The 144,179-nt window shown below is 41.1% G+C and overlaps 1 protein-coding gene across 1 annotated transcript; it reads right to left on the minus strand.

Annotated features, from left to right (window-relative positions):
- Positions 1–7,154: 7,154 nt before the first annotated feature.
- On the minus strand, positions 7,155–116,795 carry LOC124264814 (sodium- and chloride-dependent glycine transporter 2-like). The gene is made up of 8 exons (XM_046699602.1): positions 116,688–116,795; positions 76,496–76,735; positions 60,635–60,766; positions 52,514–52,654; positions 48,567–48,741; positions 47,763–47,895; positions 40,361–40,495; positions 7,155–7,313 (listed from the first exon to the last, which is right to left on the minus strand). The coding sequence occupies exons 2-8, from the start codon at positions 76,707–76,709 to the stop codon at positions 7,155–7,157; spliced, it is 1,089 nt and encodes a 362-aa protein (XP_046555558.1). The 5' UTR covers positions 76,710–76,735; positions 116,688–116,795.
- Positions 116,796–144,179: the final 27,384 nt, after the last annotated feature.

The raw sequence follows: 144,179 nt of genomic DNA on the forward strand, positions 1-144,179 counted from the left end.
TATTCATTACACGCTTCTTATAATTTTTCTATGCAATAGATGGATTTTACAAGTTCATGAAAAGACAAGAAATACATAATTTTAGAATAATAAAACATTTTGTCACCACACTTCTCTTCTCCCAAAATGGCGGCAGTGGTGATGCTTGGTTCTATTTAAACTTTGAGAAAATGTGTGTTTGCCGATTTATTCGATTTATACCTGACTGAAATGAGTGTACAAGTGTGACAAAGGAAAATGCAGCACAATAAAAAGTCTTGAATATGTCTAACAATCATAAATACCAGTTAACTTGGATTGCAGACGGGTTACCCATAGCTTCCCCATCGAATGATCGTCCTCCTTCACCTTACCACCAACTGGAGCAACTTCGCAAGTCATCAAGAACCAAAGTTACCAGAATGCAAGGGTCTTCCCGGTTTGCTCAGCTTGATACTATTATCAGACGAGTCTTCCTGGGCCTCACCATGTCCAGATCTATCAACAAGGCGATGATATCAGACTTCAAAGATCCACAGTCCGACAAAGAACGTATGCTTTTGTCCATGGTCAACGAGGAGAAGTACCAGGAGTCTATCTCCGACCAGATCTGCTCAGCATCGGCGGGACTCACCTTACTACGTAGACAAGGAAGTATTGGCCAAAGTGGGACCTTCTGGAAGACCCATTCATCACACGAATCTTAAGGAATAGATATACCATCCAGTGAACACGACGCCACCGCTCCACTCTACCTCCCGCAGATACATTACGCAGAAACCCTACACCCCAAGCTCACAGATGCGATGGAGTCACTTCTATCCAAAGAAGCAATAAACGTCAAGAGGCACTCGACCCAGGGTTCTGCTCCCCAATTTTCTTGGTTCCCCAAAACAATTTATCAGAAAAGTCCAGACTAATATGAAGAAGTTCAACAATGATTACATATTGAGGACAGAGAGGTTCAAAATTCTCCACCTTCTACTGCTGAAGCAGATAAGACAGGACAACTTTCTGACAAGCATGGATTTAAGGGATGCATATCTGCATATGCCAATCAACCCAGGGTCCAGGAAGTATCTACGATTCCTGTTCAACCATCAAAAATACCAGTGGAGGGTTCTACAGTTTGGCAATTTCAAGGCCCGTGCTTATTCACATGGGTAACCAAGCTCCACCGTGAGCTTCCTGCACAACAGGGTAGTTTGATGCACCTTTTCCCTAGACAATGGCATTAAATCACTTCAACAAGCCGTTATACTCAAACGGCAGTTGAATTACATGCTACGATTGCTGCCCAACGTCATCCCAATCACTCACGAAGATGGGCAGACTGCAGCTACGACCCATCCAGAGGTTTCTAGCCTGACTGCTGGTCCAGCAGGACTTCAGACCACAACTACCACATCACCTACTACAGTATCTCCAGTGGTGGGCGAGGAAATCAAAGGTTTGTGCAAGGACCTTCTGGGCGTGCCAAGCTTCAACCTGCATCTGTACGTAGATGCGTCTCTACAGTATTGGGGAGCACCTCGACACAGATGTAACCTCAGGGCTGTGGTCTCCAGAAGAGAACTACTTCACATCAATCACCGAGGTTAGGCAGTTATCAGAGCCATTAGCCACTGGGCCCCTCGACTGTCCAATCAGTCATTGAAGACCAGGACAGCTAACTCACCGAGCTAGCAGGCAATCTGACTCTAAAACTTCCAGATTGGTCAAACCTCCTCACTTATCCTCACATGAATCAGAAGCACCAAAATCTGAGTGTCTTCGATCTGCACGCATGGAGAATATGAAGAAGAACTTGATCAGGCGCGGCTGTTCCAGCAGAGCAGAAGTCTCCCGGTCTCTATGCAGATCTACCAGAAGCCTGTATGATGATAAGTCGAAGAGTCTTGACCAATTTGACAGAAGTAAGGGGATTCCAGCAGATATACAACCTCAAAACTTCAAAGAATCTCAAGACTGGGGGCAATCTTGGAGGTGATGCAGGCAGAGGTCAGGGCCCTGATGGAGTCAGCGGTGAGGTTGGTGTCAAGGGGGGTTTCTAATTCAGAGATGCAAACATAACTAAACATGACTTGCTCATCTTCTTCTTCTTTGATCAACCATACATGTGTTGATTGTATAAACATGACTTGCTCATCTTCTTCTTTGATCAACCATACATGTGTTGATTGTATAAACATGACTTGCTCATCTTCTTCTTTGATCCACGATACATGTGTTGATTGTATAAACATGACTTGCTCATCTTCTTCTTTGATCAACCATACATGTGTTGATTGTATAAACATGACTTGCTCATCTTCTTCTTTGATCAACCATACATGTGTTGATTGTATAAACATGACTTGCTCATCTTCTTCTTTGATCAACCATACATGTGTTGATTGTATAAACATGACTTGCTCATCTTCTTCTTTGATCAACCATACATGTGTTGATTGTATAAACATGACTTGCTCATCTTCTTCTTTGATCAACCATACATGTTTTGAGTGTATAAACATGACTTGCTCATCTTCTTCTTTGATCAACCATACATGTGTTGATTGTATAAACATGACTTGCTCATCTTCTTCTTTGATCAACCATACATGTTTTGAGTGTATAAACATGACTTGCTCATCTTCTTCTTTGATCAACCATACATGTTTTGATCGTATAAACATGACTTGCTCATCTTCTTCTTTGATCAACCATACATGTTTTGAGTGTATAAACATGACTTGCTCATCTTCTTCTTTGATCAACCATACATGTTTTGAGTGTATAAACATGACTTGCTCATCTTCTTCTTTGATCAACCATACATGTGTTGATTGTATAAACATGACTTGCTCATCTTCTTCTTTGATCAACCATACATGTTTTGAGTGTATAAACATGACTTGCTCATCTTCTTCTTTGATCAACCATACATGTGTTGATTGTATAAACATGACTTGCTCATCTTCTTCTTTGATCAACCATACATGTGTTGATTGTATAAACATGACTTGCTCATCTTCTTCTTTGATCAACCATACATGTGTTGATTGTATAAACATGACTTGCTCATCTTCTTCTTTGATCAACCATACATGTTTTGAGTGTATAAACATGACTTGCTCATCTTCTTCTTTGATCAACCATACATGTTTTGAGTGTATAAACATGACTTGCTCATCTTCTTCTTTGATCAACCATACATGTTTTGAGTGTATAAACATGACTTGCTCATCTTCTTCTTTGATCAACCATACATGTGTTGATTGTATAAACATGACTTGCTCATCTTCTTCTTTGATCAACCATACATGTGTTGATTGTATAAACATGACTTGCTCATCTTCTTCTTTGATCAACCATACATGTGTTGATTGTATAAACATGACTTGCTCATCTTCTTCTTTGATCAACCATACATGTGTTGATTGTATAAACATGACTTGCTCATCTTCTTCTTTGATCAACCATACATGTTTTGAGTGTATAAACATGACTTGCTCATCTTCTTCTTTGATCAACCATACATGTGTTGATTGTATAAACATGACTTGCTCATCTTCTTCTTTGATCAACCATACATGTTTTGATTGTATAAACGTGACTTGCTCATCTTCTTCTTTGATCAACCATACATGTTTTGAGTGTATAAACATGACTTGCTCATCTTCTTCTTTGATCAACCATACATGTGTTGATTGTATAAACATGACTTGCTCATCTTCTTCTTTGATCAACCATACATGTTTTGAGTGTATAAACATGACTTGCTCATCTTCTTCTTTGATCAACCATACATGTTTTGAGTGTATAAACATAAGATGTTCATCTCATCTTATTCTGTTTTTGCAATGTTGTATACTAGTATATAGAAACCTCTGCAAGTTTCACACTCTCTCATTCATTAACAATGACCAATGTTTTTTTTCCTAGTTTTATTAATCTAGCTTCCACCTACCCCGTTGGTGACATTGGCTACAGCTAGAAGCCGACGTAAAACCCTAAATCATCATCATCATCATCATCATCATCATCATCATCACACTCAGCGGTTTCAGAATGGACCGAAGAAGATAATGCCCCAGTCACATCCCAAAATTTACCAGTTCATCAAGGAAATCAAGAAGATTGAGACAGCAGATAAACGGTCTAGATGACAGACAGCTTTTGGTGGTGCGGTGAAACGTCGTGCATGTATTGACAGGGACAGAGATGCACGAATTGAGAGACTAAAGCTACAACTGGCAACTGGACGAAAAACTGTGATGCAGTTTCTAGATGCAGTTGGACATTTAGTGAAATTACAGTAATTGTTCTGTGACTGATGATAATGTATCACTGATGATGGTGGTGTTGGTGATTAACTTATGTGACTGATCATTGTGATGATATTGGTATTTTAACTTGTTGAATATATGACCTGTTTAGAGAATAACCAACAAGGTACGAGTGATTACGGGAAATATGCCTGAGTTGCCTTGGCGAGGCACTGAACATTATTTTAACGAGGGCATATTTCCCGTAATCACTCGTACCGAGTTGGTTATTCTATTTATTACCCATAATGTAATTTAAAAAGAAGAACCACAAATTAAAAACCACCCGGAGACAGACTCTAAACAGCTGATTCATATTCATGCACGTATTAAACCTAACTTCTCCAGTGGTAATAACATAACTACGCTATGGAAAATAGTACCTCGTAAAATCGCTTTAAAATACAACAAAAATATTATGTCTGGAATAATTAATTAACATTTGTTGATATGATAAAAATTATCTTTTAAATATATCATTGAACATAATAACAGCTAAATATTTCTTTGATCAATCAATGTGACTGAACATCATTCATTCACGACTGACGTGTGTCTAGTGACGGGTGACGTGTGTCTAGTGACGGGTGACGTGTGTCTAGTGACGGGTGACGTGTGTCTAGTGACAACTGACGTGTGTCTAGTGACGGCTGACGTGTGTCTAGTGACGGGTGACGGTGTAGTGTTGAAATACACTTTGGCAAAAACCTGTCAATTTTTGGGAAAGTCAACAGTTAAGTGTTGGAAAATCTAAAAGACAACCATCCCACGAATACATCTAGAAAAAAATTTCTGTCAAGAAACTCAACAAGTTTGAAGATAAAACAACATTTTGTTGTGTGGAAGGCATGTTACAGTCACGTCATTGGTGCCAGTAGAGTACAACAGTTCCCAGTAGGATAACTCTAGTTGGAATCCGACTCAATGGGAAGAATACGCCTCTTTGGAGCAGATTGTCGACTGACAGAGGAGTCATTCGGAGATGTTGAAGTGGAATACACCACAATAAATTTGACCTAAGAATAGTGTTTGTACATAATGAAGAATTACGGCATGCGACAAAGACTGTGACGTCATAGCAGCAGCCTGAGACAGAGGATGAGTGGACAGAGCAGTGGAGTTACAAGGGTTTGAAACCAATTTATTGATGGACTGGTGTTCTTTCTCATTAATTGAAGAGTAACTGTTTATTCATTGAACAATTTTGTGCCACGAAATTTGCATGATTTGATGTGCTGGTACACCATTGTCAGAGAGGGTCTGGATGAGACGTTTTCGGGCCTTGATCGGGGGTTAGCCTAATGGCGGCCATGTTTGTTTACAAACAATGCAAACGATTGTGTGTTTTTTTAGGGTTTTTTATTTTAAAAAGACTACAATTTATAACGCAATTTTATTGAAAAATAATAATGTCTAATAAAAAGAGTATTCATATCATTTAACCTCGGAATGTTGAGTACAGCACGTTCTAATTATCAATGAAACGGTAAAAGTTGTCAATGAACTTTGATCATGAAAAGTAGTTCCATCAACCAAACATATTTCTTCTCTGCTTAGCTGACCAATCAACGTTGAGAATGACTGAAAAGCACATGTGCGATTATCACAAAAATAATCACCTGTGTATCCTAGCCCGTATGGGTAATAATAAAGTATAAATCATCATTGCAAGAGTTTATTTTCATTCATGGAAGAATACCTCATTAGTGGAAGAGTCTACTTTTCTAAAGGTATAACAGCATTTATGTGATGTGCAGTCAACCCTAAATTTGATTTGATAAGGGTGTAGGCGAAATGAGGTCAGGCCGTGCCAAGAGGATTGATTAGTGTATTGGATTATGGGTCCTTGATTGAACTGCTAATACCCATGTCGGTCTAGACAGTGTTAATTACAGGAAAAATTGCTTTGTTGGGACCGGAAATTGTGCTGGAATACGGAATAGACAGGTGCCGGATTAGACAATGTTGTAATGATCATAATATCGTTGTAAAATGGCAGGGCCAAAATTTTCTGCCGGTTTTGACAGTGTGCTGGATTAGATAGGTGCCGGTGTTGGCAGGTTTAACTGTAGTTAGCATCTTTCTGTTAATATATTTGATGACGAAAATATCGTCAATTATGTCCCGTATCTTCCATTGTTACGGGGTAGGTTTATGTTTCAATCTCCTAGTGAAACAACTAGGGAAAGCGTTCAGATCCACATGAATGATGTTAATGACAGGGTTTGTCATTCTGATATTTAGCCTCTGTATTTTTGTTAATATGAAAAGCCATTTATTATCTCAACTATTCTTGTGCATAATGAGGAAATAAAGGAAATGAGGATAATAATAATAAATGAGGAACTGATAAAGTTCAGTTCATTGTTTTTTTAACTGTGGGTGTGCTTGTAAAATTGTCGACTCTCAGTGAATAATATAGAATAATATATATTCCTTATCTTGAGTTACTTTGGCACATATCATTTGTAAAACAAAATAAACAGATCCATCATTGTGCATACTTTTTTCACAGTATGTTGTCGCAATTAATTGTCTGAATTTGCAAAACAACATGAAAACATTACCATACCAATATTATTCAGAAATGTTTATGATTATAATAAACATGGGGAATCAAATGATCTGAATACAAACATACCCACCAATATACTGCTCAATACAATGAATTAGACACAGTATTTTACTAAACTGAGTATATAAAAATACACAGTATGATCAGTATACTTTACATTACCATATTCTTATATTTCAAGAAGAAGTTTTTAGACAGATGTACATTTCACTATTTGTGATTTTCATCTTGAATACTGTAGTTTATATGGCTTGAAGCCAGTATCAGAGTATACATTTGCTATATATTTATTATGGGAGGGAAAATGATTGAACTGATTGAACCGGCTGTGATCTGAGCGTGGCGGAAACACCCGAGAGCCCCTGCACATGCAGCAGTCGAGCAAGACCCAGTCTCTCACCGGCCGGCGGGACAGTGAGTGCATCATGGCCGAGAGCTTCACCCAGTGGCTACAAAGTAAGGGTTTTAATAATAAGACAATCGACATTCTGCTGTATGAAGAGTTTGACTCACCACAAAAACTCGGGCAACTTACTGCTACAGATATTTCAGAACTCGGCCTCAAAATGGCACAGAGAAAACTTTTAGAAAGACTTGTTGACGAAACCAAATATCAAAATCTGCAAAACCCTGTGGTCGCGGACCATGCAACTACCAGTTCCCTAGCTGCTAACACAGAGCAGATATCGCTACTAGACGCCCTTAGCTCTGTCCTGCTCACAGACCTGCTCCACACACAGCAAGATACCGGTTTGGCTACTCGGGACGTGTGAACATCAGGTGAGAAGCCACTGTTCATAGCAGACTTTGTGACTAGACCAAAAACTGTAAATTGTGAAAACAAAGAAACTGTAAATCTACCAGAAGCTTCTCAGCTCATTGTAAGGAAAGGAAATTCAAAACTAAAGCCTGAAGAACTTTCAGTGCCCCAGTGGATATTTTCTAATGCTAGAATTCTATCCAAACTTCTCAACGAGAGTAAACTGGACTCACAGGGGTTAATCGAATATTTAAGAGAATACAGAGTGCGTTGGAGACTATCTTCAGAGTCACACAGTGTCTTCAGTCATGATGTTCGACCACATGCATAGGAAAGCACAGGCAGAGAAACACAGTAGATGGTCTGATATCAACTTTCACGCAGTCTTCTACTACCTGGATAAAAGGGATCACAGGGATAAACAAGAGTCATCAGAAGATGACATATCCCCCCGGCCCCCACATCTTTGAAAGAACAAATCATCTGACAGTTACTTAAAGTCCAGCTTGATTTTAGACTAAGTGCAAATCGTTTCCATGGAAATCATGAAAAAATAAATGACAAAAATCTGCAAATAGCAAAAGGCACCACTTTGGGATCTGCCTCACATATCTGCCAAGTTTTGCTGAAAGATATTAAGAAGTTTTCGCGTTGTGCTCCGGAAACAAAACCCATCCCTTCCTTTTTGAGACTAAGTTCGAATCATTTCCATGGAAACCGAGAAAATAATAAATCACAAATATCTGCAAATAGCAAAAGGCACCACTTCAAGATCTGCCTCACATATCTGCCAAGTTTTGCTGAAAGATATAGAGAGGTTTTTGAGTTGTGCTCCGGAAACGAAGCCCACCCCTCACTTTTGGGATTAAGTCCGAATCGTTTCCATGGAAACCGGGAAAAATAAAAATGCCAAAAATCTGCAAATAGCAAAAGGCACAACTTTAGGATCTCTTTGATACATCTACCAAGTTTTGTTGAAAAATATTATACGGTTTTTGAGTTGTGCTCCGGAAACGAAAGCAATCCTTACTTTTTGAGACTAAGTCCAAAATGTTTCCATGGAAACCAAGAAAAATAAAAATGCCAAAAATCTGCAAATAGCAAAAGGCACCACTTAAGGTTCTGTTTCATTCATCTACCATGTTTTGTTGAAAAATATTGAACGGTTCCTGAGTTATGCTCCGGAAACGAAGCCCACCCCTCACTTTTGGGACTAAGTCCGAATCGTTTCCATGGAAACCGGGAAAAATTAAAATGCCCAAAATCTGCAAATAGCAAAAGGCAAGACTTAAGGTTCTGTTTGATATATCTACCAAGTCTTGTTGAAAAATATTGAACGGTTCTTGAGTTATGCTCCGGAAACGAAGCCCACCCCTCACTTTTGGGACTAAGTCCGAATCGTTTCCATGGAAACCGGGAAAAATAAAAATGCCAAAAATCTGCAAATAGCAAAAGGCACAACTTTAGGATCTGTTTGATATATCTACCAAGTTTTGTTGAAAAATATTGAATGGTTCTTGAGTTATGCTCCGGAAACGAAAGCAATCCTTACTTTTTGAGACTAAGTTCAAAATGTTTTTATGGAAACCGGGAAAAATAAAAATGCCAAAAATCGGCAAATAGCAAAAGGCACCACTTAAGGTTCTGTTTCATAGATCTACCAAGTTTTGTTGAAAAATATTGAACAGTTCCTGAGTTATGCTCCGGAAACGAAGCCCACCCCTCACTTTTGGGACTAAGTCCGAATCGTTTCCATGGAAACCGGGAAAAATAAAAATGCCAAAAACTGTGAATAGCAAAAGGCACCACTCTAGGATCTGTTTGATATATCTACCAAGTTTTGTTGAAAAATACTGAACGGTTTTTGAGTTATGCTCCGGAAACGAAGCCCACCCTTCTTTAAGACTAAGTCCAAAACGTTTCCATGGAAACCGAGAAAAATAAAAATGACAATAATCTGTAAATAGCAAAAGGCACCACCTTAGGTTATGTTTGACATATCTACCAATTTTGGTTGAAAAATATCAAACGGTCTTTGAGTTATGCTCCGGAAACAAAATGATTACGGACGGACGGACGGATGGACGGACAGACGGACGAGGCGACGACTATATCCCACTGCATTACATGCCGGTGGGATAAAAAGTAACCAGATTGTCATCTCACAATAGGAGCTCTAACCCAAATGACACCATATGCCTAAACTTTCAAAACCCAAATGGTTGCCGATTCCCACGGTGTAAGTATGCCCATGTGTGTATCCAGCGCCCGTGGTCCTCACCCCCAGTGGAGACACCCGGCCCCCCAGGTGCCAGCCCCAGTCTCAACAACACTGGGCCCAGTACAACAAGCAGTTGCGGGAAACTCCTACAGCCACAACCAGCCACGTCACATGTGAGTTTCTATCCTAACCCTCTTACAGAGTACCTTCATGTATGGCAACAGGAATTAGCAGATGATTACAATAAACACCTTATTTTAGATGGAATCGCCAGTGGTTTCAGGATAACAAATAAAAGTGCTGTCTTGGAAAACGTAATATGCCAAACTCAAAATCAGCTTCCGACAATCATGTTAAAATTGAAAAGAAAATCATGAATGAAGAGGCGTTACATTAAAACTAACATTAAACCAACAGTAGTAGAGGGAATGATTGTACGGGACCAGGTCCAACAAAAGCCTCTGCAAAGCCTTATTCCCCAAATAAGGCTTTGGTCGGACCCTTAGCTCTTGCTACCATTACCCCTACTATAGAAAAGTTTGGGACGCTAGCGGGATACGAACTCCCGCGGTTGAAGTGTGTGGGATTGCGTATAACGTGCCGCTATGACATAGAAAGATAGAAAGGTTCTAAAAAGTAGTAAAATGTCCCGGCAGCCACAATTCCCCAAGGGTGAAATCGAAAGATGATGTTGCGCTTCCTCCCCTTGGGAATTGTGCCGGCTGCCTTTCTCTCACCATGAGAGTGCCCCTCTCAGCTAAGTGCTTTCAGCGACCCAACTGATATGATCTTGATTCCTTACCAAACACCTCACATCACACAAAGTTGCAAGGAATCTCCTGAGGCAACGGCGGGATACGAACCCACATGTATAGCTCGCGCCAAATTATACATAATGGGCCGCACCACTCAACCGATTGAGCTACCGGGGACATAGCTGAATCATCTCGGTTTAACGGGTCTATCCTGAACTAGCACTTTCCTGATCACGTGACACTGTGCGGTAACACTGTGCCGCACGGTACGATCAATAATTCTTCTCTTACAAACCCTCTGCCCGCCCATCCCTCAAGTAGTACAAGTTAGGCTCGCCTGCTTTAATGTCCACTTTATCTATGTTGTAAGTTTTGACTGACCATATAGGATCGGTGGCTCGCTACGGCTATCACCCTCGTGTTCCCCGGCTGGTATAGATACCTCACTAGGACCCTGTCTGGTATCTGTTTCTCCTTCCCACGCAAAGGAGCGCCGACTGTGCAACTATTGATTTTAGTTTGATAGCGTCTGCCGCTTTTTACCGGTGAGACGGGTGACTTCATGGTTGATTGCCGACACCACCTTAGGTAACCTCGCGGACCCATTCAGTCGATCGCTTCCCCGGGTGGCCATCTCTCGATACTGATGTCCGAATAAGCCAGCCAAAGTCCTATTAAATCTCTCAACTATGGCTTGGCTCGCGATGGGCTCCGCCCGTGCCATGCCTGACCTTTGTATCGCGGTTTGGCTAGCAGTTGTGACACGGCACCCATGAACTCCCCGCCCTGGGTCAACTTGCAGCTCTGTTGGCCACGCCAGCGGACTGGCGTTTGTATATACGCTCAATCCTCTGGCTACCTGGACCGAATCTTTCGTGGTCAAGGGTTTGGCTTCCTTGTAGCGACTGGCTACATCCACGACTGTTAAGGCATACTTGTACCTTTTATCGTGGGGTAGGAACAGTAGGTCTGCCTGGTGAACGCCTATTAGGTATGTAAATACCGAACTTCCTTCTAGGCACGAGCGTGGTGGTGGCAAATAGATCTGCCACAGGGCTTGTTTTTCAAGCCACGCTTTGGCTTCCTCCAGCGGTACTCGCGCCATTTTAGCCAGCTTATCTACAGCGCTTAGCTCCTTTCCAGTACCCACGCGGGCTATAGTAAATAGCCTCAAACTTTTCTGGTTCCGTGACATGTCTTGGTTCAATTTTTCATGCCCGTACGCTGGCGCGTGTTTATCCCATCAATAGCTATCCAACGCTTAGTATCCATAGGCTTACAGGGACGCCTTTGTTTATAGTCAGTCCAGTATATCCTATGGCCATCACTTCTAAGTGTGTTCATTTTATGTCTAAAGGTGCGGTCTTGAACAGGGCTTCCTTTGAATCTGGCGTGTTTGATGTGTTGTTTAACCACGCACTTCTTAACACCCTTAGCCTTCCGGATCTCACTATTGTCGGCTTTCAGTATGGAGTACATCTTAGGCCTCAACCCTATGTATTTCGGCTATGGGCGTGCCAGCACACTCGCCCTCTTCATCTTACCTAGGACCTTTTTATTCACCGTGCTGTGTATGGTATGGTCCTTGGGGTAGTTGCTGGTGTCGCATAAATCGAGGTGTTTTTTCATGTCCTCGTTACACGCCCTCGGTTCGAATCTCCATCAGCAGGGAATCCGTGTCAGTGTACAGCACTTCACACCTGTCATCGTACTGTTTCTTAAGCTCGTTGTAGTAAAAGTCGCACATCAGGTGTTTGGATAAATCGAGGATGCTCATCCCCACGTAAACAGGCCGGTTGAATTTTTATGTGGCTTTTCTTCATGTGTAGGGCAACTAGGTCATCGGTGAATATCTTGCTACGGTTGAATGCCGGACTGGCTATCAGTCTCCTGAGCTTGTCTTCCTCATTCGACCGAACCAGCTTCACGGTCACGCCGTTTCCTCAGGTTCTCCATAGTCTTACCAAAACAATCGAAGTTGTTCATGAGCTTGTAGAGGTTTTTCTCAAAGTCACTGGTGGCAAGCTTTCGGAGGTCTGTGTTCATTCTGATGTAGGGTTCCATCCATGGGCTCTGGTCGAACATGAGCACCCTATGTATTTTGGTCAGCCTCATACCCAGCGACAGGTACAGCTGTAGGTTGCGATAGTGAACGATGTACTTGGTCTTATTCATTAAGTTAGGCACGAAGTTTTTCAACGTTCTGCCACCCGCCCACCTAACAAGTTATGTTGGTACTCAGACATCCAGTCTGGGTTAACCCTCATACGCTCGGGGCCAGGGGTAGCTGTTGTGTGATGTGTGTAATACCTTGGGGTATTCTAAGTCAACCTCGAGGATATAACCTTTGTTTGAATCTGGTGCGATGCTCATAACATCGACCTCCTGTGGCACCCATTCGAATCCCCCTGTGGGTAGATACTGGCTCATAGCCCAGCCGCACACAGGTTGTTGGCGCCGAGGTAGAGAATGTGATTGGTTGGCTTGCTAGGGTCGTGAACCCTTCACGTATTGATTATTTGCTTTTCGCTGCATCGCTTGGTTGCCATGGAGATCCCGCCGCAAGCCTTTCTCAATGAATAGGTGCATGTCATAATCTGTAAGCAATTCCAACTTAACTCCGGTCTTTTAAGCAAGGCATCCCACGACAGACCTGGGCTGGTGTAATACCACGCGGGTCGAAGTTTATACTGCTTGAAACATGTCCGCCTAAACGCCTCAAACACGCCGGCTAACAGCAGTACATCTGTCCTCAAGTACAGGTCGTGATAATCCCCAGGTTCTTACAACCCAGTTTATTCCATACGTTAATCGCGCGGCGCAGTAATCGCCTTGGGATATTTCCGAGTCGGTCAGATTGCTGTAAAATTCTCTGATGGGAGGTAGTCTGGTCTCGGGCGAACTTGGGCCAACTATCCATGTACTCATAGGGGTACACACCCTTCCTCATAAGCAGGGGTCTAGTCTCGGCGTCTGTGTATCGGTCGGTGATAGGGAAGGTATCGCTGGTCTTAACCAGACTGTCTAATGAAGACAATAGAAATTGTACTGAATCTATAAACCTAAGGCAGTTTAAGCTGAAGGAGATGTATCTCTCCATGTTGTTGGGGATGCACGTTATATTACCATCGATTTTCGCGATGGCCTGCATGATCAAATGAGAGTCGTACCCTCTCAAGTTGTGAAAGACAACGGGATGTTTATTATCTTAGGGTTGATTCTAAGCTTGAGGTTACACGCTGTGAGCGGCGCTCTATACTTACCGGTTAATGACAGTGATCTCTCAACGGAATCACCATTCAGTGGTGAGTCGCACACGTGACAATTAGTGCTACAGGCGTGAGCTAGTCGGTCGGCTCGGGTCATACGCATGGGAGCGACTCTATACAGTGCATTCCTAATAATTTTTCTTCCTCCTGCAAACACTTTAGAAACCTTTCAGCCGCTGGCCGGGGCCCCTGTACACTACCCGAGCTTTCGCTTTCCGGCCACAACGGCGGACGACCACGTATCCAAACCCACAGGCTTCATGCTCCTGTGTTTTGAGTGTGGTTGGGGTATCCCCAACAACCTTAATAGGTTTGACCAAGGCTTCAAAGTCGGCGATATGATATAAGGCACAGACATTTGGTTCTTGTGGTTGTCGAATTTTAGGATATTGTCACCTTCCTTGGGCATGTCGACTCGTATGGCCGTCTGCCCCACACCTTGGCAATCCTCCCGGTGGGATTCTAATAAATCAGCTCGACTGAAACCCGTAGGCATCGCGACACAAAAGTGTTTTTCCCAACGTGTTTCGACTGGTCGCGGCAACAACCGGCTGAGATGTTTTATCCACGTGTAGTGATACTTTTCACCTCGCTGGATCATGAATATATTGATAACTTGGTGGGGTTCCCCAGTTGGGGTTTCCCCAACGATGGGCTGACCCTGTGTACTATTGTTGTGTTACCTTCGTGCCCAAAGACATTTATAGCTAGATTATTCTGTTTTTCTACTTTAGTGATCTGGGATATGGGGTTGGTTCATCTATACCATCCCAGTTGAGCCCATCATCTTGGGGATAGCTAGAAAGCCTGTCTGAATGAGTGTCAGCTGGAAACAAGGCTGACCTGATAGCTACCCTCAGGCAATCGCCTCCTCTATTCTTGACGTTTACCATGGCCTGTTTTTCCTATAGTAGGGGGCAAGTCTAGGTATGACCCGCTCTGAACGGCATCGAAGTTAGCTATGTCTAGATAGACATTATCGATTTTATCTACAGCCCACCCGACCCCAAGTGTGTGTAGCGTTCTAGGTATTCCCGTGATTCGCTGAAAACTGGTATCGATCGATGCGTCTATGGTCTCTGTATGCGTGACAACCTCTTGCCTACCTCTGAAGTAAGGCTGAACGCACTCAGTGACCCCTCCCCAACTTGCTTATCGAAAGTGACATTTTAACTGTGATCTGAAACTTGATGCTTCCCAGACTGGTTAGTTCCTGATTTATTTTATCAGCTATCAGTGGCTTAATATCTGTAATGTCTATGTTCCTATCAACATGCATGCGCCAGCCTCTTAAATAATTACCTACAGCGCGCTCAGTGGGTATGAACTGTAGGTCAATAGCTCTATTCTGCCGTAACAGTTCTACAAGCTGTGGTTTTGTCATACGGGAATACCCACCTAACCCCAAATCACGAACTTCAGCTTTCAATTGTTTTACAGTGGGAGGTTTTGCTACGGGGGCATGTGATAACAATGCGATTAACCCGGCTCTCCCCAGGTTTGAATAACCCGTGAACCCGATCTGTTTTGCTTGAGCTTTTAATTGTTTTACCGTGGGAGGGGCTTGTATGTTAAGTAATCTCAACAATGCTCACAAGTGTAGAGTGTTGCGCCGGCTGGTTGCACCTCAACTGAGCTCTCACATATTGTTCGATTTCATGAGAAAGAGACAAGCTTCAAAGCACATATATGGCAGAGTTGTGTATGAAGATGTTGTGATCACATTGGTGAAAAACAGTTTTTCGAAATATCAACTTTAAGGTAGTTTATTTGTGAAAAAACACACAAAGTTTACAGGCATGACTGGATTTGTGCTATTAACTCAGTCCAAGCTGATTGATCAGTACACACACAGTGTATTGTTCAAGTCAGGCCCAAGCAGCCATCACTGATTGGAGAACAATAGCCATACCTGGATCATCAAGCCTACAGATTATTTCTCAATGGAGCACTTTCTTAGACTGTGTTTGTGTCTACTTTTCATGACATTAATAACATATTTTCCATCACTATGTTTATCTCTCAACAAAGGTAGATCAAATAAAGTTTCAGCAGAAACTTTCCACACTCTGACGAGCCTGAACATCTGCAGTGTGAAGAAAAACACAGGGGTCGGAGAAGCAGAGAAGAATAACAGATGTGTGAACGGGAAAGATAAGATTTTCTCAAACTCTCAAACTTCTAGTATCGCCAGTACTTACAAAACACATGACTTTAATATGTGTTTGATAAATGCCAGATCTGCAAAAACTACCGACCCAACCAATGACAAGGCCATCGCACTCAGAAATCTGGTGCTGGACAACAAACTGGATATTTTAGCAATTACAGAGACATGGCTACGCGATGATGATTCTGATAATCTCGCAGTTGGTAAACTCACCCCTCCAGGGTACAAGTTTGTTCAAGTATCAAGGAAACACAAGCGTGGAGGCGGCGTTGGTATCGATCTACAATGATAAACTTGTTGGTCGCAAACTGAAAGCTGCCAATCTCCATACATGTACTTCATTTGAACTTATACCATTACAATTTACATGTGACAACCAATGTTTCAACATCATTGTGTTGTACAGACCGCCAAAACCTGGTACTTTCTTTGATGACTTTAGTGCACTTCTTGATTCTCTGACGACAACACCGGTAAGCTCTTAATATGTGGGGACTTTAATTACCACATTGACAAGACAAATGACAGAGATGCACAGAAGCTGCTCAATATTCTGGAAGCTCATGGCCTAACTCAAGTCATACATGAGCCAACTCACGTTCAGGGACATATTCTAGACCTGGTGATTGTGCGTGAGAATGAACTGAAGGTCAGTAACGTAAGATTTGATCATTCTGTAAGATCTGATCACTACAGTGTCTTGTTCAATGTCAACATCTCAGTTGAAAGACGAACCAGAAAGAAAATCTCATTTCGCAAGTGGAAGGACATTGATCTTCAAGAGTTTCAGCTAGATATGACAACAGCTATTTCTAGCTCTTCAGATCTCACCGCCAGTGAATATGTTACTCTGTATGACACTCAGCTCAGGAAACTTGCTGACCATCATGCTCCATTGAAGTCCTGTACTGTAACTCTTCATCCAGAATCACCCTGGTATAATGACGACATTCGATCAGCTAAACGCTTGAGGCGAAAACTCGAGAAACAGTTTAGACACACCAAGTTAGCCATTCATAAGCAGATGCATGACAACCAGAGACATCATGTTGACTCTCTTATGGAGACAGCCAAGTCAAGCTATTACAAAGCTGCACTGCAGGATGTGGATGGACAGAAGGAAGTGTTCAGGATAGCTAACAGGCTTCTGTTTAAGGATAATTCCCTGACTCTGCCATCTCATTCATCCCTTGATCAATTAGTTGACAAGTTCTCAGACTTCTTTTCTCAGAAGATTTCCACAATCAGAGACTCACTTTCACATGATGACCTTCCACACATTGAGCCCCAATCAATAGCTGCTTTTCCATGCCTATCCCATTTCCAACCAGCAACAGAAGCAGAGATTGTGAAACTTGTTTCTAAGTCACCGAATTTAAGTCATGTATTCTTGACCCTATACCTACATGGCTTCTCAAGAACTCTCTAGATACCTTTGCCCCTATATTGACCTCTGTTGTCAATAAATCTCTCCAGGAAGGTATGATGCCGGATACATTGAAAAATGGAGTTGTCACTCCACTCCTGAAAAAGAAAGGTTTAGATCAAGAGCTTTTAAAAATTATCGGCCAGTCACAAATTTACCATTCACCTCAAAATTGATTGAGCGTGTGGTCACAACAAGACTCAAGGAACACATGACCTTAAATGGGTGTTTCAAGTCATGCAATCAGCATACCGAATTTCCACTCCACGAAACCGCGACTCGTTAAAGTGCACAATGACATACTGAGAGCCGTGAGACAAAGATGGTGCTGCAGTATTGGTTCTACTTGATTTGAGTAGTGCCTTCGATACTATCGACCATACTATTCTGATGCATACACTTGAGACCAGGATGGGTATTAGAGGAACTGCTCTTCAGTGGTTTGAGTCCTACATAGCAGGTAGACATCAGTCGGTGATCATTGATGGTCACATCTCCAGTCCTAAGGATCTTGCTTGGCGCGGCCTCAGGGATCGGTTCTTGGACCTCTACTTTTCACTATTTATACTTCTCCTCTAGGTGATATCGTCAGATCCTTCAACCTTGGACTGCATTTATATGCTGACGACACTCAAATTTACATATCATTCAAACCCTTACTTTCCTCATCAGCTGTGTCTTCATTTCTCACCATTGAAGAGTGTGTTAGCTGCATCAAAATCTGGATGTCGTCACACTACCTCAAACTGAATGATGATAAAACTGAACTCATAGTTTTCCACCCTAAGCCGCCTCCAACCCAGTATCTCTCTTCCTAAATTCAGCATCGGTCAGTGTGAGATTCAGCCAAACCATGAGGTGCGAAACTTGGGAGTTATTTTTGATTCTTCACTGTCCATGGAGCCACACATCAATAACATCTGTCGAAGGGGCGTACTACCACATTCGTAACATCGGCATGATTCGACGATACCTGGACGCCAAGACTACAGCATCTCTTGTTCAGGCATATGTAACATCTCGTCTTGACTACTGTAATGCGCTTCTTGCTGGCCTCCCAAACAATCTTATACACAAGCTTCAGAAGGTGCAGAATACTGCAGCCAGAGTGGTCTCTCTGTCAAAGAAATCGGACCACATTACTCCTGTTCTTCACTCACTTCATTGGCTTCCCGTCCACTACCGCGATAAAATATAAAACTCTACTCCTTGTTTTTAAAAGTTTACATGGTCTAGCTCCTCAGTACCTCTGTGATCTGTTCCACCGTTATACTGCTGTACGTTCTCTCCGATCAAATGACCAGTGTCTTTTGACAATTCCTGTGACTAGGACAAAACATATGGTGACAGGTCACTTGAGATGGCTGGGCCTCATCTCTGAACAATCTTCCATCTCACCTCAGAACACAACCAGATTTAGCTGTTTTTAAATCAAATCTGAAGACATGTCTCTTTGGTGAAGCATTTGAACTATATGTGATATCTTGACCATCTTAGAGCCAGAGCCTTTGAGCCGATTTCACGGATATTGGCTATATAAAGTATTTGTATGTATGTATGTATGTAGTACCCCTGAGCGCATTTTCTACCACAGTGTGGGTTTATTCAGTGGTTCATGTTTAGCACTTATTGTTTACCATTGTTAATAAGTAGTATTCTTTACCCAGCTGCAGTTCACGGTCCATTTGCCCTTGGATGACATCGTGGAATGTTTGAGTGGTTGCAACCGTTTACGGCATGGTTTTCTCGCGCCTCGAGTTGTTCGGCATGGTTTTCCTGAGTTCTTCGTTAATGTAATGATTTGGAGGCGTTTTTTAGCGTACTCAGCCTGTGCTGTTTGTAATTTCTCAATAGCGAGATCGTGCCGCTTCCTTTCTTCCTGTATTTCAGCCGCGTGTGACTCTCGTAGTTTCGAGAAGAGGAAATTACTCCCGGAAAATGCTAGGGCATTTACTAACGCCCCACCAACCATCATGGCAATCGTAGCCATCCTATATTTACTTCATAATATTTTCAGGTAGTATCCCTTGTTTTACTAGGATGTCTTTTGTAGCCATCGCCATACCAAGGTTCATTATGAGCATACCCATATCCTGCAGGTTGAAATCTAGCTTGATAGTCGGTTGTTTAAGCACCATTTTAGTCAACCGAGCGTATCCTACGGCTAGACTGGCGACCACTGTGGCGTGGTATGCGTCGTTGACGAACGTTTTCCCCTCAGACATTATGTATATGATATAAAAATATTAAATTATAACATGATATGCGGGTTGACCTCTAATTGTGGGGGAGGGTTTCCCTCCCTGGGATCCCTCCCTGTGATTCCTGCGTGTATATAACCACGCGAGATAGCCACGGCAGCAGTTGCGCATACATACAACTAACAAGAGTCGCCCGGTGAGTCACCCTGATAATTTTATGTTGGTTACACCACCGTTTTTACCGGCAGCTACTCTCTTAGGATTCTTCTGCCTGGTTACTGTGGGAGGGTCACCTCCCTGGAGGTTTCCTCCAGTTGTTGTGAAGGGGTCTCCTCCTGAAGGGGTCTCCTCCCTGGGGTCCCCTCCTTGGGGTCTCCTGTGCAGCATCCATCTATACTATTATTATTATTTTTCCTCTCAAATTGACAATGCTTTGCTGTAATAATCGCCGCCGTCACTGGGGCTAACAACATACCATATTTGTGGTACAGCTCGCAGCTAATAGAGCTCAAGGCGTGTTCGATAAAGGGTCTTTCTCGAGGTCTTCCCACAGGTAAAGGCGTTCCTGGGGATGGGAAGAAAGTATGACGCAGTACCAGTGTATATCTGGGTCATAGCCGATCCTATTGTTTTTGTCATTTCTGCACCTAGTCTAGCCTCGTATCTAGCTAGCGTACAGTTTATCGATTTCTTCGGCTGACATTTTGTGAATTTTATCTGGAGTGTACTCCCCAAAGTAATGTTTGGCTTTGCCGCCAACAGCCAACGCCACCAGTTTCTCTCGCTTATCATCGTCCACCTGTGGTGCTTGGGGTACCAACAATTGTTCGAGCAGTTCATCACACTCCATCTTATAATGTAACAAGTAAGTTTTAGTTTTAACAATATAATACCCGATGCAGGCAAAACACAGGGAAATGAAGGTTAAGTTGCACACGACAAACACTTCAAATACCATAGCTATAACTAAATGCTAAGTATTTATACTAAGCATTGCTAAGCTTTGCTTAGCTTTGCTAAGCATTGCTAAGCATTGCTAAGCTAAAACACCCTATAGGCTACTGGTTGATCGGTCTTGAGCACGAGCTTAGCGTGTTTAGTTTCAGCGAGCTGTTTCTTCACCCGTTCCCGTTCTAATTTACTCATCACATCGTTCTCTCTCAAACACTCCTCGAACGAATCCCTGTCCTTGCAGTGAAATAAGGCCACCCATCGCGTCTGCTCCCTTAGGTCTTTCAACACCGAGTTGAACTTCTGCGTCAGTACCCAGACGCTGTGATTTGCGTGTCGGCCAGAGAAGGCCAGGTACGATAGCATGTCTCTCTTTTTTGTTATCTCACGATTAGAGCTGCAGTCATCCAGTATGAACAGCGTAGACTCCCCTTTAAATTTCATATGGTAAGCTTTCAACCAGTCCTGCAGACGTGGTCCCGGGTCGACTCTGTGTACGTCCGGGTCCGTCATCACCCAAGGTCTTTCCGTAATGCGTTTTATTCATGCTCAGAGTAGGGCACATGATAACGATGTGTGGTCGAACACATCCCTGTAGTACCCTCCAACATATCCAACACCAAAAACGGTCTTCCCACAGCCAGTCGCGGGCCCGCAACACTATGGCGCAGTGTGGGTCGCGGGGCAAATCAGTAGATGGCTTGCACGAATCTCCCATTGTCTATATTAAGTTGCGCGTCCATAATAACGTACAGATATAATTTCAACTTGCCAGCGGGTTGAGCCTTCTTGGTAATCTGGATAGTAATCCCTTCGCTGCCATTGTCTATGCGTCCGCTACCGATGCAGTTTATCGTCATCCGTGGATCGCATGTCCAACCACAGGGCGTACTTGGTGGCCAGGTATTCACCGATTTGCACGGAGGATAGGTCCAGGTCCTTGGTTATGTATGGGTGTTGTTTGATGACTGGTAGCTTTTTTATCTCATCCCACTGCTGGTATGGCCTCATACCATGACTGAACAGCTGGTTGGGCACGCCCTCTATGGTCACTTCCACCTTTTCAATCTCGGGGTTGAAAAACTTCTCGCTGTCCCTCCGGAACGGCTCGTAATCCTCCACGGGGACGACCAGGATGCCTTTCATCGATCGCGCCGGCACGTTCAGGTTGATATTCCACACAGTGTCGCTCTTATCTCGCACGACTGATCTATGCCTCAGTATGCGGTCGTACAGGATGGCCATCTTCCCAGAGTACTGGCTTCGAACCTGCCTGGCCAGCTCCGGGCTAGTGACCATGTCGAACTCCAGAGAGATGTTGTCTATGGCGTAACTGGCCTCATCACCGTTCGTGTACGCACTACTTTGCTGTAGTCGTTAACGTTAGCTTCGTATTCAAGCCTATCACCCAGCGGCCTGGTAAAACGGGCGTGTCCCGTGAGCAACTTCGAAGTCGGCGGCACGCAGAACCGGTTCCCGTACGCTTGAGCGATGGCCTTTTCACCGTCCGTGATCTTGGATAACTGGTCTGCGCGTGAAGGCATACCCAATCGCATAACCGGTCGATTTGCTGATACCCTGGTACACGTCATTGACGCGTTCTCCTCGCTTTTCCAGAGATCCCCGTAGCAGTGAAACACGTCGCTGTCGTCGATGCTCAGCACCTCGTTACCGCTGATCTTGATGGTGGTTTTCTTGATAATGGCTCGACCTACGTTCCGCACTAGCTCACGCGTTTGTCGTTGTCGGAGGTCAACGTGATGTTGAACGCCAGTCGAACCGTGCCTGGTACAATGAGGTCATTCTCGCCAAGGTTTGGGAATCTAACCAGCAGCGTTTGGTTCTGGTCTATCTTGCTGGGATTGTTGGTGATGGTCACCGACTGGCGACGGCTCTGGCCTAGAGGCTCTCTTGATCTTCTGAAAGGATCTAGTTTTCTACCGTACATTGTTATATAAATGAAATATATAAGTTTTAATACTAAATAATGGCTGAAGGCGGTCATGAAGACATACCTATGGATAATATGTGGGATAATACCCAGGCATTCGAGGATGATGAAACCTCATTCTCGCAAGGCAACGAACTTCGTGCAGCAGGCCGTCAACGGGTTTTATGATGGTTTAAAAGGGGATAAAATTACATTAGAGCCGTTGGGAAGAGACTATTCCAAGTTTTTGTTGATGGTAATGGCACGCTCGCGACTGAGGGGTCGCCGAGATCGATCTAATGAATAAGCGACGAGAGAACCGCTTTGCCTTATCAACACTCGGCAGTCGCCATGGGGGGTGACTTTATCCGCGATGAACTAGGCTTCATAGATTACGGGCGACGGCCTAAAGCCCTTCCCCTTCAAGATCTGCAAGACATCAGGGGCAATACATCGGATCAAGATATGACTGATAACATTGAAAGCTGTTGGCCACATACCATAACAAACCCTTACCCGGGTTCGAATTTACCTTCGGGAACTACGGGGCTGGACAAGGCCATGCAAACCATTCGCGGACATCTCGTGAACAACACGGCCAAACTGGAATGAAATAGGCGACCACATCGCCCATGAAAAGGTCAAACTCGGTGAAGCGGAGGGCGAGTCTCTGAAAGCCACCATCGAGGAGAATATAAAATTTGGAAGATGAAAGAAAGACCCGCTGGAAACAGCATCCTCCTTCCGAGACCAGCCGATCCCAGGTCAGCCGCGTAACGGGAAACCATTGATCGAGTCCTCTACCAGGACACCACGCTAGCTGACAGGATTCGGATCCTGTTCCGGGAGCAAGGGATCACCATCGCCAGCATTCTGACCGCATTGGGGTTCATCATATCAACCCTGGTAGTGTCATTGAGTGGGGGTACCCCCACACCGGCGGTGGTGGCACACCACCAAGTGGTGGGGTGTCAAAGCCTGGATAAAAACTTCGGGAGGCCCTGGCTAAACTGGCTGGTAAGGCTGCGAAGCCCTGCCTGGCATCCTGGGTAGCATCGTCTCGTGGTTGTTGGGCTCTGGCTAAAACTGCCACGTGGCTCAGTCAAAACCTGTGGGCAGCCATCGTCGCCGTGGTGGGTCTGGTGTAACGTGAAGCGGCTAAGGAATTTTTAACCAAATAAGTCCCAAAGCTACCCCGCCAACCACCAGGGCTGTTTTACGATCGATGTGCTGTGAACCCACAGTGGGTGACCCCACAGGGGGTGTGTGTTGAATCCTAGGCTCCAGGTGGCGCTACTATACCCGTTTCACCGGTCGTGGGTGGTGGGGACGTGGGGACGTTAACATCGAGGTTGACGCCCAACTTTTGGCCCGCCGTGGCTATGACTATTTCGTTGTTGTAGCCCACCACTTTTTTCACTCTCAGTTGCATATCGCTCGGAGCCATGTACAACCCCACGTCGAAGACGTAGTCGACTTTCGACCTGGCATATTCCAACACGTCTTGGTAGCGTTTGATGGCACTCGGGAGATCAACTGGAGCATTGATAGCATCCTCAACGTTGACAACGAACTGTTTCTGAGCGCCGTAAGCAGTCCCTTACCAAGGATATTGAACGCGTTTGCGCCTGGCGCCAACTAACAGCCCACACGTGCGTTCGAATAGAGTCGTTTAACCTGATTACCCCAGCACGAGTAAACCCTTTCGATGTGTCCAGCATGAACTTTTTCCAGTCATCCGCTGCCCCCTGCTCAAACCTCCAGACTCTGTAATCCTTACTGTTGTCGAAAGCCATGTAACGGTCATCCCACTCGTTGGTTGTGAGGTGATGATACGACTCGTAATCCCATTCTTTCAACTTCGCTGGCTTCCACGAGGGCATATTGTGAACGATGGGGATACCCAACCCATGGTTCGGTCCGGCAAACGCCAATCCGTCTTCGCGGTTTAGTTCAATTCGTTGCAAATACGTTAAGTAGGCCCGTCTATCATTATTGGTTGTTTACTACATTCCACGCCTTTTCCTGTGGGAGCCGGGGCTGATCTCTTTGAGGATACGCCTGACCTGGTAGTACACGTGAAACGTGAACACAGACTGACTCAGCGGACCACGCCGAGTGTCGGTCAATGTCACACCACACCCCGTAGAAGCACCACCACGGCGAAGTTGAGTTGATTCTGCCAGAACTGCATCGGGTTTGTTGAACCAAGCGTGAACTACCTTAGCGTTAGTCACCGAAAACTTATACTTATCAAACACATCTATGAACTGGGCGTTGAAATACAACCCGCAGCGCAATAACGATCTTCATGTGGGGAAATCTACGTCCAGTTTAGGGTAAAACACTCCAGGGGAGTACATTTTAAAACTATTATATAATGAGCATATATACTCTAACATGTACATAACACTTCCAGGAATACTTCCAGGAAGCGGTGAGGCCGTTCAGCTGACGACGCGATCGATAACACGTCGGGTCAACTCGAAGTAGCACTGTGCGATATAACCTACCTACCGCGATGGACTAACATCAACGCTAGCAACAATAAACTGTTCGTAGGTGGTGCTCGCAACCAGATAACTGCCGGCTACTACAGCGTGTGTTCTAAGGTTTAGCGGCGAGGTCTTCAAACCCCTAGGAGCCGAACTCAAGATGAACGACTCAAACGGCACAGTGGTGTTAATCAACAACGGAGAAACTCCTTGAGACTTGGCCGACCATTGGCGAGGACACTTTCGGTATGCAGCCTGATGAGATAAAACCAACGACTACCACCACAGGCACTAAGTTACCCGACCTAGTACCCGTATCGAGCTGTGCATTCATCTCAGCCAGGTTAGCACAACTGACAACATTCAAGGGGTCACCCTTCCACTATACTGAGAGCTGTACCGGTGAAAACGGAGAAATACAACGACGGTAGAACTGAATCGCTTTCACCTCGGCAGTATAAGAGGTTAACCCAGGGCAACATCCCTGAGCTGATAATATCGGTGTTAGATATAAATCATAATCCCGTGAATATAGGATACCTTAGCATAACGCTGCACATAAAATGACCAGCACAAGGTCCCGGAATGAAGTTGAAAAATGCATCAATGTGGGGATCTCCGACCTCGGGGACACACGCGGATTCGACGACTCGGAGTAGATGGTAAATTGTGCGCCTTGCAACTGAAAAACAGCATTTACAAACGCGTTGAAGTCCCCCCGGTGGTACTAGCAACCTAAGTGATATAGTAGATACCACAAGAGCCGCAGTCAACACTAAGTACACCCTTGTCAACACCGGTGATAATTGGATAATATACCCATCGCTCGAGGCAAACTGTTCGACTTAACCGATGTTGAGAGCAACGGACGGCTATCACCAAAATAAGCCATATACACTCGTCTTCACCGATGATGATAAGTGGGTGTTGTTACCCGATAAAGCCGACTGGTTTCTCAATATTAGGCTCGGCTCCCCCACGTGTTCACGGATAATAAAGACAACCACCTAAACAAAGTCGCGGAACAACGGAACCCTGCTCGTGGGCTTACGTCCCGACTCAGAGACGAAGCGTAGTCATCAGCCCACTCGCCAGTATGGCAGCCCACATGCTATCGGGTAAACCGGGATGCAAAACGTGGTATTGCAGTTGGTGTCTGAATTGGCGTGGTCAAGATCCTAGAGAGTCTACCGCTTAACTCAACACTGGTCATCCAAGTCTACCTAGGGGAACCATCGCGAATGATGTCGAAATCGTGAAGGGGTCAAACTCCGTGGGGAAACAACAACAGTATCACGTTTGCAACGTTTACGCATGCGGGTGGGTGTCGACTCCAAAACCAGTCTGCAGGGTGTCACCGTGGATCGTGGAAGACACGATATCACTAACCAAGATCTTCCTACCCGACAACATACACTTCATGGGGTGAAGTGCACCCTGAACTATTATCAGAAAACCAGTTGGAAACTATATCGTAATAGTATTATAGCAATGTCTTGGCTTCATCCCAACACTACACTTAACGATCTAGGGGACACGGAGGGATTCGATCAGCCTGGTGAGGAAGGCACCTTATACATCCTACACTTGAAAGACAACGTGTATAGGAGGGTGTCGTTATCAGATTTTAAAGAGCCTGAATGGTTACTAAACTTAACTCTCACCGCACCTTATATCTCCCTGAAACAAAATAATACTATCTCCGAGATTAGGAACAACGGCATGATTATAGGATCATTCGCTCCGAATCTAGTGTACAAGTCGCATTCAATACCAGACCACTCGGGCAACATGTTAGCTTCCAGTGGGAAGGTGAAGACAGAGATCAAATTACTCAAGACCAAGAAGTCTTTAGAAATGTCGCTGAAAACTACACAATTATCATAGACGCCTATCTCGACATAGACCGTCGCCTGGTAAGTATCTTTACATTATAGATGATATGGTGATACATTGGGAAGACAGGTGTAATAACCAACGTTGTAACATTATTAAGGTACAGGGACACAGACCTTTAGCAAGCCTTGATGGGGTTCGCCTCCTTAATGGAAGTAGAGCTAAGACCCCGCTTTTACACGACGCTAATCTAAGTGTTATCAGCCTTAAGTACATTAATCGAAGGTTAAATAAAACCCAATTAAAATATATTATAGGACTGAGCTATACCCCTAAACTAATACCAGCAAACTACTAGTTGGAAACTATATCATAATAGTATACCCGGATCGGCTATTAACTGAAACCCAATTAAAATATCTTTTGTAATATATATTATAGGCACACAGGATGGGGCTGTACCCAGTCGTAGAGGAAGTAGCGAAGACCCTGGAAACCGTGAGATCGGTTCCGCTTTGAGGCAGTTATGCGATGTAAAACGCCAACTAGAACAAGACCGCGACAAGCCGGAAAGCACTATATAAGAAGTACCATAGAGCTTTCAATGCCGTGGACGGACTGATACTACCCTTATGGTAGCCAGCATGGGCCTAGGGGTGGCAGGTGTTGGGTTGTTAGCTACCATCGTGGCCGCACCTATAGTGATAGGGCTCGAAATAACAGCTGGGGTGACAGGGGTGTTGGGGTGGTGCTTAAGCTTGTATCCCGCAGACTGCATCGTGAAAGCATTGAAGCATAATGAGATCGGGTTCTAGCTGAAGCAAAGCTTAACACCATAAGCGATCTTATTTCCACCGCACTCACTGACAGTAAGATCTCAGAGGAGGAGTTTCGTTTAGTCCTCTCTGAACTCGCAAAAATATCATAGAATGAAACAAGAGATTCGGATCCAAGTCTCGTAAGTCTGCTATAAGCGAGGGACGAAAAAAGTACATAGAACAAGGGGTGAAAAAAGCCCAGCAAGCCTTTATTACGAACACCAAAGAGATCATAGGCGATTCACATTAAACTGTTTCGTCGAGGTAAACATGGCATAGTGGCACAATGATGCAATCCCAGGATACCAACATACTTCAATCATGTCACCGGTAGCTCAGTGGCGCGTACATGTGGAGTTCGTATCCCGCTAGCGTCCCAAACTTTTTTATAGTAGGGGTAATGGTAGCAAGAGCTAAGGGTCCGACCAAAGCCTTATTTGGGGAATAAGGCTTTGCAGAGGCTTTTGTTGGACCTGGTCCCGTACAATCATTCCCTCTACTACTCCAACGATTGTGAGTAGTCTAGCGGCAGTGCCTAAGGTGAAGACGATGTACGCGTTATATATGACTGTAGTCGACCCTACGGGATGTCTGTAAATGAACATGTGACTAAAAAGTCTATAGCTTATGACAGTATCGATAAATCATTCTTACATGTTTGATACAAGACTTCCTTTTGGTTCTGCAAGAAGGCCTGAAATATTCCAGCACATATCGTCTAGTATTACAAGAATGATGAAACGGAGAGGCTTTGATGTCGTTATAGTATATTTGGACGACTTTGCCATTATTAGCACAACTGAAATGCTTTGTCAAGATGCCCTTAACTGCCTTACAAATCTCATAGAAAAACTTGGTCTTAAATCATCTAAACCAATTATGTAGCCCCAACTCCCAAAATGACATTTCTAGGCATAGATATCGACAGTCTGACTGGAATGCTTTCTCTTCCAAAGGACAAACTTTCAGAATGAACAGATTGTCTAAATCCCTTTGTGATACCGAAGAAAGCCAAAAAAGGTCCAGTTCCAAAAGTTGATTGGTAAACTTAATTGGGCATGCCGTGCTGTACATGGTGAACGAACGTTTCTAAGACAAATGATAGACTTGTGTAATTCTGTCAAGCATAAACATCACTATGTAAGCTTTAATGCGGAGGCGAAAGCGGATAACAGATGGTGGTGTAATTTCTGTAAGACGTTTAATGGAACTACCTTTGCCCTAAAAGGTGAAGTTGTACCCTATCAGGAATTAGCTACTGATGCATGCAGCGACGGCAAAAATTTATTATGGTCGCCGTATATGGTACCAGTGAGAGTTCTGGTGAAACCCCTTCTAAATGGCATGCTGTTCGTTGTGAGGAATTTGTTCAGCAAAGAGTCCGAAGTCACAAGAAGATAATTACAATTACGTGTACGTCAACATCAAAACACACCTCAGACACTTCCACAAATGGCCATTGCATGGCAGGAAGAGTGGGGAGGAATTCCGCAAGAGTGACTTCGTTGACTTATCCAGTCTGAGCCGCGATGGTGCCGAGCAGTAATTGCTGCCAATGGTGGCCATACAAAGTACTGACTTTGACACCATCTTATGTACTCAAGTAAACAGAAACACAACAGTGAAGGCTGCTGTTGTGTTGGCCAACTCTTCACCTATACACCTGTGAATTTTCACCTTTTTACCACTGAAATTACATGAAATAATAGCTCTTAAACAAACGCAAAATATTCTTAAAAAAATGGGTTATGCGTTTCATTTTTTGAAGAGTGTATTACCATGGCTCCAGATAAGGGCCGTATCGGCATGTACGGAAATAAAATAAGCACGATACGGTAGGAAATAATTTCGAAAACGTAGCAGATACGCACCACAGCAATGGTGTACTTTTATTGTTTTCCAGTACTCCTATATTGAAAAAATAAGGAGTACGTACTCCGGATCATGAAAAATTATCCGGAGCCCTGTATTACAATAGACATGCTTACTCTGGACTAAATCTTAATGAGCCTAAACTGAAGTGTTTGCTTTATATAATAAATCAAACCAATTTATTCAACAGTGTAGACATAGATTTTGTCTAACAGACGAGTCCTTATTACCTTAGGCAAGGATTTATCTAGAAACATCTTTTGAACTAAGTGTCGCAACTTATACCTTTTTGAATAGTATGTCTGTGAAATGAGTTTTGATTACTTTAAACTTGGGTTTCTTTCTCTAAGCTATTACTGATCATGATGAAACTGATATTCTATATTATTGTTATATTTTCCTAATATCTGAATCCTAATATAACGCTTGTAGAGGAAATAATTAATACCTATTTTTGCATGAATTATTACTCCATGATACACTGATCATTTGGAGCATGATAACCTTGGTAATATTACAATAGATCTGATGCGTGTCATTAATGATAACTAGACATCAGCAATTATAGCAGTTAACTAGTTTGATTAAATGTTGATATGGACTCTTTTTGCTTTACTTTATTACACCTTGCAGCTGTGCATACATACAGTGTACAGTGTTCAACATACAGTGTACAGTGTTCAACATACAGTGTTCAACATACAGTGTACAGTGTTCAACATACAGTGTACAGTGTTCAACATACAGTGTACTGTGTTCAGCATACAGTGTACAGTGTTCAACATACAGTGTACAGTGTTCAACATTCAGGGTACAGTGTTCAACATACAGTGTACAGTGTTCAACATACAGTGTAGTGTTCAACATACAGTGTTCAACATACAGTGTACAGTGTTCAACATACAGTGTACAGTGTTCAATATACAGTGTACAGTGTTCAACATACAGTGTAGTGTTCAACATACAGTGTACAGTGTTCAACATACAGTGGTCAACATACAGTGTACAGTGTTCAACATACAGTGTACAGTGTTCAACATACAGTGTACAGTGTTCAACATACAGTGTAGTGTTCAACATACAGTGTTCAACATACAGTGTACAGTGTTCAACATACAGTGTACAGTGTTCAATATACAGTGTACAGTGTACAACATACAGTGTACAGTGTTCAACATACAGTGTAGTGTTCAACATACAGTGTTCAACATACAGTGTACAGTGTTCAACATACAGTGTACAGTGTTCAATATACAGTGTAGTGTTCAACATACAGTGTAGTGTTCAACATACAGTGTACAGTGTTCAACATACAGTGTAGTGTTCAACATACAGTGTACAGTGTTCAACATACAGTGTACAGTGTTCAACATACAGTGTTCAACATACAGTGTACAGTGTTCAACATACAGTGTACAGTGTTCAACATACAGTGTACAACATACAGTGTACAGTGTTCAACATACAGTGTACAGTGTTCAACATACAGTGTACAGTGTTCAACATACAGTGTAGTGTTCAACATACAGTGTTCAACATACAGTGTACAGTGTTCAACATACAGTGTACAGTGTTCAACATACAGTGTACAGTGTTCAACATACAGTGTACAGTGTTCAACATACAGTGTACAGTGTTCAACATACAGTGTACAGTGTTCAACATACAGTGTTCAACATACAGTGTAGTGTTAAACATACAGTGTACAACATACAGTGTTCAACATACAGTGTACAGTGTTCAACATACAGTGTACAGTGTTCAACATACAGTGTACAACATACAGTGTAGTGTTCAACATACAGTGTACAGTGTTCAACATACAGTGTTCAACATACAGTGTACAGTGTTCAACATACAGTGTACAGTGTTCAACATACAGTGTACAACATACAGTGTACAGTGTTCAACATACAGTGTACAGTGTTCAACATACAGTGTACAGTGTTCAACATACAGTGTACAGTGTTCAACATACAGTGTTCAACATACAGTGTACAGTGTTCAACATACAGTGTACAGTGTTCAACATACAGTGTACAGTGTTCAACATACAGTGTACAGTGTTCAACATACAGTGTACAGTGTTCAACATACAGTGTTCAACATACAGTGTACAGTGTTCAACATAGTGTTCAACTTACAGTGTACAGTGTTCAACATACAGTGTTCAACATACAGTGTACTGTGTTCAACATACAGTGTTCAACATACAGTGATTTTGCTTCGAATTTCGGAGAATGTGCTCTGAATTTGTTGACTAGTTCACTATTGTGATTCTTTTGAAAAAAATTAAAATATCATCATCTCGAAATTGTGTCTTTTCATAGATATTTGGGTATTGTGTTAACAACCAAAAGCACTAACTTCTGTTGGTGCACAACAGTAAAAAGGCTATTATGACATATATATAATATACACATATCAAAAGAAAGTTGGGAATATACCAAATCAAGATTTATTAAAGAACGAATAAACTTTTGTGTTTTGTACTCTTTTAACCATTACATATGAAAGACTTGTGGTTAGTCTTAAGCGAAACACCAAAGTCATTGTTAAAAAACTTGTGGTTAATCAATACTGAGCGATTTAAGGTTGCCAAAAAGTCGTCAGCTTCACTCTCGCCCGCCAACGAAACCACAGAGAGGTTACAAAACCATGCACAGATTTCCACCGGACACCGCAGTTCATGCTAAATGGGTTTGTGAGTGCGAAGCAAGCGTTGTGGAAGCCTGGAACGATATCTTACTTGTGTTCAGATCATTTCACAGAAGTTACAAAAATCAAAACTACTTACTAGTTGTTGCAAAATATGTATATGATTGATGACCAAAAGGATTTTGCATGACACAACTTGAAACACAACGATTTCTTCCTCGGAAGCGAGGTTGTGGTCGAAGTCACAATAATATTGTAAGTTGTAATAAATTGACACCCACCTTGCCTCCAAGAGAAAAATTGTTATGTTAAATCCTATTGGCCATCAATCAAATAAATATTTTACTACCAGTAGGAAGTAGTTTTGATTTGGTAACTCGGTGAAAACAAACCTAAACAGCATTTATTCTCAGACTGGCAGATGTTCGCGACAGGGCGCCACCATTTAAAAAAATTGTGACGTCACGGGCCAAAGTCTGTTTGAGAATCAATGAGATAATGGTTAGTTTTCATCAAGTTAGAAAATCAAAACTACTTTCTATTGTATATAAGGGGAATAACTCTTGTTAAAGATAAATTTCATATATTGCTTGCATGTGAGCATTACTCAGCCATAAGAAATATGTATCTTAAACAATTATATATCATAAGTATATGTACTTTACTAAGAAAGTGTAATCCCAAATATAACATATGTTAAATTATATATCAAGCCTCACACTGTAATATCGGATCAATGCTCATGTTGTTGATCACTGGGTTGTATGGTCCAGACTCAATTGTTTACAGACCACCACTTCAGGGGATTCGAAACCACTCCTGGGAGTGTGTGTGTATGTAAGTGTTTCACTTTTATGAGTGGGCTTTTTCAGAACAAGCAGAAACACACTCATACACACACAGTTATTAATATTTCATAATGTGTACATTTTCCTATTACATAATCAACTTCTTGGTAGCATCATGCAGATGTTGCCATACCATGACTATTGTTATAATGTTTAATATCAATGCCTATTGCACCACCAAAATGGAAGAATAGATATGGATATTTTATTGAAATGATACATGCCAAATGAATACAAATAATATAGTCTTCTTTATTATGATTTTGAAAGCACATACATTTTTAAAAATACATGGTTGAATTAATCAGAGATGTGTTTATCACATGTATTAGACCTATTTATTATTAATTATATAATGTGGTAACAACCATTTTCTAGTTATTATTAGTGGGCATTCAGTTTATTTCCAGCATACAACAGGAGAAAACACAACCAAATCATCGAATTATACATCATCAAATTTGCTAAATTAAGATATATATATTCAATCATTGTGGTCATCCATGTTTTATTTGTACGATTATTTAGTGACAATATCGAGCTGACATGAAATATCAACACACATGTCGGTGTTGAAAAAGGGGTGTGTGTGTCATTGTGTACATTACGCCCATGTAACGACGATTTTTGTGTCTTAAATAACGGTTTCGTATACTAAAAGTAACTGTGGGCATTGTTCTGGTGACGTATACTTTGCCATAGTATCGATGAAAATGCTGTGAAAAAATTCTGGGTGTTGCCAGGCTGTTTGTTTTAGAGTTATACGGCCCTGTTACCACTTAAACAAACAAAGCTGCAAACACGGCAGAGTAAACAAATAAAAGTTGAATAGACTATCAATGTCGCAATAGTATGTGTCGCAATAGACTATCACTATCACAATAGTACGTCGTAATAAACAATCACTATCACAATAGTATGTCGCAATAGACTATCACTATCACAATAGTATGTCGCAATAGACTATCACTATCACAATAGTATGTCGCAATAGACTATCACTATCGCAATAGTATGTCGAAATAGACTATCACTATCGCAATAGTATGTCGAAATAGACTATCACTATCACAATAGTATGTGTCGCAATAGACTATCACTATCACAATAGTACGTCGCAATAAACAATCACTATCACAATAGTATGTCGCAATAGACTATCACTATCACAATAGTATGTCGCAATAGACTATCACTATCACAATAGTATGTTGCAATAGACTATCACTATCGCAATAGTATGTTGAAATAGACTATCACTATCACAATAGTATGTCGCAATAGACTATCACTATCACAATAGTATGTTGAAATAGACTATCACTATCACAATAGTATGTTGCAATAGACTATCACTATCACAATAGTATGTCGAAATAGACTATCACTATCGCAATAGTATGTCGAAATAGACTATCACTATCACAATAGTTTGTCGCAGTAAACTATCACTATCGCAATAGTATGTTGCAATAGACTATCGCTATCACAATAGTATGTCGCAATAGACTATCACTATCGCAATAGTTTGTTGCAATAGACTATCACTATCGCAATAGTTTGTTGCAATAGACTATCACTATCGCAATAGTTTGTCGCAATAGACTATCACTATCGCAATAGTATGTTGCAATAGACTATCACTATCACAATAGTATGTCGCAATAGACTATCACTATCGCAATAGTTTGTTGCAATAGACTATCGCAATCACAATAGTATGTCGCAATAAACAATCACTATCACAATAGTATGTTGAAATAGACTATCACTATCACAATAGTTTGTCGCAATAGTATGTCGCAATAGACTATCACTATCGCAATAGTTTGTTGCAATAGACTATCACTATCACAATAGTATGTCGCAATAGACTATCACTATCGCAATAGTTTGTTGCAATAGACTATCGCAATAGTATGTCGCAAAAGACTATCACTATCACAATAGTATGTTGCAATAGACTATCACTATCACAATAGTATGTCGCAATAGACTATCGCAATAGTATGTCGCAATAGACTATCGCAATAGTATGTCGCAATAGACTATCACTATCACAATAGTATGTTGCAATAGACTATCACTATCACAATAGTTTGTGTCGCAATAGACTATCACTATCACAATAGTATGTTGCAATAGACTATCACTATCACAATAGTATGTTGCAATAGACTATCACTATCACAATAGTATGTTGCAATAGACTATCACTATCACAATAGTATGTCGCAATAGACTATCACTATCACAATAGTATGTTGCAATAGACATACTATCACAATCACTATCACAATAGTATGTTGCAATAGACTATCACTATCACAATAGTATGTTGTAATAGACTATCACTATCACAATAGTATTTTGCAATAGACTATCACTATCACAATAGTTTGTCGCAGTAGACTATCACTATCGCAATAGTATTTTGCAATAGACTATCACTATCACAATAGTATGTTGCAATAGACTATCACTATCGCAATAGTTTGTTGCAATAGACTATCACAATAATAGTGTGTGCAATAGACTATCACTATCACAATAGTATGTCGCAATAATAGACTATCACTATCACAATAGTTTGTTGCAATAGACTATCACTATCACAATAGTATGTTGCAATAGACTATCACTATCACAATAGTATGTTGCAATAGACTATCACTATCACAATAGTATGTCGCAATAGACTATCACTATCACAATAGTATGTTGCAATAGACTATCACTATCGCAATAGTATGTCGCAATAGACTATCACTATCACAATAGTTTGTTGCAGAATAGACTATCGCAATAGTATGTCGCAATAGACTATCACTATCACAATAGTATGTTGCAATAGACTATCACTATCGCAATAGTTTCTTGCAATAGACTATCACAATAGTTTGTCGCAATAGTTTGTCGCAATAGACTATCACTATCACAATAGTATGTCGCAATAGACTATCACTATCACAATAGTATGTCGCAATAGACTATCACTATCACAATAGTATGTGTCGCAATAGACTATCACTATCGCAATAGTTTGTTGCAATAGACTATCACTATCACAATAGTTTGTTGCAATAGACTATCACTATCACAATAGTATGTTGCAATAGACTATCACTATCGCAATAGTTTGTTGCAATAGACTATCGCAATAGTATGTCGCAATAGACTATCACTATCACAATAGTATGTTGCAATAGACTATCACTATCACAATAGTATGTTGCAATAGACTATCACTATCACAATAGTTTGTTGCAATAGACTATCACTATCACAATAGTTTGTTGCAATAGACTATCACTATCACAATAGTTTGTTGCAATAGACTATCACTATCACAATAGTTTGTTGCAATAGACTATCACTATCGCAATAGTTTGTTGCAATAGACTATCACAATAGTATGTCGCAATAGACTATCACTATCACAATAGTATGTTGCAATAGACTATCACTATCACAATAGTTTGTTGCAATAGACTATCAATATCACAATAGTTTGTCGCAATAGACTATCACTATCACAATAGTTTGTTGCAATAGACTATCACTATCACAATAGTTTGTTGCAATAGACTATCACTGCATAATAGACTAATAGACTATCACAATAGTATGTTGCAATAGACTATCACTATCACAATAGTATGTTGCAATAGACTATCACTATCACAATAGTATGTTGCAATAGACTATCATATCACAATAGTATGTATCACTATCACAATAGTTTGTTGCAATAGACTATCACTATCACAATAGTTTGTTGCAATAGACTATCACTATCACAATAGTTTGTTGCAATAGACTATCACTATCACAATAGTATGTTGCAATAGACTATCACTATCACAATAGTATGTTGCAATAGACTATCACTATCACAATAGTTTGTTGCAATAGACTATCACAATAGTTGCTGTCGCAATAGTATGTCGCAATAGACTATCACTATCACAATAGTATGTTGCAATAGACTATCACTATCGCAATAGTTTGTTGCAATAGACTATCACAATAGTTTGTCGCAATAGTTTGTCGCAATAGACTATCACTATCACAATAGTATGTCGCAATAGACTATCACTATCACAATAGTATGTCGCAATAGACTATCAGTATCGCAATAGTATGTGTCGCAATAGACTATCACTATCGCAATACTGTGATATAAATATACCTTGTCAGGTAATTATACACTGTGTGAGGTATATAAATAACACTGTGTGAGGTACATAAACACTGTGTGAGGTTAATAAATACTGTGTGAGGTAAAGAAACACTGTGAGAGGTAAATAAACACTGTGTGAGGTAAATATACACCATGTGAGGTAAATATACACTGTCAGGTAAATAAACACTGTGTGAGGTAAACAAACACTGTGTGAGGCAAAGAAACACTGTGTGAGGTAAATAAACACTGAGGTAACTATACACTGTGTCAGGTAAATAAACACTGTCATGTAAATAAATGCTTTGTCAGGTAAATAAACACTGTGTGGTGTACATAACACTGTGTGAGGTAAATAGACAAAGTGTAAGATAAATAAACACTCTGTGAGATACATAACACTGTGTGAGGCACATAAATACTGTGTGATGTAAATAAACACTGTGAAATAAATAGACACTGAGGTAAATAGACACTGTGTCAGATACATAAAACTGTGTGGTACATATACACACTGTGTGCAGTAAATAAACACTGTGTGAAGTAAATAGACACTGCAGAGGTAAAAAGTGTGGTACATATAGACACTGTGTCAGGTTTATAAATACTTTGTAAGAAAAAACACTGTGTCAGATATATAAACACTGTTAAAGATTTATGTAAACACTGTTTCAGGTATACAGACACTATGTCAGATATATACTCACGTCAGATTTATAACATTGTGTCAAACGAACAAACACCGTCAGTTACATGAACACTGTGTATGTGTGTGTAAATAGTGTCAGATACATGTAAACATGTAAACAGTGTGAGATATATGTAAACTGTGTCAGATACATGTAAACAGTGTCAAGATACATGTAAACAGTGTCAGATACATGTAAACAGTGTCAGAGACATGTAAACAGTGTCAGATACATGTAAACAGTGTCAGATACATGTAAACAGTGTCAAGATACATGTAAACAGTGTCAGATACATGTAAACAGTGTCAGAGACATGTAAACAGTGTCAGATACATGTAAACAGTGTCAGAGACATGTAAACAGTGTCAGATACATGTAAACAGTGTCAGATACATGTAATCAGTGTCAGATACATGTAAACAGTGTCAGATACATGTAAACAGTGTCAGCGTCAGACACATGTAAACAGTGTCAGAGACATGTAAACAGTGTCAGAGACATGTAAACAGTGTCAGAGACATATAAACAGTGTCAGATACATGTAATCAGTGTCAGATACATGTAAACAGTGTCAGATACATGTAAACAGTGTCAGCGTCAGACACATGTAAACAGTGTCAGAGACATGTAAACAGTGTCAGATACATGTAAACAGAGTCAGATACATGTAAACAGAGTCAGATACATGTAAACAGTGTCAAGATACATGTAAACAGTGTCAGAGACATGGAAACAGTGTCAGATACATGGAAACAGCACCACATACTGAAGTCAGTGTGCTTGGCTACAATATATAATATACTCAGCAGCAAAAAAACGTCAGTACGATTCAAAATTACATAGGCACTGTAATCAAATCATTACAGAAATGGACATAATAAGCGGATCAAAACCATTTTTGGTGTACAGTATCTTGACACATCAATGAATTACGAGAACGTTTGCAGTCCATTCAGACCCTTGACTCTAGTGTGACCACCATGAGTGGCAATAACTGCAGCACAGCTTCTATGCATGTAGTGCACCAGTTGATTGAATGCATGGAGTGCACCAGTTGATTGATGAAGGCCATTGGCACCTGGAACCACACTCTGAGAAAGGCCTGGCGCAATAAATCAGCTGTGTTCGGCCTTGGTATGACATTATTCAGTCTCCTCTGAATTTCATCCCAAAGATGTTAATTGGGTTTAAATCAGGACTGAGGGCTGGCCACTGCAAAATGTTGACACCGTTTTGCTGTAGGAAGTCCTGTGTAGCTCTGGGGCCCGGGCGTTATCATGCTGGGAAATGTTGTTCCGGTGACGTGCGAAATGTGGTATGACGTGGGGTCTGAGAGCTTGGTCGATGTAGCACACCGCTGTGATGCTGCCTCCTCTCCCTGGACCAAGGTTTTGGAACACCACAGGACCCACTCTCTGGTTCCGCCCCATACCATGATGCTTGCACCTCCCAATGAGTCTCTTTCCATAACACATTGGTCTGAGTAATGCTGGCAACATTGTCAACATATTCTTGTTCTGCCATCTGCAGTTGATACGCAGTACCGACTCTCATCTCGGAACAGAACAGTTCTCCATTGCCTGTATTGCCAGTTTTGGTGTTGTGGGGCAAACTGCAGACGTTCACTCCGATGACGAGGGGTGAGGATAGGTCTACGGTAAGGTCTGCGGCAATGGAGGTTCCCGCTGTTAAGACGTCGGCGTACTATATCAGTACTGATTGGTTTTCCGTGAGTTCCCACTGTCTGGCGTGCTGTTTCGGATGCCTGCACGAAGGGATTCTGTACATGCTGTCACACAACATGGCGGTCTTGCCGGCTTGTGGTCACCCTTGGTCTGCCAGTACGCGGACGATCATTTGTGGTGTTGGTGGCCCGGAAATGTTGCTGCAGCCTGTAGATGGTCCGAAAATTTGACCTGGAAGTGATTGGCAACGGCTTGTGCAGTGTGGCCAGCTTCAAGTCTTCCTAGTGCCTGGTTCCTCTGAGCTGTCGTGAGTCGCGGCATCCTGCTGACGTTGTAATGTGAATGTTTCAACCAGGTTTTGGGGTGCATTTTATAGGGCTGGTCCTTGTGAACAGCACGTGCAGCATGAGTGCATGAAAAACACGGAGAACATCGTACCATCTCCGAGATCAGGTTGCGTTTTTGAGACCATTTCCTGGGTTCAATTCTGAGTTTGGGAAGGAATGTCTTTGCTCAGGTAAAGTTGGAGATGTTGTCAAAAATATACAATCAAAACATTAAATGAGTTTACAGTTATCCGTTGCTGCGAAGGAAAATTCCAAACTGATGTTTCTTTTGCTGCTTAGTATACATCTCTATATATATACTGTATCACCTAGTATACATCTCTATATATACTGTATCACCTAGTATACATCTCTATATCTCTATATATACTGTATCACCCACTTTGGCACTCTTGAGCAGCTCCCACTTTGGTGTGACGTAGTACAGGATGCCGTCTACAGAGCCCTCCAGAGTCAGCCCTCGGATCAGAAGGATCAGCAGCACAACGTACGGGAAGAATGCAGTAAAGTAAACTGCCTGTAACATAACAGAAGAATGTAGTAAAGTAAACTGCCTGTAACATAACAGAAGAATGTAATAAAGAAAACTGCCTGTAACATAACAGAAGAATGTAGTAAAGTAAACTGCCTGTAACATAACAGAAGAATGTAGTAAAGTAAACTGCCTGTAACATAACAGAAGAATGTAGTAAAGTAAACTGCCTGTAACATAACAGAAGAATGTAGTAAAGTAAACTGCCTGTAACATAACAGAAGAATGTAGTAAAGTAAACTGCCTGTAACATAACAGAAGAATGCAGTAAAGTAAACTGCCTGTAACATAACAGAAGAATGCAGTAAAGTAAACTGCCTGTAACATAACAGAAGAATGCAGTAAAGTAAACTGCCTGTAACATAACAGAAGAATGTAGTAAAGTAAACTGCCTGTAACATAACAGAAGAATGTAGTAAAGTAAACTGCCTGTAACATAACAGAAGAATGTAGTAAAGAAAACTGCCTGTAACATAACAGAAGAATGTAGTAAAGAAAACTGCCTGTAACATAACAGAAGAATGTAGTAAAGTAAACTGCCTGTAACATAACAGAAGAATGTAGTAAAGTAAACTGCCTGTAACATAACAGAAGAATGTAGTAAAGTAAACTGCCTGTAACATAACAGAAGAATGTAGTAAAGTAAACTGCCTGTAACATAACAGAAGAATGTAGTAAAGTAAACTGCCTGTAACATAACAGAAGAATGTAGTAAAGTAAACTGCCTGTAACATAACAGAAGAATGCAGTAAAGTAAACTGCCTGTAACATAACAGAAGAATGAAGTAAAGAAAACTGTCTGTCACATAACATTGCCAGGAAAACGGAGGAATGCAGTTAAGAAAACTTTCTGTCACATAACATTGCCAGGAAAACGGAGGAATGCAGTGAAGACAACTTTCTGTCACATAACATTGCCAGGAAAACGGAGGAATGCAGTAAAGAAAACTTTCTGTCACATAACATTGCCAGGAAACGGAGGAATGCAGTTAAGAAAACTTTCTGTCACATAACATTGCCAGGAAAACGGAGGAATGCAGTGAAGACAACTTTCTGTCACATAACATTGCCAGGAAACGGAGGAATGCAGTAAAGTGGGCTTTCTGTCACATAACATTGCCAGGAAACGGAGGAATGCAGTAAAGTGGGCTGCCTGTCACATAACATTTCCAGGAAAACGGAGGAGTGCAGTGAAGTGGGCTGTCTGTCACATAACATTGCCAGGAAACGGAGGAGTGCAGTGAAGTGGGCTGTCTGTCACATAACATTGCCAGGAAACGGAGGAGTGCAGTGAAGTGGGCTGTCCGTCACATAACATTGCCAGGAAACGGAGGAGTGCAGTGAAGTGCCAGGTGAAGCAGTGAAGTGGGCTGTCTGTCACATAACATTGCCAGGAAATGGAGGAGTGCAGTGAAGTGGGCTGTCTATCACATAACATTGCCAGGAAACGGAGGAATGCAGTGAAGTGGGCTGTCTGTCACACAGCATTGCCAGGAAACGGAGGAGTGCACTAAAGTGGGCTGCCTATCACATAACATTGCCAGGAAACCGAGGAGTGCAGTGAAGTGGGCTGTCTGTCACATAACATTGCCAGGAAACGGAGGAATGCAGTGAAGTGGGCTGTCTGTCACATAACATTGCCAGGAAAACGGAGGAGTGCAGTGAAGTGGGCTGTCTGTCACATAACATTGCCAGGAAACGGAGGAATGCACTAAAGTGGGCTGCTTATCACATAGCATTGCCAGGAAACAGAGGAGTGCACTAAAGTGGGCTGCCTATCACATAAAATTGCCAGGAAACGGAGGAGTGCACTAAAGTGGGCTGCCTGTCACATAACATTGCCAGGAAACGGAGGAGTGCACTAAAGTGGGATGCCTATCACATAACATTGCCAGGAAACGGAGGAGTGCACTAAAGCGGCTGCCTGTAAGATAGCATTGCCAGGAAACGGAGGAGTGCACTAAAGTGGGCTGCCTATCACACAGCATTGCCAGGAAACGGAGGAGTGCACTAAAGTGGGCTGCCTATCACATAACATTGCCAGGAAACGGAGGAGTGCACTAAAGTGGGCTGCCTATCACATAACATTGCCAGGAAACGGAGGAGTGCACTAAAGTGGGCTGCCTATCACATAACATTGCCAGGAAACGGAGGAGTGCACTAAAGTGGGCTGCCTATCACATAGCATTGCCAGGAAACGGAGGAGTGCACTAAAGTGGGCTGCCTATCACATAGCATTGCCAGGAAACGGAGGAGTGCACTAAAGTGGGCTGCCTGTCACATAACATTGCCAGGAAACTGAGGAATGCACTAAAGTGGCTGCCTGTAAGATAGCATTGCCAGGAAACGGAGGAGTGCACTAAAGTGGGCTGCCTATCACATAACATTGCCAGGAAACGGAGGAGTGCACTAAAGTGGGCTGCCTATCACATAACATTGCCAGGAAACTGAGGAATGCACTAAAGTGGGCTGCCTATCACATAGCATTGCCAGGAAACGGAGGAGTGCACTAAAGTGGGCTGCCTATCACATAGCATTGCCAGGAAACAGAGGAGTGCACTAAAGTGGGCTGCCTATCACATAACATTGCCAGGAAACTGAGGAGTGCACTAAAGTGGGCTGCCTATCACATAGCATTGCCAGGAAACGGAGGAGTGCACTAAAGTGGGCTGCCTATCACATAACATTGCCAGGAAACCGAGGAGTGCACTAAAGTGGGCTGCCTGTCACATAACATTGCCAGGAAACTGAGGAATGCACTAAAGTGGCTGCCTGTAAGATAGCATTGCCAGGAAATGGAGGAGTGCACTAAAGTGGGCTGCCTGTCACATAACATTGCCAGGAAACGGAGGAGTGCACTAAAGTGGGCTGCCTGTCACATAACATTGCCAGGAAACCGAGGAATGCACTAAAGTGGGCTGCCTGTCACATAACATTGCCAGGAAACGGAGGAGTGCACTAAAGTGGGCTGCCTGTCACATAACATTGCCAGGAAACGGAGGAGTGCACTAAAGTGGGCTGCCTGTCACATAACATTGCCAGGAAAGGGGGGAGTGCACTAAAGTGGCTGCCTGTCACATAACATTGCCAGGAAACAGAAGAACCCTGTGAAATAAAACCATATCCGTTAATATGTTACCTATATTGTCTTTGTCAAAGGGTTACTAAAATACCTGCTTGCTTGAACGGCTGTGCATGCAAATGCAGCATTGGTGACAAACCACAGACTCCCCTACATAAAAGCTATAGGGCCCGTAAGTAGGTCACGGCACTTCGCGAGAGATTACGTAGTTTAGAACTTCCGGTGACAAACAACGTTTTTCGGCAATGGCGATAACACTGTTACATGGGGTATGTCGTGGATAATCATACTCGACACTCGCTGTGTGAATCAGAAACCTATGCCATGTATGCCACTATGGACTGCTAAAGCACTATGACAATGCTGCATGAATAGCACGTGAATATTTGCCAAACAGATGCAGAGTTGTCACAGCGTCGTCTTCAGGCTGGCCCATTCATTAGTCGAGGTAAGTTTGTTACATGGATTTCTTTGTTTTCATTTAAAGGCTGGTATTGTTTAAGCATGGCACGCACAGTAAGGGTGGAATTGACATGTGTGCAGATTGGTGAATCGTTTGATTGCCTTTGATATCTTACAGTGGGATTTTATTGTCCCCCAGAGAGGGGACCTAATAAAATATGGCAGGCAGGTATCCGGTATAATGCATGTGTACCAAAAAACTGTGTTAACATATAAAGTATCTTGCAGTTGGAATTATCCAGAAGATAACTTAATGGGCAATGAAAATCCAGGTGTAATTCTAAAAAAATAAATGCAGTGAATTAAATAATAATTTAATAGCGCGTAAACAATTATGATTATATCCACACTTTGATTGATACCAATAGCTCTGAATAGGTGTCTCTCACAAATGTATTCTGTAATATGAGCTTGATTAATATATTATTACAACCCCATTAAGCATTTGGTTATGGTGCAGCATGTTCAGTTAAACATAACGTCCACATGCTTAATTTAGCAATAATATCTTGATGTCAACATTGTAAGGAACTGTTTACATTTTATTAAGTATATCATACTTGGTCTCACGTGTGTTATGTATTTTTTTCAGTTGGAACAGATGCACATCTTTAAGAGGAGAAAGAAGGAGGAAAAGATTTCTTTATCACCACAATTACCATTGACATCAAGAGCAACACAAACTGAAACAGATCTTCAGATTTCTTTTAACATCTGGTGGTCAAGCAATATACATTGCAAATGAAGAAACAGCAAGTCATTGAAGTGTTGTATATACAGTTATAAAACATATTAAAGCCCTACACATAATCCTTTGGACACTTGCTGGAACAGGAAATGCTTGTAACCAGCAAGGTGTTGTGGAAAGTCTTGTGACATCTTGGGACTCTCAGATAATTCAGTGAGAATTTAGATGAGTGATCATGAAAGAACATTTGTATTCCAGTTCATACTGTTACAGTATTTTTCCAGGTTTGGCATCTGAGAAATCCAAAGAATATTTGATATGTTATGAGTAATTATGCCTTTGGAATAAAATTGCAGAATAGTTCTAAAACTTGTTTATTGTTTTTTAAGTGTGGATAAAGCAAACACAAATTGAATGGTTTGGAAGATTTCTGCTTTTAGCCATGATATTGATTTGACAGAAAATATACAACGATGGATGTAGGAGATTAGATTTTCAGTGTATATAGCAAAGGTTTCCAAGTGAGAGAGTTGGGTTTTAGCAATATTCCAGCAACATCATGCTGGGGAGAGCAGCAATGGGCTTCACATGTTGCACACATGTGGGGAATCAAACCCGGGCCTTCAGTGTGACAAGTGGCAACAGTTTAACCACTAGGTTACCCTACTACTCCAGTTTCGATGAAAAAACATGCTTACCAATGAAAAGTTAAACTTAATCAATGGCATAGGCATGTGATTCTACAGGACATGGAATTTTGTTGAAATATGAAATTCTTTGTTATTATTTGCTGTAAGATTACAACACTCGTTCATAGCACAATAACCAGTACACATCATTCTTTTCCATTATTTTAAAACATGTTGGTCTAACTGTATAGTTGAAAATATGGAATGCCAGTTACCAACCTTGGCCTCATTGGCAGAATATTTGGAATATATAAGTTACTAAAAATGGGTGAAAAACACTATATTTCATGACAAGTAATCATACTCATGCTGCTATCAGCCAGTGTCTGCAGAATCTACAGTCAATGCACATTTAGTTTCCCCATGTATTGATCAGTATATTTTACAATACAGGAAATGTCTTTGAGTGATTACTCCATATTTTGAGTGTACTTGGTCTTGCATTTTTGTCAATTGTGACTTGAAGGTGCTGTGTGCTGCTTCATATTTTGCTTACAGCATAGCAGAACCTCACCCCTGCATAACCAAGAACTAAGTAAGACTCATGTACTTTAGATCATAGTACATAGTTCACTCACTCCAAGACATCTAGTACAAAGTATAATAAATATTGTCCAACAACCAGTTTTTATATATCACCTCTAAAATAATGTTTACATAATTTGATAAATAATTGTTTCATGATGAATATTCATATGGCTGAGGGTTTTCACATTTTGTTTTGAATATCTGACAGTAGTAACCGATATAATTGTAACCATGCCAGCAAGGTTATTTTGTCGAGCTGTTGATTGATTTGTGACACTATGACTTCTTGTGTGAATAAAAACGTCACCATAAATGGGAAAGTTCATATATTTATAAAAGAAATTATAATGTTACAAGACCTGCTATTTATTCCAGGCATTGGGAAAGACAGGGGTTATTTTGCACATTAGAACAAAAATGCCCCATTGACATTTTGAAGTTTACTATTGATACAAGGGCAGTGGCCCATTCTAAATTCAGAAAATGGCTAATAATCCTGAAATTGTCGAAGGTCTCCATCCCAATCCCTGTATTCAATATATCATTATCAGTAGATTTACAGCATGGCAAAGAAACAATTTGACACATGCAGATCCCTGTCATCTATCCAAAGTAAAATTTATAAAGTATTTTCTTTCACATTTGCAAAACAACAAACAATTTATTTCTTGTATCTTTGAGTCATTCTGTCACCTGAACTTGCATACAGTCATCCCTTGGACTTGGAAGAGAGTAAAATTATTAAGCCTACCAACTAGTTTACATAGTGCTTACATTAGTACCTCAAGTATCTATACACATGCATTTTACATTGCATAAAGCCAATTATCTCTATTGAATATTTTGTAACTATTCCAAATTAAAAACTATTTTTTACATATCAATATTGATATTTGTTAGGAACTATTTGACAAATATAAATATATTGAATATGTAAAAAATAGTTTTTGATTTGGAATAGTTACAAAATATTGCTGCAGCATAGCAAATGTATTTAGAAAATAAATAACAAATTAAACAAACAAAAATATTCTAATTTGGAATTACATACTTTTATTGAAAAGGGAAATGACAGAGTCAGTGTGGCCAAATATGAATAGAACATCAACTTGATAAAGTTGGCAACACATGGCTGTTTTATGAATAGCAGTATATTAATTAATAGTTTTATTAATTCAATATAAATACAGATTACTCAAATGCATTTTACGTTAACCATGTCATTGATTCACGAAATATATGTTTTGTGACCAGCACTGTCCGGGATACTGAACACGTTTAGTGATAGAACTGCACTGGTTGTCAAAAATATATTATAGCTAAAGAAAGGTACTCATATGGTTTCGAATTGACTCATGGTTGTCGGTTGTCAGTAAGGAACCGATAATCCTTGAAGGAATAATAATTTTTCGATCTTATCGTCCCCAAATGATCCAATTATTACGACTGTCACCAGCTGTGACAGCCAAGCATGGTAGTACACTTGGTCCGGTCTAGTAAGGTCATATTAGGCGGTCGCGCAATTTGGCACCACAACTGGTTCTTGCGTATTCGCTTGTCACCGGAAATCTAGTAGCGGAAGTAGCGCCTCGCAAGACTTACGGGCCCTATAGTCCTATAGATAACAGTGAAACATTCGTAAGAATACTGTTCAATTTTCTTATCCACTTTCAGTAGTATACACCTTCACTTACTTATATTGAAAAACTGTCACCTCTAATATTGTCAAATGGGTCACATTTCATATTGTTATCTTAGACCCATCCCTTTGAGCTACCATGGTAACAGGTGTTATGGGCTCACCTTGCCAGATGTCTTGATTCCCTTGGCGAGACAGATGGCGACAAGCACCCAGGCCAGCAAGAGACATAGAGCCAGCTGCCATCTCACCATGCCCATCTCGTGCACACCCTCACTGATGTCAAGAACCTCGTTACTGAAACACAAACACCCAGGTACCCATTGTCTGATGTCATTTCACCATGCCCATCTCGTGCACACCCTCACTGATGTCAAGAACCTCATTACTGAAACACAACCACCCAGGTACCCCTTGTCTGATGTCATCTCACTAGGCCCATCTCGTGCACACCCTCACTGATGTCAAGAACCTCGTTACTGAAACACAACCACCCAGGTAACCCATTGTCTGATGTCATCTCACTAGGCCCATCTCGTGCACACCCTCACTGATGTCAAGAACCTCGTTACTGAAACACAACCACCCAGGTAACCCATTGTCTGATGTCATCTCACTAGGCCCATCTCGTGCACACCCTCACTGATGTCAAGAACCTCGTTACTGAAACACAACCACCCAGGTAACCCATTGTATGATGTCATCTCACCATGCCCATCTCGTGCACACCCTCAGTGATGTCAAGAACCTCGTTACTGAAACACAAACACCCAGGAACCCCTTGTCTGATGTCATCTCACTAGGCCCATCTCGTGCACACCCTCAGTGATGTCAAGAACCTCGTTACTGAAACACAACCACCCAGGTACCCCTTGTCTGATGTCATCTCACCATGCCCATCTCATGCACACCCTCACTGATGTCAAGAACTGTTACACCCATGTGTGAACCACTGTAATGATACTCACTGAAAGTATTCGTTACTGGGAGACTTGTTGTCTGGCAACTTGGTATGATTGGTGATGTTGATGATAGTATTGTACATTTGTTGGCCAACCCCCTGAACTGTGTAACACGTTGAGTTGTACCAAGTCCCGTTCTGAGCAGTACAGTTGGTGATAAGGTTACGGCTCTCAAAGCACACTGGAAATATAAAAACATACCTCATTTGAACAGTTACAATCAACACATCCTGCTCACTTGACCAGAAACGATCAACACATCCTGCTCACTTGACCAGTAAAAACCATCACATCCTGCTCACTTGACCAGTAACAAACAGCACATCCTGCTCACTTGACCAGTAAAAAACATCACATCCTGCTCACTTGACCAATGACAAACAGCACATCCAGATCACTTGACCAGTAAAAAACATCACATCCTGCTCACTTGACCAGTAACAAACAGCACATCCTGCTCACTTGACCAGTAAAAAACATCACATCCTGCTCACTTGACCAATGACAAACAGCACATCCAGATCACTTGACCAGTAAAAAACATCACATCCTGCTCACTTGACCAGTAACAAACAGCACATCCTGCTCACTTGACCAGAAACGATCAACACATCCTGCTCACTTGACCAGTAAAAAACAGCACATCCTGCTCACTTGACCAGTAACAAACAGCACATCCTGCTCACTTGACCAAAAACAATCAACACATCCTACTCACTTGACCAGTAACAAACAGCACATCCTGCTCACTCCGCCAGTAACAAACAGTGCATCCTGATCACTTGGCCAGTAACAAACAGCACATCCTGCTCACTTGACCAATGACAAACAGCACATCCTGATCACTTGGCCAGTAACAAACAGCACATCCTGCTCACTTGACCAAAAACAAACAGCACATCCTGCTCACTTGACCAAAAACAATCAACACATCCTACTCACTTGACCAGTAACAAACAGCACATCCTGCCTACTTGAACAGTAACAAACAGCACATCCTGCTCACTTGGCCAGTAACAATCAGCGTATCCTGCTCACTTGACCAGTGACAAACAGCACATCCTGCTCACTTGGCCAGTAACAATCAGCGTATCCTGCTCACTTGACCAGTGACAAACAGCACATCCTGCTCACTTGGCCAGTACCAAACAGCACATCCTGCTCACTTGACCAGAAACAAACAGCACACCCTGCTCACTTGGCCAGTAACAAACAGCACATCCTGCTCACTTGACCAGTGACAAACAGCACATCCTGCTCACTTGACCAGAAACAAACAGCACATCCTGCTCACTTGACCAGAAACAAACAGCACATCCTGCTCACTTGGCCAGTAACAAACAGCGCATCCTGCTCACTTGACCAGTGACAAACAGCACATCCTGCTCACTTGACCAGAAACAAACAGCACATCCTGCTCACTTGGCCAGTAACAAACAGCACATCCTGCTCACTTGGCCAGTAACAAACAGCGCATCCTGCTCACTTGACCAGAAACAAACAGCACATCCTGCTCACTTGGCCAGTAACAAACAGCGCATCCTGCTCACTTGACCAGTGACAAACAGCACATCCTGCTCACTTGACCAGAAACAAACAGCACATCCTGCTCACTTGACCAGAAACAAACAGCACATCCTGCTCACTTGAACAGTAACAAACAGCACATCCTGCTCACTTGACCAGTAACAAACAGCGCATCCTGCTCACTTGACCAGTGACAAACAGCACATCCTGCTCACTTGACCAGAAAGAAACAGCACATCCTGCTCACTTGAGCAGTAAAAAACAGCATATCCTGCTCACTTGACAAGAACCAAACACAACATACTAAACTGTGGAGCACCATTCTGTGTTGCTTGCAGTGTATGAATTAAGTCACTGGCCAGGAGGGCTAGATAAGTGAACATGTTGCTACAATGCTAGCCCACATCATTCTTCACAAGCCCTGCAAACTATCAATATCAAAATGCACATTGGTCAGAACTGGTGTGATGTTTGGTAACTGAAGCTGGTAAGTTATTGTCGCCCCTTGGAAACAAGATAAATCAAACAAACACAAAAACTAAGGTTTTCACGAAACTTTTGCAGACAGACTTTTAACACCTTAATAACTGACTTCATCATATTCATGTGCATTAAATAAAGGACAAATTATTTGAGATTTTCAGCAAGCCAGTCGGGATAGCTTTAACAATATATTACTGGCACGGTTCACAATGAGCTAGCATTTGGCTAGCGGGCCAGTAGCTATTTCGAACGCTGGTTGCTTGTAGTAGGATGTGTTTGGGCATTTCTACTTCATTTCAGTGTATGCATTTGTCATGTTAGTTTTGTATATTTTGTTATGAGGATGTGTTTGTGTTAATTATGCCACATTAATTAACTGTATCATTGCCACTATATTTGACATGTACATTCAGACAGGAGGAATGGAGATATTGAGATACTGTTATGAGGATGTATTTGTTATATAAAATGTCACATTGATTGACTTTGGGTTGTTATGGGTCAACAGATTAAAGCACTGAGTGTGGACGAGAACTCACACCTTAAACTTAGGCTATGTATTTTCACCTGTTAACAGTGGACCAGTTACCGCCCCATTGTTTTGCTTCCAGTTGGACTGAGGAAGCTGTGAGTAATGTCTAGATGGACGTAGTGTGGCATGGTTTTTGTTAGAATTCACTGAAACTATATATAATAGGTATATAAGGGATGGTTGCTGAGATGTATGGGCCTACTACTTCGGATTTACGCTCATCTTTCTGCTAACATCAACATTTCAAGACCAACCGTTTCGACTGGCCTCGTCTACATTGAACTTTCAACAACTGTCAACAATCTTCAGTCAGTACATATGCTTTTACTGGGTATATCAATACTTTGGTGAGTTAATATTTAGATTTGTGATCCAATAGTATTGTATTAGAAATCTGTACTGTCATTCAATGTAATCTTGTTTATTCAATATACAATTGAACATTAATGACTCATCCATGTTTTATTTTGCTGGTTTAAAGGGGACTCACAAGCCTTTTAAGTAATTTCTAAACCGTAACAATTTTACGTAGGTGGGTATTTACTATTGTCACAATTTGTGTGATCTGTTTGTAATTTGGCTATCACTCTTTCAATATTTTTAGATTAATGTCTTTTTTAATGTTTTTAGTTTAGAATTTCAATTTCGGTAAATACTTTCCTACTTTTGGAAGATGTTTTGCTTTTATTGTCGCCAAACATACCGACACGTGCAGGTATCCATATGAACTCTATGCTACTGCCTAAGGCGTGTAGATACTGAGTGCTTTTTAGCATCTCATTGTTTAGTTTAAGTTGTGGGGTTTTTTTTGTGCCATTGTTTATATTCCTTGGAGTGAGTCTGTTAGAATAAAAATTTAATTGTGTTGTTTGATGAGCTGGTCCTATTGATTGGTTGTCTAGGAGTCTGCCTCGAGGGTTGTGATGTGCATGTGCGGTTACCAGTATCGATAAATAATGAAAACAACTGGAAGGAGCCAACTGTTCATGAGGTGGAACAAAATATACATGACTCATTAAGAGGAACACTTTTTTCGGATAGACAACTTCTTTATTGCAACAGATGGGACATTTGGGTGTAGATCCTAACACCGTTATCAAGCAAATGATACACAACACTAGTAAGGCCACTATACAAGGGGATCATGGGGGCATATATCAACTCACTCAGCTACCTCCAATCACCACAGTAGCTCAAGCTGAGTTAGGCCCCCTACAAGGGAATCATGGGGGCATATATCAACTCACTCAGCTACCTCCAATCACCACAGTAGCTCAACCTGAGTTAGGCCACTATACAAGGGAATCATGGGGGCATATATCAACTCACTCAGCTACCTCTAATCACCACAGTAGCTCAACCTGAGTTAGGCCACTATACAAGGGAATCATGGGGGCACATATCAACTCACATGGTGAGCTCCAATCACCACAGTAGCTCCAGGGCAGCTGAGCAGCGAAGGAAGCAAACAGGTAGTACAGCGTCCATGCGATGATCATGTTGTAATACATGGCGATCAGAACTGACACTATGAACATCGCCCAGCCTACACCTGGAAAAAGAATATAAAAACAGTTTAGCTTAGCACAACAAATATGGATCAACGGACCCTGTCCAGTATCCAACATCTTACATTTTGTGATGATTGTCTTGAGATCGGGGCCTGAGAACTATTTACACTGAGTTCATACAGTAACTGCTACTCTGTTGTTATTGTTGTTGCTGTTGTTATTGTTGTTGTTGCTGTTGTTATTGTTGTTGCTGTTGTTATTGTTGTTGCTGTTGTTATTGTTGTTGTTGTTGCTGTTGTTATTGTTGTTGCTGTTGTTATTGTTGTTGCTGTTGTTATTGCTTCACAGGCCAGAAAAGATATGAAAAGATTACAGGCCACAAAATCCAGCCAAGTCTGTTACTATATATAGTAGAGATTGAATGGACACTCAAAACAACAAGTACTCTGAGAACAGAAAGTGGTCAAATGAACCACATGTTATATTTGGGATTGCACTTTCTCAGTAAAGTACAGATTCCAGTACTTTTGATGGGTTGAGTCTCAGCCGCATTGGCTGAGTGGGTTAGATGGCTGACTTTGTGTGCTGTCAATTAGGTGCCTGACTCTGAGAGTGAGGGTGCGAATCCCGAATGGGACTCAGCCGAACAAAAGAACTAGAATCTGTACTTTACTGTGAAAGCGTAATTAGGGGATAATTGTGCTGTGTTTAATGAATTGGGGACGTATACCGTTGGTTATATAGCCGCAAATTTAGTTAGATCTGCAACACGTAGGCGGAGCCAATATAACGTTAAATTTGCGGCTATATAACCACTGGTATATGTCCCGAATTCGTCAAACACAGTACAGTTATCCCCATACTAATTCAACTCGTTTTACGCTGTTTTTACGCTAAAGAAATTCATTATTCAAATGAGGTCAAAGTTCCTCTAGGTCAAAGGTTAATCATATCACTCCTTGAACTTACGCCAGAAAAAGTAGTTCCATTTTCAAACTTCGACACGTTTATTAGGTGCACCCTGACTAAATTTGATAAGAATGAATAAATCAAAGTGTTATAAATGGACGGAATTATCATGAAACCGTCCTCTAGTTATCAGAAATGAGCTGCCCGCTGATTCCTCAACAAAGGGCCATTATCAGTTCTGTTGTCAAATGACGTCTCAGCAGGTGACTTCACACTCCATAATTGTTTCATGATCTAACGGTGTTGGGTCAACAGCCCGTTTCGAGTAAGTTGTTTGAACTTACAATTGCATTTATGATACTGTTTTGTCTTTTTTTACACAAATTCAATCCATTTAAGCGGAATTGGGGGCTTAATTGACCTGGGGCTTCTGCAAATGACAATGCCCTAAAAAACAGCGTTACCACAATAGTGTAGGGATACATTGAAAGATTTATGTGAATCGGTTTCCAAATTGCGACTGTATATGCTGATTATACGGTCAGAAATTTATAGCACTGACCAATCAGAACTCGTGTTACATACTAAGTTGAATTAGAATTCCAAATATAACATTTGTGGTACAGCAAGTACTTTACTGTCCTGCAGACTCCGTCCCAGAACACTAGAGGCACTGTCACTGTCCTGCAGACTTCGTCCCAGAACACTAGAGGCACTGTCACTGTCCTGTAAGGTACTACCACATGGACAAACACCTGTGCTTCCACACCATTAACACCTATGTTTCCACATCGATAAACACCTATGTTTCCACATCAATAACACCTATGTTTCCACATCATTAACACCTATGTTTCCACATCGATAAACACCTATGTTTCCACATCAATAACACCTATGTTTCCACATCATTAACACCTATGTTTCCACATCATTAACACCTATGTTTCCACATCATTAACACCTATGTTTCCACACCATTAACACCTATGTTTCCACACCTATGTTTCCACATCATTAACACCTATGTTTCCACATCATTAACACCTATGTTTCCACATCATTAACACCTATGTTTCCACATCGATAACACCTATGTTTCCACATCGATAAACACCTATGTTTCCACATCAATAACACCTATGTTTCCACATCATTAACACCTATGTTTCCACATCAATAACACCTATGTTTCCACATCATTAACACCTATGTTTCCACATCATTAACACCTATGTTTCCACATCAATAACACCTATGTTTCCACATCATTAACACCTATGTTTCCACATCATTAACACCTATGTTTCCACATCGATAAACACCTATGTTTCCACATCATCTATGTTTCCACATAACACCTAACATCATTAACACCTATGTTTCCACATCATTAACACCTATGTTTCCACATTGTTAACACCTATGTTTCCACACCATTAACACCTATGTTTCCACACCTATGTTTCCACATCATTAACACCTATGTTTCCACATCATTAACACCTATGTTTCCACATCATTAACACCTATGTTTCCACATCAATAACACCTATGTTTCCACATCGATAAACACCTATGTTTCCACATCATTAACACCTATGTTTCCACATCATTAACACCTATGTTTCCACATCATTAACACCTATGTTTCCACATTGTTAACACCTATGTTTCCACATCATTAACACCTATGTTTCCACATCATTAACACCTATGTTTCCACATCATTAACACCTATGTTTCCACATCATTAACACCTATGTTTCCACATCATTAACACCTATGTTTCCACATCATTAACACCTATGTTTCCACATCATTAACACCTATGTTTCATTAACACCTATGTTTCCACATCATTAACACCTATGTTTCCACATCGATAAACACCTATGTTTCCACATCATTAACACCTATGTTTCCACATCATTAACACCTATGTTTCCACATCATTAACACCTATGTTTCCACATCATTAACACCTATGTTTCCACATCATTAACACCTATGTTTCCACATCATTAACACCTATGTTTCCACGTCACTAATACATATGTTTTGGTGTACTGCCTATAAAGGAAGACCTACTTCCGGTGACAGATGATTGGTTGACTACAACAGATCATCCAATGGAAGAACAGAACTATCTAAGTGTGGAGACAGAAGATTGGTTGACTATGACAGATTGCCCAAAGGAAGTACAGAACTATCTTAGTGTGGAGACAGATGATTGGTTGACTATGATAGATTGCCCAAAGGAAGTACAGAACTATCTTAGTGTGGAGACATATGATTGGTTGACTATGACAGATTGCCCAAAGGAAGTACAGAACTATCTTAGTGTGGAGACAGATGATTGGTTGACTATGATAGATTGCCCAAAGGAAGTACAGAACTATCTAAGTGTGGAGACATATGATTGGTTGACTATGACAGATTGCCCAAAGGAAGTACAGAACTATCTTAGTGTGGAGACAGATGATTGGTTGACTATGATAGATTGCGCAAAGGAAGTACAGAACTATCTTAGTGTGGAGACATATGATTGGTTGACTATGACAGATTGCCCAAAGGAAGTACAGAACTATCTTAGTGTGGAGACAGATGATTGGTTGACTATGATAGATTGCCCAAAGGAAGTACAGAACTATCTAAGTGTGGAGACATATGATTGGTTGACTATGACAGATTGCCCAAAGGAAGTACAGAACTATCTTAGTGTGGAGACAGATGATTGGTTGACTATGATAGATTGGCCAAAGGAAGTACTGAACTATCTTAGTGTGGAGACAGATGATTGGTTGACTATGATAGATTGGCCAAAGGAAGTACTGAACTATCTTAGTGTGGAGACAGATGATTGGTTGACTATGATAGATTGCCCAAAGGAAGTACAGAACTATCTTAGTGTGGAGACAGATGATTGGTTGACTATGATAGATTGGCCAAAGGAAGTACTGAACTATCTTAGTGTGGAGACAGATGATTGGTTGACTATGATAGATTGGCCAAAGGAAGTACTGAGCTATCTTAGTGTGGAGACAGATGATTGGTTGACTATGATAGATTGCCAAAAGGAAGTACTGAACTATCTTAGTGTGGAGACAGATGATTGGTTGACTATGATAGATTGCCAAAAGGAAGTACAGAACTATCTTAGTGTAGAGACAGATGATTGGTTGACTACAATAGAGTGCCCAAAGGAAGTACAGAACTATCTTAGTGTGGAGACAGATGAATGGTTGACTATGATAGATTGCCCAAAGGAACTACAGAACTATCTAAGTGTGGAGACATATGATTGGTTGACTATGACAGATTGCCCAAAGGAAGTACAGAACTATCTTAGTGTAGAGACAGATGATTGGTTGACTACAATAGATTGCCCAAAGGAAGTACAGAACTATCTTAGTGTGGAGACAGATGATTGGTTGACTATGACAGATTGCCCAAAGGAACTACAGAACTATCTAAGTGTGGAGACATATGATTGGTTGACTATGACAGATTGCCCAAAGGAAGTACAGAACTATCTTAGTGTGGAGACAGATGATTGGTTGACTATGATAGATTGGCCAAAGGAAGTACTGAACTATCTTAGTGTGGAGACAGATGATTGGTTGACTATGATAGATTGGCCAAAGGAAGTACTGAGCTATCTTAGTGTGGAGACAGATGATTGGTTGACTATGACAGATTGCCAAAAGGAAGTACAGAACTATCTTAGTGTAGAGACAGATGATTGGTTGACTACAATAGATTGCCCAAAGGAAGTACAGAACTATCTTAGTGTGGAGACAGATGAATGGTTGACTATGATAGAATGCCCAAAGGAAGTACAGAACTATCTTAGTGTGGAGACAGATGATTGGTTGACTATGACAGATTGCCCAAAGGAACTACAGAACTATCTAAGTGTGGAGACATATGATTGGTTGACTACAATAGATTGCCCAAAGGAAGTACAGAACTATCTTAGTGTAGAGACAGATGATTGGTTGACTACAATAGATTGCCCAAAGGAAGTACAGAACTATCTTAGTGTGGAGACATATGATTGGTTGACTACAATAGATTGCCCAATGGAAGTACAGAACTATCTTAGTGAAGAGACAGATGATTGGTTGACTACAATAGATTGCCCAAAGGAAGTACAGAACTATCTTAGTGTAGAGACAGATGATTGGTTGACTACAATAGATTGCCCAATGGAAGTACAGAACTATCTTAGTGAAGAGACAGATGATTGGTTGACTACAATAGATTGCCCAATGGAAGTACAGAACTATCTTAGTGAAGAGACAGATGATTGGTTGACTACAATAGATTGCCCAATGGAAGTACATAACTATCTTAGTGTGGAGACATATGATTGGTTGACTACAATAGATTGCCCAATGGAAGTACAGAACTACCTCTGTGCGGAGACAGATGATTGGTTGACTATGACAGATTGCCCAAAGGAACTACAGAACTATCTTAGTGTGGAGATTGATTGATTGACTATGACAGATTGCCCAAAGGAAGTACTGAGCTATCTTAGTGTGGAGACAGATGATTGGTTGACTATGACAGATTGCCAAAAGGAAGTACAGAACTATCTTAGTGTGGAGATTGATTGATTGACTATGACAGATTGCCCAAAGGAAGTACTGAGCTATCTTAGTGTGGAGACAGATGATTGGTTGACTATGACAGATTGCCCAAAGGAAGTACTGAGCTATCTTAGTGTGGAGACAGATGATTGGTTGACTATGATAGATTGCCCAAAGGAAGTACTGAGCTATCTTAGTGTGGAGACAGATGATTGGTTGACTATGACAGATTGCCAAAAGGAAGTACAAAACTATCTTAGTGTGGAGATTGATAGGTTGACTACAATAGATTGCCCAAAGGAAGTACTGAGCTATCTTAGTGTAGAGACAGAAGATTGGTTGACTATGACAGATTGCCCAAAGGAAGTACAGAACTATCTTAGTGTGGAGACAGATGATTGGCTGAATATGACAGATTGCCCAAAGGAAGTACTGAGCTATCTTAGTGTGGAGACAGATGATTGGTTGACTATGATAGATTGCCCAAAGGAAGTACTGAGCTATCTTAGTGTGGAGACAGATGATTGGTTGACTATGACAGATTGCCAAAAGGAAGTACAAAACTATCTTAGTGTGGAGATTGATAGGTTGACTACAATAGATTGCCCAAAGGAAGTACTGAGCTATCTTAGTGTAGAGACAGAAGATTGGTTGACTATGACAGATTGCCCAAAGGAAGTACAGAACTATCTTAGTGTGGAGACAGATGATTGGTTGACTATGATAGAATGCCCAAAGGAAGTACATAATTATCTTAGTGTGGAGACAGATGATTGGTTGACTACAATAGATTGCCCAATGGAAGTACAGAATCACTCTCTGTGCGGAGACAGATGATTGGTTGAGTATGATAGATTGGCCAATGGAAGTACAGAACTATCTTAGTGTAGAGACAGATGATTGGTTGACTATGATAGAATGCCCAAAGGAAGTACAGAACTATCTTAGTGTGGAGACAGATGATTGGTTGACTATGACAGATTGCCCAAAGGAACTACAGAACTATCTTAGTGTGGAGATTTATTGATTGACTATGACAGATTGCCCAAAGGAAGTACAGAACTATCTTAGTGTAGAGACAGATGATTGGTTGACTACAATAGATTGCCCAATGGAAGTACAGAACTACCTCTGTGCGGAGACAGATGATTGTTTGAGTATGAAAGATTGCCCAATGGAAGTACAGAACTATCTTAGTGTAGAGACAGATGATTGGTTGACTACGACAGATTGCCCAATGGAAGTACAATACTATCTTAGTGTGGAGAGAGATGATTGGTAGACTATGACAGATCGCCCAATGGAAGTACAGAACTATCTTAGTGTGGAGACAGATGATTGGTTGACTACAACAGATTGCCCAATGGAAGTACTGAGCTATCTTAGTGTAGAGACAGAAGATTGGTTGACTATGACAGATTGCCCAAAGGAAGTACAGAACTATCTTAGTGTGGAGACAGATGATTGGCTGAATATGACAGATTGCCCAAAGGAAGTACTGAGCTATCTTAGTGTGTAGACAGATGATTGGTTGACTATGATAGATTGCCCAAAGGAAGTACTGAGCTATCTTAGTGTGGAGACAGATGATTGGTTGACTATGACAGATTGCCAAAAGGAAGTACAAAACTATCTTAGTGTGGAGATTGATAGGTTGACTACAATAGATTGCCCAAAGGAAGTACTGAGCTATCTTAGTGTAGAGACAGAAGATTGGTTGACTATGACAGATTGCCCAAAGGAAGTACAGAACTATCTTAGTGTGGAGACAGATGATTGGTTGACTATGATAGAATGCCCAAAGGAAGTACATAATTATCTTAGTGTGGAGACAGATGATTGGTTGACTACAATAGATTGCCCAATGGAAGTACAGAATCACTCTGTGCGGAGACAGATGATTGGTTGAGTATGATAGATTGGCCAATGGAAGTACAGAACTATCTTAGTGTAGAGACAGATGATTGGTTGACTATGATAGAATGCCCAAAGGAAGTACAGAACTATCTTAGTGTGGAGACAGATGATTGGTTGACTATGACAGATTGCCCAAAGGAACTACAGAACTATCTTAGTGTGGAGATTTATTGATTGACTATGACAGATTGCCCAAAGGAAGTACAGAACTATCTTAGTGTAGAGACAGATGATTGGTTGACTACAATAGATTGCCCAATGGAAGTACAGAACTACCTCTGTGCGGAGACAGATGATTGTTTGAGTATGAAAGATTGCCCAATGGAAGTACAGAACTATCTTAGTGTAGAGACAGATGATTGGTTGACTACGACAGATTGCCCAATGGAAGTACAATACTATCTTAGTGTGGAGAGAGATGATTGGTAGACTATGACAGATCGCCCAATGGAAGTACAGAACTATCTTAGTGTGGAGACAGATGATTGGTTGACTACAACAGATTGCCCAATGGAAGTACAATACTATCTTAGTGTGGAGAGAGATGATTGGTAGACTATGACAGATCGCCCAATGGAAGTACAGATCTGGCCTTACCTTGGAATATTGGGGAGACCTTCCAGATGGACACCACCCCCTCACTGGCGAACTGGCCGAAGGACAGTTCCAGGAAGACAAGGGGGATCCCAGTGATGAACAGCATGATGATGAAGGGGATCAGGAACGCTCCTGAAACAGGATGTCATGGTTACAGTTGGCCAGCAACACTAATCTGCAAATAGAGTCTATTTCCTTTGTTTCTTGTTTAGCCTGACATTCACATGAAGGCTGTGTAACAGCCAGTCACTGATTCTGGTTGATTCTGGTTGATGCTAGCAATTTTAGCCCTTAGCACAAATGTTTAGACAAGCAAAGGTTCCCAGGGCCCTTTTCCACAAACATAGGTTCCCAGGGCCCTTTTCCACAAACATAGGTTGCTAGGGGCCTTTTCCAACCCAACCACCCCATGAAAAGACAAACATAGGTTGCTATGGGCCTATTCCAACCCAACCATCCCATGCGAAGACAAACATAGGTTGCTATGGGCCTATTCCAACCCAACCATCCCATGCGAAGACAAACATAGGTTGCAATGGGGCCTATTCCAACCCAACCACCCCATGCTGGAAAAGACAAACATAGGTTGCTAGGGGCCTATTTCAACCCAAATACCCCATGCGAAGACAAACATAGGTTGCTAGGGGCCTATTCCATCCCAACCACCCCATGCGAAGACAAACATAGGTTGCTAGGGGCCTTTTCCAACCCAACCACCCCATGCGAAGACAAACATAGGTTGCTAAGGGCCTATTTCAACCCAACCACCCCATGCGAAGACAAAAACAGGTTGCTAGGCACCTATTCCAACCGAACCACCCCATGCAAAGACAAACACAGGTTGCTAGGGGCCTATTGTAGCAGGGTGTGGAGTCATCCCACAGATGACATCCTTACCTTGTCAGCTTGCTGACGGGGTTAACCTCTTTGGTCATGGGGACAAGCATCCGACTTCTGATCAGAAGGTCCGTGGTTCGAATCCCAGCACGGGACTCGGAAATGAGCACGTTCATATGAAATTTGAGCAAAATATGTCTCAGTACCCAACTATGCGGCTTGGGACGTGCCTTCTGTTGACGGGGGAGTATGTAGCAGGGCGTGGAGTCATCCCACAGATGACATCCTTACCTTGTCAGCTTACTGACGGGGTTAACCTCTTTGGTCATGTGGACAAGCGTCCGACTTCGGAATAAAAGGTCCATGGTTCGAATCCCAGCACGGGACTCGGAAATTTTATGGCCGCTACATTGGCGCCCAACAGGGATTATGCATATTTATATAAATCACACAATGAAGTAAACCTTTCCTTGTAGATATGTGTATTGTACAAGTTAATTGTTGTGTCTGAACTATTCTCAGTCACATGACATATGTATATATTTTCATGTGTTATCATGTGTTTCATGTGTTGCTTGGCTCAGGTATCACAGTCCTGTAGTATGAGGAGGGTTGACCGCCGGTAACAACACTCCCGTGTCACCCACAGGGTACGCAGGTTATAATCTATTTCGTTATTTATGCATAAGTGATGTATTTGCTTACTGTTGCATATATTGTATTATTGTCTTGTATCATGTACTTGATGACATGATGATATATCATAATTTGCTAAACACATTTGTAAGAAACATATATTTGTATGTGCACTTCTAATGGTATGAGCATATGACGTATGCATTATTACAGATAGTAATCTTCCTGTAAACATATGCTTATTGATGTTATGTAAGATAGTGTGATGTAATAAGTACGCTTGTATTTTAACCCATCAAAGAAATTGTACTTATGATACACTATTGTTACAGAGTGTCTACTGATATCAACTGATATCCACTGAATCCTCAGAATAAACGAGTTGACCTCACACCCGCAGCCTTTATTCTCACTGACATAGAGGGTAAATCCCAGGCCGCAACACTATTCCCACCCAACCACCCCATGCAAAGACAAACATAGGTTGCTAGGAGCCTATTAATAATAATAATAATAAATGCATATTTATAATGCGCCCCTTCCACACCCTAAGGCATGCTCAAAGAGCTACAGAATATTTACACTGGAGTATTTACAGATGAAGTTATACATAATATACTGAGAAAAGGTGGGTTTTAAGTCTGGACTTAAAAATGTCAATTGTGGTAGAGCTTTTAAGGGCACATGGGAGAGAGTTCCAGAGCACAGGCGCGGAGTAAGAGAATGATCGGTGTCCGAATGATTTCAGTTTGTAGGATGGGATGACCAGTCGGTTTTGTGTGTTTGAGCGCAAGTAGGAGTTCAGACAAGTAGGAGGGAGCCAAACCATGGAGGCACTTGTACGTCAGACAGAGGATCTTAAAGTCAATTCTGGCCCTAACTGGTAGCCAATGCAGTTCTTTCAACACTGGTGTTACATGGGAACGTTTAGAAGTCTTGCTGATGATGCGGGCGGAAGTATTTTGGATCTTCTGAAGCTTATCAAGGAGTTTAGAACTGAGGCCCGAAAGGATGCTGTTACAGTAATCAAGCCTAGATGTAACAAGAGCTCGAACAAGGGCTTGAGTTGCAGCAGTTGTCAGGTATTGCCGAATGTTACCAATGGATCTTAGGTGAAAGTAGCAGGTCCTGCTCAGGCGGTTAACATGAGCATCCAGAGTCAAGGAAGAGTCGATGTGGACACCCAAGTCCTTAACCACATCAGAGAATCTGACGTCAGAGTCTGCGACTGTAAGGGTGTCGGTTTTGACCTTGCTGAGTTGTTGCTTTGTACCAATGAGAACTGCTTCTGTTTTTGTGTCATTAAGTTTAAGCATGTTTCCTGTCATCCAGCACTTGATGTCCTGCGTAAATTCAGCGATGCACTGAAGAGACGTAGATAGATCTGACAGATGAAATGCTTTCAGGAGCTGGGTGTCATCAGCGTAGGCATGATGAGAAACTGTGTGGTCTGTAGTTATCCTTCCAACATATCCGGTATACAACACAAACAGGACTGGACCAAGGACTGATCCCTGTGGCACCCCACATGTGATTACAGTGCCTTTTGATCTCTCAGTGCCAACAACAACAGATTGCTGTCGGTCAGACAGATAAGACGTCACCCATTGAAGGGCATGACCTTCAAGTCCGTACTGTTGTGTGAGCCTGGACAAGAGTCTATGGTGATCAATTGTGTCGAAGGCTGCAGAGAGGTCCAACAACACTAGAGCAGCAATCCTACCATCGTCGACAGCACAACGAAGCTCATTTGTCACTTGCAGTAAGGCAGTCTCCGTACTATAGTATTGCCGATACGCTGACTGGAATTCATCAAGCAGAAGATGTTTAGAGAGATGGTCTTTGAGTCTGACATGCACGGCCTTCTCAATTATCTTGGAAATGAAGGATAAATTTGAGACAGGTCGAAAGTTCTGAAGATTCTGAGAGTCAAGATCAGGTTTCTTTAGCAGAGGTTTGACTACAGCATGTTTGAATCTGGATGGAAATACACTACTCTCCAAACTTGAGTTGACAATTTTGGTAATGCTTGGCAACAAGTCAAGATATTGAAACAGAAGTTTAGTTGGTATGGGGTCGGAGTCGCAAGTGGTAGGCTTTGAAGAGCGGATAATTGATTCAATGTCCTTGGGGGTGAAGGGCGCAAACTGTGTTAGTGGATCGCCTGTGAAGAGGGGTTCACTGAAACACCTATCAACTTCCTTGGCTGAAAGTCCTTGTCGAATGGTATCAATCTTTGAAATGAAAAATGAGTTGAAGGAGTCTGCGAGTTCCATGTGACTTTGTCCGGGAGGTACTCTATCACCATCACCTCCTTTACCAAGCAGTTTATTCATAAACCTGTAAAGGGAAGCAGGTTTCCCCATACTATTCTGTATACTGTGAAGACAATATTTCCTTTTAGCGGAGATGATTAAAAAGGTGGTAGCATTTCGGCACTGTTGATATATCTGCCTGTGAATTTCCAGGCGTGTCTTACGCCACTAACGTTCTGCTCTGCGCCGTTGTGTTTAACGAATGGACTCGTCATACCATGGAGCATGAGGACGGAGTATCACATTCTTCTCAACTGCCGGAGCATGTTTGTCTAGAAGAGATGTGAGGGTGTCATGGAAGAGCTCAACATGGTCCTCAACATCAGGGGGAGGATCAGTTAGGAGGTTTGAATTAACCAAGTCAAGTCTGAAACTATCTGGCTGAATCTTCTTGATGTTTCGACACATCAAGATTGAATGCTTGTTGTTTGGCTTAATTAAGTCAATAGCAAAGAAGACATTGAAGTTGTCAGACATATGGCGATCGATGACTTCGACATCTTTGATAATATTGCAGCTGCTGTGTGTGATAATCCAGTCAAGAATGTTGCCAGATTTGTGTGTGGCGACAGACACATGCTGGGTAAGGGAATAAGTATTCAGTAGCTGAATGTATTTCTTGACCTCGGACTTCTCATGAAAGTGTTGAAGTGCACATTAAAGTCGCCAAGAATTACTGTATAGTTTTTGGAGTGTGTTGCGAAGAGGGTAGATAACTTTGGAAGAAAGTCATTGTTTTTCAGTTTGTTTTTCGCAGAGGGTGGAGGTCGGTAAATACACACCAGGCTAAAGGTAGCCTGTCCAGAAGTTATCACAACATTCATTTTCTAAAAGGATTTAGAACTGTTTCCTGAGTCACTACGACGAACAGTGAGGGATTTTCTGTAGAGAATTGCGATTCCACCTCCACTTGCATCGAGTCTAGGGCAGTGGAGGAGAGAATGGGACACTGGTGTCATTTCAGCTATCTTAGCTTCGTCACCCGTGAGCCTTAGCCACATTTCAGTTAAGATATTCAAACCCAAACACCCAATGCGAAGACAAACATGTGTTGTCAAACTTTGGTTTGCCGCGTGAAGGCCGCTTTAGGGTTAGGGTCTGCAGAATAAGCATTTGAGCTGGATCAAATCAGATACCTACCATTCTTACCACTAAACATGCTTGTAACTACAATACTATTTATTTATGTTTCTTTGCCATCTCAAAACAGCAATCTAATTACCAAATTACAACCATTGTCACTGGTTTCTAATTTATGGAAAGCCTTTCAATTCAAATATGTCATTAAAGTCTGTCAATAAAGCATTTTTCTGAAGAGGCATTACTGAGTTTAATTAACTGATTGTGTTCCTGTGAAAGAGAGAATAATACTCAATAGCTGGAACAATAGATTGAAATAGATTATGATCTCTGTTTGGGAAAGTTATTCATTGAAATATGTTCAAGATATAAGTTATTGAGTGGTAGTCTCGGGTGACTGATATTCCATTTAGTAAAACAACTCAAGCGTAAAGAAAAATTTCCACTAATCATTTGAATAAATTTACTGGAATGATGGCAAGATTTTGGTCAGGACTGTTTGAAGTATACATGGTCATGAAAAACATGTTTGTTTCCAATCAGTAATTGATGTCACTTAAATTCAGGATACAATTCAGGACTTGATAAACATAATTCCTGGTAGAACGTAGTAGAACTTGACTTGTCGTCACTTCTTACAACAAAACAGAACATTCAATGGTACGACACCAAGTGTTTACCAGAACCATTCCTCATAAAGCATACTTATTCCCACAAAAACAATTAAGAGAGGTTCACAATAAAGATTTATTAAATATGGTAAAGGGAAAGGCTGAGGAATGTTTTCCCTGAGCTTCAGAAAGAGAGATATGTCTTGTTCTGGTTGGAAGCGTTTATTATTGAAAATGATTGTCATGACTCCCCTCCAATATGGGTCAAGTTTTGAGGACTGAACAATGAGCTCCGTAACGGAATTATCATCGAATAGCACAACATTGTCCACACACAAGTTAATGTCACAGTCAAAGCTAGCCTTAACCATGAATTCACCTCAACTGAGGCGAAACACAACCACTATCATCAGGCCATCTACAAGGGGAAGAAATCCTTCATGTAGGGCCCTGCACAGCTGATCCAGGATGACAACCGTGATAATCGTCTGCCCGGGTATGCTTGCTGCCTGTTAATTCCCTTCACAATGTTCTCCAACCTGGGTCATGGTATTCCCGTGCCAAACACAACTGACTGCCGTTGCCTGGTCTTATATAGAAAGAAACAGATGCCCGCTATGTCTGTCTTGATGGTTGTATGTGCCACACAGAGAACTGTATGACAATGTGTCACAAAATCTAACAGCAGTCTCTGTTAATGCAGGATAGCAACATGGCTTCCAGCACAAATCCTATGTCTCCAAGAAACGTTTTGAAGTTTTAAAGCTGGATCTGTGAACCTTATATGTGGATCAGGCTTCTGACCCGATATACTACGCTAGCTTGTAATCCCAGAAGACCTCCTTGAATGATGGGATCTTGGTAAGGAGCATGGCATACTTGGGGGAAAGGATTACTTGGTACATGTTTAGCTAACCCAAACACCCCATGCGAAGACAAACATAGGTTGCTAAGGGCCTATTCCAACCCAACCACCCCATGCAAAGACAACCATAGGTTGCTAAGGGCCTATTCCAACCCAACCACCCCATGCGAAGACAAAAACAGGTTGCTAGGCGCTTTTTTCAACCCAACCACCCCATGCAAAGACAAAAACAGGTTGCTAGGCGCCTTTTCCAACCCAACCACCCCATGCAAAGACAAACATAGGTTGCTAAGGGCCTATTTCAACCCAACCACCCCATGCGAAGACAAAAACAGGTTGCTAGGGGCCTTTTCCAACCAAACCACCCCATGCAAAGACAAACATAGGTTGCTAAGGGCCTATTCCAACCCAACCACCCCATGCGAAGACAAACATAGGTTGCTAAGGGCCTATTCCAACCCAACCACCCCATGCGAAGACAAACATAGGTTGCTAGGGGCCTATTCCAACCCAACCACCCCATGCGAAGACAAACATAGGTTGCTAAGGGCCTATTCCAACCAAACCACCCCATGCAAAGACAAACACAGGTTGCTAGGGGCCTATTGTAGCAGGGCATGGAGTCATCCCACAGATGACATCCTTACCTTGTCAGCTTGCTGACAGGGTTAACCTCTTTGGTCATGTGGACAAGCGTCCGACTTCTGATCAGAAGGTCCGTGGTTCGAATCCCAGCACGGGACTAGGAAATTTTATGGCCGCTACATTGGTGCCCAACGTGGGGCTGAGCACATTCATATGAAATTTGAGCAAAATAAGTCTCAGTACCCAACTATGCGGCTCGGGACATGCCTTCTGTTGACGGGGGAGTATGTAGCAGGGCGTGGAGTCATCCCACAGATGACATCCTTACCTTGTCAGCTTGCTGACGGGGTTAACTTCTTTGGTCATGTGGACAAGCGTCCGACTTCAGATCAGAAGGTCCGGGTTCGAATCCCAGCACGGGACTCGGAAATTTTATGGCCGCTACATTGGCGTCCAACAGGGATTATGCATATTTATATAAATCACACAATGAAGTAAACCTTTCCTTGTAGATATGTGTATTGTACAAGTTAATTGTTGTGTCTGAACTATTCTCAGTCACATGACATATGTATATATTTTCATGTGTTATCATGTGTTTCATGTGTTGCTTGGCTCAGGTATCACAGTCCTGTAGTATGAGGAGGGTTGACCGCCGGTAACAACACTCCCGTGTCACCCACAGAGTACGCAGGTTATAATCTATTTCGTTATTTATGCATAAGTGATGTATTTTCTTATTGTTGCATATATTGTATTATTGTCTTGTATCATGTACTTGATGACATGATGATATATCATAATTTGCTAAACACATTTGTAAGAAACATATATTTGTATGTGCACTTCTAATTGTATGAGCATATGACGTATGCATTATTACAGATAGTAATGTACCTGTAAACATATGCTTATTGATGTTATGTAAGATAGTGTGATGTAATATGTACGCTTGTATTTTAACCCATCAAAGAAATTGTACTTATGATAACACTATTGTTACAGAGTGTCTACTGATATCAACTGATATCCACTGAATCCTCAGAATAAACGAGTTGACCTCACACCCGCAGCCTTTATTCTCACTGACATAGAGGGTAAATCTCGCCGCAACACTATTCCCACCCAACCACCCCATGCGAAGACAAACATAGGTTGCTAGGAGCCTATTCAAACCCAAACACCCAATGCGAAGACAAACGTGTTGTCAAACTTTGGTTTGCCGCGTGAAGGCCGCTTTAGGGTTAGGGTCTGCAGAATAAGCATTTGAGCTGGATCAAATCAGATACCTACCATTTTTTACCACTGAACATGCTTGTAACTACAATACTATTTATTTATGTTTCTATGCCATCTCAAACAGCAAACTAATTACCAAATTACAACCATTGTCACTGGTTTCTAATTTATGGAATGCCTTTCAATTCAAATATGTCATTAAAGTCTGTCAATAGAGCATTTTTGTGAAGAGGCATTACTGAGTTAATTAACTGACTGTGTTCCTGTGAAAGAGAGAATAGTACTCAATAGCTGGAACAATAGATTGAAATAGAAGATTGTTATCTCTGTTTGGGAAGGTTATTCATTGAAATATGTTCAAGATATAAGTTATTGAGTGGTAGTCTCGGGTGACTGATATTCCATTTAGTGAAATAACTCAAGCGTAAAGAAAAAATTCCACTAATCATTTGAATAAATTTACTGGAATGATGGCAACATTTTGGTGAGGACTGTTTGAAGTACACGTGTGTTTCCAATCAGTAACTGATGTCACTTAAATTCAGGATACAATTCAGGACTTGATATACATAATTCCTGGTAAAACGTAGTAGAACCTGACTTGTCGCAACTTCTTACAACAAAACAGAACATTCAATGGTACGACACCAAGTGTTTACTTATTCCCACAAAAACAACTAAGTGAGGTTCACAATAAAGATTTATTAAATATGGTAAAGGGAAAGGCTAAGGAATGTTTTCCCTGAGCTTCAGAAAGAGAGATATGTCTTGTTCTGGTTGGAAGCGTTTATTATTGACAATGATTGTCGTGACTCCCCTCCAATATGGGTCAAGTTTTGAGGACTGAACAATGAGCTCCGTAACAGAATTATCATCGAATAGCACAACATTGTCCATACACAAGTTAATGTCACAGTCAAAGCTAGCCTTAACCATGAATTCACTTCAACTGAGGCCAAACACAACCGCTAGCATCAGGCCATCTACATAGGGGAAGAAATCCTTTATGTAGGGCCCTGCATAGCTGATCCAGGATGTCAACCATGATAATCGTCTGCCCAGGTGTGCTTGCTGCCTGTTAATTCCCTTCAGAAAGTGCTCCAACCTGGGTCATGGTATTCTCCTGGTAACTCCTTGCATCCATGTCTGTGCAAATCTGTGTTCATCTGCAAACGTCCGTCTGCACTATGAAGGGTACTAGAGAAATGGTACATACTAAAGTCGCCTACATGGCCCCTCTCCATGGTTGTAGGGTTGGTAATGCACTGATGCAGGATCCACCGTTCTGCTTGACTGATGCATCGACTGTGAGGTGTTGTGTTAGTTATGGTGCTTGCCTTGAACATTAGCACCAACCACGCTACCATGACAGCCAGTGTTCTGTGTACTTGTTTCTATAGCGCATGGATGCTGCCAGCTTGCCAGGACATGTGTTCCGCCATCTTGGATAGTCCTGGATGATGATATTCTCACAAGAAGGTAGATGTGTAGCATGATAAGGGGTACATGGCAAAGCTCAACGAACTGGAGCAATCTCTGTGCCAGCATGATCTGATGAATACCATGTACATGCTTAATGCTCACAAAGTTTGTCTTGATTAGTTGCAGCATCTCCTTGTGAGCAAAAGAATTGGGAAGCTGAATGTTGATCTAAAAATATTTTTGCAATAAACGGAGAAGTCCAGTCTTCTGGATGAGGCAATAAATGTCTGGATCAAGATGTTGCCATTGTCTCTTTGACCTCAACATACCTCTTGATCATACGTGACAGTCTTGAGCCTGCAGGCCATGTCGCGGATGGTAATGAGGCTTCTCTTTAGTCCTCCAGAACGGAGTGACCACTCTCCATTGTCTATCAAAGCATGGCTATGAAAAGCTGTCAGAAGCAGGCCCTGTCAGAGATGGTGATGAAGTTCTTCTCTTTAGTCCTCCAGTATGGGGCAACCACTCTCGATGGTCTACTAAAGTATGGCTACGAAAAGCTGTCATATGCCAGAAGATAAACCTGCGAGACGGGAGATATGAGAAATAGTGCACTCTAAAACAAAGGAAAGATATTAAAACGCATGTGCAGTTATGTCAGTACTCTGCTGTGAGTTGAACAACTACACACATAAACAAAATTTGTTTGCAGCAAACAAATATCATTTGTTGCATCATCACACCCATTTACTCCACTATCATGGAGATTGGATCATCTATGTACTAGAGTTTATCATAAAATCCTCAATTTACTTCATATATTTTCATAACTTGAGACAACCCCGATCAGTTGACTCTGCGACCTAACACATGATATCTTACAAATGAACGTGAAATCAATTCTCTCAGTTTTGTTCATATAATAGCCATGTGTTGGAAAAGTGTTTATCAAAGACTGTTGGATGAACACCTCATAGGTAGAAAAGTGTTTATCAAAGACTGTTGGATGAACACCTCATAGTTAGAAAAGTGTTTATCAAAGACTGTTGGATGAACACCTTATACTTATAGTTAGAAAAGTGTTTATCAAAGACTGTTGGATGAACACCTCATAGTTAGAAAAGTGTTTATCAAAGACTGTTGGATGAACACCTCATAGTTGGAAAAGTGTTTATCAAAGACTGTTGGATGAACACCTCATATTTGGAAAAGTGTTTATCAAAGGCTGTTGGATGAACACCTCATAGTTAGAAAAGTGTTTATCAAAGACTGTTGGATGAACACCTCATATTTGGAAAAGTGTTTATCAAAGACTGTTGGATGAACACCTCATAGTTGGAAAAGTGTTTATCAAAGACTGTTGGATGAACACCTCATATTTGGAAAAGTGTTTATCAAAGACTGTTGGATGAACACCTCATAGTTAGAAAAGTGTTTATCAAAGACTGTTGGATGAACACCTCATGGTTGGAAAAGTGTTTATCAAAGACTGTTGGATGAACACCTCATAGTTAGAAAAGTGTTTATCAAAGACTGTTGGATGAACACCTCATATTTGGAAAAGTGTTTATCAAAGACTGTTGGATGAACACCTCATAGTTAGAAAAGTGTTTATCAAAGACTGTTTGATGAACACATCATAGTTAGAAAAAAGTAACACTGAGTCTTCATCTCACTTATAGTCTATTACTTCAGAAATTAAATGGACAGAATATTATTAATGTCACCAATCTGGTGTTGCACCTTCTCAACATACAAAATGGAGCCACGTGCTGGAGTTCTACACGGCCAAGCACAAACATATATTCATTACAAATTTAGGGCTCATGCATGCTCTGATGATGTTCTTCGTTCAGCGTCGCATTATACACGGCCGGGGTATACAAATTAGCATTGATTTTGAAGGTTTGTACGAAAGGGTGGGCTTGGACTCTAAGTTGGAGGTGGGATCTATAACCAGGATATTTAGAGTTGAAAACATTATATGCATTTTATAAATATTTAAGGAAAATTTGAAGTCAAGTTAATTTTCACACATTTCGAGGGGAAGAGATGCGACTCTGGGCCCCACCGTTGACTTGGGAGGTTCTCTCTGTATATAGAGAGAATGGCTCAGATGAAATTGTAACTTTAGGAGTTGTGCAAGAAACCAACCAGTTCTTCCAGGAGATTTGTGAATCTGTGTTGCATGTAAACCAGGAAAGCTAGGAAATATCTGAGGACCTTTGTGAAAGAATTCATTCCAAAATAAATGGACTTGAACACCATACTGGACTTATCTTTCACTATTCATCTTAGCTACATCTTCCCCAGAACCAGAGTGGCTAGACAGCTTGCCTAGGAAATAAGGGTATAACACCCCGACACCCTCAGGTAACAGATCACTTTATACATGGTGGTATACAGTAACTGTGATGAATATTGAAATGTATATATCCTAAAATTGAACACCCAGATTTTGAGGTTTCAGTGTTTGATGATGGAGCAAGAGTTTGTGTTTATCAAGGATGTTGGTGATGTAAACATTATGTAGATATATCATGCATTGTATTAATCAATGGTATTTTCTATATATTTATATGCTGAGGAGCTATGGTTGGACACATTAGCGACCATGCCCGACAACCCAGATATCGAGGGTGACTTCCATAGATCCCAGTGGAACAACCATGATTCTGACGGCCCCCCGCACCAACAACCATCTGGAAGGATGGCACTCTCGTCTGAAGAGATTGGTGGGAAAGGCCTACCCTATTATTTTTGAAATAATCAAATTTCTTTCTGAGAAGCAGACTCACAGTGACGTCTGCCTGATGCAGTTCGGCAGTGGAAAAAAATGTCTTTATGGAAGTTGCAGTGGCTGAGCGGGTTAGGTGGCTGACTCTGATGGTGTGAGTTCGAATCCCGGATAGGACTCAACCCAACAAAAGAACTAAAATTTGTACTTTACTAAGAAAGTGTAATCCCAAATACAACATATGTTACATTTGACCACTTTCTAAATGGCACTGTGTATGTAATCAAAAATGTCTGAAGAAAAAGAAATACAGGGACTTGGAACGTCGCCTAGACATCCTAAGATATGGAGTGGACTAAATCAGCACCAGAGAGTTTGCAGATGCTGCATCTCACCTACTTCATGTTGGACAATTTTGTATGTGAAATAAAATGGATGAAATATAGTACTTTTCTCCTGTTGTCTGTGCATTCGCATAATCCGAATTATCGCCTTGTGAAAACAATGTTAATTGGTATAAGGTCAAATGGACAGAACGTCAACATTTTTTCTTAAGTGAACTTTTACATTTCACCCAGACACCGTAGCATACAGAATCTTCATTGTTAATTCTCATCATTACTGCATTGTATGTACTTGTCAGACAATCTGTGCTTTCCATTAATTACTCAAACCTACATCATGATGTATGTAGCCTAATTTGAATATCCCCTGAACTATTCACATCAACAAGTCGTTATGTCCTGCACAACATCACATTCTCACGGTATACCGTGCTGCGGTAACTACTACCGTAACTAATAGGGCTGCGCAATATAACCGGTTCAGACATGAACACGATACGTTTTGCGATACGCTGATCGAAAACCGGTATTTTGACTTGCATTCGGAAGACTTCGTAACACTTGGAAATGTTCGGATATGTCCTTGTTTCATTTGTGCCAAATATTATTCACATTTTTATTTTATCATGATTAAAAGTTGTTATTAAAGCTTAATCAAGCCTAGTGATTTTGTTGTGTTTTTGCTCTATAAATCAAGAAGTAACTCGATTATAAGTAGTTTTTGGTTTAAAAATACTTCATCCCAATACATATCGCAATACATGCTTTCGCATCGCAATATATCGCAATATGAAAATTCTCAGCAATACCCACCCCTAGTAACTAATTAATCCGATCGTCTTGTTTAATGATTTTGAATGACTTGGACCATGAAGTAATGTCATAACTATAATAAACAAGTATGAAAAATACAAAAGTGTTTTAGACTTCTTTGCATTCTGGGAATTTCAGTCATCACAAGTCAACAACGTTAAGCTAACATAACTTGACAATATCACAAAATGACTTCATAAAAATCACAAAAAAGGAATAGTAAACTGAGATGATATCCTTCACAAACCTCCACATGAAATTGAAAATTTCAAAACTGAACAACACGTTAACAACAAATCTGTTAATCATCAATGCCATTGCCAGTACTTTTCGTTCGAGTATTTTCTTCATTCAATCTACATTGGATAGCGGCATTTTAAAGAAACCATATAGAGAAAAACTAGTGAGATCACAAATTTTGCAAACAAATATCTTTGTGAAGAGAAAATACTGTTTTATTTGAATAGGATGTTGGGGTTTTCAGTAACACTGTTAGACAGTCTGGTATTCTGACTGCCTGTGTTAGGAATACCACAAGCAGGATGTGCTGCTTGTAGGAAGCGCCGCCCTTTGGATGAGATGGAAATCCGTTCACCTCATTTATGTTTGGGCCTAGAACTCCACTCACTGTGCACTTGTTATTTATCGCAGAGCTACAGATAACTTTTTGGGTCATTGAGTTATGTACTTGCTTTTGTTCATTTAGAGTGGGTATCCTAATTTTCCTTTGAGTAATCAAATAAATTGTACCCACCTCACTCAAACTCAATTGGTTATTTTGCCATTTTCCATTAATTGTAAAAATAAAGTAAAGTTTTAATGCTGGTTTACATGTTGGTTATTTATATTTGATCTGTAATATAAGAAATGATAAGGAAGACTGCAAGTTGCCATGTTCGTGTGCTGAAATAGAACCTCTCAATATACCTCAGTCATTTTATCTGTCCTCAGTAACCTCCATCACATCTTTGTACGCATGTAAGATCATATTTATTGAGTATTTACAAAATTCCAAGCTTAATTGTACGCACTAGACTTAATAGGAATTGAGTTTTCACATAAATATTTGTGTAAATTTACGTGGATACTGCACCTATCATTTATTAAACATTGTGGAACAGTGAAGACAATGTTGTCCTTGCTTCCCCAAAGAGCTAGTTTCCGCATTTACACATTGGCAACATGCCAAATCCCATGCTACTGATGCCCAGACAATAGGTTATGTTGTGATTCATGTAATATATACAAGATCAAACTTGTAGCTAAGGAAGGGTAAATGGTTTACTGCGCTATGTCTATGTTAAAGAATGGGAGTTGCAATCACCCTAGCGCTACGATCGCTTTGTGAAATGGGGCCCAGATAGTGACTGTAGGCAATGCTGTAACTGTGAAATACACAATGCCATTTTAGAATGTGGTCAAATGTAACACGTTATATTTGGGATTACACTTTCTTAGTAAAGTACAGATTCTAGTACTTCTTTGGGTTGAGTCCCATCCGGGATTCGAACCCACACCCTCAGAGACAGGCACCTAATCGCCAGCACACAAAGTCAGACACCTAGACCGCTCAGCCACCGTGACTTCCACAAAAATGTAAGTCGAACAACTGGTAGTCTAGACTGCGGACTTTGTGTACCCCTCTGATAAGTGCAAATTGGCACGGCTCCCACAGCCGAAAGCTATGAAATACACAATGCCATTTTAAAAAGAGGTCAAATGTAACATATGTTATATTTGGGATAACACTCTCTTAGTAAAGCACAGAAGCCGCGGTGGCTGAGCGGTCTAGGCGTCTGACTTTGTGTGCTGGCGATTAGGTGCCTGACTCTGAGGGTGTGGGTTTGAATCCCGGATGGCACTCAACCCAAAAAGTACTAGAATCTGTACTTTACTACGAAAGTGTTATCCCAAATATACCATGTGTTAATGTTGTAACTGATGATGTCCAACTTATAGATATTTGCAACATGTACTGGTGTTTATTGTTTCCATAGTATTAGAAATGATGCTTATAGGAACAGATGTATCATAACTTCTAGACTCTTTGTGACATGAATATCTCACTCTCAGCACTCTCATTACCCCAGTGGCCGACAGGGTCTACATCAGCCATACACCTCCTGTCACTCACCAGACGGACAACATAACAACTGAGATGTAACCCTGGGACCCCTTATATAATCCTAGGACCCCTTATTTAACCCTGGGTCCCCTTCCACCCCACAAAATATATGCATAACCATCCCTTCTTGATATTGTTGTCAAATGACTGAGCAATAAAATCACGAGGCAAATTCAGTACTTATGCAAACATGTTTCACATGACTTGTGATGCCATAGGGTTTCACTACTCACAGAGCCTGACTGAACCTACCTCCTCCATTCCTGTAACATAGATATGGGAATCTCCACACATTGCCAAGGCCGACTGCATAACTGAGGCATGACAAGACGAAGTCCATCTTGTTGGACCAGTTTCCTCGTTCCGTATTCTCATCATCGGACTTGGACTTAGTTGGCGACGGCAGCTGGGACTCAAAGTTTGCTGCCACATAATAGGCGCCATTGTTTGTATCTCTCTTGTCCATGTCTTCACAGCGTCAATGAGCTGAAACTGAGAGTCAGGGGCTCAGTTTGTACATCATATGTGTAGGTCTATCATTATCAGATGTATCAGAATATTTCAGCTAAATGAAGCAATAAATGAAACATGAAGATATACAGGTCCTCAACAGGTCTTCAACTTTACCACTCGGTTGATGTGTTGAGTGACACACCTACCTACCTGCTGCCCTTGCTTCTATCCTACACATCACAGACCCACCTACCTGCTGCCCTTGCTTCTATCCTACACAGCACAGACCCACCTACCTGCTGCCCTTGCTTCTATCCCACACATCATAGACCCACCTACCTAATGCCCTTGCTTCTATCCTACACATCATAGACCTACCTGTTGCCCTTGCTTCTATCCCACTCATCACAGACCCACCTACCTGTTGCCCTTGCTTCTATCCCACACATCACAGACCCACCTACCTGCTGCCCTTGCTTCTATCCTACACAGCACAGACCCACCTACCTGTTGCCCTTGCTTCTATCCCACACATCATAGACCCACCTACCTACCTGTTGCCCTTGCTTCTATCCCACACAGCACAGACCCACCTACCTGTTGCCCCTTGCTTCTATCCCACACATCACAGACCCACCTACCTGCTGCCCTTGCTTCTATCCCACACAGCACAGACCCACCTACCTGTTGCCCTTGCTTCTATCCCACACATCACAGACCCACCTACCTGCTGCCCTTGCTTCTATCCCACACATGATAGACCCACCTACCTGTTGCCCTTGCTTCTATCCCACACATCATAGACCCACCTACCTGTTGCCCTTGCTTCTATCCTACACATCACAGACCCACCTACCTGTTGCCCTTGCTTCTATCCTACACAGCACAGACCCACCTACCTGCTGCCCTTGCTTCTATCCCACACATCACAGACCCACCTACCTGCTGCCCTTGCTTCTATCCCACACATCACAGACCCATCTACCTGTTGCCCTTGCTTCTATCCCACACAGCACAGACCCACCTACCTGCTTCTATCCCATCCTACACAGCACACACCCACCTACCTGCTGCCCTTGCTTTCTATCCCACACAGCACAGACCCACCTACCTGCTGCCCTTGCTTGCTATCCCACACATCCCACCACATCACTGACCCACCTACCTGCTGCCCTTGCTTCTATCCCACACATCACAGACCCACCTACCTGCTGCCCTTGCTTCTATCCTACATATCACAGACCCACCTACCTGCTGCCCTTGCTTCTATCCTACACATCACAGACCCACCTACCTGCTGCCCTTGCTTCTATCCCACACAGCACAGACCCACCTACCTGCTGCCCTTGCTTCTATCCTACACATCACAGACCCACCTACCTGCTGCCCTTGCTTCTTCTATCACAGACCCACACCTGCTGCCCTTTGCTTCTATCCTACCTGCTGTCCTTGCTTCTTTCCGACACATCAGACCCACCTACCTGCTGCCCTTGCTTCTATCCCACACATCACAGACCCACCTACCTGCTGCCCTTGCTTCTATCCTAACCCTGACGCTTGGTGACAACTAACCCTGACCCTTGGTGACAACTAACTCTGACCCTTGGTGACAACTAACCTTTACTCTTGGTGACAACTAACCCTGACCCTTTGACCCTTGGAGACAACTAACCCTGTCTCTTGGTGACAACTAACCCTGACCCTTGCAGGCAACTAACTCTGACCCTTGGTGACAACTAACCCTGACCCTTGGTGACAACTAACCCTGAACCTTGGTGACAACTAACTCTGACCCTTGGTGACAACTAACTCTGACCCTTGGAGACAACTAACCCTGAACCTTGGTGACAACTAACTCTGACCCTTGGTGACAACTAACTCTGACCCTTGGTTACAACTAACCCAGACTCTTGGTGACAACTAACCCTGACCATTGGTGACAACTAACTCTGACCCTTGGTGACAACTTACCCTGACCCTTGGTGACAACTAACCCTGACCCTTGGTGACAGCAAAGGGAGGTAATATAATTATCGGGCCAAGCCGTGGATGCAGCCAGGGTATGGTGGAGAGTGATTGTAACGTAAACCCTGGAGATTATCGAGGATGACAAAGCACCTGCTACATAATAAATTGCTTCAGTTGCGCTAGTATGTTAGTGGTGACGCAATGAAGGTCATTCAAACAAATGTCACAGTGCTACAAACCTATGGTGTTGCTCTTGAGCAACTGAAACACAAATATGAAAACTGCAATTACATGCAGGTTTTAGAATGGTTTCAGGAAAAAAGAGTTTGTTGCATACAGATGGACACACTGTAACATTCACTGTACCAAACTGTTCATGGGAAATATTAGGGCCCTCTCACTGTAGTAAACATCAGACCTTACAATACAGTGTTCACAAAATGGTGTTTCAAAGTAACAGGACATTGGGTCCTGTAAGTTTCAGATGTCTGTCTGACCCATTGAAAATTCACAGGACCCATAGAATAAAATTAAACACACATTTCAGATTTAACATTTCTTATAATTGGCATTGAAATTATAAACAAACATAAGATTTATAAACAGCAAACAAGTGACACATGTCACATATAAAACTTCAGTCAAAGTAATTGTGAAATATACAGTCAGACACTGGGGCTGGCGGGTTGTAGACTACTGTCGGACCGTTGGCAAATCTGCCAGATTTGTCAGAGGGTCAGATGCTATTCGTGAACACTGCAATACACAATCTTTTCGTTTTCAAAGAGTGCAGCTTAATGTGGCATTCACCTAGTGCTGATTATGGCTCCCATTTGAGATCAGGCAGGGCTACTAAACGAAAAGTGAAAAAAGTTGGATAACTATCCTCAATGATCTGGAACGTCACATCATTGTCTGAATGCAGTTGTATACATTCGTAACAGAGTTCTACGGATCAGGAAAGATCCAGAGAGGTTGGTCAAGGACTCACGGCAGTAGGTGTGTCCCGCAACATTCAGGAAACTGAGCTGAATTTGTGTAAGTCGCATTACAATCGTGACTATGTCGTGACAGATTCTGTAACAATGTCCTTTGCTGTCTGGACGGTTTCCTGTAGATCAGAACACTTTTGTGATGAACGGGCATGATTTGGAGAAACTTTTAATTGCCGTTTCTTGCTGATTGATTGTGTCCAGATCTTGCCAAATGTCAACCAGAGTTGGATCACTGTCTGATCTCTATCGGATTGCATTCGGGAGAATCGGGACACTGTTGTGTAGGGCTGCAACGAATACACTATGTGTCGAATATGATACGTATCATGAATAGTGGGTAACGAATACGATTAATTATTCACGAATACAATATTGTACTTAAGTGATTGATGTACAATATGGAATGCCCATGTTGACAGTTTTGATTTGTCACAGCAATAACCAGTAATAGTTATAATCGACAGTACCATGTGCAGTCTTGGCAAACTAACATGACTTGCTCTACTCAAGACTAGTACATATTGAATTCTTGCATATCTCACTTTCCAAAAGTACACAAGGGTTCAAGTAAAACATGCTCCCTTAAAAATCGTAAATATTCGTTAATATTCGGTTCTGGTGACCACGAATAACAAATTGAATTCATGAAGGGCTACGGTTCGATTCACCGAATATACAAGTGAATCGTTACAGCCTTACTGTTGTGACAGATTCGGTTGTTTTTTAACATGCGGAAGATACAAATTGGATGATATTGGATTGAGAATGACGGGAGAATCAGGACCAATTTGGCTGGAAACGGCAGATTCAGGACGCTTCTTGAGCAATACCTGATTGTTGTCTTGATTAAACAAATGTTTTTTTCAAATTTGTTTATTTCCTGCCATGAACCACAGGAACTTGATCAGAATTTTGCCAAATTTAATTGCCAATGGTCCTTTCAAGGACGGCAGTAAAAATCCTGAATGTGTGACTGAGGCTTAAAGTGCACCCTATGAGATTAAGTAATTTCTGTGGTTGTTTTGCTTTATTTCAAATTTGCCACCATACAAAAACATTCTATTGGATTCTCATACTAGTGGCATCTATTGAATCTAGGTTCAACTATATTGTAACAATATTTGAGCACAGCATTCAACATTTGATATGGCAGCACATGGTCATGCATCAGTTTTCAGTTTGACATCAAGTTACATTAAGTAGGGTACTTACAGCATTAAAGTATCTGATGTTTTCACACTATGTTCTATATCTACAGTGGGCAGCTGGTAGGTCAGAGTAGGCCAGTAAATTGGAATAGAGGCAAATTCCACATGTATAAATGTGTTAAGGTGACTGGCATCTCATAAGTACTTGTTTTGCATGTGAATGTGGGTTAACCTTCCTTTACTGCTTGCTTTTTAAGTCAAGGTACCTCCACTATACACATAAAGCTGTTTATGTTTGACTATAACCATTTCTTCGTTCCATTCATAAGCTGTTGAACTGAAGTTTATCAAGAGAGTCACTACTCATTTTAATACATTATATTACATCTTCCTACAGGTGCTTGAATTTGTCTTCATAATGTACATGTTCAAGACACGTCTTTGTATCAGTCGTTTCTAAAGTATGTAATGTGGAGACTTTAAGGATGTCACGATACATAAGTTTCATGAACCGATACGTATCACGATACCCATGTCACGATTCTCTCATAACATCAAAAAATATGATACAATTGCAAAATGTAAATGATACATAAACATATTTAAACCGATATACTTTCAAAACTAAATATGGAAACAGTTTTTAATGTATCGATAATTGTATTGTCTTAAAAAAGTATCTATGCATCAATGTATTGTGGCATCCGCAGGATACTTTATAAAACAATTGTCAGCATATTCAAATAATCCACAATTTAAACATTTTCCACCTCTGACTAGAGCAAGCATTCAAGTGATTAAGTTCAGCTGTCCCAATAAATGCCAATGGAAGCTTAAAGAATACAGATTGTGATGTTGAATGTAGCATCAATTAGGTTGCTGGGGAGGAAACAATCAGCCATGTTGATTTTGATGACATGAATACTAAGCTAAATGTTTTCGCACCAGACAGCGCGGAGGCCAAATATGAAAGTATATCAATCCAGAGTCGGCTGAAGCATTTTTAATGGGTTTAAATGAAAGCAGAATTCCAGATCATTGCTTTGGAAACGGTCCATGGAGTATCTGCTTAAGAAAGCAATAAAGGTCCAAACAAGTCATGGTCTTTCTTTGGCAACAATCAGACTGAAAGATGCCAGTTGTCATATAGACAACCATAGCATTGTGACATGTTGGAAATTCAAATCAATGATAGGAAACTGTAACATATGTCATACTTGGGATTGCACATTCTCAGAGATTACATTTTCAAGCGGCTTTAGCTTTGCTTCTGCATGTTCTCTTGGTCTTAATCACTTTGGCAAAGCCTGCAGACACAATACTAAGTGTGGCATTGACAACAACTGCTGTGCACAATCAGATACTGTATTCAAAGACAAGCAGCAGTATTCATGACATAGCTAATGGCAACAGTGACAATACAACCAGCAGGGCAATTTGTGATGGGTAACAAATATGAAGGTCAAGTTGCAAAGGTGACAGAAATGTCTTCCACAAAAGTTGACTCTCCTTTCCTGTACCTGTTGTCCTTAAAAATGCCCAAAACAGATTTGTTGTAAATGCATTGGCAGACGATGCAAGTACACAAACGTACATTGATGAAGATGTATCTTCACAGCTGGTCAAGCACAAAATGTCTATGACAAAGTGAGAAGTTCCAAGCGGTGGTCACATTTGCAACACATTCAGAAGAGTTTCAGTCAACAGAACCAGTCTTGACTAGGCAAGATGAAGTGATTTTTGAGTTTGTGCCAAAATCTGTCCCTTATGACAATGGGCATTACAAGATAGGTATTAGAGCTGGTTATCATTACATTTTGTCAGATCGATAATCGATTGATTATAATCGTTTGGACGGTCATTTCATAGTCAAATACCTACGTTAGCGAACTAACTTCCAGGATGTTGTCGGCACGTGTCAATTGTTAACGCTAGCAAGCTACTTACATTTGCAGCGTCTTTGGATCATCAAGAATCCTATCGACTTACGTTTCCGATTGTTATATGTTTTTGATCGGCCATTACAATTCCCGTTTATAGCGCAAAAATGCGAGAAAATCCATGAGAAGCCTCCCGAATGACAACAAGGCGATCTCCGCTATCGTTCTGTCAGTGATATGCTACGAATCAAGTTTCCATGCGTAGGCAACAGTATAAAAAACCCACAAAAGATTAATTTTAACTCAGGGATCCTTAATGCAATATCTACCTCATAATCAAATGCACAAAAATCCTAAATCTTTTACTCCAAAGATGCCATTATTGTTTCGTCTGCTTAGTTGACATCCCACCTTACAAGATCACGCTACAAGTCATGTGACCTCGCTGGTAGATTTATTTTCATGGCATGCCATTTTTAAAAAACTTTTGGTCTATGTTAAAGTATGAACAAAGACATTTCCTTAAGGTTGAAACACAAAATTTATTCTGGGAAGTGTTATAATTAACCACTTTAACGAAAGTTCAAGAGAATTCATGAAACTGAAAATAGCTCTATTTTACCCGCATCCCGTAAGTCACGTGTTTGTATGCAAATGCAACTCAAGGAATTCCCTCTTTTAGCCAATTAGAAAGTAGCTAACCTGTAATACCTGGGTCGTATTGTGACGTTTTGTTGCATGATTGGACGAATGAGTTTTTCTATAAACCACTATACAACTCATAGTATTTCAATGACGAAATAGGACACCCCAATCTAAATATATCTAGCATTGCCATTGGCCGACAGGGGAGGCATGCGTACTTATGTACTACACAGCTTTCGTTTAAGAGGTAAACAAGCAATGACAACCAGAGTGTTCAGTATAAGAAAACATGACAAGGTAGAATAAAATGTCTTCATGTATGTGCATCCAAATAATGATTATTTCCGATTATCAATCTGCAGTTTATTTGTAATCGACAATCACTTATTTTGACTTAAATCGATCGATTAACTGATCCTACGATTAATCGCTCCAGCACTAATAGGTATACCTTCTGGAACACAGAGAAGAAAGCTGTTGAAATGCAAATCTGCAGCTGAAGTTTATGATCAAACTGTTTCAGATTACCTAGCAAAAATACCTTAGACAATCATGGCTCTTACAAGACTTTCCTGTAATACAACCAGACAAAAGTACAACCAAAGTCAAGGATTTTTTTGATGCTTCAGTGGCATGTCAGACTATTTCACTGAATGATATATACACCATGGTCAGGGTGACTTGTTTGAGATACTGCAAACACCAGCTCCAGTATGTAACATTGCAGAAATGTATTTACAAAAAAGGAATTCCAGTTAAAGACTGTTCGTACTTTAGGTTCTTGTGGAGATCACTATAGCTCTCAGAAACACCACAGATATATGAAAGTCATAGAGTAGTCTTAGGCATGAATGCTTTTCCTTCTCTGGCTCTCAACATTTCTAGGGAAAATGCAAGGAGGTTTGAGCATCTCTTCCTAAAAGCTAAAAAAATTGACTGACTATCAACTTACATGGATGATGCTACAGATTCTTTTCCAGAATTGTACGATGGTATCCAATTGTACAAACAACTCACAGCTTTTTGGGGTAAATCTGGAATGTAATCCAGAAAATCAGATTCCCCAGAGGTCTTTAAACTTCTACCTGTTGAAGACAGAGCATCCAAGGTCAATCTGACCCAGGATAAGTTACCATCAGCATATCAGGCGTTGATGTGTGACAACTGGTGTAGATCAGCTTAGGGCACCTGTAACTGCTGGTGCATATCACCCCTGGGATATCACCCCTGTTATCTGTGACACCTGGTGTAGATCAGCTTAGGGCACCTGTAACTGCTGGTGCATATCACCCCTGGGATATCACCCCTGTTATCTGTGACAACTGGTTAGGGCACCTGTAACTGCTGGTGCATATCAGGCGTTGATCTGTGACAACTGGTGTAGATCAGCTTAGGGCACCTGTAACTGCTGGTGCATATCACCCCTGGGATATCACCCCTGTTATCTGTGACACCTGGTGTAGATCCGCTTAGGGCACCTGTAACTGCTGGTGCATATCACCCCTGGGATATCACCCCTGTTATCTGTGACAACTGGTGTAGATCAGCTTAGGGCACCTGTAACTGCTGGTGCATATCACCCCAGGGATATCACCCCTGTTATCTGTGACAACTGGTGTAGATCAGCTTAGGGCACCTGTAACTGCTGGTGCATATCACCCCTGGGATATCACCCCTGTTATCTGTGACAACTGGTGTAGATCAGCTTAGGGCACCTGTAACTGCTGGTGCATATCACCCCAGGGATATCACCCCTGTTATCTGTGACAACTGGTGTAGATCAGCTTAGGGCACCTGTAACTGCTGGTGCATATCACCCCTGTTATCTGTGACAACTGGTGTAGATCAGCTTAGGGCACCTGTGACTGCTGGTGTATACCTGTGACAGTTTGGGGCACCTGTGACTGCTGGTGTATATCTGTGACAGTTTGGGGCACCTGTGGCTGCTGGTGTATACCTGTAACAGCTTGGGGCACCTGTGACTGCTGGTGTATACCTATAACAGTTTGGGGCACCTGTGGCTGCTGGTGTATACCTGTAACAGCTTGGGGCACCTATGGCTGCTGGTGTATACCTGTAACAGTTTGGGGCACCTGTGGCTGCTGGTGTATACCTGTAACAGTTTGGGGCACCTGTGACTGCTGGTGTATACTTGTGACAGTTTGGGGCACCTGTGGCTGCTGGTGTATACCTGTAACAGTTTGGGGCACCTGTGGCTGCTGGTGTATACCTGTAACAGCTTGGGGTACCTGTGGTTGCTGGTGTATACCTGTAACAGCTTGGGGCACCTGTGACTGCTGGTGTATACCTGTAACAGTTTGGGGCACCTATGGCTGCTGGTGTATACCTGTAACAGTTTGGGGCACCTGTGGCTGCTGGTGTATACCTGTAACAGCTTGGGGCACCTGTGGCTGCTGGTGTTTACAACTTTGGAGCACCTGTCACTGCTGGATATGCCGTCCAAGTATTTTACTAAGATCATAAGACATTTCTCCCATATATCAGGTAACGACGACAGTATAAACACGGGTTGACAAACTGATGCCCCTGAATATCACTGCAGCTCAGCACTGCATAAGAGGATTTATGTCCGGTTCTGTCAAAGAAAGTTATGACCAGGATTTACATTCCTGGGCCCCTATTCTCAGAAAGGATCCTAGCCCTAGGATATCCTAACTTTGATCCTAGGGTCTAGGATAGGTGTCCTACCTTATTCTCGAAAAGTATCCTAGCGCTAGGATATCCTAACTTAGGACAAATACTAGGATAGATGTTGACTTGTCCTAAGTCTATCTTAGTGGAAATCAACATGGTGTGGTTCTTGTTTGTTCACCAATTTTGACGTTGTCAAACAAAATAACTCGCCTAAATTACATTTGAATTTACGAGAGCACACAGTTTTGATGTGTTACGAAGAGTTTTTTGAGTTTATATTATCATTTTATCGGTAATGAATAGACACACTTGTTGAGATGCACAAAAGAGATTTGTTCAGTTCTTACCTATTCTCGGCCTTTTTAATCACAACATTGCTCTTTCCAGTCACGTTGCCGTGAAATGTCAATGTCAAGGCCACATTGACAGGGGAAGTAACTCCGATCCTGTTTATTTCCTAGGTGAATTTTTCAGTTTGTGAGATAATGCATAATGAGAGTTCAAATGATGATTTTCATAAAAAAACAAATACAATGAAAATATTTTTTGCACACATCTTTAATATCCTTATTGTTTTTTGGCAGACTTTCAAACTCTGAAGTAGAAATGTTATCGCCTTGTCAAAAAATGAATTTTCAAAACCTTCAAAACTACTATATTATGTGACCAAAATATCGAATAATTTCTTCTAGATCTACTAAGTCCATCAAAAGTTGAATTTCCTTATATTATGTGTTTTTTATGAAATGAATCATGTAATATTTAGGGGAATCCCCAACTTAATGAGGGTTTTTCTATCTCACCCACTGAAGAGCTTGCGATCCTAGCTAGGATAGGCAGCACAAGTTAGGACAGGGATAGGATCGTTTCGAGAATGCGTCTTATCATAACGGTAGGATGTCTTAACTTCTGTCTTAAATACTTAGGATCTGTCTTAGCTGGGACACTTTCGAGAATAGGGGCCCTGTTATCTTAATGATAACAAATACCTGATAGTGTTTAACCTGTGCAGGCAATCTAATTCTACATGTGAATTCTTTTGTGTTAATTGTGCTTGGATGGTACTGTATATGTAACTATAAACAGGCACTCCTGTATTTATTCTGTAATCGCAGAAATTGCCTTTTGATGCAGAAAAAATGTCTGGTCTGCAGAATTTGACACTTTTCTGTCACAGAATTTACTTATTTTGAAAGTTTTGTTATAATGATATCTTAAAGATGTTCATTAATAAATATGATTTATTCATAAAGTAATCTTTCAATAATATTATTTGAATTTGACATTGCAATTATGTTCATAAAAATCAATCTTTTTGAAGATTTAAATTAAGTTTTTAACTGCAGAATATTTTGTAGAATTTTGAAAAATGGGATGCCGAAATTTGAAAAATCACCGCGAAACCAGGAGGGACTGTATAAAGAGTAATTCTATAATATATCAATTATTTTGCGTTAATTTTGCTTTGATGGTTTTGTATATAACTGAGTAAGTGAAAACAGGGAGCATAGGTAGCCACAATTCCACTATATTGATTTGATGTCCGACACTGACATGGGGGCAGTGTAGTAGGACAGTAAGTAAACTTTGGGGCTATGAGATCTTAAGAAGGTTTGGGGAAACAGTCACCATCTGGGTGAATACATCAAATAACTTGACAGGTGGAGTTTGGGTGATAAAACCAAGAGCAAAGTCCAAAGTCTGAGAGATCATTTTTGAAACACAACAAGACGGGTCACTGTGGTCCCACTGTGGTATACTCACAGAACGTTTGCCTCCCAAGTCATTGAAGGGCATATACTTTGTGCTATTCTCACTTGCAATTTTAATTGCCTGGATAAGATGCACACCATTACACAAGTCTATACAGTTGGGAGATTCACTTGTAACATCCATTAGACATTGCAGGGTTAGATATGTACCTTCACACAAGTCTATACAGTAAGGGGATTCACTTGTAACATCCACTAGACATTGATGGGTTACATGTGTACCTTCACACAAGTCTATACAGTCGGGAGATACACTTGTAACATCCACTAGACATTGATGGGTTAGATGTGTACCTTCACACAAGTCTATACAGTCGGGAGATACACTTGTAACATCCACTAGACATTGATGGGTTAGATAGATTGTACCTTCACACAAGTCTATACAGTCAGGAGATACACTTGTAACATCCACTAGACATTGATGGGTCAGATCTGTACCTTCACACAAGTCTATACAGTCGGGAGATACACTTGTAACATCCACTAGACATTGATGGGTTAGATGTGTACCTTCACACAAGTCTATACTGTCGGGAGATTCACTTGTAACATCCACTAGACATTGATGGGTTACATGTGTACCTTCACACAAGTCTATACAGTTGGGAGATACACTTGTAACATCCACTAGACATTGATGGGTTACATGTGTACCTTCACACAAGTCTATACAGTCGGGAGATTCACTTGTAACATCCACTAGACATTGATGGGTTACATGTGTACCTTCACACAAGTCTTTACAGTCGGGAGATACACTTGTAACATCCACTAGACATTGATGGGTTAGATGTGTACCTTCACACAAGTCTATACAGTCGGGAGATACACTTGTAATATCCATTAGACATTGATGGGTTAGATGTGTACCTTCACACAAGTCTATACAGTCGGGAGATACACTTGTAACATCCACTAGGCATTGATGGGTTAGATGTGTACCTTCACACAAGTCTATACTGTCGGGAGATTCACTTGTAACATCCACTAGACATTGATGGGTTACATGTGTACCTTCACACAAGTCTATACAGTTGGGAGATACACTTGTAACATCCACTAGACATTGATGGGTTACATGTGTACCTTCACACAAGTGTATACAGTCGGGAGATTCACTTGTAACATCCACTAGACATTGATGGGTTACATGTGTACCTTCACGCAAGTCTTTACAGTCGGGAGATTCACTTGTAACATCCACTAGACATTGATGGGTTACATGTGTACCTTCACGCAAGTCTTTACAGTTGGGAGATACACTTGTAACATCCACTAGACATTGATGGGTTAGATGTGTACCTTCACACAAGTCTATACAGTCGGGAGATACACTTGTAATATCCATTAGACATTGATGGGTTAGATGTGTACCTTCACACAAGTCTATACAGTCGGGAGATACACTTGTAATATCAATTAGACATTGCTGGGTTACATTGTACCTTTGCACAAGTCTACGTGAATCATATTTCACACATGCCCTAAGTGCAACCCAGCGAATGTTGTCTGTGTTATTGAACTTCACAGTTAAAAATAATGAAGTGGAATGATTCTGCTAAATACTACAACAAACTAATAAGAACAAAACAGAAATGTTAGAATTAAAACCAATTAAAGTCACAGCAATAATATCAGGCTATTACCTTGTTCAAGGAATGTATCCATCAATAAGGAAACAATATGCCATTCACCTGCACATGCTAAATAAACCTGTTCCATGTCATGTGTCATTTAACACACTAATATGCAAACAAATGGACATAACGTTAATTTAGTGATAGTTTCTCAACTGTTCACATAACTGTTCAGTTTCTCACATTGGTGTATAGCTTCATTGGTCACCCAACATAGAATATCTGACAACTATTTTTTAAAAAGCAATTTAGTTAGACAACAATGAGCAATCAATCAATTGGAAGGATGTTGTTTTACACAGGCACTTTGGTTAAAACATATTTTTATTTCGCCAAAGCAGAAACCTGGATAGGCAAACAAGCCTAGTGGCCTATATAAGCGCTACTCCAGTGCATTGTTCCAATAGCTGGATACATAATTGACATAATTTCACAACAAAAGAATAATACTGAGAAAAAATAATATCATTGAATAATGAATATGTCTGTTATGGTATTGGTTATGCCTAGCAACGAAATGAGCTGCTGCAGAAAATCAAATTATATAAAACTTGTCTTACATTGAGTCTATATGTAGAGGAGGAACACTTATGGATAGACAACTTCTTATTGCAACAGATGAGACCTTTCGGTGTAGATCCTAACACCGTTTAAGAGCTATCAAGCAAATGATACTGGTGTAAGGATCTACACCAAAATGTCTCATCTATTGTAATAAGGAAGTTGTCTATACACACAGAAAGTTCCTCTTCATCACACCAGAGTCTAAATGCCAGTTAAACAAGATATATGTGTAGAGGTGATAATCACTGGAAGTGGTTACTTTCAGAAATGAACTGGTGTAATGAGTTGACAGTGTCACTATTAGTGGGTGTATTCAGTGTACGCTAGTAAATGTACATACATAAACACTACCTTTTGACAAATCCACTGTGCAAGATAAGTAATTAATCAATCACCATGTTATCTGTTAATTCTTTGATCAATTTTTGTTCTTTTAACTCAGCTGATAATTCCTCTGGCTGCACGTTCAGTATATGCCGGTTTGGACAGCTTCCATGCGCATATTACATTATAGTATATGCCGGTTTAGACAGCTTCCAAGCACATATTACATTACAGTATATGCCGGTTTAGACAGCTTCCACTGTACATAACATGTAATACATCTGCCACATCAGCTTCCATGTGCATATTACATTACAGTATATGCCGGTTTAGACAGCTTCCACTGTACATAACATGTAATACATCTGCCATATCAGCTTCCATGCGCATATTACATTACAATATATGCCGGTTTAGACAGCTTCCACTGTACATAACATGTAATACATCTGCCACATCAGACTCATCCCCGATAATCTACAGGGTATACATTCCGATAAATCTACATATACCCTGGATGCATCTATGGTTCGAGCCGATGATTTTATTACCTCCCTTGGTTGGCTTTTTATCCAATCAGGTGTTTACGCTGGGGAGTTGAGCGTACCAATCACAACACACTTTCGCTTTTTAAATTATCTAACCGATCAAAAATTGGCAACACAATAATAAAATGTTGCAGAGGTACTCTGAAAGAGGTAGAAGGAGTTCTTGCATATATTTTTTTTAAGGTTTCAGACCTGTCAATTTGTCTGTATGTTTTTCCCCCATATCTGAGTCGCACTGCAAACAAACTTTTGCAGCTGCGACCGCTATCTTTGTTGACAATGGTAAGTTCGGTTGTAACGGCGGCTTATCTGATTGGCTATTGTGAGAAGGCGGAGCCAGCAAAGGGAGGTAATAAAATCATCGGCTCGAGTCGTAGATGCATCCAGGGTATAGTGGAGATTTATCGGAACGTATACCCTAGAGACTATCGAGGATGCATCAGACCTTAATTTATAATGTTGTGTAGTTACTCCGGACACGAGAAATCCTAAATGGGAACCTTTGTCGGGTAATCTGAGTGGTGTTACCACTAATTATACCAGTTATAAATTCATTAACTGACCATCCAGTGAATGATGACAAAAAAATACGACCAAACATGGGCTACAGCAAGGGTGTAGTAATTGCTTTATTGCAAGCAATGTTCGTTGCCGTAACAACTTAGGGTTGATACTGTTTTGAGGATACAAACGGACCTTCATGGTTGCATAAGAAATTCATATAAGCACTTGCTGTCAACTAAAGTTACAGACTGAATATACTTATTTACCTAAGTAAATTTTCTGATATTTCTTGAAATGGCCAAGTGGGGTTGATTTAGTTCACAGATTCAAATAAATCAAATATACTTCCCATCAAAAGTTTAGACTCACATAAAACACTGACTATATGTTATCGATATATATATGGTAACATCGAAGATTGATTTCTCCACTAACTTGGGGGAACCAAATGCAAACCTTATGCAGACGAATTGTACAAGGATCATGCCTCAAATTGCTGAAAAGCTTCTGCAAATATCGTACATGTGAACAGCTGCATTTGGTGTAAAGTTCTGTTAAGAATTTCACTGATATTTATCATTTATTAAAGTCATGACAATAATCTTTTCAACTTTGCGAATTTCCTTTACAATACATCAGTTCATGTGTAAACACCACCTTTAAACAGTATGGACTATTTTGCAAAATTTAGTTCAGAACAGTTACCTGAAGTAAGTGGCTATATTTACACTGGTGAGTCTAAACTTTTTATGGGAAGTACGGGTATAATGTCACAGGTCAACAGACATCACATTGTTACATGACATGATTAATATTGAGGTAAAAATCACAGAATCAGGATCAAATTGGATCAGTAATTATATTATTCACGCATCTGAAAATCCGAAAAAGCCTACACTGCTCGGATACTTTATCACAATCAGACGAGAACTACCGGGGATAATAACAGCATCTAATGGGCATCCACCGTTCTTACTGTTCAAATGGTTAGTTTTAAGAAATTCTGCCAAGGTGGACAGCTGCCCAGCCCCCCATGTCTATCATGGTCGAGGGAGCAGGGGCGAAACATCAATCGCTCTGGATCAGCTCCTCTTTGATAGAATAAATCAAGGCAATATGAATTTATGAAACAATGTTGGCATAGCTTTTGTTTAACTGAAAAGCAGGCCTGAGTGATTAGTCCCTGAGTCTACATCACTTGATATAGATCATTACTTGTTTTTGTAATAATCAATAATGACTTTTTTTGTATAAATTATTACTTCATGATAGAAGGATGAATTTGTACATCAGCAGAGTTGGCCAAGTTCCTCCTAGGTATTAGAATGGCTTATAGCAGTGTTTATTCTAGGCCGAGCCCTTGCGCCATTCGCGCACTGACAGTTCATATGGCGCACTTTAAAAATACTGGCGGGCCGTGTTGACGCACTTTTAAGACATTAAACATAAATCTAAAATGCATTACGAGTTTGTTTTCAGGCAACAACTCAAGCAAAACTCAAAACACATGCTTAGTTTAACGAACAAAATGCGCTACCTTCCCTCACTGAAGCGGGCTGTTGTTTTGAGTACTCTGCACATCACTTTCAATTGTAAGCTGTTTCAAACGACAGTGCGAAGCCTATAATTCAGTGTTATGAGAAAATCTGATGCACTTTGTACAACAGATTCCGATTGGTAGGTTTCCTTGAGTGATCCAATCATGTTGCATACTTTTATACTTTTGTTGCCATGGGGGTCACACCAACTGTCAAACACCGATGTCAATCAAAATTGGAAATTTTAATATAAATTGTATATTTATATACTTATCCTATCTCACGACTTGCACCTCTCTCTCTTGCTTCGACTTTTAGTGGAACGACTGTAAACTTTTTTTCCATAGGCCTCCTTGTCCATTCGCCTGTGCACTCCATGCTGCTCTCCTTAATTAGCTTCCTAGTTCCTAATAAAGCTTGCAGCATGCTCCACTAATTGCCCACGTGACTACCTTGAATGATCATTCTCATCTTGGAGCCAACGTTGTAATCTGTGCAGTGGGGAGGCCGGGCCGGCAGCGGGCATCGATCGCGTATACAATTTATATTAAAATTTCCAAATTTGTAAACTTATCCTATCTCACGACTTGCACTTATCCCACGGCTGGACGGTGGGCCGCAGATTACCCTTCTGTCTGGACAGTGCGAACAGCTGGTCTTGGAGCTGTGTGGACTGATGACAACCGTAGATAGCAATGTACAAGGGAGGCCTGTTACACATGCACGCAACTCCTATGCTTGTAGTGGGATCTCCGGAAACCCTTGGCTTACTAAGCACAACGACTCCCAGGGAGATGGGTGCTCCCGAGCGATGTAGTGTTCGGCCGCAACCTTGTACAAGACAATGGGACGCAACTCGGCAAGTAAGCCTCGCCTCGCCATGATGTACAAGGTACCCCCGTAATTAAACTCTTGCGACTAGAATTGGGCCAGCCCCTGCTTCAAGAAGGCCCCCCAGACACTGACTGAGCCGTGTGAAAGAGAAACACAACTCGGCATCTCCAAGGTTTAACGTTCTGCTTCCGGGCAGCATCAAATTGACCCTCACTCCTTTGCCTAAGCTTAGTCAAAGGATGTGCCGGCAACTTTGGAGGCAGAACGCAACGAAATCCACTGGAATTCGGGAGTGTCACACTTCACTGACGTAATTTCTCCGTGGAGTAGAGGTCAGTAAGCATGAATGTCGAACACCTCTGCATCGTCATACTGATTGTGCCTCAGGTCCGTAGGGCGACGCTAGGTGGGTATGGAGGCCTTGGTATGGAGGCCAAGTGAAGTAGTTCTTAAACCCATATAATGAGAACAAAAGGTTGAGATCCAGTTCAACTTTTATTCAGTATGTACAAGGAAGTAATAACGCGAATGCGGAACCGTCCCTCATCTGCGTTGTAGGGCCGATGTAAGCTGTGGGCCAGTACAAAAAGTTTGAATTGGTGTAGTCCCTGGACATCCGTGACAGACAGGTCTCGCAGGTAATGTGAAGAGAAGACTGTATCAGAATGCTAGAAGCAACCTTCCATGATAGCGGTCAAGGAGCAGTTGCTATGGAGGGCCATCGTCGAGGCTAGTGCATGAGTCTCATGAAGATTGGAAGCGGCTGGAGGAGGCAACCCTGCAAAGGTGTAGGCTTGCAGGATCGTGGCACGCATCCAGAAGGCCAATGTCATCCGGGAAACCTCAGTTCTTGAAGCGTTCGTTGTAGATTGAGGGTCTAAGGTTACCCGTGGCGCACTTCCGAGTGAGGGTGAAGAAGTAGGTCGTCCCGGTTGGGAAGCGGTACATGGTTTGGCTCTGCCAGGCTTCTTAGGCTGACGAACCAACTTCTCGCTGGCAAGAAGGGTGCGACCAAAAGCAGTAGTATTTTGCTGGTGGCCAATAGTTTCTGTATTACTTTTGGTAGCAGAGCTGGAGGGGGAAACACGTAGGCATTGAGACCCTCCCATGATATTGCCAACGCATCGAGGTCCCATGCCAAGGGGTCTGGGATTGGTGATACGAACTTTGGAAGTTGGTTGTTTAACCTCGTGGCGAACAGATCTATTTGAGGCCGTGATAACAGGTAGAGCATCGACTGAAAGATCTGGGGCAGTAACTTCTACTCTGTCGGGGATGGTCGGTTGGATTGGGACAAGGCATCGGCGATCACACTTTTTAACCCGTGAATGTGTCTGGCTCTGGCTACGATGTTGAATGAGTCGATGAGATGGAAGAGCCTGATCGCTCATTGTAGCAGATTCGCCGAGCCTGTCGAGCCTAGATAATTTATATACCAAACCACTGTCGAATTGTCTGATTGGATCAACAGACTGGCTGATTGAAGCACTGTTGCCCAATGTGAGATGGCTTGAATTACCGCCTTGAATTCCAGCTCGTTTATATAAAGTACCCGTTCGTCGGATGACCACAGCCCGGCCACTTGGTGGTCTAGGAAGTGAGCTCCCCAACCCATGAGGGATGCATCAACGAATAGGTGATGAGTCGGTGCAAAGGGCATCATAGAGACTCCGGTGCAAACATTCTGTTCGTCGAACCACCATTGAAGGACTGGACGAAGCGGTTCTGGAAGGCAAATTAGTTCCTTGGGGTTGTCGGCCTGAAGTTACGGGCGTAGAAATCGCTGCATCGTCCGAAGTTGGAGCTGGCCTCTGTACATTAAGGCTTGAGCTGACGTCAGAAGGCCCAGTAGCTCCTGCCACTGTCATAAGGTTCTCGCCTGAGACAGTGCTGGAGGAATGCAGTGCTGAATCTTTATCCACCTGTCATGAGGTACGAACATCATCCCCAGACGAGTGTCGAACAGTGCTCCGATGAATTGGAGTTTCTGAGTTGGTATTAGTTCCGATTTCACAATGTTCAACAGCCACCCTAACTGTCTGAGCAGCGTGGTGGTGAACTGTAGCTGGCGAAGCAATACGATCGGATCCTGTTGAGCCTGGATGCAATCGTCTATGTAGCTTTCGAAGGTGGTCCCTTGAAAGTGGAGGAAGCACGTTATGGGTTTGGTAATTCGGGTAAAAAGCCACGGGGCCGTGGAAACTCCAAATGGTAGGACTTTCCATTGGTAGTGATTCCCGTTAAACACGAAGCGAAGGTACTTCCGGTGTTCTGGATGTATCAGAACATGAAGATAAGCAGCCTGAAGATCAAGGCTGATGAGGGAGTCTCCCTTCTTCAAAATGGTGCGTAAAAGGTTGATCGACACTATCCTGAAGCAGTGGAAGCAGGAATCGGGCATTGAACAACTTCATATTGTGTGTGTGTGTGTGTGTGTGTGTGTGGGGAAGAGGAGGAGGAACCACTACGGCCAGATCTGTTTCCTGTGCCACGGCCTTGAGTGGATGCGCCACAAAAAAAGATTGCATAATCCGGATTGGTAGGGGTGAACTGTGCAGTTCGACGCTGTTTTAATGAGTCCTGGAGCTGTGACTTCTGTATCTTTAACAGTTCAATCGAATCGAGAATTGAAAGTGGGTTTCTTTATCAACTTTATTAGATTCTTCGTGGATGCTACTATTGAAGAGGGAGTCAGTAAACCAAGGCTGGCAAAAAAAGTTCTGTTTTAAATCACTCCTCCTCCTCCAAGAGATGTTAAGGGGTCCACGTTGGCGAACAGCAACAGTGTACCCCCCAAAAAGAGACAACTGATCCAGGATAATTTGGAACTGGTCCAGAGCTTAAGTCATACATCCTCGGATGTAAGCGTCTTGATCAGTGTAAGTATGCTCCAGAGCAGTGTTAACAGCGTCGACTGCTGCAATCACGTAACTAATAGATGGCAACGTCTTTCTTAAGGCTGAATCCATGTCAGCCAACTCTCGGTCGTCAATAATGTAGGGCGAAGCAGCGCGTTTGCCACACAGGGTTCCAATATCCTCATCAACAGTTGGAGCCGTAGAGATTTTTGTTAGGCCGTAGACATGATCATTTAGTGTACTGGATAATTTCAGAATACAAGGTCGAGGTGGTAGGGTGATGGTAGACCAATCCTGGTTCCTAAGAGTATAAGAGTGATCCAGGTCATCTGCTGAAGTACTCAAGGGAAGTTGGAGCTTCTCAACAATCCAAAGGAGTACCTGAGGTGTCTCAACTGCTGCAAAGCTACCCCCAGGGGTAGATAACTCAGAGTGAGCGTGGCTTGCTATTTGGACTGGATCAATCTCAGGAGGTGGACCAGATGAAGAGCCAGGAGCTACCGAAGCCGGATGGGCTGGAGTAGAAGGCTGTATTTGGTTCCAGGCTGAGGTTATGGCCCTGATCATCATATTTAGATCTGGAGTCGCTGTAAGAGTGGGATTGACTCAGCGATGATCCTAGAGTGAGTAGAAGGATTCTCAGCGCGTGTAGAGGGAACATCATAAGAGACTGTAGGCCTATTAGTGGTATCAGAGCAATGATCACTCGAACGTCGGTCAGAGGAACTGTATCGAGATCTCGACGTGGTAAGTACCGAAGTAGGTTGGTAAGCCGGTGATCTGGATTCCCTAGGTGACCCAGTATGACGTGAAGAACTAGTCCGGGTCGTTGTAGTTCTAGTTGGTGATCTGCTTCTTATTGGAGCTCTGGTTCGACCATCTGAATAGGATCGGCCATGAGATGTGGATCTGTACTGTGATCCCGATTGGTCAGTGGCTCTGTAAGGTGATCTAGATTGTATAGGTGACCTGGGTTGGTAAGATGATCTGGATTTGTAAAGTGATCTGGATCGATTCGATGCACTAACTGGAAACTGTGATCATGATCTGGATCTATAAGGTGAACAGGTGATCTGGTTTGCAGTTGCGATCTGGCTTCGATGTTGTGATCTGGATCGGTTAGGTGACCTAGATCGGTCCGATGATCTAATTCGAGGTTGTGATCTGGATCGGTCTGGTGATCTGATTCGAAGTTGTGATCTTGATCAATTCGGTGATCTGGATCAAATAGGTGATCTGGATCGGTCCGATGATCTACTTTGATGTTGTGATCTGGATCGGTTAGGTAACCTAGATCGGTCCGGTGATCTGAATCGAGGTTGTGATCTGGATCCATTCGGTGATCTGGATCGGTCCGGTGATCTGATTCGAAGTTGTGATCTGGATCAATTCGGTGATCTGGATCGGTCCGATGATCTACTTCGATGTTGTGATCTGGATCGGTTCGGTGATCTGGATCGGTTAAGTGATCTGGATCGGTCCGATGATCTACTTCGATGTTGTGATCTGGATCGGTTCGGTGATCTGGATCGTCTAAGTGATCTGGATTGATCAGGTGATGTGGATAGTAGTTGTGCTCTGGATCATGACTGTCATATTGATTGATCCGGTGATCTTGATCGGCACGGTGATATAGATTGGGCTTGTGATGGTGATCTGGATCGTGAAGGTGATCTAGAGTTTACAGTTGTTCCACTAAAAGTCGAAGCGAGAGAGAGAGGTGCAAGTCATGAGATAGGATAAGTTTCAAAATATTCTTTCTGTTTTTGCAAAAAAGCAAAAACCTTGTAATGGTGACGATACAGAGAGCACAACCAACCGTGACATTGTTACCGCAAAGAGGATGGGTCTGAGGAGAAATTCAAGGACTGTGCATCACGTCCACGTGTTTTTCAAAATACGGGATTGCAGCTTTTCACATAAATTTATTCTGATAGAACACTGTACAGTGTTGAATTGTTCAGAAGTATTGTTTTAATACTTCTACCAGAAGGTTGAGGACAATATATTTGTCTGACTGTTGAGGAAACTATTAAGCGTAACAAGTATTTAGTTTATACTTTGAAGTTGATTTTGGGAATTAAAAACTGACATTACCTGATTGTAACAAAATGATTGTCATTTTTCATTGCTAAGCAACGACTTGTGATGTTTCAATATTATTGTGAAAACTGTTGTTTCAGTGTTGGAGTATTCTTTTTTTCAAATTCATCTTGAATTATTCCTAACTGTTCAATAAATGTTGAACAAATCTTGTTATTTTCCGTTTCCCTTAGTGAAACTCAAATTAGTAACTGCTAGGTACTGTATGTCTAACAAATCACAGCAATTTGACATGACCCACACTATTTTCTAAATGGCCCACATAACTAAGGACAGGTGGGCCATAGGTCCACTTTTTATTAAGGCTAGAATGAACACTGCTATAGAATAACTCCAAATTCTGTCACTTCCCCTGAGTGAGTGAGTGAGTGAGTCTAGGTTTACGCCCGACTCAGCAATATTCCAGCTATATGGCAGCGGTCTTTAAATAATCGAGTCTGAGTGACTCAGTGAGTGAGTTTTGTCAGCGAGGCTGACCGCCTGATCCTGTTAGCATTTCCCTGAGTGAGTGAGTGAGTGAGTGAGTGAGTGAGTGAGTGAGTGAGTTAGTACTTCCCCTGATCGTATGCTGTTGGTCAGGGAAATGAGAACACACAAGATGTTGTTCTAAAGGACAATTTAGGAAAGATTGGTTGGTTGGTTTGTTGTTTAACACCACACTCAGCAATATAACAGCTATATATAAATAATCAAGTCTGGACCAGACAATCCAGTGATCAACAGCAGGATCATCGATCTACACAATTGGGACACAATGACATGTGTCAACCAAGTCAGCAAGCCTGACCACCCGATCCTGTTAGTTGCCTCTTACAGCAAGCATGGGTTACTGAAGACCAATTCTAACCCGGATCTTCACGGGTAAATTTAGGAAACAACCAAATGAGCTGCTTGTCTGACCTTTTGCAGAATTTAGAAGTCACCATGGCTGTTGCACCAGAAACTATTACAAAAACCAAAGCAGTCTACTCACAGCAGTATAATAATATATGTAAGGAAAAAGATCTTTCTCCAAACATTCATGTATGATTTGAGGAGAGGTTGTGGAAACAATATATTCAGACCATGTCAAATGAACACTTGGTATGAATACTACATGCTTCGTGGGAGACACTTCCAGAATTTCGTGACATTCGGTTCACGAGCAAAACTGAAATTTTAACATGTGACTTATGTCCTTATTGCAGGAGTTTTCATTTGTCAGCGTTGATTTGGTTTTTACTCGTCAGAGAAACAGTTAAAGATTTTCGTTTTCATATACACCTATTTGTATTCTTTATATAACTAGACCGTGCTCTTGATCCATGTAGTTATCTTCAGGGCTATATTAGTGTAGGTCTTACATTCGCTGGAGCAAGACACGATTTTCATGGTCTGTATAACTTCTTGAAAGGCATTTAGAAGTTGGACGATCATGAATACATGATATGTTTTTTTATGCATTATTGTGTAAACATGTTCTTTGTATAAACATTTACTCTGGGCACTAATCAGTAGGGGTGAAACGGTACACTCTTACCACGTAACAGTACGTATTGCACTACAAGGCCTTCAGTTCGGTACATGACATATGATCATAATGCAGAAAACTGACAAGAGCCAAACCTTACATTGTTTAATAAGACCAGACCAATTATATTTCTTGTTTTAGAAATTTTTGTCCTAAGAAAAACCTAAAGGCAGGAGGGAAAAAATTAAAATAAAAATCATCAGTCAAAGTAATATTACTTTTAAATACTAAAAGTGTTTTACTTTTGGCAATTTATGAAGTGTATATAGGGCTAAAAACAATCAAAATTTTTGTTGTTGTAAGTTTACATTTTTGGCCAATAAAAACATTAAGATTTTATTTTTTGAGCGGGGAAAATGTTTTTTATTTCTTTTCTTATTCTTGAAAAAATACGAACGGCGGATCCGTAACACAAGAAATAAAATTGGTCTGGCCTAACATGGAAAGATAATAACCATAATCTTTGTTATTTGCAATGAACAAAACTGTCTTTTTATGACAGTATAGACGAATGGTATGCAAACTGAAAATACAGAATTTTGGGATTGCATTACAGTATACCAAACCAAAGGCAAAATACTGCGGTTCTACTGATACTTCGTAATACCGGTTAATCCCTAGTACTCAGCATTCACCTAATAAAGGAGCAAGACTTAGATCTGAAACGTTGTATAAAGAATAAGGAAGTTTCTATCCATAAAATGTGTTGTGTATTCAATATTTATTTGTACCAAACTGAAATGGACCGAACCAAAGGCCTTGTACCGCACAATACGTACCATACCGTGGTATGTACCGTTCAGTGTGGTCACAACCCCTAGTGTGCAGTGCACTAGCCTGTGCACCCTGAACCCACAAATCTGTTGGTAATGAACAGATGGTGGCCACATGAATACGTGAAAACACCTAGTTGCGGGTACATCAACTTGCAGGGAACTTGGACAAAGTACTGTGACTATGTGTCCCAGTCCAGCCAGCTGTGTATGGGTACCTCGTAAGGATGAGAAAGCAGCAATAACTTGGTGCGCCTAGTGGCTGGAAGAGTTGTATGCTCCCTTGGGAGTTGAGATTTATAATAAGATGTGCCTTTGATATTGACATCCAATCATCGAGGGAAAAATTACCAGCACCTTGAGCATGTATTAGTTGCGTGGAAATGTGAGCTATCCTATATAAATATCCTATAATAATAAAAAAAATAAAAATATATTGTTAGCCAATATTCATGGTTACTATATATCTATGGGACAAATATATGCAGTGTTTCTAGTACTTGCTCTTATACATAACTATCCTACATTTTGGATAATTTATTTAGTGTAGTGTTCTAATTTTCATAGTAAGAGAATCACATTAAGTTCCCCCAGGGCTCGACATTCACGCTACCCCACTGGTCCGGGTCTAGTAAAATACTGACGGGACCAGTGCAACTTTGATAAGTGCTATCCCAACGGTCTAAAGTACTGTCGGAAATGCTAGAAAATGCTTTTTAGCCTTAATACCTTTAGAAAGGAGATAAATGTATTATGTTGTCAATATATCAACTCACCTATAGTGTACCTAATTTTTATTTCAATTGATTTAACATTCCCATGAATTTAAAGGGCAGTTTACAGGAGAGAATTTGGTACCAAAACAACAACTTACTATTTTTTTCAGAGTTCAACAACAGAAATCTGAAATAGTCTTTACATTTATGTTAATAATACAGGTGGTGTAAAAATATAAATTAACATTTTTCTTAAACAAATAAATGTTGAATGTTTGTGTTACTTTACTTAATTATCGTTTCTTCAATGAAGAAATATTAATATAAATGTTAAGTCTTGATAAATAAGTTTCCCGTCAAGCATGCACATCTTTATCACAGCGTCCACTATGGCCAACAATTTGCAGACGATTGTTGCAAAGGTTTATAAGTTTTTTGTGCTTGAAAAAGACAGAGGTAAACCTTTCATTAGTATAGAAATGGTTTATTACAGAACTTGTAGAGCTGTTGGTATATCTAACCAACAAGTGTTTACAATATTGTAAACAAATCAGACAAGACAGGTACCGTCTTAAAAGCAAAACCTGGACGTAAAACCATCCTTGACAACTTTGACAAGGGAGTACTTAGACGACGGGCGGTCTACAAACTTTAGGAGAAGAAGAATATATATATTCTAAAGAAGCTACACTAGTGACTTCGTTAAATCACTGGCCAATGTTCACAACTAGATGAAACTGACCGAATTACATCCATATTTTTGCAATGGCACATTTCTACAATCAATCGATAAGATAACACAAGTGATAGGATTCTTTCCAATTTACAGTAATTCGTATGTTTATTTCACAACAAACACACATACACAAACGATCCCTTACATACCCGGTAACCAATACGTATACTATATGTACACATATTCAACATTTTGAAGAAACATCTATTGAGATGACCCCTCGCCCGAGCGTGTGCTCAGGTGTCAATTTCACCTGTGGATAACAATGCACCCTACTCTCATAATGGGATTAGTCTAAAATCACACATACATCTCTGAGTTACTTGACAAAGTGCTCTTGTTTCCAGTGTTGTGGTAGTTATACAGGATGGAGAAGGAAACTTAGAGAAGATTTAAAGTATATTTCAATTTTGTCTAAATAAAGTAGAGAGTATTATTAATTAATGTATCTACTAATCGGAAATAACTTCTCTCTCCTTTCAATTTAGTAACTCACTGCAACCCTATAAGTATGGTAGTTTGCAAAGTATGGGCAGTCGCAATGGCTAACCTACAGAAAGCAGAGTTCACGTTGTGCAGAGAGGGAGGAAAACAGGTTCTACACGGAGGTCACAAGTATCGACTGCACGTTGACAGACAGGTAGCCACTCACTGGAAGTGTATCATCGACAAGTGCAAGGGTAGATGCAGCACCATTGGGGATCACATCACTTCAGTATCAGAACACAACCATCCTCCACTAGTGAATGAAGAAGAGAGTCGACTTCTCACCAGACTTAGACAACGCGTTCAAGAAGAGATCAAGCCTGTCCAGCAAATCTACAATGAAGAGACCCAGAACCTAGACGAAGAAGCTGCTGCTACTGTTGCTTCCTTCTACAGTATCAAGTCTGGACTCTACCGTCCAGCGTGCCAAGGTTCTTCCACCAGGTCCCACGCATACCCGTGCTGATGTAGACCTCACAGGTACCTTTTAAGTATTAACTTATCTACTGATATTTGCATAATGCTCAATTGATTTCTTGACAGTGTACTTCATTCATTCATTCATTCATCAAAACAACGTCTAACACACTTGCTTGTTTTAAGGTTCCTGGACTGAGACAACAGGCGGACAACAGTTCCTGGTTGTAGACAGCGAAGATGAAGACAGGATCCTGATCTTCAGTACACTTGAGAGATGCTGGACATCCTCGCCAATGCAGAAACCATCTACATGGGCCGGAACATTTTTGTGTGTCCCAGCCTGTGGCAACAAGTCTACATTGTGCACTGCCTTGTGGATGGACAGATGTTCCCAGTCGCCTTCTCCCCTGCTGCCAAGCAAGTCTCGTGATACATACATTAGATTGTTTAACTACTTGAAGGACTCTGTGCTTGCTATTGTCGGCAGTTGAACTTTCTCCCTCCGCTTGTACAGACTGACTCTGGCTGCTGCTATTGGAGCCACTGGAGAGAGTCTTCCCGATGCAGAAGTCCGTGGATGCTACTTCCACTTCACCCAGGCGGTTTGGCGGCAGGTTTCAGAGAAAGGCCTTGTGAAACCTACAAGGACAACCGTGCCTTCAACACTCCACGTCGCGACGTGCTGCAGCACTCCCCTCCTCCCAGTGGATCAGATCCAAGATGCCTGGATGGAAGTATTGAACCAGTCTCCCCGGACGTTGGATTTTGAATCGGCCAGTTCAAGCGACTACATCACATCTACATGGGTTGACTACTTAATTAAAGATTCCCACCTCGCATTTGGAATCAACATGGAATGGATACCGTGCATGCTGATGACATAACACAGGCAGTTAATGTTTGTATCAAATAACGTCCCACTACCCCTTATTTTTCTAAGTTTTTGGTATTTTCATCAGTAAAAACGCATTTTAGGGCATGTCTCAATTTTATTCCCTCGGTCTACATTAGGTAGATGTTTCCTGAAGTGATATTTGTTATTTAAGTAACTGTAATACCTCTGAATTATAAATATAAGTCAAAAAGCATTTTTCTAGCATTTCCGACAGTACTTTAGTAGATATCTAAGGCGGTCAATAGGAGTCCCGTAGCAGGACCAGTAAGAATCTCTATGGACCAGTTAATGTTTAAAGTTACTGCTCCTGTAGTCTATTCAGGAATTTGGGTGAATGTCAAGCCCTGTTCCCCATGTAATTTCTCATCTGTATCCTGCAAGAATCATGTTTAGTTCCCAATCTGTATTCTGCAAGAATCATGTTTAGTTCCCAATCTGTATTCTAAAAGAATCATGTTTAGTTCCCAATCTGTATTCTAAAAGAATCATGTTTAGTTCCCAATCTGTATTCTAAAAGAATCATCTTAGTTCCCAATCTGTATTCTTAAAGAATCATGTTTAGTTCCCAATCTGTATTCTAAGAGAATCATGTTTAGTTCTCAATCTGTATTCTAAGAGAATCATGTTTAGATCCCAATCTGTATTCTAAGAGAATCATGTTTAGTTCCCAATCTGTATTCTAAGAGAATCATGTTTAGTTCCCAATCTGTATTCTAAAAGAATCATCTTTAGTTCCCAATCTGTATTCTAAAAGAATCATCTTTAGTTCCCAATCTGTATTCTAAAAGAATCATCTTTAGTTCCCAATCTGTATTCTAAGACAATCATCTTTAGTTCCCAATCTGTATTCTAAGGGAATCATCATTAGTTCCCAATCTGTATTCTAAAAGAATCATCTTTAGTTCCCAATCTGTATTCTAAAAGAATCATCTTTAGTTCCCAATCTGTATTCTAAAAGAATCATCTTTAGTTCCCAATCTGTATTCTAAGACAATCATCTTTAGTTCCCAATCTGTATTCTAAGAGAATCATCTTTAGTTCCCAATCTGTATTCTAAGAGAATCATCTTTAGTTCCCAATCTGTATTCTAAGAGAATCATCTTTAGTTCCCAATCTGTATTCTAAGAAAATCATGTTTAGTTACGCCATACATATTCCTACCTTTAGCTTTATGCCACTTCAGCAATATTCCAGCAATATCACCCTGGTCTTCGGCATGACGAGCAAACACCTAAACCACTAGGCTACCCCGCTACCCCTGAATGTCATCCTTGAAGTCACTAATGGGCTACTGCTGGAGCCTACCTTAAACCAGGTGAACCACCCATATATAAAGGCCTTCAAGAAGGCATTTGAATGACGCCTAAGGCATCAAAACATACCCAAGACGTAAGCATGTTTTAACCTTAGTTTATTTACTACACATTCCTTGTTTCTGTAAGATGAATAGGTGACTTCCTGAGCAAAATACAACCAACAAATACTTCAACAATCCGTTTTGATCCATGAAATTTCCTCACAATAAATATTGGCGAGTTGTTTCTTCACCTGCACGCTGATATTGACAACAGTGGCCTAATGAACCAATGTTAATACAATGCATGTATAAAACTAATTCTAACGAACATACTGACAACAGCAAGTCATTGCACCGCTACTAAAAGCTCCTGCACCGCTACTAAAAGCTCCTGCACCGCTACTAAAAGCTCCTGCACTGCTACTAAAAGCTCCTGCACCGCTACTAAAAGCTCCTGCACCGCTACTAAAAGCTCCTGCACCGCTACTAAAAGCTCCTGCACCGCTACTAAAAGCTCCTGCACAATACAGACTCCTAAAGCTAGTCCTGCACCTATCAATGATTAATGCATATCATATAAAAATGTTACAAATATATAAACTTTTTTTCCAATTATTCACCATTCTCTTCCCACAGAGGTTACTTGTCATATCTTCCTACGAACCTCTGTTCTAATACGGCCATATTTCCCGGTTCTCGTAAAATCCCCTAGCGGCAAGATCGCAACACAAATTATCTCCCTTCTTTCTATCCAATCAGAACACGTGTTACATCGACTTAGATTCAACTTGACTAACACAAGCAAATGTGGGGCAACAAATATCCCCCATCTGCCGGGGAATTGTGTTGATGTTACACACAAGACATTTAATGGCTAGCTTGTCTGTTGTCAACGAGGGCGATGGAGACGCCACTGATCCGCCACAACATGACTGAGTTCTGTCTAGAAGAAATGTTTGCGCATCGCGCAGGGGAAGAAATTCAGTTTTTCTGGAAGCATACGGAAATTACCGAGGCCTTGCGAAATGATCACTTTTGAAACAACGTCGCTGATTGCACAACTAAATCAGATTGCCTCCAATCACGAGTCTTGAACGCTCACACCATGAAAGGGCCGTATTAGTGTGGCAGACTCAAATATATATATATGTACATAGTTTTAATTAAAGTTTGGAAGATTATATTAAGTATTAAGGTAGATGGCATTGTTTCCATTTAATTACTTATTCTAACATCTGTAAGAATATTAGGTATGTTTTATATGGTAGAATGATGAAATCTTAGTTATGTTTTATACTTCATTTTATTCTCATGCCATAGCTCTGCATAGTAAGCCTAGTAACTCTCAGTCTCACCTCCACTAATTGTCACACTGCATGCTTACAACACTCCTTGCCCCAGCTTTCAGTCAGTTCTATTGTTTCACTGATAGGCCAAGCTGGCCATAGCTTAAACTACAATGTAAAGATTTTAAACTCACATGCTGTCCTGTACTTCGCAAGGAAGGTTACCTTTACAACCAGGGGATCTTTATAAGGATTTTAGGTAGGTTCATATTGTATAAAATGTTGTATATATATATGGATGGTTTCTTGTTTACTTCAATAAGAAATATAATTTATTGTGTAAGTCAGACTTGGTTTACTTGAAATATAATATATCTTATAAATGTGTATAGTTGAAAATGAACTATCAGATCACTGTGTTATTGTGAGTTTATGTATTGTTTATGTATTAAACGCAATTCTAAACATATCAACTAAATATATGGCAATGTTTAGGTAATGACTAGTCAGTATGAATGCATGCCTGTATGTTTGGTATGTGTGATTGATAAACACACATATATATATATATATAAATATTATATATGATTCCATGTTTCATTAGTGTGGCGAATGCAATTGTATCTTATTTTATATCATATCACTTGTACATATATATTGTTTTCTTCATACATATTTATTTGTTATGCAGATCTGTGTTCATTCCGCAGAATATCCTCCCTAAACAGCTTGGGTACAACCAACCTGGTATGTAACACCTAACCAGAAAAAACCCTATATGTATACCAGAAGTGTATTTATTATTAGAATTTCCTAAAGGTACCTACATTATGTCTGTATGATCGTTGTATATTTGTATTAATATTATGTAACATAACTTGTGACATAGTTCAGATGTATTTAACTAGGTGCATTTAATAGGCTTAACGAGTGGTTCGAGCATGTACATATTTTATGTGATTCCATTTAATATAGTTCCTTATGTTCTTTCAGGCTTTTTTTAACACGATCTTCCAGAATAAATGTATCGGCCTCACAACCCACAGCCGTTTGTATTCTTTTGCATGGATTCAAACAAGGCGCTGTTATATTAGAACAGAGGTTACGTAGGAAGATATGACAGGAGTAACCTCTGTGGGAAGAGAATGATTATTCACTTGAGTGAAGGTAATCTATCTCTGTACAGTGTACAGTGCTAAGTCCATAATTTTAGTGCCTTCTCACTGACAAGAGGGATGCACACTCCAGACAGACCTACACCAAGCAGAAGCAAGGACTCAGAAATGCATTCCAAACCAAATACAATCCAATCCAAGAATGTTGGCTTGCAATTGTGACCTCTTTTTAAAATATAGTTTTAATAGACTCACTTTGCTGCATTAATGTTAGAAACTGGTAGTTATTCATGAAATACACATTAATACATAAAGAATCAGAATAACATATCATACTATTTTTCTAAACATTACACCATAAATACATTGTCAAATAAAGCGAAACATTTGATAGTTATTTCTATGGGAACAATGTTTTATCTAAATGCCATGTAATCTAGCCTGTGGAAATTGTTTTCTGCTCCTAAATATTAATAATACTGTCACAGATTTATAGAGCTGCTTTACTTTCAAACATTCAGCATAGTCCTGTCTGTTAATGTTACACATTATTACAGTAGTAATGTACTAAAATGAGACAATGCTCAAAAATATTTCTCTTGGTAAAACAATAGTTTCAGATACTTTATTTTTGTGATCACTAACTCAGAATTCATTTCGTTATATTATCGGGTATTTTTTAACTAAATCAACGGCAGATCACAAATACAAATAGCAAATACAATTAAAACTGAAAAGGTAAATAATCTTGTCTACTGATGTATTCATTACAAAATTTGACATCTTCACTGACAAAATCGTTTTCTACTATCGTTCATGCAAAGCGATACAATATCATTTTCTTACCCCCAGAAAACAAGTTTGATGAAAGTATATCCTACAGATAAGGTGACCCCCTTCTACAGACTGCTTTTTTGCTCCTCAAAATTTGGCTTATCTAGGGTAATATACGGTTGTCATTGTCACTGGTTTACTAAAATTATAATTCCTGTAAGCTCTCATTATACCATGCTGGGAATACTTCAACATTTCAATGATGAAGCAGGACTGTACAAGGAATTATTCCATCCTCAGCAATACAGTCGTCCCCTCCCTGGTTGGACTGAAGGGGAAAATCATGTGGAAAGAATAACATATTGATCTAATATATTTACACTATTTACAGATTGAAATATAGGAAATACCCATCAACTGAAAAAATGTTTGTTAGAATATTTTACTACATATAGGTTATTCAGTGGTATTGGAGGTTTACTGATGCATAGCCTTATGAAATGGTTTCAATCATTTTGATTCATTTACAAAAACAACAGCAGGTTACATTCAAAACTTCTGACTTTGTAAGTAGACATGATGTAGTTATGTTGGAAATTACAATCAAATAATGTAAGCAATAATCAGTCAATTGTTTAATTGGTGTGATATCAAACTTAGATTCATATGATTATGTATGTGTAGGTGCAATACAGTTTCTGTCCACATGACCAAGGAGGTGAAATCCACACCCAGCTACAGTATGTAGCTACATATAACTAGAAAAACAAACATCATTGATTTTTTAACATTTTTTATGCTTACCCTAGCATGGCAAGCTCACGGCGTCTGTCCCACCAAGCAGCATCTTACCACAAAACTAAGTCAGTTCAAACTAGTGCTGGTTATCGCTTACAATATGCAGATCGATAGTTTGAGTTCAGTAATCAGTCAATAATCAATTGTAACTGTAAGCCCCACCATAAAACACTGTGCACACGAAACAGGCACTGATCATATCACGATCACGATGACTGACGATACTTCCTGTTGAGACATGCACGCTGGTATGTTGTTTACATTGTAGTTTTACAAGTCAAGAAGCTACATCAGTTGTTTATGTCTTGATTTAATAAAAATAAACAATAAAAAACATTCTTCCTCAAATTTTATTTTCATTTTTCATTTTTTTATGAATACTGAATAGTCTCCCAAGCTCATGGATAATCGCTGACAGAAGTAAGTTTGATCGACTGACACATTCAGGGATTTACCTCGAGTCCTGTATTTGAGGGTCTTGGGACTCATATTCTTAATTTTCAGGGGTCTTGGACTACAAAATGGGGGTCCCAGACACTTAAATAATATTATTGATACTGTTATTGTATTGTGTATCATGATCAAAACATTGTTACAGTAATCAAATTGTAAAGGATACCATAACCCAGCTAGTTGTAAACTCAGTGATAACATATTGTTACTTGATTGGAACTTTTACAAAAAGTATTTGGACTTTTTCTGCGTCGTGGTGGATGCGCAAATAAATAAAGTTACGTCCATTGTCAATTTCTATGCTTATAGGAGGCAGGAATTCGCGTCCTGTAAATCCCTGCCATTATTCAATCAATGGCACCAACACTACTTCAAATATGTCTTCCTGCAGTACAGCTACTATCCTGAACTGTCGCAACAGAAAACAGAGCCCCCAATAAAACACCGAAATCCTCCTGTCAACAATCTGCACCCTAAAAATATAACTCCAAATAAGCCTCATCACACTGTATCCGTGACAACCCCGACCACAGCATCCAGTGGGGCAAGGCTAATTTAGCCCTCACAAGCAGTGTCAAACAATTCAAAATAATTAAAAAAACCTCCAACTTACTGTCAACAATTCTCATCAGTCATAACCTTTTGTTTAAAATACATGTTTTACCTGATAGTGTTTTAACTCAGACCTTGCCCTTCATGTATTTAACTGACTCCTCAACTCTGATGTAACCCAATTCAAATCAACTGTTCAAAACACTCCCTCATATTTGACAACCACGCTCTGCTCATCACATGCATGATAACTACACCGAAATGTCACTCCAACTGCAATAATGAGTTGTTCATTCATATATCTTATCCTTCCTGATTACTCCAACATGCCTCTCAAAGAAGTAATAAAAACATAGATGTGTAGCAAAAAACAATGTGTAACAAAAAGAAGTAGTATCTCTTTGTCACATCCCAGTACGGCATTATAGAGGGAACCTGATAATTCTACAGATAAAATATATAATTCTACATTAATTTTAATATATAACTGTGATACTAAAATGTATACTTTTACTCAAGATCTTGATGTGAGCATCCTAGATCTACTCTGCCACATCTACTAAACTAGTTCTCACGATGTGAGCACCCATGAGCTGATCCGCCACACCTAGTAAACCAGTTCTCACGATGTGAGCACCCATGAGCTGATCCGCCACACCTAGTAAACCAGTTCTCACGATGTGAGCATCCTAGATCTACTCCACCACATCTAGTAAACCAGTTCTCACGATGTGAGCATCCTAGATCTACTCCGCCACACCTAGTAAACCAGTTCTCACGATTTGAGCATCCCAGATCTACTCCACCACATCAAGTAAACCAGTTCTCACGATGTGAGCATCCTAGATCTACTCCACCACACCTAGTAGACCAGTTCTCACGATGTGAGCATCCTAGATCTACTCCACCACATCTAGTAAACCAGTTCTCACGATGTGAGGACCCAGAACTGCTCCGCCACACCTAGTAAACCAGTTCTCACGATTCGTCTTCTCACTACATGCTAACAGCAACTATCACCTCAGACAAGAGAACAGAAGCTCATCATTATTGTCATTTAAGGTACATTTGTAAAGTGTGAACCATACACCAATCCCTCACATTACAAATATGCATAATCATATTCCTCAGAGCAGGCAGTGTATAACACCTGTTGCCTGACCTACACAATGAAGGGAGAAATACAGCAGAACACTTCCTGTATACAATCGTCAAAGACAGAAAGATAGCAAAACAAAGCACTTTTGCAAGTTTCATTGACCTGAAAAAGGTTTTGACAATGTGAACCGTGACTGTCTGTGGTTTAAGTTATGTCAAAGTGGAATTGGTGGAAAAATATATTCATCAATCAGGTCACTGTATGAAGATGTAAAATGTTCTGTGCCGGTTAATGGTCATATGAGCCCAATGTTTGATATAAATAATGGTGTAAAACAGAGCTGCTCCTTACCCCCCACTCAATTCTTTGTAATGACCTTGTGGAGGATATAAATGCTCTAACTTGTGGAATTCATGTTGATAATAGAGGATATTATATCACTGTTTCCTTTTACCGGCATATGCCAGTATTTTACCGGCTAAAAAGTCACATGACCGGTATATTTATGGCAAACAAGTCCTGGGGACAGGTAATACATTTACCTGGTTAAATTATTTCCACTAAATACTAGTAGGCAATGAAAATTACCAGCAACTGTTAAGAAACTGTTAGGTGAGGTGAGGTGACGTGAAATTGGGTTTTACGTCGTGCTTGAGAATATTTCGCTCATATGACGACGTGCATGCGTGTGTATGGGTATGTGCGGCTGCTTGTACTAGCCCAGCTGGATTTATAGTACTAGCCCACTGAGATACCATGCCGCAGTGAAGCATGAATACCCCACTCAGACACATTATACTGACTCCAAGCCGACCAGTCCTTGTTGTACCCATTAATGCCGAGCCCCAGGCAGGGACCAACCAGTACCATATTTTAACGTCTTTTGGTATGACGTGGTCGGGGATCGAACCCGCGGCCTTCCGCTCTCCAGGCGGACGCTCTAACCACTACACCACGGAGACGGTAGAAACTGTTAGGAAACTGCCAAGTACATTTTATCTATCCGCACCATATATGATACGTGTATGGAATTCCCTGTCTATTTTAAGTAACAACCACTGACGATTATTGTGATTGGCTAGACATCTCGCTTAACCTTGACCCAAATGTTTATTATGTGAGAGGCATTTTGGCGTGAGGCTATTATGTATCATATGACAATGCTCTATCGGGGCAAGAAGGATAAACTTATATTCCAGCAAAACAATCCATGAAATCAAAAAATTTAAAATCCAGAAAAAAGAGGAATTTCCATGGATATGGTATGACAATCATAAGCGGGTGTGTTGTGATTTAGTTTTGGTAACAAAACATGCAGCAATTACTGTTATATCTTATTTCATGTTCGATTGTAATTTAATATGTTTATTCCTATTATAAAATGAAACACAAACACACACATAGCATTGTTTTATCTTTATTAAAATGGAAAAGAAGTGGACTGGTAAAAATAATAACGGACTGATTTATTTGTGGCTTAACAGTCCCATGGACTGGTAAATTTGAAAATCACCAGAAACACTGTATTTGAGTTCCTATGTCATACTATGTTTACGACACGAGTGCCTAAATGTTGGCATTTCCCGAGCAAGAGCAGGGGATATACTGATATTTAGGCACCAGTGTCGTAAACATAGTATGATATTGGCACGAAGATGATATTCTACATATTACCGAAGACTTCAAATTGAGGAACATAAACCCAAATCTACTTTCAAACATAGGCTGGCTACCTGCCGTCACCCCAAGTAAAACGCAACGTCATAGAAGAAACGTGACGTCATAGCATTGTTCATGATGTCACGTCACTGTGCATAGCACTCAGGTCACAATCACTTGAAGTTTAGCAACGTTTGGCGTGGAGAGTCCTTGGATGGGTGACCGTGTCTGGCAGCTTGACTCCTGAGAGTTTCTAGGGCTTCAGTCCTGCCCCACAACGAAGCACCCTGTGTTTCACTTTAGGCAAGTGAGTTTGTTCAAAATTGCCTCTGTTCACACAGCAGAAAATATGTCGTGAGACTATTAACCTTCCAGCGCCTAACAGGCAGCTTAGGTTATCCTGGCTAATAATGATCAGATTGTGCGCTTTGAGCAGGATATGAAGCCTGGAAAATGCACATTATAAATATTCTCATCATTGTTATATAGATGGGATGGAAAACCTGTATAACCAAGCAAAGACCTGAGATTTTCAGACTTTACACAAGGCTATTTAAACCCAACAGATCACTTCTACACTCTATAGTCCGTTTGGCTCAAAAGCGGACCAATGAATTGCAATCTAACTCGAAAAATAATAAACATAACATACTCAATGAAACGCTGATCATAATCAAAACATCATTCCAACTCTGTGAGGTTTTTGCAGAATTTTTGTCCTAAAAATAAAAAAGTTGTTTAACAATCTATCATTAACATATTGACACAGTTCACTATTTGTTACGAGGGAGGAGTGCAGAGAAAGGGACAGCCAGGTGTTCGGGAACGGATGGAGACGGCACAGCACAGGTTAATGAATAAATAACTTTGTCTGTGAACGTGCTTTGTCTTATGCACGCCACGCACGCAGTCCATTTTAATACCCCCCGCAAAACGCGTTGCTGGGGATAAAAATTCACTCATAACCCTTTATGGTGGCCAATGCATTCTACCAAGGCAAAATTGCTTCACTTTCTGTAAATGTATTGGTTGAGAATATAATAAGCAACTTATCTCTCTCTCCCTAATATTATAAGTCACTGTAGGTAATAGTATCTACAGGCGTGTAGGGCTTTTAAATAGCATAACAAGTTAAAGGCTAGAAACACATTAGGGTGACATGCCTCACTAACTATATATAATTTCATATATCTGTTTAAGCTCCATGGCATTCCTAAGAGTAAGACAGAAAAAATAATAATGAAATCGTTTGTAGTCCGATGGAGGCATCCATTATACTGACGTCATGGCATTCCAGTGACATTATTCTGTGATCTCATCGAAGAAATAGTTCAGATTTGTTTTTCACTCAAGTCTGAGATATTTGAGACCATTCAGTTGTATGTTATCAATTTAACTAAACTTGCTCAGAGGGTCATATTCGGCTTTAAGCTTGAACTGAATGTCAAAAATAATTGATGAAGTTCTTGAAAGGCATTTAGAAGTTGGATGAACATGAATACATAACACATTATGGATAACAACTTCTTTATATTTTTCATATGACGTTTCATCATTCACCTGATGAAGGAGCAAGAATTAGCTCTGAAATGTCATATAAAGAATAAACAGAAGTTGTTATCCATAGCATGTCATGAGTGATGGCCAAACAGTATAAAAGTAAAGCACTCATAATAAATTACATCATTTTTTCATGACAAGATGGCTGATACAATAAATATAATCTGTGGTGAATACAAGTTTCCCTAGTTATTACTGACCAAATGGCTGAACATTGAAAGGTGATCATAAAGGAGTGTCAAATAGATGCTCAGGTAAATGCATAGTTTTAGTCACTTGTCAATCTAGACACGGATTAAGTCTACAAGTCTGGATGTGAATTTCTTTGTTCTGTTCTCAGGGTAGGTTGTTGGTAGGGTATTCAGGAACAGCGCTCTTGTTAAACCCTCTTACCAATCTGAATGTATGCAAAACTGCTACATCACTTTGAGAACACACTCTCATGAAAACATATGAACATCAAAGTGTGTCGTTTATACACTTTTGAATGTCATGTGACTGACTTCTCACCGGCTGTGTGAAAACTACATATAAAATAATGATATACCCTAGATTTTACAAAAATATGGACTTTTTAGTGGGTTATTCTGACAATAAACATTATGTTAAATTGAGTAAATAATTGGTATTACATGTAGCATTCTTACAAAAAGTCCACCCCCAAACTGTAAAACTGCTCATAGTTCAAAACAGTTACATATCTCCTGAATATGTGTTTTGGAATGTTTTGTTAGTGTTGCAAAGTTCGGATTCAACCAAACAATGTTGTGTTGGCAGTGGCGGAAAGAGTTCCTTCTGTTCCCTAAACCTAACCTAACCTAACCCTAACTTAAATTTTGGACTTTTAGTCATTTTGTGAGTTCTCTAGTAATTGTTGTGTTAAGTTTTGTTAATAATTTTAGTATATTTATAAATATTATTTGGGATGGGGGAACATGAGGAACTCTTACCACAGTGGCAAGCAGTTATTATTGGTGCATGCACACACACATATGGAACATGCACCTATTAAATTTAACCATCTGACAGGCACGGGGCCGACTGAACACTTCACCATAATCTGCCTAACACGCTCTAGCAGTCGTGACTATATCCCTCAAAGCAGCAGGGCTGTATAGAAATCACAACGCTGACCTTTGGATGTAAATCTCTCAGGTCGCTGGCCTAGAATGTTTTTACGAATCAGCGCATGCTGATGCAATGTTCTACAGTGCGAAACACGGTTGCTGACGCGGGTTATACAATTTACTTTGGAGCATAACTGTTACTATTTCACAAAACCGGAATTCACATTCAAATTGTTTTCTGTTTAGGCTAATTTTTCCATGGTCATTCAAACGACAAATTCCATTCTGCCCGGACCAAACTTATTTGGCTATATGGCACGAATAGGATTGAATTTCAAGACGAATAGGTTTAATATGAGATTGTTTTTTAATTTATAATAACAGTGATTACACATGGAGTTGATGAACATCCACACCTAACATGGACAGCAATCTAAGTCAGCCAAGGCCTTCGACCAGAACATGGCACGCGGCACATGTGTGCTGGATCATGGCAAGCGATGCCACACGCTCGAAAATGGTCCTTGTAGAAAACTGATGACTGCTTTTGCAACGAGAAAATGACGCTTCGTGTTTTGATTTCGCAACAAACGTATCCTGCTCGATTTTGAAGTATATTCTTATATATGTACATTAACAAAACTGGACATAATAACACACAAAACGCTGATGATTGATGTGTTTGTGCAAGTCAATGCCTGTGATGAAACGAGACAATTTTTAGAGTCTGAAAAATATTGAGAAGTGAAAAACAGTTCCAATCCTTTTGGTATGGAAAGATAACTAAATATTTTTCTTTGACTAAAAGTCAGTTCTTACCTTGAAAATAGCATACGCCGTCGCAAACGTTAGTCAGTTACGAGTGAGACTTGCTAGCAGACGGCTTCTAAACGACCAATGAATGGGTTGGTACTGCTTTCCGGATTGGCAGAGAGTGGTTGAAATAAAACGAAACGAAACACAATGGATAGTGGGCGGGGGCTGCTTGACGCGTAGAGGATGTGATCGTAACGAGCTGACAGCCGCTCGAGTGACTAGCTGAATATAACAACGACTGTATGGAATACAATGTGATCGACGGCCAGAACACAGATCAGACAATGATTTGTGAGGACATGCTGTGGCCATATGCCCCTCATTATTAACAACACTAATAGTACCTAGGACGACAAGTGGGGCGGATACCAGCAGACCTGCATATAGATGGTACATCAACCCATATACGGATATTACCTACGTGTATATGTGCAACCATATTGAGTAGAAATAAAGGACCCTGATAAAATCTACAACCACGCGTCATTCTTCAGTTATCCCGCCACAATCGTGTAACCCACGCACGTTGTAATGACATAAAACAATTAGATCAACAATAATTAAAACCACCTAACAGTTTTTTAATGCTGTACCAGCAGCGCAGTACCTGGTGTAAATCACATCATGTAAATAGTTTTATTACCGGCCTGTATGTAGCTAATATATTAAATCAAATATAAGGCTTATCACCTGACTGTATATAGCCAATATATCACAGCCAATATAGGGCTTATCACAGGCCTGCATACAGCCGATATATCGAAGCCAATATAGTTCTGATCACCGGCCTGTATATAACTGATATATCACAGCCAATATAGGGCTTACACCGGCCTGTATATAGCCAAAATATCACAGCCAGTATAGGGCTTCTCACCGGCCTGTATATAGCCGATATATCACAGCCAATATAGGGCTTATCACAGGCCTGTATATACCAGATATATCACAGCCAATATAGGGCTTATCACAGGCCTGTATATACCAGATATATCACAGCCAATATGGGGCTTATCACCTGTCTATATAATTGATATATCACAGCCAATATACGGCTCATCATAGGCGTGTATATAGGTTATATATTAGAGCCAATATGGGGCTTATCACTATATATTGATATATGATATATCACAGGCTGTATATAGCTTATATATTACAGCAAATATAGGGCTCATCACAGGCCTGTATATAGCTGATATATCACAAGAAATATAGGGCTTATCACTGGACTGTATATAGCTGATATATCACAGCCAATATACGGCTCATCATAGGCGTGTATATAGGTTATATATCACCGACTATACATGACTGATCACAGGCCTGTATATAGCTTATATATTACAGCAAATATAGGGCTCATCATCGGCCTGTATATAGCTGATATGTCACAGCCAGTATAGGGCTCATCACATGCCTGTAAAGCCAATATATCACAGCCAATAAAGGGTTTATCACTGGCCTGTATATTACTGATATATCACAGCCAATATAGGGCTTATCACTGGCCTGTATATAGCTGACATATCACAGCCAATATAGGGCTTATCACCGGCCTGTATATAGAAGATATATCACAGCAAATATAGAGCTTATCACTAGCCTGTAAATAACTGATATATCACAGCAAATAGAGGGCTTATCACAGGCCTGTATATAGCTGATATATCACATCCGATATACGGCTCATCACTGGCATGTATATAATTGATATATCACTACAAATATAGTTCTTCTCACCGGACTGTAAATAGTTGATATATCACAACAAATATAGGGCTTGTCACCGGCCTGTACATCGCATATATAAAAAACCAGCGCATATAAAGGCTTATCACAGGCCTGTATATAGCTGATATATCACAGCCAATATAAGGCTTATCACAGGCCTGTATATAGCTGATAAAACACGGCCAATATAATTCTGATCACCGGCCAGTATGTAACTGATATATCACAGCCTAAATAGTTCTTATCAGAGGCCTGTATATAGCCGATATAACACAGCCAATAAAGGGGTTATCACCGGCAAGTATATAACTGATATATCACAACAAACATAGGGCTTATCACAGGACTGTATGTAGCTAATATATCACAACAAATATACGGTTAATCACTGGCCTGTATATAACTGATATATCACAGGAAATATAGGGTTTATCACAGGCCTGTATATAGCCGATATATCACAGCCAATATAGGGCTCATCACAGGCCTGTATATAGCTGATATATCACAAGAAATATAGGGCTTATCACTGGACTGTGTATAGCTGATATATCACAAGAAATATAGGGCTTATCACTGGCATGTATATAACTGATATATCACAGCCAATATACTGTTCAAGATAGGAGTGTATATAGGTGATATATCAGGGCTCATCAGAGGCCTGTATATAGCTGATATATCACAGGCTTTATAGGGCTTTTCACAGGCCTGTATACAGATGATATTACACAGCCAATATAGGGCTCATCACAGGGCTGTATATAGCTGATATATTACAGCCAATATATGGCTCATCACAGGCCTGTATATATATATAAAACAGCCTATATATGGCTCATCACAGGCCTGTATATAACTGATATATTACAGCCAATATAGGGCTCATCACAGGGCTGCATATAACTGATATATTACAGCCAATATAGGGCTCATCACAGGCCTGCATATAACTGATATATTACAGCCAATATATGGCTCATCACAGGGCTGCATATAACTGATATATTACAGCCAATATAGGGCTCATCACAGGCCTGTATATAGCTCATATAAAACAGCCAATATAGGGCTCATCACAGGGCTGCATATAACTGATATATTACAGCCAATATATGGCTTATCACAGGCGTGCATATAACTGATATATTACAGGAAATATAGGGTTCATCACACAGCTGATATATTACAGCTAATATATGGCTCATCACAGGCCTGTATATAGCTGATATAAAACAGCCAATATAGGGCTCATCACAGGGCTGCATATAACTGATATATTACAGCCAATATAGGGCTCATCACAGGCCTGTATATAGCTGATATAAAAGAGCCAATATAGGGCTCATCACAGGGCTGCATATAATTGATATATTACAGGAAATATAGGTCTCATCACAGGCCTGTATATAGCTGATATAAAACAGTCAATATAGGGCTCATCACAGGGCTGCATATAACTGATATATTACAGCCAATATAGGGCTCATCACAGGCCTGTATATAGCTGATATAAAACAGCCAATATAGGGCTCATCACAGGGCTGCATATAATTGATATATTACAGGAAATATAGGGCTCATCACAGGCCTGTATATAGCTGATATAAAACAGCCAATATAGGGCTCATCACAGGGCTGCATATAATTGATATATTACAGCCAATATAGGGCTCATCACAGGACTGCATATAACTGATATATTACAGCCAATATATGGCTCATCACAGGGCTGCATATAACTGATATATTACAGGAAATATAGGGCTCATCACAGGCCTGTATATAGCTGATATAAAACAGCCAATATAGGGCTCATCACAGGGCTGCATATAACTGATATATTACAGCCAATATAGGGTTCATCACAGGCCTGTATTTAGCTGATATATTACAGCCAATATAGGGCTCATCACAGGGCTGCATATAACTGATATATTACAGCCAATATAGGGCTCATCACAGGCCTGCATATAACTGATATATTACAGCCAATATAGGGTTCATCACAGGCCTGTATTTAGCTGATATATTACAGCCAATATCACAGGGCTGCATATAACTGATATATTACAGGGCTGCATATAACTGATATATTACAGCCAATATAGGGTTCATCACAGGCCTGTATTTACTGCCAATATATGGCTATTCATCACAGCCTCTATATATAGCTGATATATTACAGCCAATATATATTACATAGCTGATATATTACAGCCAATATAGGGCTCATCACAGGGCTGCATATAACTGATATATTACAGCCAATATAGGGCTCATCACAGGCCTGTATATAGCTGATATAAAATAGCCAATATAGGGCTCATCACAGGGCTGCATATAATTGATATGTTACAGCCAATATAGGGCTCATCACAGGACTGCATATAACTGATATATTACAGCCAATATATGGCTCATCACAGGCCTGTATATAGCTGATATAAAACAGCCTATATAAGGCTCATCACAGGCCTGTATATAGCTGATATAAAACAGCCAATATAGGGCTCATCACAGGCCTGCATATAACTGATATATTACAGCCAATATAGGGCTCATCACAGGCCTGTATATAGCTGATATAAAACAGCCAATATATATCCACAGGGCTGCATATAACATTACAGCCAATATAGGGCTCATCACAGGCCTGTATATAGCTGATATAAAACAGCCAATATAGGGCTCATCACAGGGCTGCATATAACTGATATATTACAGCCAATATAGGGCTCATCACAGGCCTGTATATAACTGATATATTACAGCCAATATAGGGCTCATCACAGGCCTGTATATAGCTGATATAAAACAGCCAATATAGGGCTCATCACAGGGCTGCATATAACTGATATATTACAGCCAATATAGGGCTCATCACAGGCCTGTATATAACTGATATATTACAGCCAATATAGGGCTCATCACAGGCCTGTATATAACTGATATATTACAGCCAATATAGGGCTCATCACAGGGCTGCATATAACTGATATATTACAGCCAATATAGGGCTCATCACAGGCCTGTATTTAGCTGATATATTACAGCCAATATATGGCTCATCACAGGCCTGTATATAGCTGATATAAAACAGCCAATATAGGGCTCACCACAGGGCTGCATATAACTGATATATTACAGCCAATATAGGGCTCATCACAGGCCTGTATATAGCTGATATAAAACAGCCAATATAGGGCTCATCACAGGCCTGTATATAGCTGATACATTACAGCCAATCATCACAGGGCTGCATATAGCTGATATATTACAGCCAATATAGGGCTCATCACAGGGCTGCATATAACTGATATATTACAGCCAATATAGGGGTCATCACTGGCCTGTATATAGCTGATATATTACAGCCAATATAGGGCTCATCACAGGCCTGCATATAGCTGATATAAAACAACCAATATAGGGCTCATCACAGGCCTGTATATAACTGATATATTACAGCCAATATAGGGCTCATCACAGGCCTGTATATAGCTGATATATTACAGCCAATATAGGGCTCATCATAGGCCTGTATATAGCTGATACATTACAGCCAATACAGGGCTCATCCATCACAGGGCTGCATATAACTGATACATTACAGCCAATATAGGGTTCATCACAGGCTGCATATAGCTGATATAAAACAGCCAATATAGGGCTCATCACAGGGCTGCATATAGCTGATATATTACAGCCAATATAGGTCTCATCACAGGGCTGCATATAACTGATATATTACAGCCAATATAGGGCTCATCACAGGCCTGTATATAGCTGATATAAAACAGCCAATATAGGGCTCATCACAGGGCTGCATATAACTGATATATTACAGCCAATATAGGGCTCATCACAGGCCTGTATATAACTGATATATTACAGCCAATATAGGGCTCATCACAGGCCTGTATATAGCTGATATAAAACAGCCAATATAGGGCTCATCACAGGGCTGCATATAACTGATATATTACAGCCAATATATGGCTTATCACAGGCCTGCATATAACTGATATATTACAGGAAATATAGGGTTCATCACAGGGCTGTATATAGCTGATATATTACAGCCAATATATGGCTCATCAGAGGCCTGTATATAGCTGATATAAAACAGCCAATATAGGGCTCATCACAGGCCTGCATATAGCTGATATATTACAGCCAATATAGGGCTCATCACAGGCCTGCATATAGCTGATATAAAACAACCAATATAGGGGTCATCACAGGGCTGCATATAACTGATATATTACAGTCAATATAGGGGTCATCACTGGCCTGTATATAGCTGATATATTACAGCCAATATAGGGCTCATCAGAGGCCTGTATATAGCTGATATAAAATAGCCAATATAGGGCTCATCACAGGCCTGTATATAGCTGATATTACAGCCAATATAGGGCTCATCACAGGCCTGCATATAACTGATATATTACAGCAAATATAGGGCTCATCACAGGCCTGTATATAGCTGATATATTACAGCCAATATAGGGCTCATCAGAGGCCTGTATATAGCTGATATAAAATAGCCAATATAGGGCTCATCACAGGCCTGTATATAGCTGATATTACAGCCAATATAGGGCTCATCACAGGGCTGCATATAACTGATATATTACAGCTAATATAGGGCTCATCACAGGCCTGTATATAGCTGATATATTACAGCCAATATAGGGCTCATCACAGGCCTGTATATAGCTGATATAATACAGCCAATATAGGTCTCATCACAGGCCTGTATATAACTGATATATTACAGCCAATATAGGGCTCATCACAGGGCTGCATATAACTGATATATTACAGCCAATATATGGCTTATCACAGGCCTGCATATAACTGATATATTACAGGAAATATAGGGTTCATCACAGGCTGTATATAGCTGATATATTACAGCCAATATATGGCTCATCAGAGGCCTGTATATAGCTGATATAAAACAGCCAATATAGGGCTCATCACAGGCCTGTATATAGCTGATATAAAACAACCAATATAGGGGTCATCACAGGGCTGCATATAACTGATATATTACAGCCAATATAGGGCTCATCACAGGCCTGTATATAGCTGATATATTACAGCCAAGTATATAGCAGATACATTACAGCCGATATAGGGCTCATCATAGGCCTGTATATAGCTGATATTACACAGCCAATATAGGGATTATCACAGGCCTGTATGTTGAGGATAGCACAGGTGCTTGTCATCCGAAACAGTGGCCTCAAGGTATATAGTGTCACTATCATTGCAAGTGGGGGCCCAGACAACACGTCATAGGGGAGATCCCTGACCTGGCAGACCTATTGCCTGTACACTGACATACCCAGGGCTAGCCATTGCTCGCCTCGAGCCCCTTGCACCTGGTAAGTGACCTGTCATTATATTTGTAGATAATTACGGTGTCAATGTGGGATAAATCTCAGCTCGGGACATAATTGTCAAGCTTGAAGAGTTGTGTATAATGTGCCAGGTGTTGGGTGTAAGTTTTTGAATGGTCAGTGTCCATTTGGCCAAGGGTTATTAACAAATTCCTTGAACAGTCGTACTTTAGTAAGATCAAGAATGTGGGTGGCTTTCTATCCTGGATACCTCCACTCTCGGTATGATTCCCGTGGTGGCCTTGTGCCCTGTCGTGGGGAATGTGACTCTCGGTATGATTCCCGTGGTAACCTTGCGCTCTGTCGTGGGGAGTGTGACTCTCGGTATGATTCCCGTGGTAACCTTGCGCTCTGTCGTGGGGAGTGTGACTCTCGGTATGATTCCCGTGGTGGCCTTGTGCCCTGTCGTGGGGAGTGTGACTCTCGGTATGATTCCCGTGGTGGCCTTGCGCCCTGTCGTGGGGAGCGTGACTCTCGGTATGATTCCTGGGGTAACCTTTGCCCTGTCGTGGGGAGTGTGACTCTCGGTATGATTCCCGTGGTGGCCTTGTGCCCTGTCGTGGGGAATGTGACTCTCGGTATGATTCCTGGGGTAACCTTTCGCCCTGTCGTGGGGAGCGTGACTCTCGGTATGATTCCCGTGGTGGCCTTGTGCCCTGTCGTGGGGAGTGTGACTCTCGGTATGATTCCCGTGGTAACCTTGCGCCCTGTCGTGGGGAGTGTGACTCTCGGTATGATTCCCGTGGTGGCCTTGTGCCCTGTCGTGGGGAGTGTGACTCTCGGTATGATTCCCGTGGTGGTCTTGCGCCCTGTCGTGAGGAGTGTGACTCTCGGCATGATTCCTGTGGTGGGTGACTATGATTCCCGCTGGCCTTGCCCAGTCGTGGGGAGTGTGACTCTCGGCATGATTCCCATGGTAACCTTGCGGCCCTGTCATGGGGAGTGTGACTCTCGGTATGATTCCCATGGTGGCCTTGTGCCTGTCGAGGGGTGTGTGACTCTCGGTATGATTCCCGTGGTAACCTTGCGCCCTGTCGTGGGGAGTGTGACTCTCGGTATGATTCCCGTGGTGGCCTTGTGCCCTGTCGTGGGGAGTGTGACTCTCGGTATGATTCCCGTGGTGGTCTTGCGCCCTGTCGTGGGGAGTTTGACTCTCGGTATCATTCCCATGGTAACCTTACCCCCTGTCGTGGGGAGCGTGACTCTCGGTATGATTCCCGTGGTAACCTTGCCCCCTGTCGTGGAGAGTGTGACTCTCGGTATGATTCCCGTGGTGGTCTTGCGCCCTGTCGTGGGGAGCGTGACTCTCGGTATGATTCCTGTGGTAACCTTGCGCCGAGTCGTGGGGAGTGTGACTCTCGGTATGATTCCCGGGGTAACCTTGCGCCCTGTCATGGGGAGTGTGACTCTCGGTATGATTCCCGTGGTGGCCTTGCGCCCTGTCGAGGGGTGTGTGACTCTCGGTATGATTCCCGTGGTAACCTTGCGCCCTGTCGTGGGGAGTGTGACTCTCGGTATGATTCCCGTGGTAACCTTGCGCCCTGTCGTGGGCAGCGTGACTCTCGGTATGATTCCCGTGGTGGCCTTGTGCCCTGTCGTGGAGAGTGTGACTCTCGGTATGATTCCCGTGGTGGCCTTGCGCCCTGTCGTGGGGAGTGTGACTCTCGGAATGATTCCCGTGGTGGCCTTGCGCCCTGTCGTTGGGAGTGTGACTCTCGGTATGATTCCCGTGGTGGCCTTGCGCCCTGTCGTGGGGAGTGTGGCCGAGTGACCATACCCTGAGGTATGATTGTGGTAAAGTGTCAGGCTGGTTACTCTAGCCCGTTCATGGCCCATCCAGGGTCCGTTGTAAAGACGTCGTCCGGTGCGGTTTGGGGGTAACGACACTGGACAGTCGTAGCTGAGATGGCCTTCGTGTTCTCCCGAGTTGTAGCAGGTTTTGTTCTCGTGATTATTGCTGCCGTTGTTTGCTGCTTGCTTCTGTGGACTTCTGTGATGACGATGTCCTCGAACACCACACTCTGTACATAGGACAGTACAGACAACTTGGATCTTCTGTTTGACACAGGCGGCAATGGAAGGGAGAGAGATACGGCTAGATGTTTAGAGCTTTAGTGAGCAACTGATGGTGAAAGCTAAAAAAAGCTGGTGCTTTTTATAGTTGGTGCATGACGTCACATTGATGCCAATCGCGCCAACATGGCGCCAATGTCGTCATAGGGTACGTCTTATATAAACCCGACCCTAGCTGGCCTTGTCAGTTGCAGCCATGGCATCACAGGTCAGCCGAATACAAGAAATAGAAGAAGAGGAATTTGAGTGAGTGAGTTGTGTTTTACGTCGGTTTTAGCAATATTCCAGCAATATCATGGTTCAACACATGTTACCTCCTTGGTGAGGACATCATGGCCAGGGTGGGTGAGGACATCATGGCCAGGGTGGGTGAGGACATTATGGCCAGGGTGGGTGAGGACATCATGGCCAGGGTGGGTGAGGACATCATGGCCAGGGTGGGTGAGGACATCATGGCCAGGGTGGAAAAGGTTCAACAAAGCAGCGTGACTGACATTTGGATGAAGAAATGAACATCGACGTAGGAGATCTCGACCGAATGGGCGAGGCACATGGGCGATCAGCAAATGTGCCAAGGTTGAACACCTTTCAAGAAAAGAAAAAATGCATTGTACAAATCAACAAATGAAGAACATCTCCGCTTTGCACGTGCTTTGGTGGTGGTCAGTCAGTATGCACACAAACCATTGGACCCAAGAATGGAGATACACACGTGACGAACGAAGACCAGCACAGCTGAATGCAGCCTTATAAAGTCAGCTGAAGGTCCCTGAAGGTCCAGGGCGCGCCACGTGGATCATTTAACGTTTGATACTATCAGCTGATGGTATATCCCCAAGATGTAGTGGATCATGTTTTGAAAGGTGCCACATCCCACAAAGTTCCCAACCTGTATGATCACGACCATCGCTACAGCGTCACCACACACCCACGTCTGCCTTTACACGTAGTTGCAATTATTGTGAAACCCAAGACAGGGGATACAGCACACTACAGGTTCATCCCTATAGGTAAGAGTTTCGCTAGGTGGCGTGAATGTCTTAAGTGCTGAGTCTGGTTCCAAACACCTCACTGTTTCCAGCGTCACCTGACTACCTATGACAAACACCTGCTCCGCCATTCATACCTTCCGCCGATGCTGGACTAATGTCGGCGTGAACAATATTCCCAGCATGGACAACCACGACAACTTGAGATTGATTTCTGGCAAAGTTCCTTCTTCTTTCAGGGAGACAGTCATCAAACAAATACTAAGAAACCGCGCCCTGTTTCCAATGTATCCAAACTTTTAGAAAGGGCTGTGGTAACACTGTCCTTATATCTTACAGAGAATCAACTTTTAAAAAGTTTCAATCAGCATTTAGGCCAAGGCATAGTGCTGAAACAGTGCTGGTGGTAAATGACTTGTTGTGTTGAGTCAATAACGGGAACATAGCGTCACTCCTGCTTCAGGACAGGTCGGCTGCATTTGACACGATAGACTTCTCACACAACTGGAATCTGGTTTCAGAATAAACTGCTGCCTTGTTATGAATTGAATCCTGACTATCTGAGAGCCAGCAATGAGTAACTGTCAGAGGCAAACCATCCGAGAGAACTCCTATATACTGTGGTGTCATACAAGGATATTTCCTTGGGCCTGTGTTGTTTACACTTGATACCAGAATTCAGAGCTCAGAAAACATGACGTTGAGCAGCACTTTTATGCTATGTACACGGGTATCCAGCTGTACTGACGACATCACCACATGGATGGACTCACACAGGCTGATGGGAGTAAGACAGACGTTGCTTGTTGGAATCTCAAAGAGTCACCCGACTACCTGTGACTACCTCTCGAGGGTTCGATCCCGAGTCACAGAAACTTCCAGAGCAATAAGTTACTCTATCATTCCATTTTCCGAAATTGTCAGAAAACTTGGAGTTCAATTGGACCCAGATCGCCACATGCAAAATCTGCAAGTCATATAATTTCCACTTGAGAAACGTATGCAATAGAAGCAATTCTCTGACAACTGCACCAGTGAGATCCTTAGTGATTTCCAAGACAGACTATTGTAACTACGTGTGTTATGCATTGCCAGAAATGCGTTTTCCCCAACTTCAACGTGTCAAAAACACTGCAGTCCGTATTGTCACCAAAGTGTCAACTTGAGTCCACTTAACGCCTGCACTCCAAACCTTACATTGGTTGCCTGTCAGGACCAGGGTGGAGTATAAAGTCCTGAGTCTAGCATATCAATGTTACCATGAGACTGTCCCAGGCTACCCCAATGAGCTTGTCACAGTATACAAGTGACCCAGGGCTCTATGATCTGCAGATACATATTTATTGACAATTCCGTGTTGAAACCTCAAATGCTTTGATCTCCGATCAGTCACCTATGGTGCCCCAAAAGACTGGAACCAGCTGCCGCTGGAGCTAAGACTTTACCACTCTAATGAAGCTTTCAAATTTTATAAAACCTTCCTTTTTAGAAAATATTACAAAGTCTACTCTTAGTCTTCAGCCACTCTATTGCAGCTGATCTTTGCTAGGAATGTAGCGTGTTGATTTGAACTGAGAAAAGGGGAAGTTTACATGCACCAAATCAACACTGATCCTGCTATATGGGTCCAAACGTGAAAGTTATGTCGCCTGGATGAACGGCCACAACGTCTTTGACCTGAGCCCAAGTCACAGCCCATGACATTCCAGGAAGATGACGCAATTTCCTCATAGATCAACTGACTGGAGGCCAGCTGCCAGTGTCTTGAGACTGGTGGACAATAAAGCCTTTGCCGGCAGCAAGGAGAAGAACACTTCCATTGTAAGCACAACACAGTGACCAGCCTCAAGTTGAAACGCATTGGGCAGGAAGTCCATGGACCTGAAATCTAAAGTGACTTTGAGAACAACAGTGCCACAATGAAACAGCTGTCCACAGACCTATTCCGCAACACTGGAAACCTATGGCGATAACCTCTCTGCAACCCCACCGTAGAAGAGTTCAGAAATGGCTTCACTGTGTGGGCAGTGGATCTGACTAACTACATACCACAGACTGGCACGTTGGACCTGAACCTCGGTGTGTAGAGGCACTGGGTCCTGTAACCCTTGACAACTACGAGGAATGCCAAAACATCTTAGAAATGATTGGTCGTTTCCCCTCGATCCCTCCCTCATTATATTATAGTGGCCAGTCAATTAATTGACCAAATGCCACGTCACCACCTCACGTGCAACAATGACGTCATTGGTGTCCCATAATTGGGGTCTCTAGGACTCTCGAGGTGTGGTATCTCAATGGGAAGCCAGACGATGGAAGACAGAATAGTGCAGTGTATATCAACCAGTTTCATCCTGTGACGTAGGATAAAACAAACAACTGATTCATTCAATGTGGAACACAAGGTATGGGTTCATCCCAGGCACGCTTTACCGTGTTCTCTCTGCACCCAGTGAAGCCCATTCCTGGTGTCCCCCGCTCTGATATTGCTGGAATATAACAGCGGCGTACAAATACACTCACTCGATCATTGTTCACTATACCACTACTTGTTCAGCTAGTCAAGACAAGTGCAGTGATGTCCACAACTCATCTAACCGCTGTCAGAGGAAGCTGCGGTGGCTGTGTGGCTATATCACTGACTGTGTGGCTAGATCACTGACTGTGTGGCTAGATCACTGACTGTGTATGCTGGCTAATATCAGAGGAAGCTGCGATGGCTGTGTGGCTAGATCACTGACTGTGTGGCTAGATCACTGACTGTGTGGCTAGATCACTGACTGTGTGGCTAGATAACTGACTGTGTGGCTAGATGACTGACTGTGTGGCTAGATCACCGACTGTGTGACTAGATCACTGACTGTGTGGCTAGATCACTGACTGTGTGGCTAGATCACTGACTGTGTGGCTAGATCACCGACTGTGTGGCTAGATCACTGACTGTGTGGCTAGATCACTGACTGTGTGGCTAGATGACTGACTGTGTGGCTAGATGACTGACTGTGTGGCTAGATGACTGACTGTGTGGCTAGATGACTGACTGTGTGGCTAGATCACTGACTGTGTGGCTAGATCACTGACTGTGTGGCTAGATCACCGACTGTTTGGCTAGATCACTGACTGTATGGCTAGATCACCGACTGTGTGGCTAGATCACTGACTGTGGCTAGATGACTGACTGTGGCTAGATGACTGATTGTGTGGCTAGATCACTGACTGTGTGGCTAGATCACCGACTGTGTGGCTAGATGACTGATTGTGTGGCTAGATCACCGACTGTGTGGCCAGATCACTGACTGTGGCTAGATGACTGAATGTGTGGCTAGATCACTGACTGTGTGGCTAGATCACTGACTGTGTGGCTAGATCACTGACTGTGTGGCTAGATGACTGATTGTGTGGCTAGATCACCGACTGTGTACGCTGGCTAATATTTTCTAACCCTGTGAGTGTCTCAACCCACCCAAAGTATTTCAGTCTTTACTTCACTGAGAAAGTATAACCCCAATCCATCATCTGTTTCATGTGCCTACATTCTAAACGACATTGTGTTGTCGGGGCTTTTGGGTGCAGTTTGCTCAGGAATATTCTGGAACAGACATTGGCTAATTCAGCATGGTATGGAATTTTCCAGTAGGTATTTAGGCTATAGGCATGTATCTATCATCTCATATTACATGAGACCAGCGGCTTATGAAGATCACTCCGGAGATCAACCTTTGGCGGAAGATCCCTCTGCTGTTGTAGTTTACATTACCATGGTAACCATGGTGTAATTAAGGCTGTTAATTGTGTAACATTTGTTGTAACGTGTTGGTTAAACACTGAAATCTGGCGAATATATTCTGGGTTACTGCTTCCATTTGCAAATCAGCATGTAACACTATATCACAGGCAATTTGGGTCTTATAATCGGCCTGCATACAAATGATATAACACCAGCCTATCACTGGTTAGCATCTATTCTACTCATAAGCTGATGACCATAGTAAGTCATTCAGCAACATCGACGGTAATGGAAAACCTATCTGTGCTGCAAGTGCCGATGCGTTCTGCGTTAGTACATTCTCAACAGTTGAAGACACCGTTGTTTCTATAACATTGTCCAAGTGTAGTGTTTCTATAACAGTGTCCCCTTGTAGTGTTTCTATAACAGTGTCCCTGTGTAGTGTTTCTATAACAGTGTCACCATGTAGTGTTTCTATAACAGTGTCCCTGTGTAGTGTTTCTATAACAGTGTCTCCGTGTAGTGTTTCTATAACAGTGTCCCTGTGTAGTGTTTTTATAACAGTGTTTCCGTGTAGTGTTTCTATAACAGTGTCCCAATGTAGTGTTTCTATAACAGTGTCTGTGTATAGTGTTTCTATAACAGTGTCCCTGTGTAGTGTTTCTATAACAGTGTCCAAGTGTAGTGTTTCTATAACAGTGTCCCTGTATAGTCTTTCTATAACAGTGTCCCCATGTAGTGTTTCTATAACAGTGTTCCCATGTAGTGTTTCTATAACAGTGTCTCTGTGTAGTGTTTCTTTAACAGTGTCCCCATGTGGTGTTTCTATAACAGTGTCCCTGTGTAGTGTTTCTATAACAGTGTCCCTGTGTAGTGTTTCTATAACAGTGTCCCCATGTAGTGTTTCTATAACAGTGTCCGTGTGTAGTGTTTCTATAACAGTGTCCCTGTGTAGTGTTTCTATAACAGTGTTCCTGTGTAGTGTTTCTATAACAGTGTCCCTGTGTAGTGTTCCTATAACAGTGTCCAAGTGTAGTGTTCTAGAACAGTGTCTCTGTGTAGTGTTTCTATAACAGTGTCCCCATGTAGTTTTTCTATAACAGTGTCCCTGTGTAGTGTTTCTATAACAGTGTCCCTGTGTAGTGTTTCTATAACAGTGTCCCTGTGTAGTGTTCTAGAACAGTGTCTCTGTGTAGTGTTTCCATAACAGTGTCCCCATGTAGTTTTTCTATAACAGTGTCCAAGTGTAGTGTTTCTATAACAGTGTGTTTCCTGTGTAGTGTTTCTATAACAGTGTCCCTGTGTAGTGTTTCTATAACAGTGTCCCTGTGTAGTGTTTCTATAACAGTGTCCCTGTGTAGTGTTTCTATAACAGTGTCCAGTGTAGTGTTTCTATAACAGTGTCCCTGTGTAGTGTTTCTATAACAGTGTCCCTGTGTAGTGTTTCTTTAACAGTGTCCCCATGTAGTTTTCTATAACAGTGTCCCCATGTAGTGTTTCTATAACAGTGTCCCCATGTAGTGTTTCTATAACACTGTCCCCATGTTGAGTTCTATAACAGTGTCCCTGTGTAGTGTTTCTATAACAGTGTCCCTGTGTAGTGTTTCTATAACAGTGTCCCTGTGTAGTGATTCTGTAACAGTGTCCAAGTGTAGTGTTTCTATAACAGTGTCCCTGTGTAGTGTTTCTATAACAGTGTCCCTGTGTAGTGTAACAGTGTCCCTGTAGTTTCTATAACAGTGTCCCTGTGTAGTGTTTCTATAACAGTGTCCGTGTGTAGTGTTTCTATAACAGTGTCCCTGTGTAGTGTTTCTATAACAGTGTCCGTGTGTAGTGTTCTAGAACAGTGTCCCTGTGTAGTGTTTCTATAACAGTGTCCCTGTGTAGTGTATCTATAACAGTGTCCCTGTGTAGTGTTTCTATAACAGTGTCCCCATGTAGTGTTTCTATAACAGTGTCCACATGTAGTGTTTCTATAGCAGTGTCTCCGTGTAGTGTTTCTATAACAGTGTCCCCATGTAGTGTTTCTATAACAGTGTCCCCATGTAGTTTTTCTAAAACAGTGTCCCTGTGTAGAGTTGCTATGACAATGTCCCCATGTAGTGTTGCTATAACACTGTCCCCATGTAGTGTTCCTATCACACTGTACCCATGTGATGTTTCTAAAACACTGTCCCCATGTAGTGTTTCTATAACACCGTCGACATGTAGTGTTTCTATAACAGTGTCCCTGTGTAGTGTTTCTATAGCACTTTCCCCATGTAGTGTTCTATAACAGTGTCCCCATGTAGTGTATTTGTATAACAGTGTCCCCATGTAGTATTTGTATAACAGTGTCCTCATGTAGTGTTTCTATAACAGTGTCCCCATGTAGTATTTGTATAACAGTGTCCCCATGTAGTCTTTCTATAACAGTGTCCCCATGTAGTGTTTCTATAACAGTGTCCCTATTTAGTGTTCTATAACAGTGTCCCTATGTAGTGTTTCTATAACAGTGTCCCTGTGTAGTGTTTCTATAACAGTGTCCCTATTTAGTGTTCTATAACAGTGTCCCTATGTAGCGTTTCTATAACAGTGTCCCTATTTAGTGTTCTATAACAGTGTCCCTGTGTAGTGTTTCTATAACAGTGTCCCTGTGTAGTGTTTCCATAACAGTGTCCCCATGTAGTGTTTCTATAACAGTGTCCCTATTTAGTGTTCTATAACAGTGTCCCTATGTAGTGTTTCTATAACAGTGTCCCTGTGTAGTGTTTCTATAACAGTGTCCCTATTTAGTGTTCTATAACAGTGTCCCCATGTAGTGTTTCTATAACAGTGTTCCCATGTAGTGTTTCTATAACAGTGTCTCTGTGTAGTGTTTCTATAACAGTGTCCCCATGTGGTGTTTCTATAACAGTGTCCGTGTGTAGTGTTTCTATAACAGTGTCCCTGTGTAGTGTTTCTATAACAGTGTCCCCATGTGGTGTTTCTATAACAGTGTCCGTGTGTAGTGTTTCTATAACAGTGTCCCTGTGTAGTGTTTCTATAACAGTGTTCCTGTGTAGTGTTTCTATAACAGTGTCCCTGTGTAGTGTTCCTATAACAGTGTCCAAGTGTAGTGTTCTAGAACAGTGTCTCTGTGTAGTGTTTCTATAACAGTGTCCCAATGTAGTTTTTCTATAACAGTGTCCCTGTGTAGTGTTTCTATAACAGTGTCCCTGTGTAGTGTTTCTATAACAGTGTCCCTGTGTAGTGTTCTAGAACAGTGTCTCTGTGTAGTGTTTCCATAACAGTGTCCCCATGTAGTTTTTCTATAACAGTGTCCAAGTGTAGTGTTTCTATAACAGTGTCCCTGTGTAGTGTTTCTATAACAGTGTCCCTGTGTAGTGTTTCTTTAACAGTGTCCCCATGTAGTTTTTCTATAACAGTGTCCCCATGTAGTGTTTCTATAACAGTGTCCCCATGTAGTGTTTCTATAACAGTGTCCCCATGTTGAGTTCTATAACAGTGTCCCTGTGTAGTGTTTCTATAACAGTGTCCCTGTGTAGTGTTTCTATAACAGTGTCCCTGTGTAGTGATTCTATAACAGTGTCCAAGTGTAGTGTTTCTATAACAGTGTCCCTGTGTTTCTATAACAGTGTCCCCATGTAGTGTTTCTATAACAGTGTCCTGTGTAGTGTTTCTATAACAGTGTCCCCATGTAGTGTTTCTATAACAGTGTCCCCATGTAGTGTTTCTATAACAGTGTCCCTGTGTAGTGTTTCTATAACAGTGTCCCTGTGTAGTGTTTCTATAACAGTGTCCTGTGTGTGTAGTGTTTCTATAACAGTGTCCCCATGTAGTGTTTCTATAACAGTGTACCCATGTAGTGTTTCTATAACACTGTCCCATGTAGTGTTTCTATAACACCGTCGACAACAGTGTCCCTGTGTAGTGTTTCTCCTGTGTAGTGTTCTATAACAGTGTCCCCATGTAGTGTTTCTATAACAGTGTCCCCGTGTAGTATTTGTATAACAGTGTCCTATGTAGTGTTCTATAACAGTGTCCCTGTGTAGTGTTTCTATAACAGTGTCCCTGTGTAGTGTTTCTATAACAGTGTCCCCATGTAGTGTTTCTATAACAGTGTCCACATGTAGTGTTTCTATAGCAGTGTCTCCGTGTAGTGTTTCTATAACAGTGTCCCATGTAGTGTTTCTATAACAGTGTCCCCATGTAGTTTTTCTAAAACAGTGTCCTGTGTCCTGTGTAGAGTTGCTATGACAATGTCCCCATGTAGTGTTGCTATAACACTGTCCCCATGTAGTGTTCCTATCACACTGTCCCCATGTGATGTTTCTAAAACACTGTCCCCATGTAGTGTTTCTATAACACCGTCGACATGTAGTGTTTCTATAACAGTGTCCCTGTGTAGTGTTTCTATAGCACTTTCCCCATGTAGTGTTCTATAACAGTGTCCCCATGAAGTATTTGTATAACAGTGTCCCCGTGTAGTATTTGTATAACAGTGTCCTCATGTAGTGTTCTATAACAGTGTCCCCATGTAGTATTTGTATAACAGTGTCCCCATGTAGTCTTTCTATAACAGTGTCCCCATGTAGTGTTTCTATAACAGTGTCCCTATTTAGTGTTCTATAACAGTGTCCCTATGTAGTGTTTCTATAACAGTGTCCCTGTGTAGTGTTTCTATAACAGTGTCCCTATTTAGTGTTCTATAACAGTGTCCCTATGTAGCGTTTCTATAACAGTGTCCCTATTTAGTGTTCTATAACAGTGTCCCTGTGTAGTGTTTCTATAACAGTGTCCCTGTGTAGTGTTTCTATAACAGTGTCCCCATGTAGTGTTTCTATAACAGTGTCCCTATTTAGTGTTCTATAACAGTGTCCCTATGTAGTGTTTCTATAACAGTGTCCCTGTGTAGTGTTTCTATAACAGTGTCCCTATTTAGTGTTCTATAACAGTGTCCCCATGTAGTGTTTCTATAACAGTGTTCCCATGTAGTGTTTCTATAACAGTGTCTCTGTGTAGTGTTTCTATAACAGTGTCCCCATGTGGTGTTTCTATAACAGTGTCCCATGTAGTGTTTCTATAACAGTGTGTTTCTATAACAGTGTCCTGTGTAGTGTTTCTATAACAGTGTCCCTGTGTAGTGTTTCTATAACAGTGTCCCTGTGTAGTGTTTCTGTAACAGTGTCCAAGAGTAGTGTTTCTATAACAGTGTCCCTGTGTAGTGTTTCTATAACAGTGTCCCCATGTAGTGTTTCTATAACAGTGTCCCTGTGTAGTGTTTCTATAACAGTGTCCCTGTGTAGTGTTTCTATAACAGTGTGCCTGTGTAGTGTTTCTATAACAGTGTCCGTGTGTAGTGTTCTAGAACAGTGTCCCTGTGTAGTGTTTCTTTAACAGTGTCCCTGTGTAGTGTATCTATAACAGTGTCCCCTTGTAGTGTTTCTATAACAGTGTCCCTGTGTAGTGTTTCTATAACAGTGTCCCCATGTAGTGTTTCTATAACAGTGTCCACATGTAGTGTTTCTATAGCAGTGTCTCCGTGTAGTGTTTCTATAACAGTGTCCCCATGTAGTATTTCTATAACAGTGTCCCCATGTAGTTTTTCTAAAACAGTGTCGCTGTGTAGAGTTGCTATGACAATGTCCCCATGTAGTGTTGCTATAACACTGTCCCCATGTAGTGTTCCTATCACACTGTACCCATGTGATGTTTCTAAAACACTGTCCCCATGTAGTGTTTCTATAACACCGTCGACATGTAGTGTTTCTATAACAGTGTCCCTGTGTAGTGTTTCTATAGCACTTTCCCCATGTAGTGTTCTATAACAGTGTCCCCATGAAGTATTTGTATAACAGTGTCCCCGTGTAGTATTTGTATAACAGTGTCCTCATGTAGTGTTCTATAACAGTGTCCCCATGTAGTATTTGTATAACAGTGTCCCCATGTAGTCTTTCTATAACAGTGTCCCCATGTAGTGTTTCTATAACAGTGTCCCTATTTAGTGTTCTATAACAGTGTCCCTATGTAGTGTTTCTATAACAGTGTCCTGTGTAGTGTTTCTATAACAGTGTCCCTATTTAGTGTTCTATAACAGTGTCCTATGTAGCGTTTCTATAACAGTGTCCCTATTTAGTGTTCTATAACAGTGTCCCTGTGTAGTGTTTCTATAACAGTGTCCCTGTGTAGTGTTTCTATAACAGTGTCCCCATGTAGTGTTTCTATAACAGTGTCCCTATTTAGTGTTCTATAAACAGTGTCCCTATGTAGTGTTTCTATAACAGTGTAACAGTGTCCTGTGTAGTGTTTCTATAACAGTGTCCCTATTTAGTGTTCTATAACAGTGTCCCCATGTAGTGTTTCTATAACAGTGTTCCCCATGTAGTGTTTCTATAACAGTGTCTCTGTGTAGTGTTTCTATAACAGTGTCCCCATGTGGTGTTTCTATAACAGTGTCCGTATGTAGTGTTTCTATAACAGTGTCCTGTGTAGTGTTTCTATAACAGTGTCCCCATGTGGTGTTTCTATAACAGTGTCCGTGTGTAGTGTTTCTATAACAGTGTCCCTGTGTAGTGTTTCTATAACAGTGTTCCTGTGTAGTGTTTCTATAACAGTGTCCCTGTGTAGTGTTCCTATAACAGTGTCCAAGTGTAGTGTTCTAGAACAGTGTCTCTGTGTAGTGTTTCTATGTAGTTTTCAGTGTCCTGTAGTGTTTCTATAACAGTGTCCCTGTGTAGTGTTTCTATAACAGTGTCCCTGTGTAGTGTTCTAGAACAGTGTCTGTGTAGTGTTTCCATAACAGTGTCCCCATGTGTGTTTTTCTCCAAAACACTGTCCCATGTAGTGTTTCTATAACAGTGTCGACATGTAGTGTTTCTATAACAGTGTCCCTGTGTAGTGTTTCTATAGCACTTTCCCCATGTAGTGTTCTATAACAGTGTCCCCATGAAGTATTTGTATAACAGTGTCCCCGTGTAGTGTTTGTATAACAGTGTCCTCATGTAGTGTTCTATAACAGTGTCCCCATGTAGTATTTGTATAACAGTGTCCCCATGTAGTCTTTCTATAACAGTGTCCCTATTTAGTGTTCTATAACAGTGTCCCTATGTAGTGTTTCTATAACAGTGTCCCTATTTAGTGTTCTATAACAGTGTCCCCTTGTAGTGTTTCTATAACAGTGTCCCTGTGTAGTGTTTCTATAACAGTGTCCCTGTGTAGTGTTTCTATAACAGTGTCCCTATGTAGTGTTTCTATAACAGTGTCCCTGTGTAGTGTTTCTATAACAGTGTCCCTGTGTAGTGTTTCTATAACAGTGTCCCTATTTAGTGTTCTATAACAGTGTCCCTATGTAGTGTTTCTATAACAGTGTCCCTATGTAGTGTTTCTATAACAGTGTCCCCATGTAGTGTTTCTATAACAGTGTCCCTATTTAGTGTTCTATAACAGTGCTATGTAGTGTTTCTATATCAGTGTCCCTGTGTAGTGTTTCTATAACAGTGTCCCTATTTAGTGTTCTATAACAGTGTCCCTATGTAGTGTTTCTATAACAGTGTCCCTGTGTAGTGTTTCTATAACAGTGTCCCTGTGTAGTGTTTCTATAACAGAAACTAAAATTGGGCAGACTGCTGTCTCTTCTGCCATACCCCAGCACGTACAGTCCGCACCATATTGTCTTCTCAACCTACTGACTCACTCACTTACTGACCCCTCACCATTTTGTCTCCCTTCCACTAAGCCCCACTCACTCACTCACTCACTCACTGACTCTTCACCATGTTGTCTCCCTTCCACCAAGCCCCCACTCACTCCTCACTCACTCACCCGTCACCATGTTGTATCCCTTCCACCAAGCCCCACTCACTCACTCACTCACTAACTCTTCTTCACCATGTTGTATCCCTTCCATCAAGCCCCCTCACTCCTCACTCATCCGTCACCATGTTGTATCCCTTCCACCAAGCCCCACTCACTCCTCACTCGTCACCATGTTGTCTCCCTTCCACCAAGCCCCACTCACTCACTCACTCGTCACCATGTCACTTTGTACACATGTCACCACTTGTCACCATGATCTCACCACTTGTCACCATGATCACACGTCACCACTTGTCACCATAATCACACGTCACCATGTTGTCACCATGATCACACGTCACCACTTGTCACCATGATCACACGTCACCACTTGTCACCATGATCACAGATCAACACTTGTCACCATGATCACACGTCACCACTTGTCACCATGATCACGTCACCACTTGTCACCATGATCACAGATCAACACTTGTCACCATGATCACACGTCACCACTTGTCACCATAATCACACGTCACCACTTGTCACCATGATCACAGATCACCACTTGTCACCATGATCACACGTCACCACTTGTCACCATGATCACACGTCACCACTTGTCACCATGATCACACGTCACCACTTGTCACCATGATCACACGTCACCACTTGTCACCATGATCACAGATCAACACTTGTCACCATGATCACACGTCACCACTTGTCACCATAATCACACGTCACCACTTGTCACCATGATCACAGGTCACCACTTGTCACCATGATCACACGTCACCACTTGTCACCATGATCATTTGTCAGTAACCTAATTCGTCATCCTTTGTACGCATGAATGAGATGTGTTTGTTCGGGTTTGCTGACAGTTCGGGTTTGATTGACAGCACTCTGTAACAAGGAATGTAATAAACATACAGTATTCCTTCACTCACAGGGTGGAAGCGCTGTCCACACGAAATGTGGAGTTGCCCCAAAAGCAACTCCATTTCCTCGCTGGACAGTGAAAGAAGGACACGTGGCGCAAGAGTAAAGGTAGGTTTTTCCTCGCTACGTATATCACGTTTTGCCATTTGGCAGAAGGATCTAGAAAGTTACAGATATTTCTGTAATAGCTTGACAGCCTCTATATTTATTACAATTGTGCGTTAGGCGAGGGCACCCTCCCGAGTGTCGAAAGAAAATGATCGTTTCAACACGAAATATGACATCCTCATCAGCAGACACCTTTTTTTGCTGTCAGTTCTTAAATATAGTGATTTTAGGTCTCCATTCGCAGTTTAGGCTTTAATGCATAGGTAAGTTTTTACTTATCGTCGAAAAATCAAACTGTACATTTTACATGGAGTTGTTTTGAAACTGTCCATTGCTTTGAATGTTTACGTCAAAAGGTTTATTGTACAGAAGGCCTCTGGCCCATATACAAGAGAGTATGTATGTATACCTCATACTGTTACACACAAGAAGTAATACGTTCTTTAAACAGTTCATTTCTTTTTACCAGTGCATGTTTAATATATAGTGAGTTGTTTAAAATGTGGGATTCGATCTTAGTCGTTAAAATATATACGAAAGCTTTCAATGGCGGCATCCCTAACAAAACTCTTTAACATATTTCTTTGGAAGGTCACTATAAAATGGACAGACGAACACAAAATGAATTTCATGTTCATGAATTTCATGAATTTACGTTGAAGTAACTGTCAATGTAGTTGCATGGATTTTAGAGCATTAACTGTTGAAATCCCACAGTTTTGGATACCCTTTTCCACAGACTTGGCAATGGAAACGGTAGTTGTTGTGAAAGATCCCTTTAACATGCAGTCTGAGGCCAAATGAAGACTTGTAGAACTTGCCGCATATGTGGCAGCGGTCAAACCGTGAGTCTCATGAACCAATTCAGACAATAACCTACTTTTCAGCCGATCTGAATTTTCTCGTGTGAAAGTGAAAAGAGACACTACAGACAACTATGGTTACACTAAATTCCAATTCCTTGTTTCATAAGAAATTGGTATTTACAAATGAACTTTAATAAAATGGTATTTCTATATTTTATGGCGAGGTGTAGACAGCATGACGTTAACTAAGACGTCAGAGACTGCCCTGTTTCACGAGGTCGTAAACACTGTTTCATAATTCATCGGGCTCACTGGTTACACCTGTTATGTGTTCCTTGCGCTTATTACGTGTATTTTAGTAACGCACTATGTGGTTGATATAATATCAAGTCCGTACAAGACCGTCAAACGTTTCTCGCAGCCGAACCTCGTTTTGAGATTTCCACGATTTCCAGATTTCCGTTTGTTAGAGCACGTTGTATGACAGAGTAAGGATTAGGAGAGTAGTGTCCAATATACAAGTGACTAGATGTATAAAATAATACTGATTGATATTTATATATCCAGTTGAATGAGTTGGTCTCAAAATTCTGAACTGGTTATTGTACCACGTTGCGCAATAGGACGGACCCCAGTCAGCAGAAAACGAGATTATTGTGAAATCAATGTTTTGATGCCCCTTGGTTTTCAGGTGCTTAGTGATGTGCTTTACCCGAATGTGCAATACTAGTATCTAAATGATACTATGAACAATGTACATACTTTGGAATAACCTGGTCTTGGTTGTTCCTGGGGTAGATGTATATTTGTATATTTGTTAATACACTTCTGATCGTACATGATTTTGTAAAATGTTTAAATCCTATGGCCCATATGCGCCCGATGAACGCTCCGCCATGATGCCACTGGTTAAGAAGCAATCGGATAAGCTGGGTAGAAACCGGGAAAATACGAGGGAAACCGACGATAAAGACCGGAAAAATCAGCCAATCAGATTACTTTGTATTTTCACGACATCTATCGAAGTACTTGATCTATATCTATCATCAATGAACATACATTACGGTCGGGATTTTGAATAAATTTACTTTCGGTTGTACGCTGGCAAGTAAAGCTGAAGTGAAACGAATGCATGTTTTTAAGCAAATTAATATGTGCTTTTATAGGTTTGCATCAATAAATCCCAGACAGGGTACAAACTGCAATGAAGGTGTACAATCGTACTTGAAGATAAAATCGTAATAAATACGCCAGGTAGGCAGTAGCAAAACATTCTTCTTCACAACAAATATCTCTAGAATAACGTTTGATCACCTGACCTTTAAAACTATAATCTGTTAACTCCTGGACAGTAAAATAACAACGCAATGGACAGTTTGTTTGCTAAACGTGAACAACTCCATATAAAATGTACAGATTGATTTTTCGACGATAATTGAAAAAATACTGACGCATTAAAGCCTAAACTGCGAATGGAGACCTAAAATCACTTTTTTAGAACTGTCAGCAAAAGAATTTGTGTCTGCTGATGAGGATGTTTTTTTTCGTGTTGAAACGATCATTTTCCGCGATCTTGTTTCGATACTCAGGAGGGTGCCCTCGATTAATTGCATTAAATATAGAGGGTGTCAAGCAATTACAGAAAGATCTGTAACTTTCTAGATCCTTCTGCCAAATGGCAAAACCTGATATACTTGCAAAATAATGCAAAGGCGAGGAAAAACCTACCTTTACTCTTGCACCACGTGTCCTTCTTTCACCGTCCAGAGAGGAAATGGAGTTGCTTTTGGGGCAACTCCACATTTCGTGTGGACAGCGCTTCCACCCTGTGTTCACTGTATGCACATAATTCAAAATAATAACCCTCCACACTTGTGTGAGGCATTGCAGATCTAACAATGATTCCAGTAGTTTTCTCTCTGTACACCCGCGTAGTATAACATTTCCGCTGAACTGTCAGTCTTCCTCATACTTCTGTTATTGTAAATATTCTTGGAGAGGAGTTCTATAAGTTGTAAGAACTCGTCCCGATCCTTTTCACTTTGTGAAGAAAACATGTTTAAACTAAAATAATGAATGTGTACGCAGGCCGCAATCTAATGTGACAAAGACAATGTGATGAAAATAATTGCTTTATAAATGTGAAATGTGTATGAGATCAAATTTCTAAACAATGCTGTATCTGAAATAAACAAAAGAATATCAATTACAACGCACTGAGGTAAAACAGCTAATTAAACCTGATCATTGTACACACTAACAGTCTAGCACCACACAGCCGTGCAGTCAGGCTGTCGCACTCTGTTCATCCGCGTCAATGCACAGACAGGTTTTGTCAAATTTCCCGGTCCGAGTTCGAGTCAGGTGTCCCTCACATGCCCCTCCCACCCAACTCTGTCTGCTCGGATGATCTGACGCATACAGCAACTAACGACACCACCCACACCCTCCTCACAACGGCACCACCCACACCCTCCTCACAGTCTCAAAGGATTTTCTCACATCTAAGTAGCACCTCTACCACTCAGCGAATACTAAGTAATACAGGTGTAGAGTAATACATGTGTAGAGTAAAACATGTGTAGAGTAAAACATGTGTAGAGTAATACATGTGTAGAGTAATACAGGTGTAAAGTAATACAGGTGTAAAGTAATACAGGTGTAGAGTAATACATGTGTACAGTAATACATGTGTAGAGTAATACGGGTTTAGAGTAAAACAGTGTATAGTGAATCCCGTGCAGAGAAATACGGGTGTAGAGTAATACATGTGAGGAGTAATACAGCTATAGAGTAATACAGGTGTAGAGTAATACAGGTGTAGAGTAATACATGTGTAGAGTAAAACAGTGTATAGTGAATCCCGTGCAGAGAAATACGGGTGTAGAGTAATACATGTGAGGAGTAATACAGGTATAGAGTAATACAGGTATAGAGTAATACAGGTGTAGAGTAATACATGTGTAGAGTAATACGAGTTTAGAGTAAAACAGTGTATAGTGAATCCCGTGCAGAGAAATACGGGTGTAGAGTAATACATGTGAAGAGTAAAACAGGTATAGAGTAATACAGGTGTAGAGTAATACAGGTGTAGAGTAATACAGGTGTAGAGTAATACAGGTGTAGAGTAATAGGTGTAGAGTAATACAGGTGTAGAGTAATACAGGTGTGTAGAGTAATACAGTGTGTAGAGTAATACATGTGTAGAGTAATACAGGTGTAGAGTAATACAGGTGTAGAGTAATACATGTGTAGAGTAATACGGGTGTAGAGTAATACAGGTGTAGAGTAACACAGGTGTAGAGTAATACAGGTGTAGAGTAACACAGGTGTTCAGTAATACAGGTGTACAGTAATACAGTGTAGAGTAATACAGGTGTAGAGTAATACAGGTGTAGAGTAATACAGGTGTAGAGTAATACAGGTGTAGAGTAATACAGGTGTAGAGTAATACAGGTGTACAGTAATACAGGTGTAGAGTAATACATGTGTAGAGTAATACAGGTGTACAGTAATACAGGTGTACAGTAAAGTAATACATGTGTAGAGTAATACAGAGTAATACAGGTGTAGAGTAATACAGGTGTAGAGTAATACAGGTGTAGAAGTAATACAGGTGTAAGAGTAATACATGTGTAGAGTAATACAGGTGTAGTAAAACAGGTGTAGAATGTAATACATGTGTGAGAAGTAATACAGGTGTAGAGTAATACAGGTGTAGAAGTGTAGGTGTAGACAGGTGTAAGAGTAATACAGGTGTAGAGTAATACATGTGTAATACAGGTGTGAAGTAATACAGGTGTAAAAAGTAATACATGTGTAGAGTAATACAGGTGTAAGAGTAACACAGGTGTAGAGTAATACAGGTGTAGAGTAATACAGGTGTAGAGTAATACAGGTGTAGAGTAATACAGGTGTAG

This window comes from Haliotis rubra, unplaced genomic scaffold (assembly GCF_003918875.1).
Source record: "Haliotis rubra isolate DU_JTF1 unplaced genomic scaffold, ASM391887v1 Scf945, whole genome shotgun sequence".
Classification (NCBI taxonomy): Eukaryota; Metazoa; Mollusca; class Gastropoda; order Lepetellida; family Haliotidae; genus Haliotis; species Haliotis rubra.

Excerpts from the sequence above, each read along its gene's own strand:
- LOC124264814 (XM_046699602.1), bottom strand. The coding sequence starts at position 76,709 with ATGGACAAGAGAGATACAAACAATGGCGCCTATTATGTGGCAGCAAAC. Across the intron at positions 60,767-76,495 it reads ATGTTACAGGAATGGAGGAG|GAGCGTTCCTGATCCCCTTC; the intron begins GTAGGTTCAGTC and ends ATCCTGTTTCAG. Across the intron at positions 52,655-60,634 it reads GGTCTCCCCAATATTCCAAG|GTGTAGGCTGGGCGATGTTC; the intron begins GTAAGGCCAGAT and ends TTCTTTTTCCAG.